This window comes from Dunckerocampus dactyliophorus, chromosome 11, assembly GCF_027744805.1.
Source record: "Dunckerocampus dactyliophorus isolate RoL2022-P2 chromosome 11, RoL_Ddac_1.1, whole genome shotgun sequence".
In the NCBI taxonomy this organism is placed as follows: Eukaryota; Metazoa; Chordata; class Actinopteri; order Syngnathiformes; family Syngnathidae; genus Dunckerocampus; species Dunckerocampus dactyliophorus.
In genome coordinates this window covers 1,194,789-1,338,967 of record NC_072829.1, presented here as the reverse complement: position 1 = coordinate 1,338,967, position 144,179 = coordinate 1,194,789, and the positions used below count along the sequence as shown (strand labels likewise).

Below are 144,179 nucleotides of genomic sequence, written 5' to 3'. Positions count from 1 at the left end.
ATGTTCTTCTTGGAATATTAGGAGTTTTTCCCCAACCTAATTTTCCAAAAATGACAACTTTATTGTATTTTGTTTACGAGTTTTAAAAAAAACACATTATTTTTCCTTATATTTTCTCTTAATATTTTTACTTTATTCATGTAACGTTACACCTGTTTCGCGCCCCCCCCCCCCCCCCCCCCCATCTATTTCAACTTTCTTCTTGTGAATTTTCCTCTCATAATTAGGAGTTTATTCTCATAACACTGTAACATTTCCCCCTAACTAAATTTCCCAAAAATTACAACATTGTTGTTGGAAAGACGTCTTTCTTTACTATTTCAGCTTTATGCTGCTAAAATCTTGCTACTTTTTGTTGTAATATTGTGACAATATTGTCATAAAATTATTACTTTTTTTTGTTACATCACAACTTGTTTCTTTTACTATTTTGACTTTATTCTTGTAAAATTCCAACTGTTTTTGTTCATTGTTTCCATTTATTTCAACTTTGTTCTTGTGGATTTTCCTCTCATAATTATGAATTTATTCCAATATTTTTTAATTTATTCTTGTAACATTTTCCTCTTTATTCGTTGTTTTTTCATAATATTACGACTTTTTAAAAAATGATGTCTTCCTTTGCTACTTCAGTGTTATGCTACTGAAATTAAGTTACTTCTCATCTTAATATTAGGACAGTATTCTCATAAAATTATGACTTTTTCTTGTTAGATGACAACTTTTTCCTTTTAATGTATTGACTTTATTCTTGTAAAATTGCTGCCGATTTAAAATTTTTTATGTGCAGCGCCCCAAATTTGACTCCAAAGAATAAAAAGAGATGAGTAAAATAAATTGCTGAATACGGCCTATTAGTAAAAAAAAAATTTTTAAATTAGGAAATTAAATTTGTAAACTTATGGGAAAAAAGTCATATATTTGCAAGAAAAAAAGACTCAAAATATTACAAGAAAAAAGTCGTAAATCTAGGAGAATAAAGTTGTACATTTACGAGCAAAAAGTCGTAAATTTACGAGAAAAAAAGTAGTAAACTTACGAGAAAAAAAGCCACAATATTACAAGAATAAAGACGTAAATTTAGGAAAATAAAGTCATAATTTACGAGATAAAGGTGTAAATTTACAAGAAAAAAAAGTCCTAAATTGATGAGAATGAAAGCGGTAAATTTACAAGAAAAAAACTTGCAATATCATGAGAATAAAGTCATAAATTGATGAGAAAAAAGTTGTAATATTACTAGAATAAAGTGGTAAATTGAGAAGAATAAAGTGTTAAAATTAGGTGTGATGGTGTCAGGCGTATCAGAGGGAAAATAAACTGTAGCCCTTCGGGAAAGAAGGAAACTTTCCTCTTGCTTCAGGCAAGCTTTTATTTATAACGTGGCAGCAAAACACAGCATTTGAGCACAAACAGATTAGCATGTCTAGCTAGCCCCCTACACATGCCCAAGGCCAAAGGTCACAGAGGTCCCCCCTTTTCATAGCTAACATAAACGTACCAGTTTAAAACTCAGAATACTACGAAATTTTATTCTCAAAATCTCAGATAATTGTAATACTCCGCCTGTGGCGTTAGGAGAAAGGTAATATTAACACTTTTTTACTTGTAAGTTTACTACTTTATTCTTGTAAATTAATGACTTTATTCTCGTAAAATTACGACTTTATACTTGTAAATTTATAACTTTATTCTCCTAAATTTACAATTTTGTTCTCAAAATCTCAGATTTTTTTTCCAATGTGGCCTTAATACTCTGGTACTGGTACTGTAAAGGAAATACACTGATTAGCCATACATCGGATTCTTTCGCTTGTGTGCGCTGCTTGTCCTAGAAGTAAAACAGTCATATCAGGAAACTCAACCAATGTGATGCTCTTAATTTGAAGTTTAAACGCAAACATCCGCTCTGAACACTGAAGTAGCGGAAGTACAATGCTCTTAATGTAAACAGTATAACATAACAATATACAACAGTAAAATGTGTCTTTTTTTTTTTAACCCATCATGTCCCCTTGGGGGGGCTCCGTATTTTTTGCACCTAGTGTGTGCAGAGAGAGTGTTAACAAAGACTCAATGCTGTTAACGCACCTGCCTTAAAATTAGCTTGTTTGCTAAACTCGTAGAAACCACCCCCTCCCCCCTTTTCTTCCCGCTCCAGCAGGTTGAACAACTACACCTGAAACAAAGAGTTGGGACTACATTTCACCGACGGCGACATAAAAATGACAACAGACTCACCAGGAAGACGTGGATATTTGCTTCATTGTGGGGGGTTTTGTCGTCGTTTTTGAATCCACAAGAGTCTTTTATGCTCGCCGCCAACAGGTTAGCTACTTCCGGGACGACAAAAAAAAATCACAGGTAAGACGAGTTTCGATCTAACTTTAACACAAAATGTAACAGTAGATGTAAAAGGAATGTTTTAAGACCATATAATATGACATAAAGACGACATTTATGGTTGAATATATTGTATACAAGGAATGTTTTAAGACCATATAATACGCGTCAGTGGGTGAGCGCGTGAAGGTTAGTTTCTTGAGGAAGTATAGAACGTGAAGACATAGAATTGTTGACCTGTTCGCTTCATTGAACGTGTTCTGCTTTATTTGGACATGAGTGTGATTAGGCACAAATGAACAAAGGCCAGTGTTGACATGGAGACAGTGAGTTATTTATGAGGTGGGCTATAAACAAGCAGGGTGTCATAAAACGTCCTACCTTGGCAAGTTTTTACGACTCAACATGGAAAATGACACTTCTGCACCTGCTGCTTCTGCTGCCATTGTGCTTGATTGCTTCTGTAAATGACCATTCTACCTTTCAGAAATACTAATATGGGTATTATCAATCACAAGTGTTGCTAATGGCTGTAATGAAAGTGATTAGAAACACCAGTGTTATGTGAAAATGCCTGCTGCTTGCCGTGTCGTGATGTGTCGGTCGCGAACGAATCGGCGTAAGAGCCGGCTCTTTGAAATGAACTATAGGAGCCGGATCGCGTCTGTGGGAGCCATTTGGGAGCCGAGTAGTTTTTTCCTCGTCGTTTTTGCTGTTAAAGGCGAATGACATTGGAAAAGATGTGTGTGGCGTATTTCATAATAGAACTCTATATTATAATATATTTTTGTAGCTGCTCCTTGACGTTTAAATAAATCCATTTAAATAATAAACATTTGATATAATGTATTTTTTTACATTAGTTATTCATTTTGCACAATACACATAATTTGGTAATAAATTAATTTAAGACAACAACAAAAAAGCTGCCACATGGAAGCCAAATGAGCCGGGTCTTTTTAGTGAGCTAAGCCAAAAGAACTGCTCTCAAAAAGAGCCAAAATTTCCATCACTAGTGTGTAAATAGTAGTAATGTAAATCTCATTGTGGTAGTCGATTCCATACGCATGATACTATGTGGGAATGCATAAAGGTAAGATTTGATTACCTTATTGAGTGTTGATGTGCATATTTGTTCCGTGAGCCTCTCTGAAAAACAAAGTCCAGGCTGGTACTGGTGGATGGTGGCTCTGCATTCATTTAGTGCTTTTTAATTTGATGTTGCTCCTGTCTTAGTTTTACACAACACATCATAAATAAGATCAATTAGATGGCTATAATGTACATGTGTTGTGCTGATGTGTTGAAAATCTTTCCTGGTGACTAGCTAACACGCTGCCAATGCTATTTACACCCATTCTCGTCTTCAGTCATGTTAAGCTACGGAGCAGGTGCGACAATCTTTTCGCCAGCAGCCCAGGCTCTGGCGTTGTTTAAGAGACGGACTATCAAGCGGTTGCTAGTCTTGCGATACCTGCTATCGTATCGTATCGTATGGTGAATACATTACCATGAATAAGCCAGCCACCTTGAAATATTAAAGACGAGGGCCTTTTGTATAAGGATGTGTTTGTGCGAAATTTAAATGCAGCATCCATGACGTCACGTTGTTGTGGTGTTAGATGAGACCTTTGGATGTAAACACACCACAAGTGAGGCTGCAGTGGTGTTTACAGTCAAGCAGGTTTGGTTAACCCATGTTAAATAAAGCATTAAGACCGCAGGAGTTATAAAAAGCACTGTGACAGACGGAGCAGTTTTCACGTTGACATTGCCGCATACATGACACGCGGCTTTATTAATCGTTAATTCATCCTTAAATTGATTGATTAAACCTGAGAGATCGAGATTGACACCTGACAAGATTTCTCATTCAGAAGAAAAAGTCTCGTGGGCGCTAAGCTTGGGATGATAACAAATAAATGAATGAATTAATCACACAATAAAATAATAATAATAGTTAATATATCGCCATCTGCATGCGTGTCTGTTATCCTCGTCTCTCGCCTCCAAACAGGCATGAAGAGGGTTCACTCGGTGCATTGCTTTCAGCCCCTTGGCATGAACGGAGTGAGCCCTTTTGTCAGTCATAGTCTCTTTGTCTCGGTGGGTGGAGGCATACACACAGAGTGCAGAAGAGTGTAACGTTGTAGAAATTAAATGAGTAGATAGCCATATATTATCATACATTTTGTCATTGTACTATTCTTAAAAGTAATGTCAAAATCTCGTCTTGTCTTGTTCTTGTAGACCCAATCTCGTGTATCTCATGACACCCCTCGTAAATTCTCTTTCTGGTAATCCTACACATGACGCACGCCATCATCACCTGAGTTGACTTGAGGGCGTGGCAGCACATGTGATTCATAACCACAGCCATTCGTAACACCTCCGTCATAGCGTGCAGTTGAACCCAGACTGGTAATCCCTTATGGGACTTAAAGGACACTGTAGGACCACCGACATTCCCTAGGAGGGAAAAAAAAGCTTATTCTGTCACATGATTGCGTGTTAAAAGGTCACATGTTATGCTATTTTTCAACCATTTTAAATGAGTCTCAGGTGATGCAATAGTGTAGTGAAAGTGTGATGGTCAAAATCCAGCCTTGATTCTGGAATTGAGAGCGTTTAGAAGTGCTTTTATGAAGCCCCACTGGGAACACACTGTTTTGTATGTCTGTAGCTTTAATGCTAATGACTTGTGTTTGCACACGCCTGTCTCCGACAAAGTGTGTGTCTTCAAGAAGAGTTATTGTGCACTTTTCCCATATACACTGTTGCGTCACACTTGTCCAGCGTAATAAATGCTATATATCTAGGACTATCAAAAATATATTTTTGATGTGTAGCGAAGTCTGGTTGTTTTTGTTGTTGTTTTCCTCCATGAAATCGTGGTGGTATACACAGGGCGAGCTCAGCTAGCAAGGGGCGGGTCATATTCGGTAGTATGATGTCCAGGAACTGCAACTTCAAAAGTCACAGTTTGAGCGCCTCTTCTGTCAAAAATGGAGCAAACAAGTGAGGGAGTTCATAAGACCTTTCTCATGTTTGGTGCTCATAAATGTAATTGATCATTCAATCAACTCCTATCTTCCCTTCTCATCAGAGCTGGTATGCACCAGTATGTAAGCACACCCACTACATTTAAAGAGGAAAAAAGATTTGTACATATATAGGCCGCAGGTGTCCACATTGTAACATGGGATATTTAGTACACAGAAAGATTTTTTAAACTTTTGATGAAATAAATTCTGCTTTCCAAACAGTGAGTGTAATACAGTATGACTAGTTAAACATTGCAGAACAGTGAGTGTAAGGTGGCTAGTTACAAATAGTGCAGAACAGTGAGTGTAAAATGACTGGTTAAACAAGGCTGAACAGTGCGTTGCAACTCGGGATGTCCCGATCCGATGATATATCTGCTGTATTTTGAAGATCGGATAAAATTGGCTTCCGCCACGAGATCGGGTCAATCCGGTTGCCGTACAATGTTCGTAACTCTGGGCCACACTCCAACATGCTAGGTGCGGTAATGCGCCTCAAAGCTTGTTGCCACATGTCTCGCAGGTGCTAGGCCTGGGACGATAATACATGAATTCATTAATCATGCAATAATGCTGTAGTTGGCATGCTAACTACGGAACAGCAAGTCCGCCAAATGTGAACTGCGATGGCGCGAGGGAACACTCTACCTGGAAACAATAGCTAAAATGCTAACACGCTAATGTTAGCATTCTAACAATTCTAACATGCAAACTCTTATCATGATAACACCTAACACGAAACCACTGTCAATGTAAGTTTATACTTTTTTAGTTTATAGTAGCAAAAAAAGTAATATGCAAATTTTAGCATGCTAATAATGCTAACATGCTTGCGGGTAGTATTCTAACACCAAATATTAACACACTGTCTATGTAAGCTTAATAACTTTTGAAAATAATAAAAAAGCTAACATGCTAATTTTAATATGCTAGCTGTTAGCATGCTAACATCCAGCGTAATACCACCCCAATCTCGTGCATCGTCTCATCTCGTGACACCCCTAATGAACACTATCCATTACCAGCAGGTATCACTTATACCAAGTAAAAAACACAATGTGTGTGTGTGTGTGTGTGTGTGTGTGTGTGTGTGTGTGTGTGTGTGTGTGTGAGTGAGTGACCAGAGCCATTGTGTGCGTCTACCAATCAGATGTTTTGTGTTTGCATGTAGCCAATCAGCATACTTTACCTGTGAAAGTGCAACATCAGCACACTTTTCTCCACTCTGTTTAGTTCCACCAACTCACTACTGCATTCTTTATGCCTGTACAGCACACAAGTATTCTTTCACACTCTCACATACACACACACATGCACGCCCAGACATTATCCTGAGCGTGCAGGGGAGGCAGGGCTCTGGTTTCATTCAGGCTCGAGGCAGCTGCTAGGTTAGAGTCTCGTGTTTGCGTGCTTTGGCTGCTCGCCGCTCCAAGTCAGAGATATCATCTGTGGTGAGTACTATACTGTACATAGATAATAGCACTAAATACAGGCAGCTTGTTTTCTAGACTGTTGTCCTGTACAGAGAGACAACCCAAGGTGGAAGTTTTTGTGCCATTTGTGCAAGTCTGAACATATAACAATTAGCAGCGTTTGCCTTAATACTCCATTTGTTGCGCTGACATTTACGATAACTTCATCAGGACCTGTGCTGCTTGTGTAGTATTTGTGAGTAGTTGCATCTTTACATTTCTTTGTCATGGTTCCTCCCCTCACAGACGCTATAGAAGTATCTGGATACATGGCCAAGAGACGGACTTGAGAGACGGCCGTCTCTGTATCCCAAAGGGCACATTCATGCTTGAACAGAAAAGGACGATCCCCAAACTGTGGGAAGAATAGAACTGTACAACGCGTCTTGGTAAAATGAAGGATTTAAGGGGTTCTCAAAGTATGGCACAATGAGCCTCCTTTCAGAAAACAATATGGTTGAGGCCTCCCTGACTCCCCAAGTTTGTTTTTTTTCCTCAAAATCTTCTTGCGCTTCCCAGTGGCGGCCCTACCTGAAAACCAGACAGGTGTGTCCCAATACGTCTGTCCCACATAGGCATGTTTCAAGGTGTACCACAGTATGAAAAAATCATGGTTTCAAAACACTATATTGTTCCATCATACCGTTCCTGCAGTTTACAGCCTTGTTGCTATCATGGAATAGTTTTAGAAGACATTATGTAAACAAGACACGACTTTCTCTGTTCTGTGGCAACTTCGACATTGTTGTTGTCTTCTGGCCTTCTGTTACCGGCGGAATAGCATCCTTTTTCAAAATGCGTTTATAGTGTACTTTCAAGCCAAATGCTTCTTGTAAAGGTGTTCCTTCATCGGTGAAATGATCACTGGAAAGAACAGAACTCTAGTTGGGCGTCCATCTGTCTCTCGTTCTTCGCACTTGCTTCGTCCATTGTTGTCTTAAAGCTTCCTCTTCTGGAAAAGAAAACAAACTTACAGTATGACTGGAATACTGTGAACATCCAGCAGCAGCACAAAGTTTTGGCATGACTACTATTTGGATGAAGTCGACCATCTACCTCGATATGCGTTTGTTTACTCAGCTTTAGCTGAGAGTCGTCGCCACGGTGACGTCACTTCCGGAAATGAGGCCGAACTGCAAAAAGCTAGCTAACCATAAATGTAATTCTTGCGAATTTACCGTTCGCTTTAAAAAATTGAACAATGTAGAACATAATTACAACCAATATGTAACATATTTTAGCAAAGTTGAGGAATTATGTCAGGGACCCTTTGAAATCCTGCTGGGGGATTATTATTACCTAACAAGTGAATCATCTCAACACCCTTGCTTTAACTGATGAGAATATTAATTGACATTTAATATACAGTATTTTACCACTTTGTGATGAAAAGCGTCACTCTCCGCTTCATCTCTAGAACTGCTGCGTTGTCCACGGCTGACGGTCTACGTTTGTTGTGCCTGTGGAAAAAGGTCGACACCGAGGAGTTTGAAGCACATGAATTAAGACTAAAACAGTAACATGCACTTTAAATTGAAGGAAAAAAATCAATAATCACTGTTTATGAGACGTTTGGGGGACCCTGGTAATCTGGTGGCCCTTGGCAATGGCCTGTGCTTGCCTAATGGTGAGTCCGCCCCTGACTATATGTTCAGTGTATGTGGTCTAGGAGGTCAAATGTTTGTACCAAGAATGTGTTCCTACTTGGCGTTGTCCGTATGAGGGAGAGTGTAAGTAGATGAAGTGCACAAAAGGAGGTAGACACTGCTGATGGAGTGCAAGGACCTACTTTACTGCCCACTTGGTTCGTATGAGCACAGATTTGACTTGTCGTCCACTCTCATTTGTCTCATTAGGTCCTCCTGTGGAATATAGAGTGATTGTTTTTTCTTTTTCATGAGAATTCCTTTTGTCCCTCAGGAAGCCTGCTGAGAGGAAGCAGCTGCAGCTCGCTGCCATGTTGCTATCGCTTGCTTGATTTGTCATTTCCTGTGGCCACCATGAGCGGGAATAGTTCCTGAAGCGCCTCATTACACCTCAGTGTCTCTCTCTCGACAGAACATGAAGATATGGACGTGACGCTTTTTTACAGTTGACTGGATTTGCCTTTGAGAAGTTTAATGGCTACAACAGAAAGCAAGACTGCTGGAAGCGCCGCCGCCAGCTTGTCATGGGCAAGGATCTGCAAGGAGTGCGGGCAGCAGCACGAGGGCCAGGAAAGCCACCTGTACGAGTACCCCGATGATGTGGACGACGAGCTGGTGTGCCACATCTGCCTGCAGCCCCTCATCAAACCCATGGACACCCCCTGCGGCCACACGTACTGCTTCCACTGTCTGGGCAGCTTCTTGAAAGAGCAAGACTTTTGCCCCGTGGATCGCCAGCGGCTGCAGCTGCACCAGTGTCGCCCCTCCAGCCTGCTGGTCAGGAATCTGCTGGACAAGCTGACTGTCATGTGTCCTCACTCCGCGGAGTGCCAACAGCAGATGCAACGCTGTGAACTTCAGCCTCATCTGCACAATAGGTACCGCTCCTACCACTTGTTTGATTATTCAGTCAAAGATTGACAGAGAATGGCTGTAACAACAGGAAAATTCACAGATATAACGGTATTTTTTACAGAAAAACACATCCAGTAGGATTAGTACACCTGCTTGATTGATGATTTTGGTGATCCACTAATGAAAAGTACAGAAATAGGTCCAGTAAAAATAGCCTAAAATGAGAGCAATGTCAAAAACGAGAATAACAAGTGAAATGATTCAACAAACAAAGTGCAAAGCAAGCTAATAGTCATGCATGTAGACTAGGGGTGTCCAAACCCTCCCCCAGTGATGGCCACATTGTGGAAAAATGAGAGCATGCAACTTTAGCACCTTGATATTATTAGTATCAACTTCACTCTTTGCTCTTTTTAGCCCATTTTTTTTCAGTTGTTTTTTTCATTTTTCCAAGTATTTCAACTTCTGCTTAAATCTCCGTAAATTTTCCTCTCGCAAACTTATTCCTTAATCAAATTTTCCAAAAATTACAACTTTATTTTGTTTAGTTTGTTTTTCAAAATAATACGACTTTACTTGTTTTCTGTAATATTACAGCGTTTTAAAAAAGTGTACTTCTTCTTTAATATTTTTGCCAAATTTTGTTTTTCAAAATATTACCACTTTTTAAAAAATATATATATATATTTTTTTAACATTTCAAGTGTTTGCTACTAAAATGACATTATTTTTCCTTGTAATATTGCAGGTTTTTTTCTTGCTAGAATATGACTTTTTTTCTCTTAATATTTTTGCCATTTTTGCTGGGTTTTTTTTAATGCGTCTGCTTAATCTCCGTTTGCCTGGCATAGTTACGAGCCACACGACTTCCTCAGTTGGGGACGGTAACTTCCTTGACGCACTCCGCTGGTTGCCAGGCAACGTCCCTTGGCCTGAGCTCAGCCTTAATGCTAAGCTAACCGGTTGATGGTCGTGAGAGCGGTGCTTAATGGGCATGTACCAAAGTGGTATTGATCGTCTCTAATTGTCTGCTAAATAGCCTGAAAGCATATTTATGCAGTAAATGTATGAGTCACAACAGCAGGTATGCCTGCATTTGAAAGATAACGATGCAAAGTTTTGATTGCCACACTCCAGAGAGGTATTAAATGTTGTTAAATCATGCAGAGGATCTGTATACAACCTTCTGGTTAAAGTATGTGGCTACATGAGAGGGACACATTAGAAACTAGCGGTGCATGAAAATTATCAGCCCGATATGAGGGAATTATGACGTCATACCAATAAATCGGATAACATTAAAAATAGCTCCGATAATTTCAAAAAAGGCTCCAAATGAGGCAAGATTACCCGTACTGTGAGGGTGAGCAAATCAAGCGCTCCTTTTTTCTCCTGCCTTTGATGTGAACGGCCTGTCGTAAACAAACATTCGCTTTAAGAGGAAGGACGTTGTACCAATTGTTCTGCGATGAGTGGGGAAAAAAACATCGAGCACACAAAAAACCTAATCAGCCACCTGAAATGGCAGCACCGTGGCCGAAAAGTGCAAAAGTTTCGCCAGAGACCTCTGTGGCGTTACACCGGCTGGTCGGAGCGTGTGTCCGAATACAGTGCACCCTGCTGGGCCACAGCAGGTGGCTCCCTGCCCTATACTCTGGTTCTCCTGATAGTAGTGATGTGGTAGTAGTGATGTCATCATATTTCATTAGGACTAATCAATGAAATCCTAATTTGTTCCAGTCTTTTTTACGTCTAGGTGTGCACAAACTACACTTAAATAATTTTTTAAAAAGTGTCATGTCATGGCAAAAATAAAAGATACATCTTTAGTTACTATTGTGACTGCAAAAAATGCCTGTTCTGAGGATCATGTCTGGTGTCTGTCTCACCGAACAATTACTGACACCTAGTGGCCAATGTAGAATGCTTCATTCACAATTAGAATGCTTCATCTGCCTAGTATTTGTATTTTAGTTCATTTAGCCACTTTAACATTTGGAAACGCTTAATTTAGGCCAAGAATAAGTACAGTTCGCTTAAATGTGCATATGTTTGTGTTCATCAGTTTATTTTATTGGTGTCGGTTTGATAAAAAGATATCGTGCATCTCAATTAGAAACACAACAATATGATGCTGTGCACCTCGTCTGCAACGGCAGTATCAGTTAAAACTCTGGCATGAATGTTTCATCTCTTGTGTTGGATCTTCTTAAATAATGTACCTAATGAAGTGTCCTGCGAGTGATAATGATGTGTGGTGTCACATGCTCTTCTGCCCAAGGTTGCTCCATTTAATGTGAAATCTTGGAAATAATTAAGGCAAGAGTTAAGTCACACACCCTTTGTAGCCGCCGTGGCTTTAAGTTGTGTAACACCTCATGGACGCACAGCTTCAGACACGCAAAAGCGGAGGTTACAGAGCTGTAAATCAGTCACCTTGTTATCCACACGGTCAGCGAGGTGCTTATCATGTCTGAGGTCGGCCGTGACGCAGCCTGTTGTGGTTGGCGTCCTCGTCCCGCTGCAGCCCTCTGTGCAAACGAGGGTACAAAGTTCGGACTTTGTGAGGAAGAATGCACTGAAATGAACTCATCTCACGTCTCTAAGGCGCATTTATCACTGTGTGTTTTTGTCGCCATTGTGATCCCTCACTAAAAAAACAGTAATCAGTCATCACTTTTATTCCTGCCTTCCCCCAGATGTCCTGCTTTCAGGAGACTGCGGGAGGAAGCAGAGAAGAGGAAGAGGCCCTCATGGAATGAACTGAAGGGGCGTAAGGGCGACTGCGAGTTGTCTGCTGCTGACGCGAAACATTCGGAAACTCCGCCACGCAGCACCACCCGAGACCAGCCCGATCCCGGACTCATTAACCCCGCCTATGAAGAAAGCGAGGAGGGTATGTAGTCATTGGATTGTCATTACAAAAAAAAAAGTGATTACGTAAGTCGGTGTGATCATGATGACTGGCTAATGTTTACACAAGATGAATAGAAATTGCGCCCATCCCCCGACTGTGGAGGTTGATTGTAGTCATAGAAGAATTGCTGATGAGTCCTAACTCTGCCACAGGTGAATCATTAGTGTAGCTGTAGGAACATGCAGCAGGACGCATCTGTTCTAACCAGACACCCTTGACTGGAAAATCACTATCAGTGTCTTGCAAGCCTGTCTGGAAATAAATGTTAGTTTGCATGGTAATATATAGTTGCCATATAGTTACAATGCAAACTAATACAATGTATATGTAAATATTAAGAGCAGTTGAAACATGGCAAGAATCTACATTTTGCACTGTTGGATCTTAAGGAGGTTCTAAGTAGAGCTTCAAAATGCACAAAGAAGAAATGTGAACGAGACAAAAAACATTCAAAAGTTTAAGATCATAACTCAAAAAAACCCTGAAATAGGAATAAAATGTTGCAATAGCTGCAGAAGTTGTGCTAATGAGGTGAAAAATAGGTTTGGTCGTGCTTGATGCCAGTGTTTCCAGGAGGCTAGTGGGAATGTTGCTACACGTGATGAAGATGGCTTCACCGTCTGGAACTCATGTCCACTTTTGTAAATCCATCCCCAAATGTTCTCCATTGGATTTAGATGAGGGGAACACGCAGGATGGTCCAAAAGAGTGAAGTGCAGCGTTGTCCTGTTGAAAAAGCCAGTCATTACCACAAAGACGAGGGTCTTTGGTCATGAGGAATAACGTTGGAAGCCATCAGGACCGTCAAGGAAGAATAAAACTTTCTTCCACCTTTCAATGTCCCATGTTTGGTGCTGCCCTGCAAATTCCAAACGCCCAATTTTGTGGCCTTGGAGAAGACGATGTTTTTTTCTTCTTCAAAGCCTTCTCTGCCAGATGGCATGTGATGGTTATTGGACTGCACTCTGCAGCAGTAACAATCTTCATTTGGGCCAAGGAAGGACCCGTGTCTTGACGGACAGCCATTTTTTGGGTCTACCATTTGACTTTTTTTTCCATGAGTCTCAGGATGTTTGAAAGTCTAACTGCTTCCAACCTCAGCAGCAATGGCGCGCTGCGAGAGGCCTTGCTTATGCAACTCAACAGTCCCACAGTGTTCAAAGAGGGAAAGCGTTGTTGCCTTTGCCATGAAGAGATGATGACAGTGTGAATACCAGACACAAAATCACATTCAAGCCACATTTTTACCAACATTTTGCCTTTTAAAGGCTGTGCTCTTCAGCTTTTGATCAGCGGATGAACAGCCTATTTCACTTGAATGCTTCTTTGTCTCACTCCCATTTCTTCTTTTTGCATTTTGAAGCTCTAGTTAGAACCTCCTTAACGTCCAACAGTGCAGAATATCCTCTGTGCTCTCCTGTTTGTTTAAGTCTGTACACCACAAAGTTGAACATCACGTGTATGGTTCGGAAGCACGTTATTGACACAGCATCTTGACTCCTGAAGGTCTTTTACCTCAGGCTCCATGCAGAAAATGTTAAATGGTGTGCGTTCAATTCAGCATTCATGCAGCCCCACACCATGACACTACCACCACCACCACCACCACCACCATCCTTCGTTTATCGCGTTTATCGGTTCGGCCACTCTCTACACTGATAACCTGCTGCTAGCACTCAGCTAACAGCTAACTCTAGCCAGCTGACGTCACACTCGGCACTTCCCAGACCCAGCTTTGTAAAGTTACACACAGTATTGTATTACACTTCATTTGTAGTTTCCTTTATTTGGTCATTTTTATGCTTGAAAATGCTTCATTTAGCCCATGGATATGTACAATTTGCTAAAATATGCATAGATTTTTTTTTACTAATAATAGACCATATTCAACCACAGGGAACATATATTAATTAATTAATGGAAAAATGGAATAGATAATTCACTCGTACTGCCAGTTATTCAGACAATAATGGCTGTGTGTTGACTCATTTTTAAATAGTAAATCTATCCTGCTCTACAATCTGTACATGGACTAGTCTATAGTATACGTTTCATGAAAGTATTGTCATGGTGGCCCGCAGACAACACGCCACTGCGCTCCAGCCTGGTGGCCGAGTCCAACGTGGTGGAGCTCTTCAGAGAGGAGGCCGACGAAGAGCTGGGCCTGCGCATCGTGGGGGGCAAAGACACGCCCCTGGGCAACATCGTCATCCAGGAGATTCTCCGCGACTCGCAAGCGGGCCGCGATGGCCGTCTGGCACCTGGCGACCACATCTTAGAGGTGAGGCGGGCGCCTTGCACTGATGTGTTTGTCTTTTAAAGACAGTGTTTGGGGTTGGGTTATTATTAAGGGAGAAAAAAATCCAAAGCTACATGGCCCTGTGTTGAAAAAGTGATTGCGCCCTAAAGCTAATAACTGGTTGGGCCACCCTTAGCAGCAACAACTGCAATCAAGCGTTTGAGATCACTTGCAATGAGTCTCTTACAGCGCTGTGGAGGAATTTTGGCACACTCATCTTTGCAGAATTGTTGGCATTCAGCTACTTTGGAGGTTTTTCCAGCATGAAGCACGTTTTGAAGACACACACCTTCCAAAAAGTTCAACTTTTGTCTCATCAGGCCACAGAGTATTTTTCCAAAGGTCTCGGGGGATCATCAAGATGTTTTCTGGCAAAATTGAGACATGCCTTAATGTTGTTTTTCTTCAGCAGTGGTTTTGGACTTGTAACTCTGCTATACAGGCTGTTTTTGCCCAGCGTCTTTCTTATGGTGGAGTCATGAACACTGACCTTAACTGAGGCAAGTGAGGCCTGCAGTTCTTTGGATGTTGTTGTGGGGCCTTTTGTGACCTCTCGGATGAGTTTTCGCTGCGCTCTTGGGGTCATTTTGGTTGGCCGGCCCCTCCTGGGAAGGTTCACCACTGGTCCATGTAGTTCACTGGAGTCCCAAAGCTTTAGAAATGGCTTTATAACCTTTTCCACACTGATAGATCTCAGTTATGCTTTAAGCGGGGAAGCAATCACTTCTTCACATGGGGCCATGTACTGTAGGTTTGGATTTTTTTCTCCCTTTAATAATAAAAAGTTGCATCTACAAAAAGCGTTTTGTGTTCAGTTGTGTTGTCATTGACTAATATTTACATTTGTTTGATGATCTGAAACATTTAAGTGTGACAAACACGCAACAAAATAAGAAATCAGGAAGGGGGCAAACACCTTTCACACCACTGTATATTAGAATCGTTCTTGAGCAGTAACTGTCCACCACTGGTAGCAGTACTCCTCTTCGCCACATTCCCTCAAGTTTTGTAAACACACACTTGCAGAGAATGTGAAAGCAGATATTCAAGATAGACGGGTTTGATCTCCACGGCAACAAGGTGTGGTTACTACCAGTAATTGCCAAGCACCTTAGCTCCTTTCTCTCTCTCTCTCTCTCTCTCTCTCTCTCTCTCTCTGTCTCTCTCTCTGTCTCTCTCTCTCTGTCTCTCTCTCTCTTTCTCTTTGTTCCTCTTCATGTGGCTGCTGTCACTGATTGACAGAAGTACTTTTTTGTGTCAGTCCTTCAGCACAGCGGCACTTCAATCCAGTTATCTAAATAAGACGTAGGCCAGAGGGAAGTCAGGTGTGTAAACCGAAACTGTTGGTTGTGAGCAAGGAATGTTTGGTTTCGTATCTTTCCAAAAACATGCCCCTACTTGGAGATTCTCTACACGCTTATAAGTATTTATGAGATGATCCAATGCCCAGTGCTAGCATTGAAAATTGCTTTTTTCTTGTCAGTCTTTAACAGACCTCTCTGCCTCCAAGCATAATCTCCTCTCCCTCCCTCCCTCCCTCTTTGCAAAACTTGGTAAATGTGATGTTAAATGTTAAGTTCTCCATTCATTTGTCATTTTTAATTATTTTTGGATCATTATCTGCATGTAAAACTATAATTTTTGTCTGTAAAATGTGTTTTGTGTTCAAATGTATGGGTGTCTGGAACGGATTAATTGGATTGACATTATTTTCTATGGGAAAACTTGCCTTGGTTAGAGTCCGTTTTGGTTTGAGTCAGACCTTCTGGAATGAATTAATGATGCTACCAAGGTTCCATTGTATGTCTGAAATATGCCCATTTTTACTGTATTTTATTAAAAGAATGATAAATGACAGAACAAGGATTATATACTGTGTATTTGTATGTATAAACCAGTCCAAATGAACTGAAAATTTTAAGCAGCCTTGTTGTGTTGTATTGTATAAACACCCTTTATACCAGGGGTCACCAACGTGGTGCCCGCGGGCACCAGGTAGCCCCCCCACGACCACATGAGGTGCCCGCAAGCCTGCTTTTCATTCAGGTTTTCAGTTAATAATGAAAGAACAGTAGAAAGAAATGCATTCTGAAATACAAAATGTGAGTTGTGGACACCAGCATTTTGTTCATGTTCTGGTAAAACAAGCATATTCGCTTTGTTTGGGTTTAAAATAAGCTCTGAAAATAAATGTTACAAAAATGAGTAGCTTTTGGCCATTTTCATTTTGTAAAAGTAGCTCTCACAAGGAAAAACGTTGGTGACCCCTGCTTTATACAATAAAGAAAGCCTACTGAACCTCACATGAGCAAGCAAGGAAGACACCTTGAACAGAACCAACAAAGAAAAGGTGATGCTGACATGAGTCAGATTAGCCTGGTACCTAAAGGGTGTCTCTTGGCACTTGTGTATCACCGTGGCGAGCTCAAGTAAGCATGTACTGCTTGTTTCATGACGTTTGCAGGTGAATGACATAAGCTTGGCATCCATCCCTCACGCCCGGGCCATCGCTGTGCTGCGCCAGCCCGCCCTCCTCAGGCTCACCGTCATGCAGGAGAAAGGCTTCAAACCCAGGGAGCTGCGCTCTGATCATCACTCTCCCTCGTCCACCACAGCGCCCTTGCACAGCGTCCACGGCAACGTTACCGCCGCCCACAACCCCGGCACGGTGCTGCAGGTGACGCTAATCAAGAGTCAGCGCGCCGAGCCCCTGGGCATAAAACTGATACGCAAATCAGACGAGAGCGGCGTCTTCATCCTGGACCTGCTCTCTGGGGGACTTGCGGCCAAGGACGGCAAGCTGAAGAACAATGACAAAGTGTTGGCCATCAACGGACACGACCTGAGGCACGGTACACCTGAAAGCGCCGCCCAGATCATACAGGTACTCCTCAGTCTACACACACATTTCCAACATCAGGCTAGCTTAGCCCATTTGCTAAAGGAAAAGCAAATTGATCAAACTGACAGCTCCCACGTCTGTAGCTGGACTAGATGGACAGTTGGCAGGGCTGCAGCCTTTATTTTAAGATGTGTAGCGAAGACTGCTACCCCTTTCTTTCTCATTTAGCTAAGGGCGGGTTAGAGGAGGATTTTTGTTATACAGCAATTAGAGATGCACAATTCAAACCAATATCAATAACATTTTCCTTCTCAAGATTGATATGATACCAATAATCGATAACTTTTTTTTAAATATCTTTTCTAAATATCTTTTTTAAAAAATATATATATAACTACTTTTTTTCAAGTTTAGATTAAAGTGTAGTTTGTGCACACCTGGAGGTAAGAAGGACTGCAACAAATTAGGATTGGACCAAGTGCACCTGTTGATTAGTCCTAATGAAATGTGATGACATCACTACTACCACATCACTACTATCAGGAGAACCAGAGTATAGAGGGGGAGGAGCTACCTGGTGTGGCCCAGCAAGGTGCACTGTATTCGGGCACACGCTTCAAGCAGCCGGTGTGATGCCACGGAGGTCTCTGGCAAACCTTCTGCACTCTTCAAATGCCGTGGTGCTGGCATTTGAAGTGGCTGATAAGGTTTTTGTGTACTCTATATTTTTATTTTTTTCCCCCTCGTCACAGACCATTTAGTACAACTACCACACAAAGAAAACAGGAGCGCTTTGCCCACCTGCGCAGTCCTGGTAATCTCGCCTCATTAGAATTAATTTTAAGTTATCTGAGCTATTTTTAATGTTATCGGATGTCAGCGTGAAGTTGTAACTCCCTCCATATTGGCCCCGCAACTATCGTTCACTCTTAGTAGTAATGTTGAAAATGAATGAAAACATGGAGAAAGTCTGCAGGAGCAAGTTGAAGATGTTGGTAGTCAATGTCAAAGTCAACTGCGCACTTTGACATCAAAATGCAAGTAAAGCCATCTTTCATGATTCTGCTTGCCAGGCATTTGAAAGTGACACGTTTGCCCTTGAAGATAAGACATGTTCATCTACCAGACAATCATTTCCTTGCACGCAGGCCAGCGAGATGCGTGTCAACTTTGTGGTTATGAGGCCGGCAGACCCGACTGAGGAGGGCGAACCGCAGGGCCGGGCAGCAAGGAGGGTGCCCGAGCCGCAGTACTTCAGGCGACGCTCCACCTACATGAAGGTACCACGGACCCTTAATCCCTTTGTGGGCTCCACAAATGGTTCAATGGAACCTGCATGTCAGCCAAGCGACACGCAAAATTTGCACATTAAAATTTACGCCCATGCTCGAGGACCAATCAGCGGACAGGATGCTGTTCAGTACTCTCTCGCAGGTAAACACAGAGGAAAAAATAATACTTGCCATGTCAATAAATAAATAAATAGGGCTGTCAAATGATTAAAAATGTTTATCAAATTAACCACAGTTTTCAAATAAATTAATCATGATTAATCACCCTTTGCAATTATGTGTGAAATATGCCCATTTTGACTGTATTTTATGAACAGCAAGCTAAATGACAGGCCAGGATTATATATATATATATATATATATATATATATATATATATATATATATATATATATATATACAAGTATTTGTATATATCAACATTATTGTGCTAGTCTCTTTATACAAGCAGCACAACATTTGAATCACACTTTAACCGTGTTATTAAGAGCCACGATGGTTGCGTTCAAAAACACCACTTTTAGGATTTCTGAGCATACTTAAATGAGGCAAATTGTATGTCCGCCGTAAGAGTTACGTTAGTGAGTGTTAAGAATATCCGCTTACTGATTTTCTTTGTCTTTCTGTTTATCTAGACCACACATACACGCATAATAAACACTTTGTTGTGATGTTCGGAGTGTCCGTGAACGTGCCTCGCTGTCGGCCAGTGACAATGGGGAAGTGTTGGACTAGAGACGTGTTTGTGAGTCACAGACTGCAATCCAGATATCCTCAAAGCTTTCTAATCATTAGACAAATGGTCAACGCCTTATGGACAATTATCTGCCAAGTCCCCGCCCGTGTCCCGCAAAGACATTTTGCTTAATGGCGGCCATGTTTTTCGTTCTCAACTTTTACACACACGTGCTTGTCGGGCCCCTAACGGTGTGCACCAAATGTTGTGGTAATTCAGCTCAACGCTATAAAGTCCCAGTGGCTATTTTGTCGAGCACGTGAGAAATTTCAAGTCAGTCCGACTTATGAGGTCAAACTTTGGAGTTGAGTGACATTGCCACTGTGTGGTGGTGCATCTGGCAGGAACGGCACGGCCAACATAGTAGGACGTACATAGAGTAGGAGAGGGTTCTATCACTTAGACACAGTGTGCATCTGGCAGAAACAGCACGGGCAAGATAGTAGGACGTACGTATGAGAGGGTTCTATCACTTAGACGTAGTGTGCATCTGGCAGGAACGGCACGGCCAACATAGTAGGACGTACTACAGTAGGAGAGGGTTCTATCACTTAGACGTAGTGTGCATTGCAGCTTCTAGTATGCTTAAAAAGACATTGTTTGTGTTTACACGGTGTAATTGTGACGTTAGCCGCTTTGTCAGTCCCACTCAGTTGTTCATACAGCATCACCAGGAAGAATAGCAGCCCCCCCACCAGCTGGGGGGTGAATAGCTTTGAGAGCAGACACCTGCGTCGGAGCACGGAGATGAAAGCGGCGGTGGAGGGTCTCCTTCTGTCCTGATCAAAAGGCCCGGGGTGCTGCTCAGTCTGCCACAATGGGGGCCGCTGCCTTGTTGTTGTTGTTTTTTTGGGGGGGGAGGCTTGTTTCTTTGGGTGGCAGGGGATCAAAGCGGGTAACAGTTAGCTTTCGCCTGCAGAGTCGAGCCTTTTCGTCTCGCTTGGGGGGGTGGATTCCCTGCTGGGGGGGAGGAAGAGGCCTCACCTCCCCCAAGCTTCCCTTCACGACAGTTTACAGTCTCCGCCGAGTCAAGCGTCAAGCAGGAGGTTGGCGGGAGCTGTCGCTTTCCACACATCTCCATTACGAGAGCGCAGTGTGGGAGGTCACACGTTGCCTCCACCCCCCCCACTCACATGTTTCACATTTGTTACAAGCAAGACTAGAGAAGAGGAATCAATTAAGGCAGTTGTTACAGTTGATTGGCGTCACGACTCCATGCGTCTTACTTAAAATGGGACTGTTTGGAACGTCTGCCGTGGATCCCAGACCAGACCATCAAAACAGGATGTCACCGCTTGGAGCTACTTGCTAATGTAGGAGCACATGAGGGGCGTTTCCATATTTGTGTTTGTTTGTTTTAGTCAGCAGGGTATTTCCTGGTAGCTGGAACATGACTCCAATCTTACAAATGGACAGAAAGTTCCAGAAACACACTGCAAATTCCTGCAAAAACACAAGTCAAAGACCCTTTATATCGCAGGTGGACTATGTTTTTAAAGATCTACTGCAAAAAACACTAAGATCCTGTTTTAAGGACATACTGCAAAAACGGTAGTGAAAGATCCTCTATGTGACAGGAATACGCTGCTGTTTTGTAGGATCTACTGCAAAAAACACAAGTCAGATGCACTCTGTTTTTAACTCATTCCATCCCAGACATTTTTCAAAAGACAACACCTTCAGTAGCGGCCATTTTGGACTATTTTGATTGATCTTTCAAGGCACACAAAATATTGTGTTCTATGGCTTTATAAACATAAACATAAACCAAAGAAAGATTAGACTCCCGTCTTTCATCAGGGGAAAAAAAGTTTTTATTTCTACCATTTTGCGTTTTTTAGTCCTCAGCAGTAGAACATGGGTAAGTTTCAGGAAAATATCAGTTCCCGACTAAAAAAGAGAGACAAAGCAGCTTTTTGTGAAAAGATACATTTCAAGCATAACTTTCACTTTGACACAGCTTTTTGCTTTTGTGGCAGCTCAAATATCTAAACAACTATACCAACATAAACAACACATGGCTTGTTTTACATTTAAATAACAATTTCTGTACAAATAGAACACAATCAACTATTTACCGTTTTCACGTTTTGGACTGAACTGCGTGGGGGTACGCCTGTGTGCGCATGTGCATGCGTTAAAATTTCCCTTCAATGCGTAACCTTCTGCACGCTGCACTCCTCCACGTTCTTCCACTTCCTCCTTGCTGTCACATATGTTTTTTCCATTCAAATTCACATGCCGACCTCTTATCAAATGCACTCCTTGTGGCCGTTTTTATGGCTTCAAACTGCTGTAATAGTGACATCCATTAGTGTGCATTTTGCCTCTCATGCAAAAAAACATAAAAGACGTATAAATACGTCTTTGGGATTGGGCGTTTGGGATTATAAAAAATGATAAGTAGATCTTTGGTATTGAAAGAGTTAAAGACCTACTACAGAAAGGTCAAAGATCCTGCATGATAGGTGCACTGACATTATTAAGAGGCTACGGCAAAAATGCTAGTCAAAGATCTTCAACATGACAGGAGTGCTCTGCTGTTTTTAAGAGTTTACTGCAAGAGCACTCGGTCAGGTGCACTCTGATGTTGTTATGGCAGGAGTGCTTTGCTCTTTAGCAAAAACAGCAGTGAAAGATCCTCCCTATGAATGTGCTGCTGTTTTTAAAAACCTTCTGCAAAAATGGTAATCGAAGATCCTACAGTATATATGACAGGAGCCCTCTGAAGTTTTTAGCAGTACACTGAGTGCATAAGTGCATGACAAGTAGAGTAAAATGCAGTACACTGAGTGCATGAGAAGTAGAGTAAAAGGCAGTACACTGAGTGCATAAGTGCATGACAAGTAGAGTAAAATGCAGTACACTGAGTGCATGAGTGTGTGAGAAGTAGAGTAAAAGGCAGTACACTGAGTGCATAAGGGCATGACAAGTACAGTAAAATGCAGTACACTGAGTGCATAAGTGCGTGACAAGTACAGTAAAATGCAGTACACTGAGTGCATGAATGTGTAAAGAAGTACAGTAAAAGGCAGTACACTGAGTGCATAAGTGCATGACAAGTAGAGTAAAATGCGGTACACTGAGTGCATAAGTGCGTGACAAGTAGAGTAAAAGGCAGTACACTGAGTGCATGAGTGTGTGAGAAGTAGAGTAAAAGGCAGTACACTGAGTGCATGAGTGCGTGAGAAGTAGAGTAAAAGGCAGTACACTGAGTGCATGAGTGTGTGAGAAGTAGAGTAAAAGGCAGTACACTGAGTGCATGAGTGTGTGAGAAGTGGAGGAATCTGCTACAAAATTGCAACCAATTAGTAATGTTGGTGTACTTAGTGTGGTTGTTGGGTCAAACAGGACCCTCCTGGTGGTTTTTCCAGTCAGGAGAAGACGGTGAGCCTAAAGAAGGAGCCTCGTCTCTCCCTGGGAATCACCATCGCTGGAGGGAGAGACTGTCGCAGTCGCCTTCCTGTCTACATCACCAGCGTGCAGCCTGTTGGATGTCTGCACCGAGACGGCACCATCAAAAGAGGTACACGGCCAGATTGATAGATTGGTATCAGCATCATCACTGTTTATTTGTTATTGGTGTCAGGTGACGTTCTGCTGAGCATCAATGGCGTGGACCTGACCCAGCTGACGTACGGCGAGGCCGTCTCCACCCTGAAGTCGCAGGCGGCGCAGCCCCAGGTGGCGCTACGTGTCATTCAGACCATTTCTCAAGACTCCCAAGAAGACGCCGAGGGCACGGGCGGCGACAAAGCAGACGAGGGCACTCGGGAGGACGCCCTCAACTGGACGCCGATGTGGACAAGATGGCTGGGCTTACCCAGGTACCCTCAATGGTTGACCTGAATGGGACATAATGCTCTGTTCTACGACCTGCAATGTCATATGACTCCCTAGAGCAAAACTATCTTTTTCTAAAATCTATCACTTGTTTGCTCCACTTTTGAGAGACAAGGCGTTAGGGGGTTAGGGTTAGGCTTAGGGTTAGGGGTTGAGTTAGGGTTAAGTGTTGAGTTGGGGTTAGGGTTAGGGGTTGAGTTAGGGTTAGGGTTAGGGTTAAGTGTTGAGTTGGGGTTAGGGCTAGGGTTAGGGATTGAGTTAGGGTTAGGGTTAGGGTTAAGGGTTGAGTTAGGGTTAGGGGTTGAGTTAGGGTTAGAATTCGGGCCTCTCACTGTCATACAAGTGTAAAAGTAGGGGTTGGGTTAGGGGCTAGGGTTAGAGACGGCGAGAGGCCCTGCCTCTCACTGTCATACAAGTGTAAAAATAAGTGAAACAGTTGCTTGTATTGTGTTAGCCTTGATGCTAACTGATATGTCGGGCTGCCACAGTCACATGCACTGGTGTCGGGACATCGTCCTTCAGAAGAGCAACAACGAGAGCTGGGGCTTCAGCATTGTTGGAGGCTACGAGGAGAGTCGCGGCCAGCAGCCTTTCTTCATCAAGACCATCGTGCCAGGCACGCCCGCTCACTTTGACGGGCGCCTCAAGTGCGTAAACTGACCCCCCACTGACCCCCCACTGATCCCCCATCTCGGGTGTTTCCGCCCTAACGCTGCGCCTGTTCATCTCCCAGGTGCGGCGACGAGATCGTGGCGGTGAACGGAGCCACGACGGTGGGGATGAACAACTCGTCACTCATCCCCATGCTGAAGCTGCAGAAGAATAAAGTCACACTGACCGTGGTTTCCTGGCCGGGGAGTCTGGTGTAGCCCCGCCCACACAGAAAGAGCAGAGAACTTGGACACGTGGGATCCCAGCGCGTGCGTGAATGACTTTGGGTTTGATGCGATGGCGATCCAACTCTTTTCAATTGTGCTTCATTATTTGTGACAAATTCTTCATCCTTTTCTGGGCCTCACTTGTATTTTGGGGTGTTTTGCAGCCGGGACTGTTATGATGAAGGATTGAAGGTGGCTGCTCGTGACCAAATAATAATAATAATAATAATGATGATGATGACGGTGATGTCCATATAGACCAAAGTATCCACTTTTACTGCACTTTTTCAAACTGGATGCCTTTTTAGAAAGTTCCTCATGATGCAAAACATTTCTATTTATTTGCATTTATATCAGCACTCTGACAGCTAAGAACGTATATTTGCCCTTCATCCTAGCCTAAACGTCATCCCTGCTGTAATGTTTCTTAGGCTGAGCGGCAGCATTCGTGCACATCGCTGCTGTCATGTTGACGTTTGTCATCCCTTTCAATAAAGTCAAAGCACTAAATGGGCTGCTGGGTGTTTATTTCCTCTACTTTTAGCCCACGAGCCTTTGGCTGCCGTTTTCGCAGTCCGTAAGACACAACGCTCCTGTCATGTAGAGGATCTTTGATGAGCGTGCTTGCAGTAGGTCCTTAAAAGCTGCACAGCTTCGACTTACATTTTTTGTAGTAAAGGATCTTTGACAATAAATTTATTTATTTTTTTTTTTTTTTGCAGCAGGTCCTTTAAAAACAGCAGAGCTCTCCTGCAATACATAGAGGATCTTTGACTTGATCTTTGATCTTTGGCAGTTGGTCCTTCTCTCCTCTCACGGAAAGGATCTTTGATTTTATTTATATATGTATACTTATATATATATATATATATACACTGCTCAAAAAAATGAGAGGAACACTTGGAAAACACATCAGATCTAAACTGGGGAAAAATGATGTTGAATACGTTTCCTGATAATAACTGGGTGATGTATTAGTAACAAAATGATGCCACATCATTTGATAGAAATGAAAATGATCACCCTATAGAGGGGGGAAATCAAAGACACCCCAAAAATGAAAGTGAAAAAATGATGCAGCACACTGGTCCATTTTGCCAAAATGTCATTGTAGCAACTCAAAATGATTGTCAGTAGTTTGTGTGGCCCCCACGTGCTTGTACGCATGCCTGACAACGTGGGGGCATGCTCCTAATGAGACTACGGATGGTGTCCTGGGGGATCTCCTCCCAGATCTGGACCAGGGCATCACTGCGGTACCTGGACGCATGGAGGAGATTCCAGGAGACAGGTAGTTACTCCAGGAGAGCTGGACAGGGCCGTAGAAGGTCCTTCAACCCTCAACAGGATCGGTATCTGCTCCTTTGTGCAAGGAGGAACAGGATGAGCACTGCCAGAGCCCTACAAAATGACCTCCAGCAGACCACTGGTGTGAATGTTTCTGACCAAACAATCAGAAACAGGCTCCATGAGGGTGGCCTGAGGGCCCGACGTCCTGTAGTGGGCCCTGTGCTCACTGCCCAGCACCGTAGAGCTCCATTGGCATTTGCCATAGACCACCAGAATTGGCAACTACACCACTGGTGCCCTGTGCTCTTCACTGATGAGAGCAAGTTCAACCTGAGCACATGCGACAGACGTGAAAGGGTCTGGAGATGCCGTGGAGAACGTTACGCTGCCTGCAACATCATTCAGCATGACCGGTTTGGTGGTGGGTCAGTGATGGTCTGGGGAGGCATATCCCTGGAAGGACGTACAGACCTCTACAGGTTAGATAATGGCACCCTGACTGCTATTAGGTGTCGGGATGAAATCCTTGGACCCATTGTCAGAACCTACACTGGTGCACTGGGACCTGGGTTCCTCCTGGTCCACGACAATGCCCGACCTCATGTGGCTAGTGTATGCAGGTAGTTCCTGGAGGATGAAGGAATTGATACCATTGACTGGCCCCCACGTTCACCTGACCTAAACTCAATAGAACACCTCTGGGACATTATGTTTAGGTCCCTCCGGCGCCGCCAGGTTGCTCCTCAGACTGTCCAGGAGCTCATGGATGCCCTGGTCCAGATCTGGGAGGAGATCCCCCAGGACACCATCCGTAGTCTCATTAGGAGCATGCCCCCACGTTGTCAGGCATGCGTACAAGCACGTGGGGGCCACACAAACTACTGAGAATCATTTTGAGTTGCTACAATGACATTTTAGCTAAATGGACCAGTGTGCTGCATCATTTTTTCAATTTCATTTTTGGGGTGTCTTTGATTTCCCCCCTCTATAGGGTGATCATTTTCATTTCTATCAAATGATGTGGCATCATTTTGTTACTAATACATCACCCACTTATTATCAGGAAACATATTCAACATCATTTTTCTCCCAGTTTAGATCTGATGTGTTTTCCAAGTGTTCCTGTCATTTTTTTGAGCAGTGTGTATATATATATATATATATATATATACACACACACACACACACACACACACACTTTCCATAAAATTAGAATATCATGGAAAAGTTGTTTAATTTCCATAATTCCATTCAAAAAGTTAAACTTTCATAGATTATAGATTCATGGCCCACAATTTAAACGATTTCAAGTGTTTGTTTATTTTTACGTAATTTGGGCTTCCAGCTCAAAAAACGCACAAAACCAAGAATTCAAAAAATTAGAATACTGTGAAGAAATCACCATTTACTTCTCAGTTTTTGCAGGAAAAAAAAGAAAGAAATTAGGATCACATCAAATCAATCAAAATATGGTACTTTCAAAACGATATGTCAATCTTCAATACTTGGTTGGGAATCCCTTTGCCTTAATCACTGCCTCGATGCCACGTGGCATTGAAGCAATCAGCCTGTGGCATTGCCTGGGAGTTATGGAAGCCCAGATTTCCTTGATGCTTGCTGTCAGCTCTTCTTTGTTGTTGGGTCTGGTGCCCCTCATTTTCCTCTTGAGAATACCCCATAGATTCTCAATGGGGTTTAGGTCCGGTGAGTTGGCTGGCCAGTCAAGCACTGTGATGGCATGGGCATCAAACCAGGGTTTGGTGCTTCTGGCGGTATGGGCAGGGGCCAGGTCCTGCTGGAAGATGAAATCTGCATCTCCATACAGATCCTCAGCAGAAGGAATCATGAAGTCCTCTAAAACATTCTGGTAGACTGTTGCGGTGACCTTGGATTTAAGAAAGCAGAGTTTACCAACACCTGCACCGGACATTGCACCCCAAATCATGACGGACTGTGGATATTTCACACTGGACCTCAGGCAACTTGGGTTCTGTTCCTCACCCATCTTTCTCCAAACCCTTGGACCTTGATTCCCAAAGGAAAGGCACCCTTTACTTTCATCGGAAAAGAGGACCTTGGACCACTGGCCAACAGTCCAGTCCTTCTTCTCCTTGGCCCAGTGGAGACGCTTCCTACGTTGGCTCAGGTTCAGAAGTGGCTTGACCCGAGGAACCCGACAGTTGTAGCCCATCTCCCGGATGCGTCTGAATGCCTCATTCCACTCTTTCTGGATCTCTGCCAGATTCTTGAATCTTCCCTGTTTGATAATCCGCTGAAGCCCACGGTCATCTCTTTTGCTGGTGCATCTTCTCCTGCCACATTTTGCCCTTCCTCTAGACTTTCCATTGATATGCTTGGACACAGCACTCTGTGAACAACCAGCCTCCTTAGCTATGAACTTTTGTGGCTTACCCATCCTATGGAGGGTATCAATGATGGTCTTCTGGCCAGTTGTCATGTCTGCAGTCTTCCCCATATTGAACCCAACTGAGACAATTGAACCAAACTGAAGCAATTTAATGACACCTGGGGAAGCCTGTGCAGGTGATTTGAGTTTAGTAGATGATTAGTGTGTGACACTCAGTTTAGAACATTCATGCCCTGCAAAATTTGGGCTGATTTCTTCACAGTATTCTAATTTTCGAATTCCTGTTTCCGTGGGTTTAATGAACTGGAAGCCCAAATTATGTAAAAATAAACAAATAAACACTTGAAATGGTTTAAATTGTGGGCCCTGAATCTTTAATCTATGAAAATTTAACTTTTTGAATGGAATTATGGAAATTAAACAACTTTTCCATGACATTCAAATTTTATGGAAAGGGTCTGTATATATATATGTATATGTATATATATGTGTGTGTGTGTGTATATATATATATATATATATATATATATATATATATGTATGTGTATATATGTATATATATATATGTGTGTGTATATATATTTATATATATATATATATACACACACACACACATATATATATATATATATATATACACACACACACACACATATATATATATATATATATATATATATATAAGTCCTAAAAACAGTAAAGTGCTCCTGTCATAGAGGATCTTTGACTAGCATTTGTGTGTGTGTGTGTGTGTGTGTGTGTGCAGAAGACATTTTCCAGTCATCATTATTTGTATTTATTGTTTTTAAGTATTTTTATTCAAGTCAAGTAATTTTTTTTCAAATTGCCAGTCATCTTTGAAAGATGAGTGCATGTATTTACATGTCTAGTCTGCTTTTTACATGAATTTGCTCATGAATTTGATCAAAGAAATGGGAAAGAAAACGTGTGCATGCGTTGCACGAAATAAGACCACTCGAATCAGACATTTGACTTGGAAGGGTACAGTAAGTACAAACTAAAGAGGAAGACTCAAATCTTGCTCAGTTTCACTTTAAAATATATATTTTTTATAAAACCAGGGCAGTCATGGGTCATTCATGAAGTGGATCTTTAACGTACACGCGGCACACACTTTAAACTTACCCACAAGGTGAGTTATGGTAGAGCCCTGCACATTTCCTGGAAATGTGGCGAGTATTTATTTCTTAGCTGGTCTGGTAATGAGGTGTCCAATGTGTTGGACAGTCTGACCCCTAGTGGACAAAAATGACATGCATCATATGCCAGGTTTCAGCACTTTGTTCCATAGGACAACGGCATGAACGGAGTGAGCCCTCTTGTCCGCCATACATTCTCTGTGGAGGGAGGCATTGTACTTTTTCTTTCTACTTTTCTTGAAATGAATTCCATTTATAAAATAGCATGTATAATAAATTCTAATAAAATATCAGCATAATGAAATGAATGTTCACATCATCCGATCCCGTGTCTCGTCTGGTCCCATGAGGTGTGCAGACACCCCCGGTCGCTGCTATCTACCTGGAAATGTGAACCGTTGGACTTTTCTAATCCGGTTTACTGACATTTTGGAAGCAGATAGTAAATGCCGGTGGGGGTTTGCTGGCAGACGACATGAAAGGAGTCAAACAAAGGATCGTAAAAGTCAGCACGGAAAGTCCACATAAGAAAAAAGAGTTGACTACTTCGTCACCTGCTTGACGTTTAACGGCATGTAATGTGGAGTAATTGCAGGCCGCCTCGTGAAAATGAAAGGAAAAGTGGACTTTCTTTACAGTTTTGCCCGTCATCCACAATCCTTATGTGAAACATGACCACACGTCTTTCTCTTTTCTGTGCATTCTGAAGATATAAAAACAGGTCAAAAGAGGCAGCTAATTGATGCATGTAATGGGACATACAGTACACCCATTCCGCCCATTAAAACACCTCCAAAAAGCTCCAACAAGGTTTAATGGTTTTCTATCCATGCTGTGAGCGTATAGTGGCAGGTGATAACTTAGAATACTTGCAGTATTTTGCTCATTTGAAGCATTTAGCAGAACTTTGATGTCACATAGCAACATAGAAAGGAATGCTACACCTACTTATGAACCCAACTTACGAACATCCGACTAGCAAACATTCGCGGATACAAACGCAAGCCGACTGGTCTATATTTTATTTTATTTTGCCTTGCAGTCACTCAATCAGTATTTCTACTGCTACTGTACATGCTTGACCAGTAGAGGGCGCTGTGACACTGCTAATGGGACCAACAGAGGAAGAGTTAGACTGGGGAGATACAGTGTAAAGCTAAATGGAAAGATAAATGATACAACCCTGACGGAGCGTGTGATTAAAGTTTATGAAGAGTTAATAGGCCTGCTTAATTCTACACCACCCACAGAACACTACCTCTTTTAGAAGAGTCTAACCACCACCACCATTTGTCCTTTTTTTCAATATCTCCTCCTCCAACTCCTCCACAACGACGTATGCTGGACCACTCCTCTTCAAAGGTAAATAACATTTATCATTACGTATTATTATATCACTTTTATTATTGTTTTTTTCATGAATTATCCTGGTTTAATATTACTACTGCACCCAAACTCATATGTACATACATACACATATACTGTATATGTATACACGTACATGTAGTACCTATATCATTGCTAATATTACCTTTTACCCTACTTAAGAACAATTCCACTTAAGAACGGTCGTCTGGAACCAGTTGTGTTCGTAAGTTGGGGACTTAGTGTATTTGTAAATGCTGTTTAAATATGAAATCTAAATATTAAATATTTAATCTATATTTATACTTGTATTTATAAATGATGTCCATAAATACGAAATTTAAATATTAAATGAATATTTGATTAAATTTCATGTAGTTTTAGATTTAACATAAAACATGTAAGATTTGGAACATTTATAATAAAATTTAATATTTGAATGTATTTGTACATAGCATTTATATTTACATCTAAGATTTTAACCATTACATTTTAGATTTACTATTTAGATTTGTTTTACATTTTAGAATTATTTTTAACATTTATGTTTAATATTGAAATGTAGTGTTTATATTTTAGATCTATTTTGAACATTTTCATCAGATTTAAATGAACTTATTTATTCCAGGCATTGTGGCTGCTGGGTTGTTTTCCCTCCATGGCGTCCTGTCAGGGTTCGGATGAGGTGCACACGGGAGCCGAGTGGAAAAAGGAGCAGTGAAGGGAAGACAAGCTGACAAAAGTCCAAATGAGTTTATTTCTTTGTAGGGATTTGGTCTTTTTTTTATTTTTTGACAAACATTGACAAGCAGTGAGGAAGGGAGGAGGAGGAAAAGGAGGAGGTGTGGTTGAAGTATGGGAGAGGCACTCGAAGTACAAACGGATGTGGCGACACTGGACTCAAACAAAGCAACCATGTGCTCCTTTAACAAATCCCACTGTTGGGCTCAATAAAAACAGGTGAAATAAATAAAAATCGTGAAATGAGCGCGCGTGCACGCTTCCAATCTTGCACAAAAATACTTTAGTGGGCGTGGCTCAAAGTTATTGGCAAAAACACTGGCGCCATCAGGCCCAACTGTGGCATATGAAAGGCTGTACTACAGCGTGTACTGTACAGTGTACATACATATGAAAGGCTGTACTACAGCGTGTACTGTACAGTGTACATACATATGAAAGGCTGTACTACAGCGTGTACTGTACAGTGTACATACTGTATTTATGGCTTGGGGGGTAAACAGGTCCCACTGCAGTACAGCTCATCTCAGCTACTAAGTGGAGTACGGGATGTAAACAATGCACATGGATGATAAGAGTTCACAAGAACAACACGTCAAGTCTACACAGGAAGGAAAGACGGGAGGGTAATGGTGATGATGATGATGATGATGATGATGATGACGACGAGCATTGGACGTTTTGGCCAGGGGCGTCCAAACTTTTCCTCCACCACCAAGAACCGCATGCAGGAAACCTTTTTTTCCTTTTAGTGCGGCAGCAAACCTCCTTTGTAATATTTTCACGTGGGTCCTCTTTCATTTTATTCTCCCAATTCCTCAAAGCGCCCCCACCTTGGACACCCCCTGGCTTTTCCGCTTTGGGCAAACTTCAAGCGTGTCTTCCACATAAAAGAGGGAAAAACACAAAAGGTGACGTCCAGGTTGATGCTGCTTCTTCCTCTGACGTGGAAGCGCAAGGCGGAGGGTTGCATTGGGGGGGGTGGGGGTAGAGGAGTGGACTGGAGAAAATGTGCAAAATGCGCTCCCAAGCAAAAAGTGACAGTGTTGCAAGTTCCTTCCCACAAGGCACTGAAGAGAAGAGGAGGGGGCCGCGGTCCTCAGTCGGGTCTCAATATGGGATACTTGGGTAAGAATTCTATAAGAATCACCTGCAGGGGACACGACACACGACAAAGCATTATTAGCATCCCGCACGCCCCACTTCGCTCACTATGGGACACAAAACACAAACTGTTGGGGAAAAAACAAAACACAAAAAAAGCAGCCAAAATGGAAGAAAAAAAAGTTGGTGTGATTTTTTTCAAGAATAAAGCCAAAATCTTCCAAAGTAAAGTTCTATTTGACCAAGAAAAAACACTGAAATAAAAGTTGAAATATTGACGGTTTTTTAAGTAGGTGGAACCATGTGACTGATCCCAGCCAATCAGTAATGTTCACACCGAAAAAGATCATTGATCAAATATCATGAAAGAAAAGGATATTACACTATTTTGCATCTAAAAACTAATTATTTATGAAAATGTATGAATATATCGTTTGAAATATATCTTATAAAATCTTATTTATTTATAATACAAAACCAATGAAAATGCTGGCATTTTATTCATGAATATCGTTAATATTATGAGAAACAGAACGAAGTTGTCATTTTGAAAAATGAAGCAGTCAGATTATGAAAAATACCCCAAAAGAAGCAGAAAAATAAGGTCATTTTAGTAGCAGAAAGTTGAAATGTTTTTTAAAACCGGTACTCTTATGAGAAACAAAACAAAAAGGAGGAAAATCAGATTGAAAGTTTAAAAGTTTGAAGAAAATTTATATAGTAAAAAAAAAGGCAGAAATAAAAAAACAGCCATAATTTTACAATAAAGTCAAAATATTAAAAGAAATAAAAACTTTAAAAAGTAGCAATTTCAAGAAAATAATCTTGTTGTGTTATGAGGAAAAAAACATCATTTTAGCAGCAAAAGGTTGAAACATTCAAGACAAAAACACTCTTTTTAGTGCTAATAACATGACTAAACTAAACTAAACGAAATCAAGTTGGCATTTTTGGAAAATTAGCTTGTGGGAAAGTAAGATGATGGCTAAGAGGACATGCATCTGTTACAAATAAATAATACTAAGAATGATGATGATGATGATGACGATGGTGCGTATTTTCATCGCATGCTGAAGATGTACTTACATATTCCATCATGTTGCTGCTCTCACACTTTCTTTTGCTCAGCTTCCAGTGCAGGCCCAGCTAAACACACGCACACGCACGCACACGCACGCGCACGCACACGCACACACACACGCACACACCAAGATGAAAATATCAATACAGCAAAAAATGAAAAGAAAAAGCAAAAACAGGTGTAATTTGAAAAGAGTCACATCCAAATATGCAGAGACAAAGAGACACGTCCAACAAAGAAGTATCAATTCAATGAGTGTACGCGTGTGATACTACGAAGAAACACAGCATTCTCGTAGGATGTTGAGATGTTGATTTTCTTACTGATGTCGTGCATCTAATAAAATCATGCTAAATAGTTACATTTGAAATAAAAGATGAACTACTGAAGAAAAAAAAAGATGTTTTTTTTTAAAAAGTAGGTGCAACCATGTGACGGATGCCAGCCAATCAGTGGACACGGGTCATGTTCACACCGAAAAATATCACTGATCAAATGTCATGAAAGAAAAAGGATATCATACTGATATCTTGCCTCTAAAAACTAACTAAATTGCTGGTATTTTATGATGAAATATAGTGAATATTATGAGAAACGAATAATAAAGTTAAGATGATGGGAATGAAGTCCTCATATTATGACAAGAACATTTACCAGAACAACGTTGAAATAGAAATAAAACAGCTGAAATGGGGAAAACAGCTCATGTGCACTTTTATGGCAATAGTCTTGTCGTGTTATGAGGAAAAACAACATCATTTTAGCAGCATGAAGTTGAAATATTCAAGACAAAAAAGTTGGGGGGGGTCATTCAGCCCCCTTCATTCAGCCCACACGTTCACACGCAATTTCAGATCCTCTCGTTCTGTTTGAAATGAAAAAGACATAACAGCTGATGACAGAGAGCGAGGACTATATGAATAGAACACACACACACACACACACACACACACATATATATATATATATATATAGGGGGGCGGGGGTCTGTGTGGCGTGTCAGAGGTCAAAGTGTGTCCAGACAGCCTGCAGAGTTTCCTTTTAACAAGCTGGGAAACAAAAGCAAATTCTGACAGCTGACCTCAACTCGTGAACTCGTGTCGCAGCTCTTCTAAGTTTACCAAACAGATTAAACCTCATTAGCCCGCACACGCACACGCACACGCACACGCACACGCACACAGGTAGACAGGTGTCGTGTGTTACCTTGTGGTACAATCTGTTATTCTCCCACTCCAGCAGCTTGTGAATGGAGCGTCTTGTCTGCAGGACGAGTGCAGGGAACAGGAGTTACACACCCAGCGGCTCGCTAGACGACGCTTTTTTGGGTTCGCTACGCCCTCGCCGGCGCTTCTTACCCGCTTGTTGAGGCAGATGACGGGCCACAGGCTGCACCCGGCCGTGCAACAGCAGCACAAGCAGCCGCACAGGAGCCACTTGACGTTCACCGGCAAGTTCTTCTTCAGGCAGGCGTTGACACGGCCCACGCTGGTGCGGAACTCCTCCGGCGCCACCTGGGAGACCAACAGGAGAACTTCACTTTCACACAAATCACATCTTCAGCCTCAGGCACATCCTGAAAATAGAATGGATTAGACTCGATATCGCGCTTTTCAAGGCACCCAAAGCACTTCACAATGAAGTGAAGCCATTCTTCATTCATTCACTCCTCAGCCACACGCTGGTGGTGGTAATCTACATCTGTAGACACAGCAGCCCTGGGGTAGTCTGACGGAACCGTGGCTGCCAAAATATAAAAAAAATAAAATTAAATATAATTTAACAAGATAACTTTAAAAAAAAACAAGAAAAGACTTTTTAAAAAATATATATTGTTATAATATGAGAAAAAAATAACATCATTTCAGGACCATAAAGTTGAAATATTAAAAGAAAAAAGTGGTGTAATATTATGAGAAGCAAACAAAACAAAATAAAGTTGTTGTTTTTGGAAAAATAGGGAGGAGGAAAAGTTATAATATAATGGGAATAAAGTTATAATATTATAGGAATATATAATATAATGGGAATAGTTATAATATTATAGGAATATATAATATAATGGGAATAGTTATAATATTATAGGAATATATAATATAATGGGAATACAGTTACAATATTATAGGAATATATAATATAATGGGAATAAAGTCATAATATTCTGAGAAGACAACTTCTATGAAGAAATGCTGTACATCAAAAAGCAGCCTTTTTCCTGAGCATGTAAAAAAGGCGTAGCTGTTGCGGCCTGAACTGAAAAGGCCAACCAGGAAGATAAGCATCACGCCTGTTGGCTGCGGCCGCGGCAGCAGCAACGCTGGTGAAAGGCGGCTGACTGAATAGATGCTCATTCCTGGCCGAGTCTGTACGCCATAAAAGGGTCGTAATGTTTTATGACAGGATGCAAAGGTCTCTTTGCAAACAAGGCAAAGGGCTGAGGAATAAAGGCCATGGGGGCCTGATGTGCACCCTTCAATCATCATAACTGTGAGCTCATCCATCACGCGTCAGCCTGGATCACAATACTGGAGGTCGTGTTTATTGCCCCCCACTTCCCTCAGCATTGCTCCTGCCCCTGCAGCCCTTTTTTGTCTTCCTGCGTCTGACCCAGGAAGCCGCCCTTTCTTGTCCCGGGCATTATTTTATCACCCGGAGTCCGACCCCTCCACCGCCGCGACCGGCCTAGGCCCTGCAGACGGCTTACTCATTGACAGAGGGTGCACGGCCGAGCGTTTGCCTCACCGCTTGGGACATTTGAATAGGTCCCGCTTTGGGGAAGTACTTTAAAGGCCCCCAACTGGACAAAAGAATGACGGCTGCTTTCATTGTGGGATTCCTCTCCGTTGGAAGTTAGCAGACATGAAGTACTAACGTGGAAATCATCACCTACCTTTCCCGTGAGAACGGAGGGGAACTCTGTATCAAAGCGGTTGCTCAGCCCAAACCTGGACAGACAAAAACACCAAACAAATAATATCACAAATACACTCAAGAAGTGTACTGCTGCTTTTTTGTCCATTTCGGCTTTTTTTTTTTTTTTACTATTTTGCTAATGTTTGCATGCTAGCAATGCTAAGGAATAAAGCATCTTATACTTTCTGATTGTTGCACTAAACCACCACCACAACTTTCTTGGCATTGTGTGAACTACTGCATGCCTGGCAGTAAACCTGATTGCTGTTCTGATTAAGCAGGATGTACAATTTACTTTTATTAACAATGACACTTTTTTTTGTTTATTAAACACGGTAAAAGTTAAGATACAGTAATTTTACTGTATACAGTACAGTTTTACAGTAAAGTTACTTCGCATAATAACTTGTGACATTTCGTTATTTGTCATTTTTTTGGTGATGCCCTATTCCTCCTCTGAAATGTTCCATGGCGGGCCGGCTTTCATTTGGTTTCAAAACACCGTGGGATCATAACAAGAAAAACGCCACACTTCGGACACCCCCTGCTGTAGAGACCATTTATGTTTGTCAATGTCTCTTTGTACGTGGCTTTATTACCATATGATCAGAACCCCTTTCCCACAAAAAAACACTTTTTTCCCCAAAAAGCTAAGAAGGGGAAGTATTTGGCACAACTTCGACTTTTGAGGCATAAAACGTGTTCTAGTATGCAATTAAATATAACAAAGAGTCCTTCCAACGAAGTGTGTACATTGTTGTGTAATGAAATACATACTTTTAAGGTGAGCTTGTATTCCATATGGGTGCAATGGCACGTGCTAAGTGTTTACATTTAGCACACTTCGAACAATAACATGGGAGTGCTGCTTCCTCCATGCAAATCAACACTGATGACTATTAAGTTTATGAGGTAATATAACACGTTAAATTCTCCTGTAATGTGCTCTCGTCGTGGCGTCTGAGCCGTACATGTTTACATTTGCTGTTGGTGACGTGTTTATGAGCCGAGTTGCTAACTCGTTCACGAGCCACAGCGAGAAGCGGGCTACCATAAAGATTGCCAAGGTGACGCAAAGTGCAGTCGACGTTACCTTAATGTCGTAACAACACGCAGAGTGACAACGCGCTCATTCCTGCTGCTTTTACCGGACGCGTCAGTTCGCTCGTTGGTTAGCATGCTAGCAGGGTAGCAATGGAAGACACCACAACAAGCTACGACGAGACGGCGTGTGACGCACAACAAAAACACGCAGTCCGCTTACACTGTGATGTGGCCGGCCCCGCGCATCACCACAGGCTCCGGGAAGTATCTGGATAAGTGTTCCTCGATGACTACGCGTTCGTCGTCGTCATCCTCTAACTCATAAATGGTATCAAAGTCCGCCATGTTGGCTGGTGGGCAGCGAGGCGCTCATGACGTCACTCGCGGGGCTGCGCACGTCAAGCATCAAAGGGAGCGAGCACGCAGAGGCCGAGTTAAGTTCATGAAAAATGCCAAATAATGAATTTCCCTGTAGTAGCACATTAGTTTAGACGTATTTATTGACTTTTTGACTATACTATTATTTAAAAGTTGCAAAGTTTATAGGGATAAGTAAACTGACATATTCAATATAACTTAAAAAAACTTGGAAATAAACATTAAAGGAAAAGAATTGTCTTTAAAATGGAGTATATACGAGAGCATAAACTGGATTGAAATGAACATTATGGGTCTTAATCAGGCTGATCCAGGCTGTCATGTTGTTAGAATAACTAGCTCATAAATAATCTGTCAGGGAAGTGAGTTGTTTGACCTCCTTGACCCAGCAAATCCGTTAACAATGATGAATATTTCCTAAATATCATCATAAAACTGATTTATGTGGGCTCTAATTGTATTGATTGCATTGGAGTTGGTGCGTATGTGTCATACTAGGCCTACAACCTGTTATCACAGTATAGATTTGAATAGACACTTGGGCCAAATAAGATCAATTTGTTAACTTTGCTAGCCTGCTGCATGTTTAAGTCATTTGTAACATTTTTGCACAGCTATTCCTTGCATGTCTGCTATTTTTTAATATATTTTTGCTGCTACGCCTTCCATATTCGTATCATCTGTGGGGTGTAACATTTTTGTTACACATTGATGTGATTTGTAACATTTTTGCTACATATTCATGTGATTTTTAACATTTTTATACTGCTATTCCCTGTACATTTCTGATTTTTTTTCTACTTCTGGCATATTTGTGTTGATTTGTAACCTTTTTTGCTGCTATTCCTTGCACATTTGTGATTTTTAAATAGATTTTTTGCTATTTCTTGCATATTTATGTGATTTTTTTAAACATTTTTGCGACATATTCATGTGATTTTTAACATTTTTTGCTGCTATTTTTTTGCACATTTGTGATTTTTAAATTGATCCTTGCATATTTATGTGATTTGTAACATTTTTGCACCATATTTTTGTGATTCAAAAAAATCTACATATTTTTGTGATTTGTAACATTTTTGCTGCATATTTTTGTGATTTGTACCATTTTTGCAACATATTTTTGTGATTTGTAACATTGGTGCTCATATTTTGTAGCATTTTCTGCAGCTGTCCTTGCACATTTGTGATTTTGAAATAGATTTTTGCTGCTACTGCTTGCGTATTTTAAAATGTGGAGTGGACCCCACGAGGTTGCCTGCTATATTTGTCCTTTTCTTTTCTATGTTGAAATGACCATTTATGAACTCAGTGTAATATTTCAAAGGGAGTATTTGTTCTACGAATGAAAGGAAACTGTCATGATAGAATTTGTGATGAAAAGTTGCGGCGTTAAGAAAAACAGTGAGCAAACATGAAACAAATGGAAGAAGTGAAGGTGGACTGCAAAAAGAAAAAGCTATTTATTTACATTGTGAACATCAAACATTACACTTGACTGAATGTGCAGTAGGAAAAAACAATTCACACATCACATAGAACCCCCCCCCAATATTTATATCTTATTAAGTCACAAAGAATTTCAAGCTTTTTTCAGTATTTTTCCAGCAACCTCCCCCCCCCAATGTTATTCCAACTATTCTATAAAAGGCCGTTATGTGAAGATAGAAGCTCCAGCAGTAATAATAATAATAAATCCCAAGGTGTAGCCGCTGGGAGGGAGTGTGGGGGCCCAGACTGGGTGCTCTGGTTGCCTGCATGCTCGTCAAGTGTCCTGCAGCGTGTCGGAGTGCTCCGTTTGGTTCCGTGGGTCCACGAAGGTGACCCGTGTCATCACTGAGTGACAGTCACTGGCTGTATATTCCTGATGGACGGCAACGTGTTCATGCCCTGCGGGGGGTACAGACCACCGTGGATGTCCGTGCAGGGACTCAGGGACCCCGGCATCGCCAGGGGGCTCACCGAGCCCGGGTCGCTGTGCACGGAGCCCCCGCTGCCGTCCGACTGACCCATCTTCTTCTTGATCAGCTTCCTCTCCTTAGCGCGGCGGTTCTGGAACCAGATCTTCACCTGAAATCAGTTTTTACAGAACAGTCAACACAGTTGCGGGGGGGGGGGGGGGGGGGGGGGGAACTCAAATCATTTGATTAAAAGGATACATGGATCAAAGGAACTATTCAAGGAATATTCATTAAATACCCATCGGGGGGGGGAATAAAAGAAGAAATCCAAAAAAATGATATTAAACTGGCACCAAAAACACAGTTTTACTTGCAAGATGTCTGTCATATGAATATTTACACATGCAATCACTCTGAACACTGACAATATTAATACAACACCTTTTTATTTGGCTTTCTTTGTGTTCATTACATATTTGTCATTGTTTCAATCTTTTTTTTGCTACTATTCCTTGCATATTTCTGCAATTTGGAACAGTTTTTGGTACATTTATGTGATTTGTAACATGTTTTGCTGCTATTCTTTGCACATTTGTCATTTTTTAATACATTTTTTCTGCGACACCTTGCAAATGTATGTGATTTGTAACATGTTTTGCTGCTATTCTTTGCACATTTGTCATTTTTTAATACATTTTTTCTGCGACACCTTGCATATTTATGTGATTTGTAACATTTTTGGTACATATTCATGTGATTTGTCATATTTTTGCAGCTGTCCTTGCACATTTGTGATTTTTAAATAGATTTTTGCTGCTACTACTTTCATATTTATGTGGTTTGTACATTTTTGCTGCTATTCTTTGCATATTTGTGATTTGAATAGATTTTTGCTGCTACTCCTTGCCTATTCATGTGTTTTGTAACATTTCTGCAACACAGTTGTGTGATTTTGAACATTTTTTGCTGCTCTTCTTTGCACAACTGTGGTTTTTCAATAGATTTTTTCTGCTCCACCTTGCATTTTTATGTGTTTTCTAGCATTTTGTGCTGCTACGTTGTGTATAATTGATGTGATTTCCAAATAGATTCTTGCAAATGCATGTGAAGATGAAAGATTGGTTTGCAGCTATTCTTACATGTTTGTGCCATTTTCAACAAGCAGCCAAAGTTGAGTGTGCTCCTTTTATGGCTGTTGGCCTGCTAAAGTTGTATGTTTGCACCAACCTGTCTCTCTGAGAGCCCCAGGTTGACAGCCAGCTCAGCTTTCCTCCTGATGGTGATGTATCTGTTGAAGTGAAACTCCTTCTCCAGCTCCAGCCTCTGGTGGTCTGTGTAGACGACCCGGTATTTCTCCTTCGTTCTTGTTTTCCCTGCGCAGGAACGACAAGAGAGAGGGAGATGATTTCTTGCGGGAGCGAGGCAGCCAGCCAGGTGGTTGGACTGCATGCCTCGACCGGCCTATCTGCAAGCAGCATCTTTACGAGCTGCGGCCCAAATCCACATCTCTTGGCTTTAAGTCTCCTCGTACGCAAATGGCTTCTTTGATGATGTCAGCCGCTGTACACGTGAATTTCAATGCTTGGCTTTGCAGATTGCAAAAGAAACACGGCCGAGATAAGATTGGGGGGGGGCGTCCACAATGTGGCTGCACGCTTGAAGGTGCATTCCACACAGCATAGATACAGCATAGATACAGTATAGATACATAGAGTATAGATGCAGTATATTTAGTGTTTGGTGCACGAGAGTTGTGAAAAGCCTCACTTTTTTGAGAGAGAGAGGAAGAGACGGTGCATATCAAAGTGAGGATGTGTTGAAAGCAGCTTGGATATGACGGCTGGCACGCACACACGCACGCACACACACAGCAAACAAACAAGAAGTCCCCCAGTCTGGCCAGTCTGCAGGGAAGTCATTATTAACATGACAAGTGGCCTGGCGCCGCTTCATCACACCTCCCGTCCACGAAGACACTTCATTGGCTCCACGTTCCCACGCGCACAGCCACACGAGGAGGAGCCGTGATGGAGTCGCTCTTAATATTACACACATGGTTATTATGATTATGATTATTATGATGATTATGTGCCACCACGTGGATCGATAGGGTGCTGGTTTGTTTGGTGAATATAAAAGCAAATGCGTTTGGACTTCCCGCCAGTTGAAAGAGTGTGGATGGACTCGCCTTCGATGCTCACTCGTGCACACCACCGCAATAACAATCATACACTACAAACAAAAGAAATGTTTGCATTATTTATACGCTTTTCTACATTTCAAAATGAAATACACTGTATGATGGAGTTATTTTTAAAAATATATATATTTCCAATGTTTTCTTCATTTAAAAAATAAATTTACTGCATGATTCACACAAAGGTTTTTACAAAGATTATTTTTTTTTTTTTACAATTTATTCTTAATTTAAAAATGAGGTATACTGTATGAGGGATTTTTTTTCCAAGAAAATTTTGGATTTCTGTTTTTTTTAAATGATTTTTTTATTATTAAAAATGGGCTATATTTTTTTTTAACACGAGGAATTAAAAGAAAATAGCTGCTATTTTTACACATTTTGTTCATTTAAAAATGAGATATACAGTATCAATCACGTGAGGGAATTTTCAAAAAGAAAATTAGAGATATTTTTAATCCATTTCCTCCATTTAAAAATGACATGTGCTGTATTAATCACATGATGGATTTTAAAAAAAAATTGTTTTGGGGATATTTTGACACATTTTTCTTCATTTAAAAATAAGATGTACAGTATTACTCATATGGGAGGCTTTTTTTAGAGGAAATTTGGGATTTATTTTTTTTTCTTCATTTAAAAATGTAACATTTTCTCTTAATCACAAGGAATTACAAAATGTTTTTTTGTAGTCTTACACATTTTTATTCATTTAAAAATGAAAAATACAGCGTTAATCACATATCAAAATAAAATTAGGAATATTTGTACTCATTTTCTTCATTTAAAAATGAGATACATGATGGATTTTTTAAAAAGAAAATTTGGCATATTTTTATACTTTTTTTTCTCCATTTAAAAATGAGATATGCTGCATTAATCACATGGGGGATTTTTTAAGGGAATTTTGGGGATATTTTGACACATAAAGTAGTAATCAAAAGGGAATTTTTTCTATTTTTACACGTTTGTCCTCATTTAAAAATGACATACTATATTAAACACATGATGGATTTAAAAAATAAGATATGTTTTTTAAATAGTTTGACATTTTTCTTCGTTTGAAAATGAGATGTGCTGCATTAATCACATGGGGGATATTTTGGGATATTTTGACACCTTTTTGAATGAGATATAAAAATTCGATATAAACTAGAATTTTTTTTATTGGCATATTTTTACATATTTACTGGGCTTTTTTAAACACATTTTTGTCTATATAAAAATGTATATATATATATATTTATATATATATATGGACATTTTTGTTTTTTTTCGTTTTCCAAATTCTTCTCAATTGAAAGAAGAATAAATACACCGTACTTGTACTTTTAAAAGACAAATGATCCTTTCTGCAGCTGCCACTTTAAGGAGGCCAATGTGCTTGTTTTCCCTGTTAAAGCATCATGTTTGTTTGGCAAATGCTTAATAAATAATAACAAATATTTGCTAAAATGTGGTTTAAACAAAAATGGTGTATCATTGTCTTGGAGTTAAAAAAAAACAAGTTTCTACTGCTTGAAAACGGTGTAAAAAAAAGGTGCAAAATCCAGTCTTTGAATGACTTTCAGGTGAAGGATTTCGGTTATTATTTCACCAGGAAATGAACTTTCCACGCAGCACACATCGTTATTATCATTATTTTTATCATTATTATTATTATTATTATTTAAAAGCAGCAGCACCCACCTGTGGAGGACGACTGCGCGGTTTTACTCATCCACTGGTAGGAGTTGCGTCTTTCCCGGTCGGGGGAGAGCTGCGCCCCGCTGACGTTGTCCGGCGGCGGCGGCTGCAGCACCGCCGAGGCCGGCGGGTGCATGTGGGTGTACTCGGGCGAGCAGTAGGGCACCTGTGCGGGGGACGAGTTGTTCATGGGCGTGGGGAGAGCGTTTGGGGGTCCGAGGCTGTAGGCGCCCCAGTCCTCCCGGGGGGCTCCGTACGACGAGGGCCCCCAGCTCCCTGCAGACTGCGCGTGAGAGTCCATGTTGGGGACATGATGGTATCCGCTAAAGTCGGGGTACTGGGGCGTGGAGACGAAGTTCTGAGGGGGTAGATTGATGCTGGATCTTCTGACTGGGCCTTGGTGATACATGCCGGTCTCTTTATCCAGTAGGTATCCCACATACATGGCTTGGCTCGCGCTGCACGCTGCAAGGGAGGATTTGGCAATAAAAGTGTTAATTCTCAGGTGACATGCTTAAAAAAAAAAGAGTCCAAAATCAATCCTGAAGGCGAGTTCGTATAGTCCGGGTCTTCCAGCCTTGGTGGAGGTCTCACATGATGTGGAGATGTTGACAAGATGCTAAAGGTATACTCTTCCCTTCCTTGACGTCAACTCTGACGGAGATTTGCATCCGAATGAAAGTGCCCCCCCCCCCAACCCCCCCAACCCATCCACCCCATCACTCTTCCTACCATGCGCGACACCCCCCTCCCCCCTCATCAGGTGACGGTACGGTGGGCCTACAGTAGTGGGGACGGGTTCGAGAGGAGGGGACAGAGCATACATGTGCGATACCACTCAGTTCCTTTCAGATCTGATACCGAGGGAAATTCAGTCTGGTATCGGCAATACCGATGCGATGCCAAACACTTTGTGCAAATCACCTCACGTGTCCATTTTCAAAAGTAGTGAAATTCACAAACAATACAAGTTATTTCATTTATCCTCACTTATTAATGTGGTTATTAATACATCACTTATTAATATCATTATTAATACATCACTTGTTAATATGATTATTAATACATCACTTGTTAATATGATTATGAGTACATCACTTATTAATATGATTATTAATACATCACTTGTTAATATGATTATGAGTACATCACTTGTTAATATGATTATTAATACATCACTTATTAGTGTGATTATTAATACATCACTTATTAATATGATTATTAATACATCACTTATTAGTGTGATTATTAATACATCACTTATTAATATGATTATTAATACATCACTTATTAATATGATTATTAATACATCACTTATTAGTATGATTATTAATACATCACTTATTAATATGATTATTAATACATCAGAACAATTGATTCATGAAACAAATGATTCACTGAAGTCAACTCATCATCATTTGTATGATCACGTTTCACTGACTTTATTTTAAACCCTCAAGTTTAAATCATATAAAATATGTGAAAATTGTACTTAAAATAAAAAGACAATAAAAATGAAAATAAGCAAAATAATAAGAAATATTTATTCAATAATAACAATTAATAATTATGATTATAAATTAAATGTTTTTTTCATTTCAAAATGAGATATACGGTATGAATCACACTTTTTACAAAGAAAATGACACACACACACACACACACACACACACACACACACACACATATATATGTACTGACATGTTGCACTACACAAGCGATACAAACATTGTTGTTGCTATTTTTACCCATTTTTCTTCATTTAAAAATGAGATACACAGTACTAATCACATGAGAGAATTTAAAAAATGAAAATTAGGGACATTTTTACCCATTTTTCTCTATTTAAAAATGACATATGCTGTTTTAGGATTTTGGAAAATATTTTTTTGTGAATTTTGACACATTTTTCTTCCTTTAAAAATGAGATACAGTCTTAACCACGTGAGGGATTTCATTTTCAAGAAAAGATGGGATTTCTTTTTTTTATTTTTACAATTGTTTCGGCATTAAAAAATGAGACATGCTGTGTGAATCACACTTTTTTCAAAGAAAATTATAATACCATTTTTTTCATTTAAAAATGAGATACACAGTACTAATCACACGAGGGATTAAAAAAAAGAAAATTAGGGATATTTTTACACATTTTGAGAAATGGAATATAGTTTATTTTAATCTATTGTGTGGTTCATTTGTTTATGATCGCCCCAGGCCTGGTTCTTTTTCTGTCACGTTTTAATCTTAAAAAAAAAAATCAAAAATCAAATATTTTGATTTGAGAATCGCCATGAGGAGCTGGTATCGGAAGTATCGATATTTCAGTATCACTACCGAACGGCAGGCTGCTACAAAGCGCAAGTACACGGCGTGTGTGTCTCTTTTACTTTCACTTTTCTATGACTTTCTGTCTGCTATGCTGGGAGTTCGTTTGAAGTTGTTGGGTTTTTTTCGGAACACATTCACGGCGCAAACGAGGTGCAAAGTATGCCAGATATTCTTGTCTTTTTCCCTGGAGAAGCTCGCGTTCACACCTCAAGGTCGCACTTCGCAGCTAATTCCGGTTACAAGGAAACTACTACACCCCCACCCTCCACTCCGACCCCTCCCTGACGGATTACACCTCATGTTGCATGTGATTATTCCTAACATGCGCCGCGTGACGTGATGTAACAGCCATGCGGTATGACGTGTCGAAGGTGAAAAGGCTGTTTAACAAGGTTGACTAATTGGCTCGTTGAGCACAAAAGTCATCAATGCTGACATGACTCTTTTTTATTGGCCACAAAGCATTTATGAGTGTCCGCTATTAGCTTCTACTCTTGGGTTTGCTTGGCTCGTTCCTTTTTCCTCGTACATTTTACAGAAGGATCCGGTTGTTTCTTAAGTGGGAGACGTTTTCACTAGTTGTTTTTTGCAGATTTTATTGGATTTTTTTAAACAATAAACGGTTATTAGCGTGAATAAAATGCCTCATGAAGCTGTCCCGTACAAGGCACCCTGAAATAAAACACGAAAAACACATTAAAGACACATTCAAACTGTCATAACAGCACACTTTTTATTTCATGTTTATTTTTTCCCCCCGGCTTGACGTCCACGTTGACTCATTGCTGCCCTCTGGTGGATTGTTGAGGGACAGCGTCGAGGGAGCCAGCAGTTATGAGCCAGCGCTCATAACTGCGAGTGGCCACATGGGGGCAGCATACGCCTGCTCATACAGCGTCCTAAGCGAAAATGGAAAAATCTGCAGTCATTTGACAAGAAGTGAAAATATTAAGAGGAAAAAAAATGCAATCTAACGAGAAAATGTCATCATTTTAAGAATTTGAGGAAAAATATTTTACTAGCTGAAATATTAAATATTTTTTTAAAGTCATAATATTATGAAAAACAAACAAATCAACAAATAAATTGCATTTTTTTGGGAGGAAAATAGGTTAAAGAACAAAGCCAAAATATTATAAGAAGAAAACTGAAATTGTTGGAAAATCACAGCAGTTTTTTTTTTTTTTTCCATTTTTGCTGTTTAAAAAAAAATCCAACTGTTTCAACTTTCATCTTGACTTTATTTACATAATATTCTGACTTTATTCTTGTAAGATTGTAACTTTTTCCACAACCTAATTTCCCCAAAAATACAACTTTATTTTCTTTCATTCCTCATAATATTACTACTTTTAAAAAATATATTTTTTTCTTTAATATTTCAACTCCACTAAAATATATTTTCTGATTTAACAAGTTTATTCTCATAAAAATTGCAATTTCTTTCTCGTTAGAATCCAATTTTATTCCAGTAAAATTACATGTTTTTTTGCATTCCTGATGTTTTTTTTTATTATTATTTTCCAACTATTTCAACTTTCTTCTTGTAAATTTTCTCCTCGTAATTATATACTAAATATATGATAAATTATAATAATAATGTAATAATAAAAATATACAATAATTTTAATATTTCATAATAATTTATATAAGAAATATAATCATACATATAGATACTTACAAATATATATTTTTTCTTTAATATTTTCCCTCATATTACAAGTTTATTCTCATAAAATTGCGACTTTTTTTCTTGTTAGAATCAAAATTTATTCTAGTAAAATTACACCTGTTTTTTCATTTATAATTTTTTTAAAATAATAATTTTCCAACTATTTCAACTTTGTTCTTGTAAATGTTCTTCTCATAATTATGACTTTATTCCCATCATATTTTGACTTTATTCTTGTAACACTATAAGCTTTTCCAAAACCTAATTTTCCCCAAAATACAACTGTATTTAGTTTTGCTTGTTTCTCATAATATTAGGACTTTTAAAATATATAGTTTTTAAATATTTGAAGTCTACACTACTAAAATACTGTCCCTCATGGTTTCGATTCTCCCTTGGGCATTTCTGTGTGGAGTTTGCATGTTCTTCCCCTGCGATGGTTGGCGACCAGTCCAGGGTGTACCCCGCCTGTCGCCCGAGGTCAGCTGGGATAGGCTCCAGCATGCCCTGCGACCCTAATGAGGAGAAGCGGCATAGAAAATGGATGGATGGATGGATGTTATAAGGTTATTCTCATGAAATTGTGACTTTTTTCTCATTTCTTAGAATACGATTTTCTTCTTGTAAAATCACAGCTGGTTTTTTTTGTTTTTACAATTTTTCAAGAATATAAACGTATTTTAACGACAGCAAGTGCAAACTATATAATTTTTTAGATTGATGCATTTGTGAATGTGCAACTAAAGTGAGCAAGCATTATTAAAGTAGATCTTTCTCATTTGTCGCAATCACTGCAGCTGTTATTTACTTCACTAGATGGCGCCATTGCATTAAATATTTGAGCCCTCCGGTCCTACTGTACTTCCGAGTTTATTTGTAAATATACATTTTAAAACAATCACTATTGCCCCAAAGTGCTGTACGAGTGCAACAAAACGGTATGATGATCAAAGCATCTGTGGGAAAGGGGTAGTGGTTCTTTTAGAGTTGGGACACCATGGAAAGATTCATTTAATAATTTAAAAATCATTTAATCATCTTTATTATGTAGGTGGACGGGCTCTTTGGAAATGTGTGTTAGTGCAGATGAAACTGGGTTTGTCCAAACGAGTAGATTTGTCCAAGTAGGTGTGTGTCCAAAGGCTTGTATGTGTGTGGTCTTGTTGAGTCATACAAAGCACACCAAGGATGGACACTTCATACCCCACATGGGAAGCAAGCTCATACTAGCAAAGCTGCTACCAGTGCTCAGCTAGTTCCTTTGTAAGAAGGTTGCATTCAAGTGCATCACGTACCTCCCAGGAACAAGTTGCTGCTGCATTCATGGACACTTGGACATCACAGAAAAAGACTACAAACGTTCTACTTATAACAGACATCAAAGTTACACAAATAGACTTTCAGACACAGCCGCCCCCAACAGTCCGTACGGCAGTTGAAAGCAATGAGAAAGTCTATGTGCTGGTGTTGTCATCAGCCATTTCTTCAAGAGGCGGGAGCAGAATGAGGCGAGCCACTGGACGACAGTAGGTGCGATTTCCAACTTGAACACTGGCCGTGCGGATGCGTCCATCGGCTCCTGGATGGGTTTGAATAATCCTTCCCACAGGCCACGATGATTGAGGGAGTTGAGGATCCATTATTAAGACGACTTGACAAACCAAGAGTGTCTTGCCCTTGTTCCTCCACTTGCTACGCTCTTGCAACCCTGGCAGGTAATGCCGGATGAAAGACAACCAAAAGTGAGTGCGGCGCGCTTGGAGGATTGAATCGAAATGAAATCTGGTGCACTGCTAGTTGCTCTCTCAAGTGAGTTGTCATTGAAGCCAATGCTTCACGTAATTCACGTTCCCCCCCAACAAAGTTAGTCCCACTGTCCATGAGAAGTTCAAAGGGTTTGCCTCGTCGCGAAATGAATCTTCGTAGGGACAACAGAAAGGCATCTGTATCAAGGCTCTCTAGTAATTCCAAGTGCGCTGAACGAGTTATCATTTGTAGATAATTCCCCATCTTTTCTCGCTGCGGCACCCAATTTTCAGTTGGAAGGGTCCAAAGCAATCAACGCCGGTTGAATGGAAAGGTGGTTTGTGGATGTCGGGCAGGTGGGTAATCAGCCATCTTGGGAATGTCAGGTTTGCCTTTCCATCGTCGGCACTCCAGACATGTATTCTGATGCCTTCGCACTGCCTCTCTGCCTCGTATGATCCAAAATCTGTGCCTGATTTCAGCGAGAACTCTTTCCGGCCCAGGGTGTGGCAATATCTCATCAGTCTCCTTAATTACAGGCTTTGTCACATAATGCCTTGGGTCCAAGATGATAGGGTGAATCGTATCCAAATCTATGCCTTCTGCATGTCACAAGCTTCCGCCAACTCTGAGCAGCCCTGTGACCTCTTCATATTCTGGCGAAAGTGATGCAAGGCGGCTATTTGAGGGCAGAGAACGTCCGGCTCTGAGAGCTCTTAACTCCTCAGGAAAACACTCTTCTTGGACTTGTTGCAGCATAAGCTTCTCCGCCTGCAGGAAGTCAGCAGCTGAATGTGAGGATGTGGTACTGGCGTCAGCCGCCCCGTGAAGGGAGCTAGCTGTCTCCTGAAGAAGCTGCTTCCAAGTGGGGCACTTCCTGGGGTCAGGAATCGGCATGAGCAAAGTAGTGGAAACGGTTCCAACAAAGGCATATTTCCTTAGCTCTGTGGCATCTGGTTCCAGCTCTGATGAAGGTATAGTGGGCCACTCTGTCTCGGGCAGGCAAAGAAAATGTGGGCCTTTGTTCCCGCTATGTCCTTGGATCATCTCCTGCAGGGTGAGTCCCCGAGTGATATTGTCTGCTGGATTGTTCAAAGAATCAACATAGCGCCATTGAGCAGGGTCTGTCAAGTTCTGGATTTCTGTGATGCGGGTCCCCACAAACACTTTAAAATGGCAGGATTCTGATTTAATCCAGTGTAGCACGGTCATTGAGTCTGACCAGAGAGTAATGTGCTCGGGAGTATATCAAACTCAATCCCAATCAACTTGGCAAGCTGTGCACCTGTAAGTGCGGCGCTGAGTTCAAGTGCTTTCGGGGTGCCACCCGGGATCTGGCAAACACAAAGGACACATGGGTGTGCTGATTATCATCTACCATCTGCATGTACACTACTGACCCATAGGCACACTCAGAGGCATCGCAGAAAATGTGAATGTGTCTGGTTGAACAGATAGAGCAAGATGGCGCCCTCCGTGGCAGACGTCTCTGTTTCACGCTCCCGTTTTTTTTTCTATTTTTTTTCTATTTTGTTGTTCATATTGGGCATTCAACGTGCTGCGTTGCATTGCAACATAAGAGACAACTTTTGAACATTGGCGGGGTTCACCATGAGCTTTCGTTCAGCCTCATGGACTGGCTTTCTTCTGCATCGAGAAGACGCAGCAGCTAGCAGGCCTGGTGAGCTGAATGCCCAGCGAGCGAAGCGTCCGGGGCGGTGGCGAGGCAGGAGGGGCGGCCTGCGTGCTAGGCTAAAAGCTAGAGCGACTGGGCCACCGCTACCGGGCCTGCTGCTGGCCAGCGTCCGCTCTCTCGAAGACAGGATGGACAAGCTGCGAGCAAGGATTGGAGCTGTACGTGAGATCGGAGAGTGCTGTGTGCTCGTGAAGGCCTGGCTGGCCGGAGGATATACCGGACTTGGCGGTCCGGTTGGGGACATTTGCCGCTTTCCGGGGAGATCGGACTTCAGCGTCTTGTGGACACAGAGCTTCCAGAGCCTCGGGACTGTTCTCCCCGAATTTTATCAGCATGTAGGCTTTCCAACGAGGGCAAATTGCATCCTGAACCAAGTCTACAGCAACATGAAAGGTGCTTTGAAGGCTGTTCCAAGTCCCCATTTTGGAATCGATAATGTCTCTTCTGTTGTTGCTTAAATTATTGGTATTAATGTTTCTTCTGTTCTTATTTATTTTCTCGTGTTTTTCTTTCTTTCTTTCTTTTGGGAGAATGAACAGAACAAGAATTTCATTGCATAGCAGAACTAGCTGTTTTACTGTGCATATGACAATAAAACTCTTGAATCTTGAATCTTGAAGTGGCACTGTCAGCGGTAGAGTCTGCATAGGAACGTGGCAATTTAAAGTATAGTAGAGCGGAAATTTCCTTTACCCAGTTCCGCCATTTGTCAAAAAGTGGGTTAACCACAGCTCACTACTAGCTGACTGTGCTACAGGAGGTAGGTGAGCAACAACTTCTGGCTGATTACTTGCCCAATGCCGGATATCAAAGCCTCCCTTGCTCAAAAGTGCACGCAGATTATCTATCAAAGTCTTGGCGTCTTCAATCTTCTCCAGACTATGGAGGCAACTGTCCACATAGAATGAGTGCTCAATCACTTGCATGAGTGTCTGGTGGCTCATGCTCCCTGACATGCTGCTGTAGGGCGTACACTGCAAAACAGGGGCTGCCGGTTGTACCAAAGGGTAAGACTTGCCACTCAAAGATCTGTGGACTAGATGTCGTCTCCATGCTCCGCCACAGAAATCAAAGGAGTGGTTTGTCGCGGGACAGTAAGCGGATTTGGTGGAACATCGCCTTTATCTCGCCGCATTGGCTATAGCGTGGCGTCGGATCCGCAACAGGACCCCAATCATGGTAGGGCCTAACATTGGTCCAGGCAGAAGGTGATCATTCAGCGACAGGCTATTGTAAGTGAAAGAACAGTTGAAAACTACTCTGTCCTTTCCATTGTGGTGCACCCTCTGATGTGGTACGTACCACGACTCAGTGGTCTTTGCTGCATCCTCTGGTGAAATCTCTTCAACATATCCTGTTTGAAGAAGTTTGTTCATTTCTGTGCAGTAAGAGGCTGAACGCTGAGGGTCTTTGGCCAACCTGCGTTCAATGCTGCATAAATTTGGCATTACAGCATCTGGAGGTGCACATAGCATAGTGGCTGGTTGGCGACGTAGCAGAGGAGTAGCATAGCGCTGGATTCCGTCGACAGATACACGTTCAGAGTCCATCTGTAAAAGGGTGAGCGCTTGTTGGTCTTGCTTGGAACGAGATGCAACCTTCTCACCGATATATGGGAGAGTATCAATCTGCCAAAGACGTTCCACATTCTTGAGAAGTTCAGTATATGGGGATTCAGTGGCAATGTGCAGACAGGAAAGCTGATGGGAAGAGACAGGCATCACAGAAGGGCCTTGTAGGGACCAGCCTAGTCTTGTACAGATGGCTATGGGACCACCAGATGGGCCTGCTCGCACTGGTTGTGCCGGAACAAGGAGCTGCGGCATATCAGATCCGATGAGGAGCAAGGGTTGGGCTCGATGGATCAGTGTCAACAGAAGTCCCTTCAGGTTCTCATAGCTGTTTTGGAGTGCAGCTACTGGGTATGTGTGCTCAGATAAGATCAGGCTTTCAGCTGTGAAGGCATTTCCAATTCAGTACTTCTTGGTTGGCTTGAAAAGGCGGTAGACGTGAAGGCCGACTGAAAACCCAGGGAGCTCCTTCACCTCTTGCTGAACAGTTCTCAAGTGACACATTTCAGGGTGCTTCATAAGTTGTAGCTGCTCTACTGCTTGGGGAAGATTAATAGTTCTCTCAGAGCCGTCATCGAGCACTGCAAATGTCTCTAAGGCACGGTCTCCATGCTGTAAAAGCACTCTTACAACCTTTAACAGGACTCTTTGGGGGCTTTGAGGCTGCTCAATGTAGACATTGTGTTTCTGGTTGCTCACCATTAAGATCTGCTGAGATGATTCTTGGATCGGGTCATGCAGAACAGTGAGATGAGTTTCTTTGTACATTTTGCAAGGGCATTTCAGCGTACAGGCTGTAGCTTTGTGGCCGCGACCGCATTTCCAACATCTGTCGCCTTCTTGGATCCACTTCTTCATCTCACCGGTAGTCAACTTCTTAAAGTCCACACAGGACTTAAGATAATTCTCTCTATTATTGCAGAATGGACAATAAAGGCTGGGTTGGAAAGCTGGTGGCTTTGGCTGAGTGGTGACCTGGCTTTTTGCCGTCTCCCCTGAGCAAAGGAGGACTGATGCTGTCTTTTCTTTGGGCCGTAGTTCTCGTTTAGCAGGAATAGGCCAGGAATTGTAGAGTTGAGTAGCTCAGCTAGCTAAGCCACGACAAAGACAATATTCCACAAATCCATCTCTGTGAGCAGGAGGCATCTTACTTAAAAGGCGGTCGACGTGCGAACCACATTTGAGCTCACATCCAAGGGGTCCCTCTGAAGTCCGCAGCACACCAACTAGGGACTGAACTGAGAGGGCAAAGGTGTCGAACGCTTCTGCATCACCCACTTTGATTGTTGATGAGTTCAGGATTGCACCCAATTCAGTTTGCACCAGTTGCCTAGGTTGGCCATATTTGTCTTGCAGAGCCCCTAGTGCCGCTGTGTAAGGTCTGGTGTCATACATGACTTCGCTAACTGTAGAGCGCTAGGGAGTTTGAGCTGACTTAGCAGAACTTGATATTTATACTGCTCACTGAGGTGAGGGTGACTATTCATCAAGTTGTCCAAGGCCATCTTGAGTAGAGCGAAATCACTTTCCTGACCAATTTCGAACAGTGGAAGCACTAGTTTGTGGATGCCAAAGGATGAAGCAATCAGTGTCTCTATGCCAGGGTAGGACCAGGATGGCACTTGAGTTGCAGCTGGTAAAAGGGGTTGAGCATACTGCACAGTTGAAGGTGGTGGAGCAGCTCTAACCGATGGTTGTGCCATAGTGCTTCTTGAGCCTATAACTGAGACCCCTGTATGCTGGGACGGGAAGCTATTTGTGGCAGCAATGGCCATGGTCCGTGGCACTGTAGTTGCATAGGTGGTTTTCGAGGCTTGATTAAATGGGACTGGTGCATACTGACTGGCAGAGGAGACTAATACAGGTGGGGGTGCAGACACAGGAGCTGCAGTGGATGCCAGTGTAATAGGTGCACTAGTCTGGACACTTGTGGCAGGATTGGGAATTGTTACTAATGTCTGTTTAATAGGAGCGACAACAGGAGGTTGCACGTGAACTGGGAGTGGATGCTGGTGCAGTGCTGGATGCTGGATGAGGGCAGATGGTTGAAGAGGAGGCCCTGGAGTATTTGTCGATGAGAGTGGTGGCGTGTTGAAAGTGGGCTGAGATGAAAATGTTGACCTTGCATCATCATCAGATTCTGACAGGAAGGACTTAACAATCTTGGCAATGTGCACTTCTCGTTCCAATTTCTTTAGGCGTTTGTGCCGTCCCATCTCCCTCACCATACTCTCTTTGGCTATGTGAGGTTCCTCTTGTAGCCTCTGTCCTTCTCTAGATTGTGCATCCAATCTTTCAGCCTCCATATCCGCTTTCTTTTCCTCCTCTATTTCCTGCTGCAGGTCAGCAAGCTCCAAACCCTTTATTTGCTCCTCCAGCACAGCTACATGAACATCGCGTATCTCTTGAAGCAATTGGCGCCCATGTGAAAGTCGAGAGGACCGACGTGAAGGAGCAGATGACTGGTAACTCGACGCACTCCTATCTCTGGTTGGCCTTGGTTCACCGTATTGTCCTACAGGAAGTAAGGAGGCTTGGGCACCAGGCAGCTGAGAGGGAAGGAGAGTGACGTCATATTGAGCCAAATGCTGTGGAAGACGACGATCTCTCTTGGGTCTGACAGAGGGCTGCTGTGAATCAACATGTGATGACTCCATAGTGTTCAATAGTGGGACTCTATCCGGCTCGAAGGACCAATGAGGGAAAGGGGTAGTGCTTCTTTTAGAGTTGGGACACCATGGAAAGATTCCGGTCAGAGAATCATTTAATCATCTTTATTATGTAGGTGGATGGGCTCTTTAGAAATGTGTGTTAGTGCAGAGGAAACTGGGTTTGTCCAAATGAGTGGATTTGTCCAAGTAGGTGTGTGTCCAAAGGCTTGTATGTGTGTAGTCTTGTTGAGTCATACAACGCACACCAAGGATGGACACTTCATACTCCACATGGGAAGCAAGCTCATAATAGGAGAAGAAGGTTGCATTCAAGTGCATCACGTACCTCCCAGGAACAAGTTGCTGCTGCGTTCATGGACACTTGGACATCACAGAAAAAGGTTACAAATGTTCTACTTATAACAGACATCAATGTTACACAAATAGACTATCAGACAGTATCATCAATACGAACGTTAATTGTCGTGTGACTGCCAAATTGTAAAATGTTGTTGAAGCGTGAAATCGCTTGTCATTCATTTAAGTGTGTTTCAGCGCCCTCGGGCGGTCATGTCAGGTACTGCTATTCAGGAATGTCTGCTTTGAATAGAACTTTGTTGTGTGGCACTTGTGGCACTTTGCGGTGTTCTTGTGGAGAAAAACTAAGATGTATCTTTTGTCTAAGGTTGCATCGCCGGTATGGACTTAAAGTTCGTGTGAGATGTTGTTTGCAAACGTATCATTTCGCTGCAAAAATGACTTTTTTTTTGTGTAAGTGATTCGATTTGTGAGGCCGTCCAAGATGGCCTCTGCAGTACACGGCCACATCATTTAGACACATTTCATAGTTTATTTAATAGCATCGCACTCTAGAAGTGGATACTTTGCTGTACATGTCCATATTGGGACTGTATCGTCTTTCTTATTTTCAGTTTCACCCATTTTCATTTCTTTCTGACAACGCCCATCGATCTCCAGAGTTGTGATGTAAGAAAGGTGCTAAATAGGTGCTAGATCTTTGGAGAGTTTTTTTCCTCATCAGAATATGACCTTTTCCTCTTAATAATTCCGCTTTATTCTCATCAAATTACAGCAGTTTTCCATTTCTGCTGTTTTTTTTTGTTTTTTTTTTACATGTTTCAACGGTTTCCTCTTGTAAATTTTCTTCTCATAACTGAATTATTCCCATATTTTGACTTTATTTTTCCAACTAACTTTTTCTACAAACAATTTTTCCCCAAAAAAATGTTATTCTTTGTTTATTCGTCATATTACATCTTTAAAAAAAATCTTTTTCTTCAATATTTCAACTTTATGCTACTAAAATTACATTTTCCTCACCTTTTCACTTACTATTTTGACTTTATTTTCATAAAGTTACAGCATTTTTTGCCATTTCTGCAGGTTTTTTTTTTTTAATTATTTTCCAACCATTTCAACTTTCCTTTTGTAAATTTTCTTCTCATAATTGACTTTATTGCCATAATATTTTGACTTTATTTTCCTAACATAACCTTTTCTGCAAACAAAAAAACAACTTTATTCTTTGTTCAATATTACCTCTTTTAAAAAAGAACATATTTTTCTTCAATATTTAAACTCTATGCAACAAAAATTACATTTTACTTATATTTTCTCTTAATATTTTGACTTTATTCCCATAAAATTTTAAATTTCTGCATTTTTTAAAAACATTTTACAACTATTTTAAATTTCCTTTTATAAATTTTCTTCCCATTATTGACTTTATTCCCATAATATTACATTTATTTTCCTCTCAACTTTTTCTCTAAACGAATTTTAACAAAATGACTTTATTCTTTGATTATTTCTCATAACACTGCATCTAAAAAACCCCCATCTTTTTCTTCAATATATCATCTCTATGCTACTAAAATGACATTTTCCTCATAATGTATGTTGACTTGATTCTCATAAAATTACAGCAGTTGTTTTTCCATTTCTGCTGTTTTTGAAATTCTGTTTCCTCTTGTAAATTTTCTTCTCATAATTGACTTCATTCCTATATTTTGACTTTATTTTCCCAACATAACTTTTTCTGCAAACAAATTTCCCCCAAAACTTACTTTATTGTTTCTCATGATACTACATCCTTAAAAAATGTCTTCAACTCTATGCAATGTTTTTCCTCGTAATATTTTGACTTTACTCTCATAAAATTACAGCAGTTTTTTCCATTTCTGCAGTTGCTTTTTTTAAAGATATAATTTTCCAAATATTTATTTATTGTAAATTTTCTTCTGCCAATATTATTCCAGTATTATAACTTTTTCCCAAAGCTGATTTCCCAAAAATTACAACTTCATTCTTTGTTTTTGTTTGTTTGTCAAATCACAGTTTTAAAAAAGTCCTTTTGTCTTTAATACTTCAACTTTATGCTACTAAAATGATATTATCATAATAATTACTTTATTATCAGATTATGACCTTTTTCTCGTTGCATTACAACATTTTTCTCGTAATATTTGAACTTTAATGTTGTAAAATGATTGCTGATTTTCCCTTTTCTTTAAAGTATTCTTGTTCAGTTAAATTTTTTTAGCCAGACACTCCTAGTCTAACGGCTCTCTTCTAAAAACTTTGAATGAAATTACAACTTTTTACTGTAATATTTTGACTTTTTTCTTGCTAAATTACTTCTAATTTTTCCATTATGCTGTTTTTTGTTTTGTTTTGTTTTCTTGTTAAAAAATGTAAAATGATATTTTTAGAATGTGCCAGAGGGCAATAAAAACAGCCGTGGGCCTCAGATGTATCTGCTGTAGGAACATTAAGCACTCATCTTCCTCTTCGAGGTGCCGCCGGAGGAGTTCCCCAACCTTAGTTTCCAAAAATTAAAACTTCATTATTTGTTTTGTTTGTTTCTCATACCACAGCTTTAAACAAAAAGGCTTTTTGTCTTTAATACTTCACCTTTACACCACTAAAATGATATTTTCATAATAATTACTTTATTCTCATGAAATTACAACTTTTTCTCGTCATTTACTATGTCTACTATATTGGGTAATATGAATGAATGAATGTACTATAGGGGTGTTATTTCATGTTTAGAGGGCTCTAATAATGTTAGAAAGGCATATTTAGAAGGTGGTAAACAACTTTTCTATTTCTTATAGGTCCTATTTTCTCTTACTATGTCTACTATGTCCAGGTGACTATGGGGTGTTATTTCATGTCTAGAAAGCTCTAATAACGTTAAAAAGCATATTTTCCTCTTCATATCTGAACGTTTTTCTTCTAAAATGACTGCTATTTTTTTTCATTTTTGCTGTCAGTTGCTGTTTTTTAAAAATGGAGTTTCCTTATTATATGATATTTTTAGAATGTGCCGGGGGCCAATAAAAAAACAGCTGCGTGCCGCAAGTGGCCCCCGGGCCGCACTTTGGACCTGCTTGCATTGCGCAACAAAGGACAATTCCACCATCTTCCACCTTTAGTGTGAAAAAATAAAAACTAAAATTCCAACCTCTCCTGCTCCGGGACATCTGTCTTTCAGGGAGGGGGCGAGGGGGTGTGTGACAGCCAGCGGTGAGGCGTCCCAAGCATTCAGTGTGTTGCGTAACTTCATTGATGTTGTTTTTTTCTTTCTCTCTGCGGGGATGGGGGATGTAGAACAGGAACATCTGCCTCTATTTTTAGAAAAGCGCACAACGTGAAACACATGTGGGGCGGCATCCTGCAAACACTTCATATTTCTACTAATTGATTCCAAGCAGACCCCAAAATAGAATGAAAGACATGCTGATGCACTTTTCATCCCATTCAGCACTGTGGAGGAATTGCAACATTCTCAAGGCTTATTAGAAATAAAACAAGGCATGAAAAACATCTGGTGACAGCACCCACACCTGCTAACCTTTGATGAGTACAGTAATCCCTCCTTTCCTTCCCTTTTCCTTTACTCCTAATGAGACTACGGATGGTGTCCTGGGGGATCTCCTCCCAGATCTGGACCAGGGCATCACTGTGGTACCTGGACGCATGGAGGAGATTCCAGGAGACAGGTAGTTACTCCAGGAGAGCTGGACAGGGCCGTAGAAGGTCCTTCAACCCTCAGCAGGATCGGTATCTGCTCCTTTGTGCAAGGAGGAACAGGATGAGCACTGCCAGAGCCCTACAAAATGACCTCCAGCAGGCCACTGGTGTGAATGTTTCTGACCAAACAATTCATTTTCATTTCTATCAAATGATGTGGCATCATTTTGTTACTAATACATCACCCACTTATTATCAGGAAACATATTCAACATCATTTTCCCCCCAGTTAAGATCTGATGTGTTTTCCAAGTGTTCCTCTCATTTTTTTGAGCAGTGTAGTAGACATAATAAGAGAAAATAAGCCATTTAAGACATAAATAAAACTGTTGTGTGGGATTGTTTGCGAGCGTTACACGGCTGCCTAGAGGGCGCTATCTTTCGAAGTTCATCAGTCTTTATACCTCACCCTCTTCCTGATCCAAGCATGTAAGCCACATCCCACGTAACACACACACACACACACGTGTGTTATGTTTGTAGTGAGGATAAGCGGCACTGAAGGCGGATGGATGAATGGATGGATGGATGAATGGATGGATGAATGGATGGATGGATGAATGGATGAATGAATGGATGGATGGATGGATGAATGGATGGATGGATGGATGGATGGGTGGGTGGATGGATGGGTGGATGGATGGATGGGTGGATGGATGGGTGTGTGGTTGGATGGATGGATGGATGGATAAATGGATGAATGGATGGGTGGATGGATGGATGGATGGATGGGTGAATGGATGGATGGATGGATAATGGATGGGTGGATGGATGGATAGATGGATGAATGGATGGGTGGATGGATGGATGGGTGGATGGATGGATGGGTGTGTGGTTGGATGGTTGGATGGATGGATGGATAGATGGATGAATGGATGGATGGGTGAATGGATGGATGGATGGATGGATAATGGATGGGTGGATGGATGGATAGATGGATGAATGGATGGGTGGATGGGTGTGTGGTTGGATGGATGAATGGATGGGTGTGTGGTTGGATGGATGGATGGATAGATGGATGAATGGATGGATGGGTGAATGGATGGATGGATGGATGGATGGGTGAATGAATGGATGGGTGAATGGATAGATGGATGGATAATGGATGGGTGGATGGATGGATAGATGGATGAATGGATGGGTGGATGGGTGTGTGGTTGGATGGATGAATGGATGGGTGTGTGGTTGGATGGTTGGATGGATGGATGGATAGATGGATGAATGGATGGATGGGTGAATGGATGGATGGGTGAATGGATGGATGGATGGATAATGGATGGGTGGATGGATGGATAGATGGATGAATGGATGGGTGGATGGGTGTGTGGTTGGATGGTTGGATGGATGGGTGAATGGATGGATGGATCATGCACCTCTAATTTCTTGGTATACTTGTTAGAGTCCTGAGGATGCGTCCTAAGGCCGTGTGGAGGATGCTTGTGTCCCTTCATGATTTATGATTCAGGACTTTGGCTGGATGGAAAATGACCGTTGTCCATGTGAGCCTGTTGTTTGTTGCCAAAAAAAAAAGACTGAGAGTCAAGACCCCCACCCCCTTCTACTCCCACCAACATCCTTCCGGTTGGTCTGAAAATAGTGCGCACTGATGCGTGTGTTGGGGTGTTTTGCCACTCACCTCTTTGTAAACACGGTGGATCCTGGCAGGACCCTTGAGGACGGTGGACTTGTGTTCCCTTCTGACACACCCAGTGCCAGTAACCAGGGGCACCATTCTCCCATAGGAAGCCTTGTGCGCCAGGCGTCCTTCGGTCGGGACAGCCATGATTAGGAGTTCCTTCCTTTCCCGCGGGGGGAGGGACAACAGACATGCTGCCGACACCTTGTCCCGACCGGGAAGTGTCTCGCCGTCCGAGGTGTAGTACAGCACATTCCTGTCCCGAACACCACTTTCATGAATGAGTGGAGAATCAACAGGAAGGCCATTCTTACTCATGTCACCGCTTCCTCTGACCTCTGACCTCATCATCCCAGTGTCCTCTGGAATAAAAGCCAATGAATCATTAGCACAAGACTGATGCATGCGCGTCTTTGTAACCCCCCAGCAACACGATGTTGGACACAATCACTGTAGTGGCTACACATGCGCCTTATCCTCCTGTTCAAACCCATACTGATGACTTTCTGCTTCTCAAGACCGATATGATACCAATAACCGATCGATTTATTTAAAATGGAGATGGAAGTGTAGTTTGTGCACACGTGGAGGTAAGAAGGACTGGAACTAATTAGTACCTGTTGATTAGTCCTAATGAAATATGATGACATCACTACTACCACATCACTACTATCAGGAGAACCAGAGTATAGAGGGGGAGGAGCCACCTGCTGTGGCCCAGCAAGGTGCACCGTATTCGGGCACACTCTCCCAGCAGCCGGTGTGACGCCATGGAAGTCTCTGGCAAACCTTTTGTATTTTTCGGCGCACTGCTAGCGCTTCAGATGGCTGTTAAAGTTTTTTGTGAGCTCCATGGTTTAGCGAATGTAAAGAATGCGCCTTTTGCTAATGTTGACGTGTTTTAACACAACTTCTGTTGATGTCCGTATTTGTCACGTATGTTTGTACGATTCCACGGACCACACGACTTCCTAAATGATTGAAAAACTCGCCCCTTTCAAAGTGTTCTCCAGATATCTGGTGCTAATGTCTGCCTTTTGAACATTTATTGACAGGCAATTCTGGGACACCTAAGCTTTTCAGTGTGGGGCCTTTCACTGATAAGACATAACGACATCGTCACAACGTAGCGAATCTTGTAAAATACAGAACAGCACAGTAGCAAAACTCTATGTGCAGAAATCAAAATATTAAAAAGCCCCACCAAACATAATGACTTCAAATTTTACCTAAAGACCAAAAAGTCCCAAATAAGATACTTCAATTTGTAACTCTCTGTTGTTAAATTGTCCTTTTTGCCTACCCCGTCATTTGTTTTTGTTCTTTTTTTTGGTCTTATTTCTGTTATTTTGTTGCTCCCATGTTCTCACACTATGATTGTATCGCTTCTATTGCCAATTTCATTGGAAATAAACTTCTTGTTACTAAAAAAGAAAATGTAAAAAAATCCTTCAAATTTTTGTTGCGATCTATAAACATGAATTACATTGTTTTATACACTGCGGTATTTATGTTCATTAAAATGTTAAAAACAATACCAATAAACCAGTAGACAAATCATTCAGCTTAAATAGGTGCAGCGATGAAGCAAGAGTCAAGAGAGCATTTCAAGTATAAATATATAAATCTTTATTTATGTCCAGTAACAGTGCTTGGGAACAATAATAATCATAAAGCTTGTGAAAGGAAGTGGATGAAAAATAAACAACACGCTTTTAACTGCTGCAGGTTATTACATCTGTTCCATTAAAAAAAACAAAAAAACAACAACATCCAGATGAGATGTGTTCATTCTTCATTTCAAATACGCTGACATGAAGCTGACATGAAGCTGACATGAAGCTGACATGAAGCTGACATGAAGCTTGGACTTTACAACAAACAGGAAAAATACTGTCAAATGTTAAAAAAGCTAGTGAAGGAGTTAAGGAGTTAAATGTAAGCGGACGTGTGACCCTCAACACTATTTCATAAAAATGTAAGATACAATTAGAATAGAAAAACATGATAAAGTATCAGTGCATAATCACTTCCTCTGCTTGTAAAATGTTCCACGGTGGATGACTTGTTGATGTATTGATGATCACAGAGTGACTTCCTGTGTGTTGGTGAAAGAAGGTGTGTGCGTTGGTTTGCTCCACGGTACTTTCATTCAACACTTTGAAGACAATGCTGTCAAAACAAGGGGGTTTCAATTGACCAAACCATGTAAGAGCTGCCCTGCAAACCTTTCATTATCACAACGATGGAGGGAACCTGCCGAAATCCTTCCGGGGGGTGAGCCAGCACTTCACTTCTGGCAGTGCAGTGATGGGACGGGATGCTAACCTTTGGTTAAATATCACACACCTTATGTACTTACTGACTGACAGTGTTGACAACAGAAATAAATACATGCTTCATGTTTAATGGCAGTGGGGGCCGGGTGTGGGGAGACATCCTAATTGTGTTTCTCACTTCATGTGTTTTTCTTTTAACAAGAAAATACAATTCATAAAGAAGTCCTTCAATGGACAGGAGGAGAAACTCAATTTAAAGCAGGGGTATCCAAAGGGGGGGGAATCGCAGAGCATTTGGTACAACTAGCACGCAAAGTCTCAGGGGAAGTTACAACAGGCTGTTAATTCTGCGTATGTTAATCTAAAAACATGCCATTATGCTAATATTAGCATGCTAGCACTAACATGCTAACACCTAACATGATAGCACTCACATGTTGATATAAGATTCTACTCATGAAAACAGCTAAAATGTTAATACGCTGTTAGCATGTTGGCAATGCTAAACCTAGCATGATGGCACGAGGTGCTTGCCAATGTTAACACGTATGAAAATGGCTGAAAATGATACTATGCTAATGTCAGCATGCTAGCAATGCTAACATTAGCATGCTAACATTAACTTAATTAATTAATGATCGCATTAAGTGTTTCTATATGTTTGTACTTATAAAAACAGCTAATAAAAGCAACACCTAGCATGGTAGCGCAAAGTGTCTGTGTATGTTAATACTCAAAAAATGGCAGAAAATGCTACTATGCTAATATTAGCATGTTAGCAATGCGAACGCTGGCATGCTAGACCTAGCAAGATGGCGAAATAACCAACCTAATGGAAACAATCGACGTCAATGAGAAGCTCTCCATGTCGGTTTTGGTTATTTTTCAATGAATCGCCCCTCCCTGTGGACAAGGGTTGGTTTTAGCCTCTTGACAAAAGCCCATCGTGTTCGGACACCCCTGATTTAAAGTGTAAGAAGAAAAGTAAAAGTTCCATTCATTTGTGACTTGAAGTTCCCTCCTAAGTAAGTTGATCTTTTAGCGTCATCAGCGGGATGACGACCTGATGATGCTATTTTTGTGGAGTGACTTCACAGTAGCCGCCAGAAGAGCCCGATAAAGCTGACTGGAATACCTGAGCCTGTCATCACCTGTGGAACACTTGCAAAAGTCTGCGGCGCGGTCGACTCGTCGGCCATTTCACAGCAACGCACGCCTCCTCGTCTCCACGCTCGGTGCACAAGCGTCCACAAAAGCGGCTGGTGACCCGCAGGCTGCCAGTCAGTCAGTGCAGGGCGCAGGTTACACGGGTGGCGTGGAGTAGCGCACCACGTAGTTGTAGTCAGGCGGCGGGCTGTGACACTCCAGGTCGGCGTCCAACGCCGAGTCGTCCAGACTTAAGTCCAGAGCCTCGGGGACGTTTGGGTCGGTCAGCACCGACTCTTTGCTCTTGCTCGCTGCCTTCATGCTGCACACACACACAACACTAGGTTAGCATAGCGTGCACGCTGGACTCAAAACAACCTGTGTGCTTTCTTCAGTCCACTAATGCTTAGAAAACAATGTGGTTGTCCACCACGCATGAGGGGAGGGTTGGGATTAGGACTAGGATTGGGCTAGGACCGAGGTTAGGTTCAGGATTGAACTAAGGTTAAGATTGGGGATAAATGAGAGTTAGAGGTTGGGTTAGGGTTGGAGTTAGGATTGGGTTAGGTTTGGAGCTAGGTTAGGATTAGGGGTAGGATTAAGGTTGGAGTTAGGATTAGGGTAGGGATAGGTTTGGGGGAGGGTTAGTTTGGTGCTAGGTTAGGATTGGGGTTAGGGTTGGAGTGAGGATTAAGGTAGGATTAGGATTCAGGCTAGGGTTGGAACTAGGATTAGGATTATGAGTTGGGTTAGAATTGGAGCTAGGTTAGATTTAGGCCGCAGGGTCTTCAAAAGCAAATGCAGTGGTACCTTGGTTAATGTCCGACCCAGTTAGTGCATTTTTTCAGTTAACATCCATGATGCTAAAATATTGTGTTAGCCCGCCTGGTTAGCGTGCAATATGGCTAGAACGGATGAATTCCGTTTACATGATTTTCTATGGGAAAACATGCCTTGGTTAGAGTCCGTTTTGGTTTGAGTTGTAGTGCCAGGTCCTAAAACAGCGGAATAGCTGTGGCTGTAGGCAACTTGATGTAACACAACTGTACCATTTGAAGTATCATTCCCGCTGGTTCTGTTACTGCTGTGTTGTGCAATGCAGTAATCCCTCGTTTAAGGAGGCAAATTGGTTCCACAACCGACCGTGTGATAAGTGAATTTTTACCAAGTAGGAGTCCTTATTTATAAATGGAATATTTTTGTACTTATAGCACAGAAAACCTGTTTAGCACTTGTGAATAGGATGTTTAACATGATTAGAGCCCTCTAGACATGACGTAACAGCCCTATAGTCACCCTATTACCCAATATAGTAGACATAATAAGACATATAGAATAAGACATATTAGACCTAAATAAGACAACACGCTTCCAGCGGTGCGAGCAGCCGCCGTGACGCCACGGAGGTCTCTGGCAAACATTTTGCACTTTTCAAACGCCGTGGGAGAAGTTACGAGTGAGCTCAGGAGACGTTACGATGGGCCGTTAACGTCACCGGCAGGAGGAAAAGGGAGCGCTTGGTTTGCTCACCCGTGCGGTGCGGGTACGGGTAACCTCGCCTCATTGGAGCGTTTTTGGAAATGATGGGTTCTGTTGTTGTTGCATTTATTGCTATGATGTCCTAAAGCACTCATAGGGGCCCCGTCCTGCACCCCTTCTTAAAACACGGCCTGGAAAGCAAATAAAGGCTAATGACTGATGAATAAAGACGTCATCACACACGTTCATGAATGAATGAATCCAAAAAGCCCTTCGCCAAGAAATGTGCCTGATGAATGACTTCACTGCTTCATTCCATAGGCGTGTGTAGTACTGTACACAGTACTACACACGCATACATGCTAGTTACTGCATAGGGGTGTGTAGTACTGTAGGTACTGCACAGGGTTGTGTAGTACTGTAGGTACTGCATAGGGGTGTGTAGTACTGTAGGTACTGCATAGGGGTGTGTAGTACTGTAGGTACTGCACAGGGGTGTGTAGTACTGTAGGTACTGCATAGGGGTGTGTAGTACTGTAGGTACTGCATAGGGGTGTGTAGTACTGTAGGTACTGCATAGGGGTGTGTAGTACTGTAGGTACTGCACAGGGTTGTGTAGTACTGTAGGTACTGCATAGGGGTGTGTAGTACTGTAGGTACTGCATAGGGGTGTGTAGTACTGTAGGTACTGCATAGGGGTGTGTAGTACTGTAGGTACTGCACAGGGGTGTGTAGTACTGTAGTTACTGCACAGGGGTGTGTAGTACTGTAGGTACTGCACAGGGGTGTGTAGTACTGTGTATAGGACCCGTACACGCTAGATGACAACTTTCTTTCTGTCCAATGGGAAGCCAGTCTTCCACGTTATGTAACCAATCATAGGGCAGCTTTTCGCTTCATTTGCTGCTCGGTGAATGAGTGAGTAATTGTCTTTGTGACTTCCTATGAAGTTCCCAGCGCTGCTCTCTGGAGGTCAAAGGGTCACAGCACAACAGGGGCGGAGCGGGGCGGGGCTGGGGGCTGCCGCCTGAATGCCTTCTGGACGAGTATGAAGTCTTCTGAGTGCTTGATACAAGTTAGCAAGGATCCCTCAAGCCTCTCATACGATAAGGACTCCTCACAAACGCTATCTTTTTTTATGGAAGACACCCACCCTGTACGATGTAACGCTAACATGTTAGCCTGAAGACACCCACCCTGTACGATGTAACGCTAACATGTTAGCCTGAAGACACCCACCCTGTACGATGTAACGCTAACATGTTAGCCTGAAGACACCCACCCTGTACGATGTAACGCTAACATGTTAGCCTGAAGACACCCACCCTGTACGATGTAACGCTAACATGTCAGCCTGAAGACACCCACCCTGTACGATGTAACGCTAACATGTCAGCCTGAAGACACCCACCCTGTACGATGTAACGCTAACATGTTAGCCTGAAGACACCCACCCTGTACGATGTAACGCTAACATGTCAGCCTGAAGACACCCACCCTGTACGATGTAACGCTAACATGTCAGCCTGAAGACACCCACCCTGTACGATGTAACGCTAACATGTCAGCCTGAAGACACCCACCCTGTACGATGTAACGCTAACATGTCAGCCTGAAGACACCCACCCAGAACAATTCATTCATCATATGTTTCAACAGTCTTAAGTAACTCATACAAGTCCCACCATAGTATCAAATAGTATCAAATAGTATCAAATAGAATAAAATAGTATCAAATAGCATCAAATAGTATCAAATAGAATCAAATATTATCAAATAGTATCAAATAGGACAAAATCCAGCCTTGATGCTAGAATTCAGACGTTTAGTGTGTTCACAGTCGTGAGCCCGAGTGCAGGGGTGTCCAACGTGCGGCCCGTGGCTGTTTATCTACCGGCACACAACACACCAAATATGATTTAACAACTTAAAAAAAACAACAGACAACAGCAAAAATGGAGAAATCAGCAATAGTTTGCCAATTTCCCAAAAATTCCAGATGATTAACAATGAACAGTATTAACATTTGTGAAATGTGTTAGCAATCGGTGGGAAACAAAATACACTCTGCTCTGAATAAACTTCTAATATTATGAGGGAAAAAGTCATTTCAGTGGCATAGAGTTGAAATAATAAGGGAAAAATACCTTATTTAAAAAAAAAAGAGAAACAAAACAATATCAAGTTGTAATTTTTGGAAAACTAAGTTGGGGAAAACGTTCTAATGTTCTGAGGAAAAGTACATTTAACAAGAAGGTTGAAATACTTGTCCCATGTCTATTAATAATAGACCTTTTCCCCTACAGTATAGAGCAGGGGTCCCCAACCACCGGGCCAACCACTCTGCCTTTGCCCCAGGACCAATCATTGGCCAGGACCAATCATTGCCCCAGGACCAATCATTGGCCAGGACCAATCATTGCCCAGGACCAATCATTGCCCAGGACCAATCATTGGCCAGGACCAATCATTGCCCATAAGACGTTCCCTTTTCTCCCATGCCCATTAGTCAGGACAAACATGCATCAACCACCCATGAACTTAATCCATGAACTTGATTAGAAAAATGGACAAGTCGAGATGGTGCCAGGATACTTGATGAACGAGGGGTAAATTTGTTTGTTTTGGGGGTTTAGGACCCCCAAAAGGGGGGAATATATTGTAAAATAATTATTTTCCTGTGAACTCCAGATGACTTTTTTCTTTTGTGAACAGAATCAACGTGACCTGACTTACACAAGATGCTTTTCAGATGTTATGCGACTCCAAAATGTCCTGCCAAAAGTTCCTAATAAGGACAGAGTCTAGTGATCCACGTCATTGTTACTGTTCATTGGCTCTATTTAAGGGCGAACGAAATAAATGAGGCCCCTTTCCCTCAACTGCAGATGTGTCTTGTTGTGCTTCTTATTATTCCACAACATTAGCACACACATCAAGCAGTGGTGCTATCATCTTCTCTCTGAAAAACAAACTCCAAGCTTCTAGTGGTGGATGGTGGGTCTGTATTCACTTTGTGCTTTTAATTTGATGTTGTTCCTGTCTTAGTTTTACACAATACATAAAATGAGATAAATTACATCGCTATACGACCCCCACCACCACTGCCCCGGTCCGTTGAGACTTGTGGGAACACGAGCTGGGCCGTGGGTCCAAAAAGGTTGTGGACCACTGATATAGACCAAAGCTGAGATGAGATACCTGCTGGAACTTGCTAGCACATCTACATGCGTTGCTTTACAAAATACCCAAGTGGCAAAGTTGCATCCTTTCATTTTTCACTATGTGGCCCGTGCTGGTCAAACGTTTGGACACCCCTGCCCGTGTGGGAACACGCTGTTTTATGTGCTTACATCCACACTGCAACTTGTCCAATAATAATAGCAATACATGCCATATATCACATTCAAGGGAGCATTACGTTACCAAGACTAGCATAGCTATGTGAGCTACAGTGCTAACGTTACACTACCATTTTAACAGCCACAGCATGCTAGGTTAGCGTATTTGCTGAATCTGAATGTCAGTAGCTGACTGACAGATGGTGGGGATTTATTTGAAGTCATTTTAAGACGCGTAGCAAAGCCTGGTTGTTGTTTTATTTTGTACACCGCTAACCTAACCCTAAGGGCATTTAGATCAACAATACTATCTGCCCTAATGGCTGGACAGGACAAAAAAAGAAAAAAAGAAAGTGGAGCAAACAAGTGAGGAAGAGGATGTGGTTTTTGGTGCTCATAAAAAGGCTCTGGGGGGACATATTACTGTTAGAATGCCATTAAAATGTCACTTTTGCCTAATAGGGGACATTTCAAGTCCAAGTGTGTTTTTTCTACTTAAAACAGCTTCAATTTGTTGCCCTGTCACGTCCTAAATTCATCCTGATGAGCACCAGATTTTGGAGAGAGAGAGTGGGAGAGAGCAACCATAGGCCACAGTAACGAGACATGAGTCATACTTGAAATCATTTTTGCTTGGAATTCCAATAAAGAGCATTTTAGTGGGCGCTCTTAAAAGAAAACAGCGACATGTCCACTCCGCATCTTTCTCTTTGGGCCTCCCTTCTATGGCATTTACTACCTGTTGCATACTGTCTGCACAATTATGAGAGTTTTTGGAGCACATCGTCATTTTTCTGCATATCTTCCAAATCCAACGTGTATTTCTGGTGATACAATATATTATTATTATTAGAGTGTAAAGCAAAACTAGGTAAAGGGGATGTTGTTCAGTTGTCACATGATTAATTATTTTTGCATCATTTTCTATCTATAAAATGTGTTTTTTGTGAACATTTTGGGGTGTCTGGAACAGATTACTTGGATTTACATGAATTTCTCTGGAACAACTTGCCTTGGTAAGAGTCCGTTTTGGTTTGAGTCTGACCTTCTGGAACGGATTAATGACATTAACCAAGGCACCACCGTATTTTATTTGACTTGTTCCAGAAACACCTCCGTGACTTTTGACTTTTTTTTTTTTACATTTCAAACTTTGTAAAAGGCATACTGATTAAAGTAGGGTTCCTACACTTATGAAGTGTAATTTATCATTAAGAAATTGTCCTTCATAGTGATGAATGTGCGAGTTTGTTTCCAGAAAAAAAGCCGAAGAATCCAAAACAGAGTAAATACAACTTTTATTTTATGACATAAAGTATGCCCTTTATTTCTTCATCTAATTGTGACTTTTTTTGTTTGTAATTTTTGTGCCAGTACTCGGAGTGCACAATAATTATCGGGCCGACAGGAGGGAATTATGACATCATACCAACAACTTCGATAACATGACGCTCCAATGAGGCGAGATAACCCGTACTGTGCGGCTGAGCAAATAAGGCGCTCCTTTTTTCTCCTGCCTGTGATGTTAACAGCCTGTCGTAATTTCCCCTGAGCTCACTTGGAAACAAACATTCACTTTCAGGGGAAGACATTTTGCGTGCTAGTTGTACCAAAGGGAAAAAAAAACAGCGAGCACACAAAAAACCTTATCAGCCACCTGAAACGCAAGTGCCACATTTCAAAAGTGCAAAAGGTTTGCCAGAGACCTACGCAGCCAGTCAGACTGTCCGGGAGCGTGTGCCCGAATACAGTGCACCTTGCTGGGCTACAGCAGGTGGCTCCTCCCCCTCTATACTCTGCTTCTCCTGATAGTAGTGATGTGGTAGTAGTGATGTCATCATATTTCATTAGGACTAATCAACAGGTACACTTGGTCAAATACTAATTTGTACCTCCAGGTGTAGACAAACTACACTTCAATCTAAATTAAAAAAGGAGATATAAAAAAGTTATTGGTCTTGAGAAGCAGAATGTTATGGCTATTGGTCTGAAAAAAACAAACAAACAAACAAAAAAAAAAAACGATATCATGCATCTCTAATTAATAGTAATAGTTTTGTGCACACAACCGAGAGTACAGTCGTTCAATAATAAAATGAATCCTCAAAACAACGTCTTGCCCAATAATTGTACACATTGTGTGTGTGTGTGTGTGTGTGTGTGTGTGAGAATGGCATCGTACGTACGCCAGAGCCATGATGCTCAGAGGTCGGCCGGCCAACGACTCCAGTCTCTTGAGAGTATTCATGTTGTCAGAGGAGAGGCCCATCCCGCTGTCGGACTGTCCGCCCTGTTCAACATAAGAGGACCAGTCATGCCAAAAATGGCAAAAAAACAAAAAAACCAAGCAGCACAATCTACTAGAATCCAACACCAAAGCTGGAACTAAGAATGCGTTCACACCTGTAATGCATGCTTTGTTAAAAGGAACTTTGGTACGTTTGCTTGGTATGTTCGGTTTCCTTCGGTCGAGTGCAAACACGATCATTTGAACCCTGGTGTGCACCAAAACCCTTCAGTAGCGGCCATTTTAGACCATTTTGACTGATCTTTCGAGGCACACAGTACCTGTATGTTGTGTTGTATGGCTTTAGAAACATGGAAGCTACCAAAAGAAACATTACACGCTCGTCTTTCATCAGAACAAAAAAGTTTGTTTTTAACCTGTTCTGTTTTTTTTAGTAATCAGCAATAGAACATAGGTAAGTTTCAGGAAAATATCAGTTCCTGACTAAAACGAGGAGAAAACCAGCTTTTTGTGAAAAGACAGTACATCTCAAGCATAACTTTCACGCACATTTTTTGCTTTTGTGACAGCTCAAATATCTAAACAACTATACCAACTAAAACAGCACAAAAACGGTTGTTTAACATCAAAATAACTATTTACAAATATAACACCATCAACTATTTACAGTTTTCACGATTGGAAGTAAACTGTGCGTGTGCATGCGTTAAAATGTCCCTGCAATGCGTAACCTTCTGTATGCTACACTCCTCCACGCTCTCCAATTTCCTCCTTCCTGTTGAGTGTGTTTTTATATGCAAAAGATCCATTTTGATCCATTCTCAAATGCACTTCTGCCACCTTGTGGCCCTTTTTATGGCTTAAACTACTGTAAAAGTGCCATCAATTAGTGTGCAGTTGTGTCTTTTTGCCCCCCCCCCCCAAAAAAAACGTACCGTGGTCGGCCGTTCGGGTTTATAAAACCGTATAAATACGTATTTGGTATTGAAAGAGTTAAAAATGGGGCTTTTGGAAAAGAAGATGGAAAACTCCAGTTCAGCGTTAGCGTGTGGACGGCAAAGACGGAGGTTTTGGCTTGCTGCTGACAGATGACATCACAATTATGTGCCATCATTTCCACACTAGATGAGTAGAACAGAACGTGTGCGATGGCAAACCTTACATTGCTGCTTTTAAGCATACTGAAATTACTTTTTGTGTGTCTTCTTTGCTGTGCGATTGGTGGCATTTTTTTTTTGTTGGTTGTGACCTTGGAGAGTTGGGGAACGCCACAAATCGCACGGCCAAAAAGTCGTTCATCCGGTTGTGACCCAGGCTTAAACAAGGACAGTTTGCCAGACACATTTCATGAATGATTTCAGCAATGATAGGAGACTAACACAGCAGAACTCACAAATAACCTTTTTATTACATGACAGTAAGTCCTTGTCAAAGATAATAATGCCCTTCTGTGGGCTATAACCTAGCTACTGTAAAAAGTGACGTGTGTTCTGTTTCACTGGTGAACTCTTAAAAGGCTTTCGGCTTTAGAGTCAGGAGGAATAACTCACCCCGTGACCCTCATTTGTCCCGCTGTCCATGGTGACCTCGTCAAAGGTCTTCACACTTGCCGGACGGATCTTGATGTTCCTAAAAAAGCAAAGAAAGATCATCAGCATCAAAGCAGTGGCCAATCCGTACACAGTCGTCCCTCGTTTATAGCGGTTAATTGGTCCCAGACCCCACCGCCATAAATGAATTTATTTAGGATAGGATTCAATGTTCCAGTTGGAGCATAGAAAACCTGTTTATGACTTTCTAATCAACATACAGTAAATATAAAACGTTATTAGAGCCCTGTAGACATGAAATAACACCCCTATAGTCACCTTTACACTCCTATTACCTAACACAGTAGGTATAATCACACAAAAGAGGACATATTAGACATAAATAGGATAACATAGACGCACACATTAGCAGGTCCTTGTGTTTTTTGTCTGGATAGTGTACTTCCTTGCATGTTTTAAATGGCTTTTCACTTGTATTAGCCAATACAGTAGACAGAATAAGAGTAAATAAAACTGCTGCGCAAGCAGTGTCTCATAAATGTGTTCCCTAGGGAACCTTAGTGACGGGTCCAGTGCCTGTCTCACTGATCACCGACACCTAGTGGCCAATGTAGAACACTACATTCACAATTAACAATGCTTCTTCTGCCTGTACACTAAGTCCCCAACTTACGGACACAGTTGGCTCCAGACGACCGTTCTTATGTGGAATTGTTCTTAAGTAGGGTAAAAGGTAATATTAGCAATGATATAGGTACTACATGTACGTGTATACATATACAGTATATGTGTATGTATGTAAATATGAGTTTGGATGCAGTAGTAATATTAAATGAGGATAATGAATAAAAAAAACAATAATAAAAGTGATATAATAATACGTAATGATAAATGTTATTTACCTTTGAAGAGGAGTGGTCCAGCATACGTTGTTGTGGAGGAGTTGGAGGAGATATTGAAAAAAAGGACAAATGGTGGTGGTGGTTAGACTCTTCTAAAAGAGGTAGTGTTCTGTGGGTGGTGTAGAATTAAGCAGGCCTATTAACTCTTCATAAACTTTAATCACACGCTCTGTCAGGGTTGTATCATTTAGCTTTCCATTTAGCTTTACACTGTATCTCCCCAGTCTAACTCTTCCTCTGTTGGTCCCATTAGCAGTGTCACAGCGCCCTCTACTGGTCAAGCATGTACAGTAGCAGTAGAAATACTGATTGAGTGACTGCAAGGCAAAATAAAATAAAATATAGACCAGTCGGCTTGTGTTTGTATCCGCGAGTGTTCGCTAGTTGGGTGTTCGTAAGTTGGGGACCTAGTGTATTTGTATTTTACATCATTCAGCCATTTTTACGAGTGAAAATGCTTCATTTCGGCCAGTGGTTCTCAATTATTTTCTGTCATTGCCCCCTAGGGGACAGAAATGTTTTCAGCCCCCCCCGATTGAAAATACTATTGATATCTATTTATTTATCTGTCCTGTACAGACTGAACTCAAAACTGAAACCAGGAAAATGCAACAATATGGAGAGCTGTGGAGCATACAGTACAAGTGTCTTCAAGAGTCAAACTGCATGCTTTGTATGATACGTTTGTCCATGCTAACACCGAAAGCACTCCGTGCCTCTCACACCCCCCTGACAGTTCACTGCGGTCCCCGAGGGGAGAGAAGCACTGATTTAGGCCAAGAATAAGTACAATTTGCTTAAATATTGCTTAATTATGCATTTTTTGACTAATAATAAGCATTCATCCATGCAACAGCGATCATGAATGAATGAATTTGTGAATATAGCGAGGGAGCGATAATTGAATCGTACAGCCGTGACCCAAGAAACATGAAGTCCAATAACATTTCGATGAAAATGTGTATGCATTCTCACCATGTCCCCCCCGAGTCGCGCTGCGAGACGGGCCGAGTCTGGGTCTCCTCTGGCAGCCTGCTGGTGGAGAGGTCTCCAACCTTGGCCAGCAGGGCGGTGTTGATGGGTATGTAGTGTTTCCCCTCCTAAATCAGCCCCACAAACACAGAACATCTGGGTACACCGCAAGGCTGACATGATGCACGGCATACAGCACACAAGGCAGATTGATGGGCAGCAGGCACGGCGCTGTGAATGTTACACAAACACGCACGGCTTGTGGAGAGCGGCTAAATAAACCAAGGTGGTGGCGAATAAATCAAAAATGCACCTCAACAATTATGTTACTAATGAGAGTTTTTGGCTTTGTTTTTAGCTTTTATTATTAAATATACCGTGGTGTGAAAGTGTTTCTTATTTTTTGCATGTTTGTCACACTTCAATGTTTCAGATCAACAAATAAACTAATTGATATTAGTCAATGGCAACACAACTGAACACAAAATGCACTTTTTAAACGAAAGTTGTTATTCTTAAGGAAGAAACAAATGCAAACCTACACGGCCCTGTGTGAAGGAGCGATGCACCAATGCTTGATTGAAGTTGTTGCTGCTCAGGGGGGCCCAACCAGTTAATAGGCTTGGATTGTTTTCTCCCTTAATAATTAAAGGTTTCATTTAAAAACTGCATAAAGTGTTGAGTTGTGCTGTCATTGACAAATATTTACATTGTTTGATGATATGAAAGATTCAAGTGGGCAAACACTTTTTCACACCACAGTAAGAAAGGTGTTGGGACGAGCATCTTTCCAACCAATATTGTGTTGCTTGATGGGTTTGTTTTTGTATACTCACAGCATTATCTCACTGTCACTGATATATTTCCATGCCGTCACTTCCAGCAAAGCCAAGTGTGTGACTGTGACTTCCTCTCTCAGCTTCTCTTGAAGCCTCTTCGGAGACCTTGCCTCCTTTCCCGTAACGTTTGCTGCCTTTGTGACTCACATTTGTGATGCAAAACAGCTTAGCTTTCATGCTAACAATGGTGCCACCACTCGCAACGACTCTGAGTGTGTGGTAAATGAGCTGGAAACCAAGTTTGTGGCTCTTAAAGATAAAAGTCCACAATGTTTTATTCCACATTTTTGCACACTACTCTAAGGTATATCCAAGCTGAATGTCTGTAGTTGTCCCTTGAGAAGATCTAATGACATGTGGGGGGTGTACTGAAGTAGGCTGTGTTACATTTGGTGTGTAAAGAGGTCCCGGTCCAGGTTGTTTTCCTCACCTGCTGCACGCTTGCCTGGAGCAGGTCTCCCAATCTTTCAACCAGCTCGGTGAAGGTGGGCCTCTCCTGCGGTTCCCCCTGCCAGCAGTCCAACATGGTTTGATATCTACAAGCAGAGAGCACATACATTCTCAGCACTGCTCATGCCAAGAACATATATTTGGCTTGCGCTAAGGTAACATGGGACCTCATAGGGCCAAAATATTTAGCGTGTCGGAGTTGAGGAAAAGTCCACCGTGTTTAGTCAAGAGGGGGGCGTTCACGTTCAACGGTAAGAACAGATTCTTTGTTTTCACGTCATCATAAAGCTTTGGCGCCGCGTTGGCTGCGTGTGAAGGGCACGTAGCTTCTGTCGGCTCTGTGACGACCTGTCAGCGTCGTCGGCCGTGTGGGAAAACTCAGACAGTGCTGGGTCGGACTCTTTCCATGCGGGAATTTACAGGGAAGAAGCATCACCGCATGGTTCTAATTGGGATCATTGATGAAATGCTGCCCCCTTTCAGCAGCAACCATCTGCTTACATCATCATCAAGCTCCATATGAAAAACACACACCCTCCGACTCTCCTTCTGTGTTCATCTCATTGACTCCCGTCTTAAACCACCAGGAGGGAGCCCTCCCCACCGCCACAGGATGGATCAAAACTCTAACGCACTACACACAGGGCCACATACGGGACATGCTAAGAAGGTACACACCGTACTACATCTGGGCTTTGTGATATAGTGTAGGTAATAAAGCTGATTATTAGTATCAACTTTGCTCTTCTTTACACTTTTTTCCCCCATTTTTGCTGTTTAAAAAAAAAAAAAAACTTTTCCCAATATTGAGGGAAAGGCTTCTTGAGACATCATCTGTACTTCTGTGAAGAAGGTGTCGGACGTTTCGCTCCTCATCCGAAGAGCTTCGTCAGCGAACTAACAAGTGCTGGTAGCCTAGGCCTTAAATACAGTAAGAGTGGGTGGAATTGGTGTGCCAACACCCTCCTCCTATTGGTTCCTTACACTAAGCCTGGGCGGAGTAGTGGTATAATCCTCTCCTGCTATTAACACCTCTGATAAAAGGGAAGTATTTAAGGCCTAGGCTACCAGCACTTATTAGTTCGCTGACGAAGCTCTTCGGATGAGGAGCGAAACGTCCGACACCTTCTTCACAGAAGTACAGATGACGTCTCAAGAAGCCTTTCCCTCGATGGACAACTCCTGTACGACCGAGAGCCTACACAGACGCTTTTCCCAATATTTCAACTTTCTTCTTAAATAATCCTCAGAAATTTTCCATCCATCCATTTTCTTATCCGTTTATCCGCTTCCGGGTCGCGGGAGCAGCAGTCTCAGCAGGGAAGTCCAGACTTCCCAGTCCCTGGCCACTTCTTCCGGTTCCACTGGGAGGACACCAAGGCGGGCCAGCTGTGAGACATAATCCCTCCAGGGTGTCCTAGGTCTGCCCAGGGGCCTTCTCCCAGCTCACCAGGGAGGCGTCCGGACTAGATGCCGAACCACCTCAACTGGTGAAGGAGCAGCAGCTCTGCTCTGAGCCCCTCCAGGATGACCGAGCCCCTCCCCCATCTCTTAGGGTGAGTCCAGCCACCCTACGGAGCAAAGTCATTTGAGACAGGGACACGGTTGGATGCCTTTTTGTACATTTTCATTTTGTGCTATTATGACTTTATTTGCATAATATTTGGACTTTATTCTTGTAACATTATAACTTTTTCTGCAAACCAAAACTTTGTTTTATTTTTATCATGACTTAAAAATAAAATAAAATAAATAAGCGTCTTTTCTCTTCAATATTTCTGCTTTATGCTACTAAATGACATTATTTTTCTCATAATATTATGACATTTTTCTTGTTAGAATACAACTTTTTGTCTAAATATTTTGACTTTATTATCGTAAAATTACAGCTGTTTTTGCTGTTGTTTTTTCCAACTGTTTCCACTTTCTTCTTGTAATTAAGACTTTGTTCCCAGAATATTTTGACTTAATATTGACTCAACACTTTTTCCACAACCTAAATTTAAAAATATTAAAATTTTGTTTAAAATTGAGCCCCCCCTCCACTGGTGTCGGTGCTTTTCACACAGCAAAAAGAGGCACTATGAAACCAGGGATTTTCCGCATGGGTCACTGTGCCGTAAGAACGGGACCAAGCCACCCTGCCAGTAACACGTCTTTAGAGACAATATGAGCGCGGTCTTTCACACAGAGGTCCTAGAAAAGTCTGGTCACGGTGTCATTCCAGCCCTGGCACTGTGGGATATGCTTTCACACAGCCGCCATCCCGCCCCAGTCGGTGCTGTTCACACAGAACAGCAGGACGGCAAAAAAGCGGCTATTAAGGTTTGTGTAAAAGGGGCCAGCAAGTCCATAAAAAGTAACCTTGGAAGTCTTCCACGTCTCGTCTTGGCCATCTGCCTGGCGTCCTTACGCCACTTGTGTGCGTTCACATGACTCACAGAGCCCATAAACCCTCCTCCTTTTCAAGTAGGATTTATCAACTTGTGCTTAATAATGATCCGGGATCAAACCATCCCAGGGTTTTATCAGCAACAAACTCAATGGAGAATTTAACTGAAGGCGATGCTCCAAATTAAAAGCAGACCATTGGGAAAAAAGGACCTGTGGATGCAGACCCACTGGTGCCAAGACTTGCTCCTTCTTGACATACAGTATGTGAGACCTGCCTCAGATATGAAGATAACACTGCTACCCCAGGACCTGGAGACCATCCTCATCCTCATCCTCATGTGCATTTGATGAGAGCTCGCCAGGGATCACACGCGCACGTGCGCGCACACACGTAGTTCAGCTCCAAAATGTGAAAACTGTAAATAGTTGATGGTGTTATATTTGTAAATAAATTGTTATTTTGATGTAAAACAAGCCTTTTTTGTGTTTCTGTGGTATAGTTTATTGATGAGATTGAGGTGGAGAGGGTGAAAACCTTCAAGTTCCTTGGCACACACATCAGCGAGGACCTCACCTGGTCTCACAACACCCAACAAATTCTGAAGAAGTCCCAAAGGAGACTGTACTTCCTGAGAAGACTGAGGAAATTTGGCATGTCCACCACAATCCTGAGTTGCTTCTACAGATGCACTATGGAAAGTGTCCTTACCGCCTCCATCACTGTTTGGTACGGTAACTGTACAACACGTGATAGGAAGGCACTCCAGCGGGTGATCAAGACCTCACAGAACATTGTTGGGGCAGCCCTCCCCTCACTGCAAGACATTTATAAAACTAGAGTCCTACGAAGAACACACAACCTCATCAAGGACAGCACACATCCACAACACTCATTATTCACACTCCTACCGTCAGGCAGACGCTACAGGAGTTTGAAGTCCAGGACCACAAGGCTGGCAAACAGCTTTTACCCACAGGCCATCAGGCTTCTCAACGAAGCACTCACACACGCCGCACGCAACACACACACACACTCATAGCACTTTATTATTTATTTATTTGTATTAATGTCTCTTCTCTTGTCGTTGCTTAATTTATTGGTATTTATGTTTCTTATGTTCTTATTCATTTTCTTGTGTTTTCTTTCTTTTTTTGGAGAATGAACAGAATAAGAATTTCATTGCATAGCAGAACTACCTGTTTTACTGTGCACATGACAATAAAACTCTTCAATCTTGAATCTAGTTGTTTAGATATTTGAGCTGTCACAAAAGCACAAATACATTTCAGTCAAAGTGGAAGTGATGCTTTTTTTCCCACAAAAATCAGTTTTTCTCCCTTTTTTTCCCCCTGAAACGTACCTATGTTCTGCTGACGACTAAAGAACAGAAAAAGGTAGAAACAAACACATACTGTACTGTATGAGACGTGTGACGAACGCAAAGAGCGTTGCTGCAAATGATGCTACCGGCAAAGACAGAATAGAAGTGAGGTGACTCAGTCCGTGTCATACAGAACCCATGTGGACACATCCTTTCACATCGCCCTGGATAATTCAGCCTGTTTGGCAGCTTGGGAGGGTATTATCAGTGCTGCAACAGAGGCGGGACGGCACCTGTGCGAAAGCGTATCCCGCAATGTTGAGGACGGCAGTGTCAAGTTTAACACCCGAGACTCACTTTTCCCGCCTTGATGGGCCAATTTTGCAGGGTTTCTGTGTGAAAGAGTCTAAAAAGCACGTTTGACTTGCGTGCGCGGTGGAGACCAATGCTCACATTTCAGAGGACGAGTATTCTGGAGCTCTCATCCTGGTGCCCTCCTTAAGTCTGCAGCAAAATTCCTCATCAATTTGGACGCCGGGGTATGGCGACGCACCTAAAGGAGGAGAGAGGAACATGAAACAGGGGTGTCCTAAGGTGGCCCATTCTACAAATATTATTTAACAAGAAAATTAAAACAACACCAACAGCAAAAATGGAAAAGTAAGCAGTCATTTTACAAGAATAAAATCAAAATATTACGGCAAAAAGGTTCAGCATCATTTTAGTAGCATAAAGTTGAAATATTAAAGAAAAATATTGCAATATTAAGAAAGCCAAACAATGAGGTTGCAGAAAAAGTTATAATAATACGGGAAGAAAGTCCAAATATTATGGGAATAAAGTTATAATTACGAGAAAAAAAATGTCAAATTAGTGTCAAATTAGTGTCAAACTAATGTTAAATTAGTTGGAAAATAAAAAAAGGAAAAATCAGCAGTAATTTTACAAGAATATAGTCAAAAAGTTGTAATCTAAAGAGTAAAGTCATCATTTTAAAAGAATAATGTCATAACATTAAGAGGAAAAATAAAGTTAAAATATTAAAGAAAAAAGAAATTTTTTTAAGAAACAAACAAAACAACAAATAAAGTTAGAATTTATGGAAATTCAGGTTGCAGAAAAAGTGTTCTGAAAATGTTCAAGTCAATATAAAGTCAAAATATTATAGGAATAAAGTCTTAATCACAAGAAGAACGTTGAACTAGTTGAAATGAAAGAAATGAAAAAAAAATACAATTTTACGAGAATAAACTCATCATATTATGAGGAAAAATTATTTAGTATCATAGAGTTGAAATATTAAAGAAACATTTTTTTAACAGTCATAATACTATGAGAAAAAATAAAAATAAAATAAAGTTGTAATTTTTGGAAAATTGGGATGGGGAACAAGTTACAACATTATGAGAATAAAGTCTAAATATGATGGGAATAAAGTCATAATATTACAACAATAAATTTAGGAAAATTATGTATGAAAGAAGTTGAAATAGTTGGAAAGAAATGTACATTTTACGAGAATAAAGTCCAAATTTTAAGAGATAAGAAGTCCTAACTCGTAAACATGATGAGGAAAAATAATAGTAGCATTTAATAATAATAATAATAATAATAACAGTAATTTTAGTAACATCAACTTGAAATATTAAAGAAAAAAATGGGTTATTTGATAAAAGTCATGATAAAATGAGAAACAAACAAAAAAGATCAAGTAGTAATTTTTGGAAAATTAGGTTGGTGAAGAAGTTATAATATTATGGGGATAAAGTCAAAATATTACTTAAGAAAAAAGTTGACATCATTGGAAATAAAAACCCCCCAGCAGAAATGAAAAAAAAAAAAAAACCCTGTCATTTTACGAGAATAAAGTCAAAACATTGAGGGATAACAAGTCGTATTCTAACAAGAAAAAGTTGCAATTTTACCAGAATAAAGTGGTAATATTATGAGGAAAAATAATCCCATTTTAGTAGCACAGAGTTCAAATATTAAAGAAAAAAATTGGTAATATTATGAGAAACAAACAAATAAGGTTGGGGAAATGGAGAATAAAGTTGTAATATTGCTATTTTATTTTACAAAGATTATTTTAGAAGAAAGTTTAAATATTTGGAAAATTAAAAAGACAACAGCAGCAAAGAGTGAAGTTGATACTACTACAGGGACTAGTACATAACAGCATATAACAAAACTGAGATGCAGCTTTTTCTGGAAATATTAGAACTTAGCATAAAACGGCAAAGCTGCATCCTTCCTGTTTGGACGCCCTGATAAAAACATCCATTTTATTGTCTGTTCCAGCAAATCTCACGTCTTTTCCTTTGCTGCTTTTGAGTATTGAATTGCCAGAAGTGGGAGTACGTGTTTGCTTTACATTAAAGGCGGTGGAAGAGAATGCAGGTGAAAGGCCAAACGTTACAGTAGTAGCCAAGTACGCCATTTCTCACATCGTTCTATTCAAATGCTGTGTGCCCTGGCGGGCATTCACAAGTAAGCGCCATGAGTCCATTTAGGCCTCTTGGTCTTGGTTTTTACATGCGCTCGGCTTCCCGTGGTGACGTTTGGGCCTTACAATATTTCACGTTGAGTCTTGCTATAGAAATGTGCAGGCAGTGCCGTTCCATGCAATACAGGCAACGTGCACACAATGCCCCCTTTAGCACAGCAATGAATTCATTTCCACCATGACGTGGCTGCCTGGCAACGCGGATTGGCAAGCTTTTTTTTTTTTTTTTACAGTATGTTGGATGCGTGTACATGATTTTCTCAGGCACCACCATGCATTAACATGCTCTTTGTAGGACCAAGATCACGTTCAATTTCACTTTAAATGAAACTGAATTTATTTTTCACTCGTGAAGTTAATCGACATCGGTGGCCCTTAACTCATTCAATACCAAAGACGTATTTATACGTTTTCATAAACCCAAACACTCGATCCCAAAGACGTATTTTCACGTGTTCTTTGCGCGAGAGGCAAAACGAGGAGATGACGTAACTGCACATTAATGGATGTCACGATTAGAGCAGTTTTAAGCCATAAAAACAGCCACAAGGTGGCAGATGTACATTAGATAAGAGCGCAGCATGGATCTTTTCCATGTATTAACGCTCTCAACAGCAGGGAGGAAGTGGAAGAGCGTGCGGGAGTGGAGGTTCAACATGTGCAGCTATTATATATTTCATATTTTTTGATTGGCCTTCTCTGGCCAAAGCCAGCTGGGATAGGCTCCAGCTCACCTCTGACCTGGAATAGGATAAATGAAACTTATGATGCTGGCCTACATCACTGGCCCTTAAGAGGCAGCCCGGCGACCCCACACAGCCCGCCAAACATCACCCAAATAACATACAGGAAAGCATTCAATCTAACGAGAGAAGAGCTTGCTGATGCAGTACATACTCCGCTCTGCAAGGGGCGCGCGTATCGCACTGAAGCAGTATAACAGTAGAAGAAGACGACTCGCTAGCGGAGCTGTCTTCACACCACGTGACTGCATGCGGACTAATAAAGACAACTCCGTTTACAAAGCTTACTTTTCTTGCTTTCGTGAGGCTTCTTTGATGTGCATGTACGCATGCGGTAACTGTACCATACAAAAATACAGCTGCTATCTATAAATGCACAGTAGATATGCTAAACACAAGTAGCTAGCCTAAACACGTGATACATTACTGACAGCTAACACACACCATCGAGTTTACAGACACATTCAAAGCAATAATTCAGGAACATTTGAGATCACTATTTTATGTGCGTTGAACACACAGACACTCACAAGGAAGAAAGTTTCCCAAGGCTCAAACGTTTCAGAGCAAAAACGGATTGTTTATGAGCTTTTCAGACTTTGTTTCTGCCGTTGCTAGCTTGTGCTTCACCGAGAGAGGAAAAACGTCAAAGATTGTCTAACCGCGAGAAGAGCTCTGACTCTTCCTTTCCTGTCACTGAAACGATTCTTTTTGGAGAAGATGTCTCACTTTAACTTTAACTTTTTAACCACATCTTTTTAACCATTTAAGTGTACATTTTTAACGTATTTATTTTCCAACTATGAACTTATTTACACACTTTAAACCAACTCAGAAATCACATGAAACTACTATCTTTGACCCAAAAACATGACAGTCAACTGGACAAAAATAAGCACACACTGAAAATGGGGACTTTTACAGCGGCTGGACTACAAAGTATGCATCTTATTTGAAGTGCCCTTTTTATCAAGAGATCTCAGAGGGCTAAAATGCAGCGGGGAAGCCGTTACGTTTACTTTACCTGTGGAGGTGCTTTCAGACCAAACATGACAACTTTGACGGATGGGGCGCTCCTGGATTGGAAAATTTGGACCCGTGCTGATTTGGACACACCTTCTCATTCAATGTGTTTTCTTTATTTTCATGACTATTTACAAAACTACGAATGAACACATGTGGAATTATGTACTTCACAAAATAGTGTGGAATAACTAAAAATTTGTCCTACATTTTAGACATATTTTATGTCTTATCTTTTTTTTTTTTTGATAGCGCTGCAAACCCTTGCGCTGTAGCTGCGGAAAATCTACACCTCGTTACACGCGTCATCTCCCGCTAACACCGGCCTTTGGAAGCAGAGGCTAAACCCGAGCCCACCGGCGCCGGTCCTCCGAGTGCCTGCACCTCACACCCCAGCAGCGGCTAACACCGGGCTTGGGAGCAACTACACCTCGCACCAGGAGTGGCTGTGGTTAGCTAGCACTGTGCTCCGGAGAAGCTACACCGTCTGCGGCAAGGCGTGGCTTCATTTCGCCATTGAGATGACCAACAACATTCGAGATGTCACCGAAAGTAAGAAAACTACCAACCCAGCTGATGTACACAATGGTGCATCATCGTTTCCTGTGGAAAATGGAGACAATGAGCTAATTGTACCTTGAGTGCTGTGAAAGACATGATTAATCAGGCATGAAAGCAACAAGTATTTATGAGTTGCTTCTTTTATGCTTTTGCTATCAACTGAGGATTTGATTCTTATTCGGCGTTTTTTTGTCCACTAACCACCCCTTCATTTTTCAACCGATTCAAATCGTTCAGCTCGTTCGGGAATAGTGCGCTATCTTTCAGTTTTGCCCTGAAGTTCACAGAATTTTTCAAAAATCCAAAAATTCTACAGAATTTTTCTCACTGAAAATGAATGGGCCATTTTTCAAACTTTCACTGTTTGCACACCTCCCAACCGATTCAAACCGTTCCACCATGAAAACACTCCGCACATCCAGGGCTTCAAACTAACATTTCTACTTTTCCCGACATTCCCACTTTCCTTTGATCTTAATTACTCCACCACTTCAACATTTTTTAACCAATTCCAGCATCAAATCGTTCAGCACAATTAATAATATCTATTTTTCATGTTTAAACAATTCTAATTTTCCCCTAAATTCCCATTTTTTTCCTCAGAAAATGAATTAACTTAAGGATATTCCTTTGATCTTAATTCCTCAAGTACAACCAATTCCAACATCAAATGGTTCAGCACAATCCAGACATTCAGGCTACCTGTAACACATCAAATACATTTAACCCACAACATTTAACATACATTCGTTTTCTTTTATTAGTCCTTCTTTTGCTCATTTGTCATGTTCTCCCCCCCACCTCATTCGGCTCGGGCATTCACACGCAATGTCACGTTTCGCAGGACAGGAGCTAGCGCTTCCTGTCTTGCGCTGTTATTTTGGCAAGCTGTGCTTCCGGCTCGGTGGAAGAGGCAGGTGCTTCACTTCTGGTGCCCGCGCAGCTGTCGCCAATTAGTAGCTGTTAAAAGGCCAGCGTCGTCATACGTACGGCGCTGGCTCATTGAGTTTGTCACTCGTGCGATAACTTAGACTACCTACTTACCTGTGCCTTGGAATGTACCTGTCAGTTTTTTCCCACAGAGCTTTCCTCCCTGTCGCGTTTTGTTCCCATGTCTGATTTGTGAGCATCTGAACGATTAAAAACGTTTTATTTTTTGGCACACCGTCGCCTCATCTCTGCATACTGGGGGTCAAGCACTTGACAGCCGCCTCGCATTCGTGACACGCAATGTCTTAAGACATTACAGTCATGATTTGACTTTTTCTAGACTTCTTTCAAAAAGAGAATGGACTATTTTATTTTAGCTGCTATTTGTCTGGAAGAGTTTTGAAATTTGAATGAAACAACTTTGCACGAGATATGAGTTTTGGTTCACATCGCCCAGGCCTGATGAAAAGTTTCCATCAGGACACGTACCCAACGAGAAGATCTCCCACATGAGAACGCCAAAGGACCACACGTCGCTCTGAGTGGTGTAGACCTTGTCAAAAATGGCCTCGGGTGCCATCCACTTGAGCGGCAGGCGGGCCTGTAGACATCACATCAGGAGTCAGGATCATCCACTGCGTTGTCACACCCTTAAAGTGGAGCCAATCTTGTCAAAGGTCAACCCACGTCTCCTTTGCGCACGTAATCGGGGTCCTTGTAGATGTCTCTGGCCAGTCCAAAATCACAAATCTTCACCACATTGTTCTCCGAAAGAAGAATGTTCCGTGCGGCCAAGTCACGATGGATGCACTGATGGAACGCAGACACAAAAACAAAGAAAAGACGTGTCGTTGGAGGCAAAGTTTGACATGCAAGTTCAAGTGTTGTGTGCAACTTCACGACGCTCTTCTGTAATCGATGTCGTCAGCTTCCTTTTCTTTATAACAATGACTGCATTTCTAAATCAGTCCCAGTTGCTCCGCTTGTGCTCCCACTGCAATACACAGGTGTGTGTAAAACACACACGTGGATACACACAGCGTGGCGAGCCAGCGGCCGCTCACTGCCATCACTCCAGCAATTCCACATTTCATGTCATGAGTTTTGTTCCATGAAGCCATGCGGAATACCTTGCGAGACGCCAAGAACTCCATGCCTTTTGCCACTTGGAAGCTGTAGCAAATCAAATCCTCCAAAGTCAGGACTCGCTTGTATAAATCCTCCGACTCTGCAAAGCAAAACAACAAAAAACGTCATCGCAATTATCCGTCTGTGCAGGTTTCACCCAGGCAAGGTCGAGACTTCTTAAAGAGGCTTCCAACGGACTTGACATTTCAAAATTCCAGACTTTTTCCGGACTTGGTAAATAGCTGCAATAATTAATCGCTGAATGGATGATTAATCCATTATCCAGTTAATCAACAACTGTTTTGGTATTTGATTAAACTTTTTTTATGTCAATATCCTCACAGGATGTGCAGAACTCCAATGCAGGGGTGTCCAAACCTTTTCCCCAGAGGGCCACATAGCGACCATGCTAAGAAGTGACATGTCAAGAAAAAACGGCATCTCAGCTTTGTCACACAGGTGAAAAAAACACCAACTTTTCCACATTTTTCAATTTTTTTCCCCAATTTTCTTGGTAAATAATCTTCAGAGGTTTTGTTTTTGGAATATTAGAGCTTTATTCCCGTGTAAAATGTTTCTCTCAGTAGAATATGACTATCTCTTAATAGTTTGACATTATATTTGTAATTCAAAAAATGACAACTTTATTTGTTGTTTTGTTTGTGTTCTTATATTACACCTATACAGTAAAAAGAAGATTTTTTCTTAAATATTTCAACTCTGTGCTACTATAATAACATTATTTTTCCTCCTACTATTAAGCAGCTTATTCTCATGAAATTGCTAATATTCCCTGTTAGAATGTGACTTTTTATCTCGTAGTATGTTGTGTTTATTCTTGTAAAATTACAACTTTTTTTTCCACGTTTCTGCTGTTTTAAAAAAAATAAAAATATTTTCAAACTATTTCAACTTTCTTCGTGTAATTCTGACTTTGTAACATTTTGACTTTATTCTCATAACATTCTCAAAGCACTTTTTCCGCAACCTAAATTTTCCAAAACTTTCCTTTTTCTTTAATATTATGTCTTTAATAATATGCCTTTTTCCTTCAATATTTCAACTTTATGCTACTAAAATCGTGTTATTTTCCCGCATCGTATTGCAAGGTTGTTCTTGTAAAATGATGACTTTTTCTCAGAATGTCTTGACTATGTTCTTGCAACGTGACTGCTGATTTTTCCGTTTTTGCTGTTGTTTTTTAAAAAGTTTTTCTTCTTCAAAAATATTTTTAGAATGTGCCACGGGCCAATAAGAAAACGGCCCGCACTTCGGACACTCCTGCCACAACCGGAGCCATTTTTCCCAATTAGTCGCACAATAGTTCTCCGTTAGGACCTCTTAAGACATCCCTTATGAGAGGAAAGAATAAACGACTACAAGGACTATTTTTCTGACGTCAGGTGAAACGTGTGCTGGGGGTTGTAGGTCGCAGGTTGGGGGTTTGGAGAGGCGTTGAAAAGAAGGCCTTCCAGTGGCCCACCTGAGTAAACAAGTCATCAAACCAGAAATAACACCTCCGCAGCAACATAGCTGACATGCTGGAGCGAGAGAGTGGCAACATGCGGGGAGGGGGGGTCAGGACAGGAAATAAACACGCAGACCCAGTGGGGTGACACCGGGCTGCCCGCCGCAGTGATTGTACTGCCGGACAGGAGGAGGAAACGTCCCATCAGGCTGAAGAGGCTGAAGAAAACAATGCTTGTTCCTCAGTGGGAGGGGTGGAAGAGCAGCGTGCGAGGGAGGAGGGACAAACAGAGCTGCCTTTACCGTCTTCCTCTTCCTCCGAGTCGCAGTAGCTCTTATCTTCGATGAAACCGGAGCTGGCCGAGCTTCCCGTGCTCGCCACGCTCTCCAGGCGGCGCTTCATCAGCTCGCTCAGCTCGCAGCCCGTGCCCGACGCCACCACCTTGCCGTCCCGGCTCTGGACACGAGCGCACGCATCGTGTTGAACAACGCGGACGGCTCGGCAAAAACCTCAGCGATTGGTCTTTTTGAATCCATTTTGAGACTCACCTTGTAAACGACAAAGTCCTCTCTCTTGCCTCTCAAGTAGTTGGACAAATTACCGTATTTGCAGAACTCCACGATCATCATCAGCGGCCCTGTTGACACACAGCACATAGACTCGTTCATAAACTAGATACTCCAGATACATAGCCAATAGATAGCCTGTTTTAAATATGACAAGAAGAATTCAACATTTTAATACCTTAATATTTTGACTTTATACTTGTAAAATTACATTTTTTTTTCCCATTTCTGCTGTTTGTTTATGTGAAATTATCCAACCAGTTCATACACAACTGTGGGATTATTAATCATGGGATTGTGGAAGTGTAGTAACAATGTAACACGGCAGGTGGATGAGTGCTTAGAGAATACGGTGATAGATAAATGCAAACTGCAAAGGTAGCATATACAGCATATACGAGCATATTACCACGTGCTTATGTCATAATGATGACAGCATATACGAGCATATTACCACGTGCTTATGTCATAATGATGACAGCATATACGAGCATATTACCACGTGCTTATCATCATAATGATGACAGCATATACGAGCATATTACCACGTGCTTATCATCATAATGATGACAGCATATACGAGCATATTACCACGTGCTTATGTCATAATGATGACAGCATATACGAGCATATTACCACGTGCTTATGTCATAATGATGACAGCATATACGAGCATATTACCACGTGCTTATGTCATAATGATGACAGCATATACGAGCATATTACCACGTGCTTATGTCATAATGATGACAGCATATACGAGCATATTACCACGTGCTTATGTCATAATGATGACAGCATATACAAGCATATTACCACGTGTTTATGTCATAATGATGACAGCATATACAAGCATATTACCACGTGTTTATGTCATAATGATGACAGCATATACGAGCATATTACCACGTGCTTATGTCATAATGATGACACAGCTTCCAATTTTTGCAGCGACATGGACCTTTTAGGAGAGCTCACCTCCGGGCTTCGTGCACGCTCCCAGCAGGTTGACCACGTTGAGGTGGTGGCCGATGTGAATCAGGATCTTTAGCTCAGACATCAGGGCTTTGCGCTCATTTGACGTCGCGCCACCTGTGGGAAACACACGCAGGGCAGGTTGAGAGTGGCGCTTGGCAGCGTATTCTTGCATATTAAAAATCAAAGTTTTAGTTGTGTTCGTCCCACGTGAGGCTCATGATTTTGCGCTGACGGATCTTAAGGAGGTTCTAAGTCAGTGGTGGGCAAACGTCTTGACCCGTGAGCCACATTGGGTTAAAGAATGTGGCCGAGGGGGCCGTACATAGTATGTAGGTGGTCATCAAACAGAAGGACATACTTACGGTGCAACACATTGAAAACAACAACAACATCAATGCGACGACAACAAGTACAGCATGTGGGTGATAAACACGTAACTTACAGCTGTTATTTATAAGTGCCCACAAGGCATGCTGGGTAGTCCAGTGGCAAGAACAATAAAAGATGTTAGCGTCCCTGCTTGTTTACTTCCTTGACGACCTCCTCAACATATTTTGCAATCAGGCAAAAAGGCGACCAACAAAATGCAAAATGCTGGGAGAGAGAGTAGCACAAGCTTACGGCAGGAGAATACACGTGTCATTTTGGCATGGCATTGTGCGTGGATATTTTATTTGTATGCCCACACGGTGCAGCAGGTAGGTTACGTTGTGCTGGGATTGAACGAGTTAACGCTTCTTTGCACTAAACAACTTTTTCGAAGCTCTACTTTGAACTTGCTTAGGATTCGGATGAGGAGTGCAGGCGCATGTTGTTTTTGAATAAGGCAGAATGCGAAGAAAAGAAGCGGGCCAGAGAACATGTCTATATAGTGAAGTCACCACGTGCAAACAGGACAGCTCATTCAAAACACAGACGCTTTCATTTACGGAACACCCCCCGATAACTTTGGAATTTAATTTTGTGCCTTTGTTAAAGCTAATGCGAAAAGATGGATAAGCTTGATTTACGACGACCACGAACACAGCGAGGATTCTAAGAGTTTTATGTTGCACGGCCCTGCCAGATATTTATGAGTTAAAGGCTAAGAGAGGCAACTGCTGCTTTCTATTAACGTTGACCTACAACTAACAAGCCAAGAGAGCCTGTTCCTCCCTCACAGTGCGCTTCAAAACCCAACACCACTCATTCTATGACAGGCTATGCATCTTACTAACAGTCCGCTACTTTTTATCTGTGCGCTACATGATCTGGCAGCTTTCTACTTGGCTTATCTACTACAAAGAAAAGAAAAACCTCCTTGTCGTTCACTAATGAAGCTGAAGGGAAAGTGGTTTACTATCAAGAGGATGCTTTCCCACAGAAATACACTCCTCGTCACAATGTTAAGACCAGACAACCACAGACCTCATCTGCTTCAAGGCCACAAGATCCCAAAGACGTATTTAGACGTCTTTTTGAGGTAAAAAGAGGTCACGAGAGAGAGCAGGTTTGAGCCTTAAAAACGGCCACTGGGTGGTGGAAGCGCATTTGAGAAGAGCTCTGAACTGAAAAGTCACACATGACAGGAAGGAGGAAGTGAGAGAGCGTGAAGGAGTGCAGCGTTACGCATTGTAGGGACATTTGAACTCATGCGCATGTACACACGCGCATGCACATGCGTGCACACACACAGTGCGGTTCCAAATGTGACAATTGTAAATAGTTGATGGTGTCGTATGTGTAAATAAATTGCTGTTTTGATGTAAAACAAATGTGTTCTATGTTGGTATAGTTGTTTAGATATTTGAGCTGTCACAAACGCAAAAAATATTTGTGTCAGAGTGAAAGTTTTTCCACATGAAGCTGGTTTTCTCCCTTTTTAGTCAGGAACTGATATTTTCCTGAAACTTGCCTATGTTCTACCGCTGAAGAACGCAAAAAGGTAGAAACTAACTTTTTTATCGGATGAAAGACGGGAGATGTTTCTTTGGGTAGGTTCCATGTTTCAATATTCTGTGTGCCTTGAAACATCAGTCAAAATGGTCTAAAATGGCCGCTCTTTTGAAAAATGGCTGGGAGCTAAAAGTACCACTATTATAAGAAAAAGGTGTACAAGAATAAAGTTAAAATAGTAGGAAAATAATCTTTAAAAAACAGCAAAAATGGAATAAAAAGCTGTAATCTTACAAGAATAAAATCTCAATATTCAAAGCAAAAAGTTGTATTCTAATGAGAAAAAAGTCTCTAAGTCTCTAAACGAAAATAAAAATATATAATAAAGTAATGCCATTTCAGTAGCATAAAGTTGAAATATTAAAGAGACAAAATGTTTTTTAAGTCATAATATTAGGACAAACAAGTAAAACAAAAGTTGCCATTTTTTGAAAATTATCTTGGGCAAAAACTTATGCTGTTATGCAAATAAAGTCAAAACAACACATTTTTCAAAATTACTTGAAAAAGTTGAAATATCTAGAAAATAAAAAAAAAAAACAATAGCAAAAATGGGCAAAAGAGGAGTAATTTTACAAGAATAAAGTCAAAAAATTAAAAGGAAAAAGTTGTACTCTGATGAGAAAAAGTCCGATTTTAACAAGAATAACGTCATAATATTATGAGAAAAAACAATGTCATTTTAGTAGCATAAAGTTGAAATATTAAAAAGAAAAAGCCCTTCCAAGGCCTGGAGTCCTTCAAGGTTGGAATTTGCAGGAGAGCACCAAACATGGGACATTGAAAGGTGGAAGAAAGTTTGATTCTCCCTTGATGGTCCTGATGGCTTCCAACGTTACTGGCATGACAAGGAGATCCCACCTGAGATGTTTTCCACCATCATGATCCTTCAATGGAACAATGGAGCTTCAGGTCGCGCAGGGTCGTCAAACGGCAGCTGACTGTGTGGAGATGTTGCAGGGGGCGTCCCTCATGACTGAAGGCCCTCGTCTGTGTGGTAATGACTGGCTTTTTCAACAGGACAACGCTGCACTTCACTCTTTTGGACCATCCTGCGTGTTCCCCTCATCCAAATCCAATGGAGAACGTTTGGGGATGGATTTACAAAAATAGTTCCAGACAGTGGATGCCCTCCGTGAAGCCATCTTCACCTCCTGGAGCAACATTCATCCCAAATGTGAGATACAGCGCATGTCTCTCAATCTCTTCATCAACAGCAAAGTTGGAGGTCTTTGCCTTCGATTGTAACAGCACACTTTACTTTGAAGCGATACTCCCTACAAAGAAGAAATAGGTCCCGAGCTTTGAAATGACAGATAGATTGGATCATCTGCTCCTCATAAGAGTCAACGATGTGACGTTAATGTAAGCCAGTTTATCTGGCGTCATGCTTAGCCCAGGTTTAACCTGAGGATGTGTGTGTGTGTGTGTGTGTGTGTGTGTGTGTGTGTTATGTGAACAAGAATTCCATTTTTTTTCTCACCACAGTGGTGTCATATTAAAGAAACGAGTGAAAAACATTCTCAACCTTTCAGCATCTTGACTGCAACAGTCTTGCAGGTGGACAGTTTGTCGATCCCAAAGGCAGAAGCCTCCACCACTTTTCCAAAAGCTCCGTGGCCGAGAGTTTTGCCTGGAAAATGAAGATGAACATACAGTATGAGATGATGGCTCACTGTCGGAGTCTACTTGTATGGTTCCCCTCAGAGGGCCGACTGCATCATCAAACCATGATCACGATAGAACTGTTGTAGAAGTCATTTGAAAAAACAACAAAATACACCAATTGCACGCAGTCACCATTTACTCTCCAAATTGCCAAAAGAAATGTAGCAAGCGGGCCTCGAGTTTGACACCTGTGATCTAACGTTGAATTTATTCTTTTATTGGTGGCTTGGTTTAGAGCAAAAATCGCTTACATGAACCCCAATTGTATAAATCACTTTAAACGGGCTTTGACAACAAAGATAGAAAAATAAAACACCAGTTGCATGCAGTCAAAATGTTCTGTCCAAATTAACCAAAGAAAAACATTGAGCAAGAAAAATTAGGTCTCATTTTGATTTTTTTTTAAATTATTTGATTACTTAATATCACATCAAAGTATAATAAAAATATAACTAAAAAGTAAATAAAAATAATAACTGAAAATCTAAATAAAAATATAGAAAAGATAAAAAAAATCGTATTCCCTAATATAATATCAAATTAAAATTAAAATATAATTAAAAGTAAATATTAATAATAAATGAAAATATAAATAAAAATATTGGAAACATATTGGAAAAAATAAAAATGGTTTATTGCTTAGTATAATATAAAAGCATAATTAAAATATAATTAAAAGTAAATCATAAAATTAATAATGAAAAAATATAAAAAAATATAAAATAAATATTTTGAAACAATTTATTTAAACAATATTGTATTACTTTATGTAATATAAAAGTATAATTAAAATAGAATTCAAAAGTAATAATAATACATGAAAATATAACAATATTTTGAAAATATTGAAAAAAATACTGAAAAAAATAAAAATGGTATTATTACTTAATATATTACTTAATATAATCTAAAAGTATAATTAAAATACACTAGGTCCCCAATTTACGAACACCCGACTAGCGAACACTCGCGGATACGAACACAAGCCGACTGGTCTATATTTTATTTTATTTTGCCTTGCAGTCACTCAATCAGTATTTCTACTGCTACTGTACATGCTTGACCAGTAGAGGGCGCTGTGACACTGCTAATGGGACCAACAGAGGAAGAGTTAGACGCTGGGGAGATACAGTGTAAAGCTAAATGGAAAGATAAATGATACAACCCTGACGGAGCGTGTGATTAAAGTTTATGAAGAGTTAATAGGCCTGCTTAATTCTACACCACCCACAGAACACTACCTCTTTTAGAAGAGTCTAACCACCACCACCATTTGTCCTTTTTTTCAATAACTCCTCCTCCAACTCCTCCACAACAACGTATGCTGGACCACTCCTCTTCAAAGGTAAATAACATTTATCATTACGTATTATTATATCACTTTTATTATTGTTTTTTTCATTCATTATCCTGGTTTAATATTACTACTGCATCCAAACTCATATTTACATACATACACATATACTGTATATGTATACACGTACATGTAGTACCTATATCATTGGTAATATTACTTTTTACCCGACTTAAGAACAATTCGACATAAGAACGGTCGTCTGGAACCAATTGTGTTCGTAAGTTGGGGACCTAGTGTATAATTAAAAAGTAACTAATACTGTAATAAAACAATATGGCCTGGGCCTTGAGGTTGCTTTTTTTTAATAACACTGGGCCTCATTCATGAACATCTTCTTAAAAGTCTTCTTAAGAAGTGTACTTAAGAAGGCGCGGGTTGGAAACTGCGCCACATTCACGACACGTTCTTAAGTAGGGATAATCGTTCGCACCGGTGTTCTTAGGTTGATGAATGCCAACTGCGATGCCCGTGCATGTGAGGCCTAATTTGCATAGGTCACCGCCTATTATTTCCCATACAAGGTAAAAAATGTGCGGTGCGCAACAGGCAGCTGGAGGCGGAGATGGCAACGCGCAAGGGCAAGACTGAGGAGCAGCTGGACAACAAACGAAAGAAAAAGTTCAATTCTACTGAAATAGAGGTGCTTTTACAAGGAGTGAGCGAACACAAGACCACCTTATTTTCACGTGTATCCACCGGTCATCAGGCCATCCAAAAAGAGTCGGCATGGAGCACCATTGCAGGAAACATAAATGCCGTTTCCACGGAGAAACGCACCACCGCAGAGGTTAAAAAGAAGTGGTTTGACTTAAAATAGACTCAAAAAAAAAGATTGGACTGCACCGGAGGGATCTGGAGGAAACGGGAGGCGGGCCATCAATCAGAAACCAAACCATTTCGTAAACTCTAGAAAATATTTACACAATCATGATGGAAAAATAAAGTCAAAATACATAGTTTGTGTGTGACAATGTATTTTTTCTGTGGTTACATTTGATTAGACGCTGCCTAATTAATACAGCAGCCCCGTGCTCTGGCTCAAGACGTGGCTGGGGGCGCATGTCGTTATCTGGGGGTGCTCGTGCGCAATAGACACACCACGTTTCATTGCGATGTTATTCTGATGATCCTGCACACCTGCAAGAACAGAGAGGGAAGCCTGAAGCCTGAAGCGGGACATCAAATATTGGTGGCTTTCAGCAAATAAATCTAATGGTCCCTTTACATTCTCTCTCTGCGCAGCGCACGTCCAGCCAGCTACTTTTTTTGATGAATTGGGATTTGAATATATATTTATCCATGGAGTATATTTTAGTTGTTTTGATGATAAATCATTGTTGGGATATTTTATTTGCACTACATTTTTTGGGATCAGGTTGCAAAATCCATCATGAGGGTGATTGCGCATTGAAAGTGCAAGCTTTGCTTGTGCGTAAGAGTCCTCCTGAGCGTTCGTAGAATTTGTTCTTAGATCTAAGAACTGTGAGTTAAGAACACGTTTCGTGAATGCCAAAAATCTTCGTAAGAAGGCTTTAAGAACAGATTTGTGCGTAAGAACGTTTCGTGAATGAGGCCCACTGAATTTAATCATTTATCGGTGGCTTATTTCAGACCAAAAGTGGCTTACATGAACCCCTTCATACAAAAGATTTGTGACAAGAATTCCACGTATTTCAGCAACCACTCCTATTTCACACAGTAGGCCAGCGGTGTCCAAACTCTTTGATATTTTATAAATATGCTAAGATGTTTTATATATCCTGTATCTATATCTATCATCATGGCATCATATCGGTGAAAAAGCATATTATTATTTGCTGCGGGGAAACATGAACAACAAAGAACAGCAACACCTACTGTATACTGGGACATGTTGATTTGGGAAACTGTGCTTCCTACATGAGAAGGATCCCAAACACACGTCCAACATGACCTCCAAGTGCCCTGCTGAAGGTGAAGATGAAGGTGATTGAGCGCATTACGCACCTAGTCGCAGGCGGTCACGAGGAAACTCCCACTTGCTGCCGTCATAGCGGAGGAGGTCATTCTGCTCGTCGAGCGGACACTCATCAGGGTCGATGATGATGGATGGACCCATTTTATACTGCGCTGGTTGCTAGAGGGGCAGCGCAGGATGAGCAAGTTAACGCTGCACCTCTTATGGGATTCACCCCAAAAGCCCCACCAGGACAACTTGCTTGAGAGAAAACATGAAGTTTTTTATTTTTATCGTGCCGTACCTTCCTAAGCTTGCGGATGAAGAGGATGAGCATGAGCCAGAGGAAGGTGGCGGCGGCCCCCGTGCACACCAGAATGATAACCTCCACGTTTGGCTTTCCTTCCTCGCCTGTAGACAGACAACAAATCAGTCACGTCAATCACAGAAACACACTGGAGCCTCCGTCAAAAGACACCATGGTCGAAATTTCAGGAAAAAATATGCTTGATGTGGCACATTCTAAAAATATAATCTACAGTAACTAGAAAACTACAAAAAAACAAAACAACAACCGCAACAATGGAAAAAGTTGTAATCTAATCAAAACAGTCCTCATTTTGAGGGAATAACGTTTTTGTTTTTTTGTTTGTTTTTTTTTTAAGTCGTAATATTATGAGAAACTAACAAAACAATGAATAAAGATGTAGTTTTTGGAAATTTAGGTGGCGGAAAAAATTACAATGTTGCGAGAATAAAGTCAAAATATTACGGGAATAATAATTACCTAATTACAAGACAAACATTTTTAAGAGGAAAGTTGAAAAAAATGAAAGAAATGGAAAAAACTGCTGTAATTTTACAAAAATAAAGTCAAAATAAAAAAAAGGTCATATTCTAATGACATAAAGTCTCAATCGAGGGAAAGGCTTCTTGAGACGTCATCTGTACTTCTGTGAAAAAGGTGTCGGACGTTTCGCTCCTCATCCGAAGAGCTTCGTCAGCAAAAAGTCTCAATGTTACGGGATCAAATCTTCATTCTAATCTTAATACTAAATACTAATACTAATACTAAAATACTAAAAATCTTAATACTTCGTAGAAAAGTCCAAATATTATGAGAATAAAGTCATAATATAAAAAAAAACTCAGAATAAAATCCATATGGAGAAATATTTGGAAAAATAAAACAAAAGCAGCAAAAATGGAAAAAAAAGCAAAGAGTGAAGTTGAGACGAATAGTCGTCCTTTTCACCGATATGACAAAGATCCGTTTTCGAGATGGTATCGGAAGTATGGATATTTCAGTATGGCTTGGCACGTCGTTAACACGTCCCACAGGTCATGTCCTCAATGGAAGGACCCTCCACCAGAGCCTTCATCATAAAACTCAAGAAAGAATTCCCTTGGCATTCCTGTTGGGGGTTGGGGGGGCCTTTCCAGACTGAAAAGTTGACATGCCAAAACATTCGAGGCACGCTTACCGAGCACGGTGACAAAGGCGGCGCTTTTGACCACACCCTCGCTGTTGCTGGCCACGCACTCATAAAGACCCTCATCGTCTTTCTTCACCCTCTCGATGATCAGCGCTCCGTCCTTCTGCAGGTTGATTCCTGCAGTTACCAGGTGGCAAACAGGTGTTACAAGGTGCTAAAGCGCTTTCGCTTGTAAACGCTACGGTTGGGTTGACATCAGGTGGGATTAAAGGTGTGACAGGACAGTCCTTCCTCGTTTATGGCGGTTGTTCAGCTCCAGACCTGAACATGATATCAGTCAATATCTGCCAAGTAGGATTCAATATTAATAAATGGAATAGTTATTAATTAATGGTTAATATAACCTTCTAAATACAATTGTTACCATGATTAGAGCCCTGCAGACATGACATAACACCCCTATAGTCAACTTTACACTCCTATTACCCAATATAGTACACATAATAAGAGAAAATAAGACATACTGTATAAGACAAAGAAAACTTATTTACCTTTTTAATTCACCTTTTAAATACGGTTTTTAACATTATTGGAGCCCTCTAGAGATGACATAAGGCCCCTATAGTCCCCTTTACACTCCTATTACCCAATATAGTCGCCATATTAAGAGAAAATAAGACATAAAGACATATAAAACTTGTTTACCACCTTCCACATATGGTTTTTAAGATTATTAGAGCCCTCTAGACATGAAATAAAACCCCTGTAGTCAGCTTTACACTCCTATTACCCAATATAGTAAACATAATAAGATAAAATAAGACATAAAACATTAGTTTACCACCTTCTAAATACCGTTTTTAACATTATTAGAGCCCTCTAGACATGAAATAACACCCCTATAGTCACTTTTACAATCCTATTATTCTTTGCTTACATCACATTGCTGAGGGACATAAGAGACGGCTGCCGCTAGCATAGCAAGAAATTAACAAGTAATGTCTTACTGTACCTGGGCCTTCCTCCAGTATTACGCTGTTTTTGTACCATGTGACGTTGGGCTGCGGAACCCCGTGTGCGAGGCAAGTCAGCATCAGGGTGGTGCTACTGTTCACATCCTGATTGGTGAGATTTTGACTCAGACGGGGATGCATTCTCGCTGAATAAAACAAAAACAAACACAGACAAATTAGTGGTGCAGGACAGCTACTGTGCGCCACGGGTGTCATGCAAGGAGGAGCTTAGAACCCCTCAGATCACTTGATGCGGCCTTGATGATGTCTTACTTACCGGTCACATTCAAAGCAGCCGACTTAACTTCAACCTTATCTTGCCGCTTATACGCTTGGCACTTGTAGCCGGCAGTGCTGTTTTTGGTCACGTTGCGCACGTGGAGAGAAAGGGAAATGGAGTAAAGGCTGAGCTGGAGAGCGGACACGTTTGAGGTGACGGTTTGATTCCTGGGGTCCAACCACTGCAGGTCCATGTAGACGTATCGAGAGGCCCGGCAGGTCAAAGTGATGTCGTCCCTCTCCAGGGCGGACGGGGGATGGATGGATATCGCCTCCTGGTGATCTGATGTCCAGAAAAAAGACTCGTAAAGGACAATGTCACAACATCCTGAGTGTTTTTTTGTGGGGGTTAGTGTCCATCTGTGTTTAAATGACATCCAATTTTGGGGTCCTCTTTGGGCTGTCCAAAGTGTGGCCTGGGGTCCCATTTGCGGCCCCTGGCTGTTTTTTTTATTGGCCTGTGGCACATTCTCAAAATATAATTTAGCAAGAAAAAAAAAACACAGCAAAAATGGAAAAATCAGCAGTCATTCTCCCAGTTCACTCCTCCAGTTCCGTTCCCACAGTAAACGCTACAGGCCTTCATTTATTCCACATGCCATCCAGCTCTACAATATCTCACTTGTCTGTAAAAGATAATTCACCACATTATTGTGCTGTACTATCTGTCCTCTTTTGTAAAAAGTGTGAACTTTTTATTTATCTTATATTCTTTTTATTTTTATTATATTTTATTCATATTTCATTGCATTTCATTTAAGAGTGTTTTTTCTTTGCAATTGAGCTAATAAGAGAAAATAATTTGTGTAAAAAAGTATACCGTTATGGGAATAAAGTCATAATTTACAAGAAGTAAATGTACAAGAAAAACATTGAAATAGTTGAAAAAAACCCAAAAGCAGAAAACAGCTGTAATTTGATGAGAATATAATAAGAATATAAGATATCATGAGGAAAGTTTATGAGTATAGAGTCAAAATATTAAAGAAAAAATATGTTTTTAAAGTCATGAAATGAGAAAAAAAAACCAAAACACAATAAAGTTGGTATTTTTGTACAATTAAGTAATACCTGAAAAAAGAAAACACCAAAAATGAGGAAAAAAAGAGCAAAAACCGAAGTTCATAGCACTCATGCTAAATGTGTATAACCTGCTAGCATATCTGCGTGTGCTGCTTTACAAAATATCATTTTTCACAATGTGGCTCTTGCTGGAAAAACGTTTGCCCCCCCTCCCCGCTGTGGGACATGTTGTTGCAAGGACAGGAATGTCAAATTTGCAGTTATTTCCTGTTTGATGACTGCTAATTGGAAGCACGTTGCTGGACAGCAGCGTCGCTGATGGCGCTGGCGCGGCCGTCCAATTGGAGGGAAGCTAAGTGAAGGGCCCCGGTGGGGGGAGGGGGCAGACTGTGCTTGTTTATTCAGATCGCTGGAAAGCATTCTGTGTTCCGTAAGAGAAGACAGCTGTTAGTACAATTCTGTCCTCTTTTTTTTTTTTTTGCGGCATTCCTTCATCCTTCGTTTTCTCCTCCATCCTTGGTGGAATTCCTCTAGGGAACGTTTGAACACCGGGGTCTAATATTTGCTGGGGTTCACCCAATTCCATCTGTCCCTGAAACTTGACTTTGCAGAAGGTTTCGCTTGTTAGCACCAAAAAAGGCGCATAAAGGGCACATTCTCATGGCAGATAAAAAGGAATGACCCGCTTGCACTGGAAAGAATGTACTTATTCATAGTTTTTTAAACACATGCCATTATAGCACCCCATATGTTTGCCACTAAGCCAAAGGGGAACCTGGTTTCCATTAATGGTCCCTGTATTGTACATGAAACACTCTACACGTTCAATCCACGCTGATGTACAGTAAGAGTGTTCCCTCCTTACCAGTGACGTAGAAAGGCACGGCCATTGTGCTTTTGCCATTTTCATTCTGGGCCAAACAGGTGTAATTTCCTGACACGCTGGCGTCTCCTATCTCCAGGGTGCTCACGATCTGAATGGGATCAACAGAGCAACAATCAATGAAAGTGCAAATGATCACTAGCTAGGCATCAGAGGGCTTCACGTAGCAAGCGCTACCACCCTGTTATACCCTGACGTCGGTCACATTCATGAAAGGATACATCTGGAGTTTTAAAAGTCCCATATGACCAGTATGCTATTTTTCACTATTTTTATCCAATGTTAAACACGTCTCAGAGGTCACACAACAACAGTGTACTGGAAGTGTGTGGGCCAAAATCAAGCCTTTTTCAATTGAGACACTTTAAAAGTCCGTTTAGTAAAGCCCCTGTCACACAAAGCACCAGAACCAGCCGGAATGAAACACCTCCAAATTCGTGCCGCATTCAGAAGAGAATTTGAGAGGATTCGTAAGCTTGGCTCCTTTTTTCCTCGGCCGCATGGCGTGATGTCACGCCAGCAGGTGGTGGAACTCGGCTCCTTTTTTCCTTGGTGGCATGACATGATATGCCGGCGGCCATTGGTGGAGCTTGGCTCCTTTTTCCTTAGCAGCTTCCTTGGGAAAGTGTATTCCAGGGTGCTAGAGAGAAGGGTACGACCGGTAATCCAACCTCAGCCACAGGTGGTGCAATGTGGTTCTCGTTCCGGTCGTGGAACACTGGACCAGCTCTACACCCTTGCAAGGGTACTGGAGGGTACATGGGAGTTTGCCCAACCGGTCTACATGTGCTTTGTGGACTTAGAAAAGGCATTCGAGCGTGTCCCTAGCGCTGTCCTGCGGGGTGTGCTCCGGGAGTTTGGGACTGGTGGCGTGCTACTACGTGCCATTCAGTCCTTGTACAACTGGAGCAGGAGTCTGGTTGGCATTGCCAGCAGTAAGTCAAGCCTGTTTCCGATTCTGTCCATCATTTTCATGGACAGAATGTCTAGGCACAGCCAAGGCAAAGAGGGAGTACAGTTCGGGGGCCTTAGGATGTGGTCCTGATGGCCTCATTGGGCTGTGACCTTCAGGGTTTACTGGGGTGGTTTGCAGCTGAGTGTGAACTTCTGGGATGAGACTCAAATCCGACGCCATGGTTCTCAGCCAGAAAAGGGTGCATTGCTCCCTCCGGGTTGGGAATGAGTTCCTGCCCAAGGTGGAGGAGTTGAAGTATCTCGGGGTCTTGTTCACGAGTGAGGGAAGGTTGGAGCGTGAGGTCGATAGGCGGATCAGCGCAGCGTCTGCAGGAATGCAGTCGTTGTACCGGACCGAGCTGAGCCAGAAGGCAAAGCTCTGAATTTACTGATTGATCTATGTTCTCACCCCCACCTATGGTCATGAGCTTTGGGTTATGACCAAAAGAAGAAGATCGCGGATACAAGACGCTGAAATGAGTTCCCTCCGTAGGGTGGCTGGACTCACCCTAAGGATAGGGTGAGGAGCTCGGTCATCACAGTAGAGCCGCTGCTCCTTCACTTGGAGAGGAGCCAGTTGAGCCGGGAGAAGGCCCCGGGGCAGACCTAGGACACACTGGAGGAATTATGTCTCACAGCTGGCCTGGGAACGCCTTAGTGTCCTCCCGGTGGAACTGGAAGAGGTGGCTGGGGAACGGGAAGTCTGGACTTCCCTACTGAGACTGCTGCCGCTGCAAACCGAACCCGGATAGGTGGAAGAAAATGGATGGATGGATGGGCATGACGTGATGTGCCGGCGGCCAGTGGTGGAGCTTGACTCCTTTTATCCTTGGCGGCATGGCGTGATGTGAAATGGCGACTATAACTCTGCTGACTCAGCAGCCAGTCTCCATGCAGTGTGAAAGGTAACGTAATCTCATAACAAGACTCATGCCAAGTGGCCACAGTAACACACATCACGTGTCTTGCAATATTTTTCGACGAATAATAGGCCACGCTCATCCACCAAACAGCCATCATTTATTCATTGATTCTTTTTGGAGAAACTGCGCTATAGCTAGGGACGACTGCGCTGGCGTGATGAAGGTCAAAACTGGCACTGGGGTCGACACTGTCATTTTGTAGAAGTACTGTATGTACTTCCAATGCATTTCCAATACATCATAGACGGTAGCATGAGGGGTGCTAAGAGGTTAAATGTCAACATTGACTGATATGGCGTTCCGTTCCAGCCATTATTCGGCATGACGTAACCCAAGCTGAAAGCAGTCATTTCAAGGACATGTAGTCCCTGAGAGGTGAGCCCCGCCGCCAGACGGACGGTGACCTTTGTGCCGATGTCTCACGCCTGTTTTCTCTTCCCTTCCTTCTGCCTTCTGGGGAGCAGCTCGGAGGCCCAGCCGTGACCAACGCCTAATTCACGGGCCGACACGATTTATGTGGAGTGACAGAAAGGAATTCACCAGCAAATCCCTCTCCTTTTAAACGCCTGCTTGTTATCATTGACCCTTAGTCGTCACCCTCGTAAAGCCGCGCTCGGGCCGCAGGTACTTGTAAAGAAGTGGTGCCTTAGTATTTATGAGCAACACATATTGGACCTGATGCACCGTGAAAAAGACACAAATGACTTTTATTCTGTTGTCAGGCTAGCTCCATCAGCAGCTAGGACTCTCATGTTCATCCACACCAAGACAGACAGCAATTCTACTGGGACTGAACTGGGCCAAAACCAGATTATTTATTACTGATGATTAATTAATAGAACAATGAATTCTATTTATGATGAATTATTATTATTAGAATGACATCTTGACTTCTTGTTGGTAAAACAATACAAAGTGAAAATGCTAATCACACGTGTGATAATGTCACCAGGTGGTTTACGTTCATCTTCTACAATCGGATTTGACAACAAAAAATAAGAACTTTTCTGTCAAAATTGACAAGAAATACATTTACCAAGGAAGATGACCTTTTTGATCAAAATAAATATTTTTACAATTCTTTTTTACTTGATATTATCTAAATATATTTAAATAAGTTTTAAAAAATTCAATATATACAAATATTTGTTATGATAATATTATAAATAAAATAATAAAATATATAACTATATAAAAAGGAAATTAATTAAGTAATAAATAACAAAATATAAATACAAACATTTGATATATCTTAAGATAATAAAAACAAATTCTATGAATCTATTAATTGTGACGTACATTATTTCCAGGCTTTCACGAGCCACATAAAATGATATGGCGGCCCCCGAGCCACCTGTGGCCTAGAGGGACTGCAGTAATTGGTAAGTGAACTAAACCAGATTAAAATGAAATATCTGATCAAAGGCCTTCCAAAGACGTTGACGAGACTGCACGTAGCGGATACAACCTGGCTTCATCTGACACACACATCACGCATACAGTTTTTACTTAACAACTACAGTGTTACATAATGTATTATATCGCCTCTACTTTGTTTGTTTTAGCATTTTCTGTGACAACTTTTTACTTTCCCATATTTTGCATATCATTCTTTTCACAAGCAACAGTGCTATTTTTTTAGCGCTGCATGCAGAAGAAACGAATTGAAGAACATTTGTCTGTTTCCTAAACGCCCTAAAACCAATCCAGTGCGGTTTAGTGATGAAACGGTGTATGATTTATTGTTTACTGATTTGCTTGATTGATTTTTTCGCATCCAAAGACGCCTGGCGTCAAAAGTGTGAGCATTTTTCCATCAAATAATATTGTGATCATATTGATAAGGGTGAACATTTTCATTGTCACTTTTACGACCCTGTTATTCTTTGTTTACATCACATTGCGCAGGCTACAGGATCACAGCAGGGACAAAAGACGGCTGCTGCTAGCATAGCAAGCTAACTAGTTAGCCTCTCCAATGTACTTATTCTAAACTTAAGATGTGTCAAACCGAGTGGGGAAGAAGCCAAAAACGTACCACTTCCACACGGGATAAGAGGAAAACCTTTTTTCACTCGATCTCAGCCATGGCGTGACGGCTGGGCTCTGCTGGCTCAGCAGACAGTCTCCATGCAGTGTGAAAGGTAACGTAATCTCATCACATACTGATGCCGAGTGACCACAATGCTACATGTAACTTGTCTTTCAGTATTTTTGGACTAACAATAGGCCATAGTCAACCACAAAACAACATCATTTTTTAAGTAATTTTACATTTTTGGAACAAACGCAATATAGTGAGGGAGCAATATTGGACCCACGATATAACAAGGGACGACTGCAACGTACACTCCCCATTTTATATCCAGAGTTACTGTATTTTGTCCAAATAGATACCATACTGACAGTGTGCTAAAAAAACCCAACAACATATTTTCCCGGTCACTTGGTCCAAGAATAAATAATTCCAAGTGCAAGAATAAAGACCTGATTCGAGTCTTTTCATTGCTTTTGGTCCCAGCTGCCAAAGTGGAACCTAATGCTATTACTTTGCCACGATGGATACGACTTTAATGACCCGGTCATGGAAGACTTCCACTTGAATCCGACCTTGCTATTGGCTCTTGTGTGGATCTTGTCTTGTTCCAGTGCTACTAAAAAAAAACATTCCACTGCCATTGTCAACAAAACACGCACCAAACTTGTTTCGATCTCATCCATGCATCCATTTTTTATGCTGCTTGCCCTCACAAGGGTGGCGGGGGTATGCTGGAGCCTCGGGTACACCCTGGAATGGTGGCCAGCCAATCACAGGGCACTTGTATTACACTTAAGACAGAAATAAGACTCATGCTCTGTGTTGCTATGCATGTGTTCCCATGGGGACCTGAAAGAGGCGGACAGGAAGTGATGTCGGGGGTTAAGAGTTGAGTTTGCGTGGGTGTTTTTAGAAGGGATTATTGTGCCTGTGTAGAATACTACATTTCATCAATGTCTTTGAGTCTTTTGAATGCCTTACACTGGTATTTTTGTTCATTTAGCCATTTTATGCTTCAAAATATTTAATTTAGGCAAAAAAATACCTAACATTTGCTTAAATAAACATATTTTTGACTAATAGGCTGTTATCAACCCCAAACAGCATGATTAACTCATTCGATGCCAAAGATGTAATTCAATGTTTTTATAAACCCCACACCCAATCCCAACAACGTATTTATACGTTTGGTTGTTTTTTGCGAGAGGCTAAAGGAGGTGCTGATGCGACTCCTCACCAATGGATTGGGCTTAAGAGCAATTTTAATGATATAAAAACGGCCACTAGGTGGCAGAAGTGCATCATAAGAGGAAGGAGAAACACACACGACAGGAAGAGGAAGCTCTTGCATAAAGGCAATGTAACAGCACATTGCGTACCACACGGAAAAAAATGCACGCATTGTAGGGAAACTGTAACGCACGCACACGCGCGCACACACGTGCACGCACATAGTTCTGTTCCAAATGTGACAATTGTAAATAGTGTGTTGTTTAGATATTGGAGCTGTCAGCTTCAAAGTGAAAGTTAAGCTTGAAATGGATCTGGTTTTCTCACTTTTTGTAGTTGGGAACTGATATTTTCCTGAAACTTACCTTTCTTCTTCTGCTGATTACTGAAGAACAGAAAAAGGAAGAAACCAACTTTTTTTTCTGGTGAAAGACGTGAGTCTAATGTTTCTTTTGGTAGGTTCCATGTTTCTATAACCATACAACACAATATTCCGTGTGCCTTGAGAGATCAGTCCAAATGGTCTAAAACGGCTGGTGCTGAAGGGCGTGTCTTTTGAAAAACGGCTGGGATTGAATGACTTATGGTAGCGTCTAACTGCAAAACTCGAAGCATGAAGTGGCGAGGGATTACTGAACATGAACATGAAGGCAGACACATGAGGGTCTTGCTAATCATCCAGTTCATGCCTGCACTTGTGGGGAAAAAAACATTTTTCACCGGAGAAACGCAATCTCAGTTCTAAAAAAAAAAATTGTGATCCACAGTTTTTGCGTTACCGTGTGCATGTGCCCAATGTTGCCATCCAAAAAAATGCTTCTAATACTGTAAGTCTCTTTTACATGCAAAATTCAACATTTTGGTGACCACTTATAAGAATGGATGACTGTACTGTCTTCATGTCCTTCACGTGCACCTCATGTCCTTCACGTGCACCTCATGCCTCCCATTGGCTGCCACACAACTCAAACCCTAAACATGTGCAAAACATCATCATCCTTTCAGTCTCATTTGTGAAAACAGTTACATACCTTGTTTTCCCCTTGAACCTTTTTAGGCTCGGTACTAATGCTCTTTATCCAGTTGCTGGAGTGGCGCTTTTGGCTCACATTGACCACCACTGGGTCGGGGGAGACAATGCAGCTGCAGGAGAAGCAACAACAGCAATGAAAGTGCTCATTAAGACACATTGCAAATATGATGAAAACCAAATCACTGTATGACTGCAATCATATGATTAGATTTTATTCTAATCGTCTCACAGGAAGTTGGACTGGTGTAGAGTCTCGGCCTTGGGTGAGAGCAAGTGGAGAGCAAGCATAGAATTGACCCCCCCCCCGCCGCCTGCGATGGCGAACAATCAACCTGATGAGATCAGAGGCCGAGGAGGAAACGGCCGCAGCGACAGGAAGGGCGCTGCGCTGTGCGTCACCTCCAACAGGAAACCCCCACATGATCTGGCCAAAGGAGATAAGGCTGATCCTCAGACCTTGGCCGTCAACAAGGGACAGCTGATAACTTCTCAACCTGCCCATAAAGACACCACCCCAAATTTCTAACTAAATTGTTCTGGGGGGCACATCTTCAGAAGAGGGCAGACTTGTCCCTTCACCATTACCGGTGGTCCTCATGTTACAACGTTCCGTGTCCCATAAATGATGAATAGCGTTGCCTCCTTTGTCGTTAACCCGCGAAGCAGTCAGCTTTATTTTGTACAATTATTAAATATGTGTTAAGGCTGTAAAACCCCTCAGCACACATGTGACCAACCTACATAAGGAATGATTAATGGCGACTCACGCGTGTTTCACACTTCCTCTGACCGTGCCTCTTCGTCCTGACGCCGCTCCGCTGTGGCGTTTCTGCATCCTGGTTAAAACATTGCTGCTGTCGTCCTTACGCTATATTCCTCCTTCTTTATGTAACCAAAGATTGATTGATTCCGTAATGGCGCCCTACAGCCACGTACCGTCTACCTTCCTTCAGCGTGTCCACAAGTCCAACTTCTTGTGCGATGGTTAGCATCCTCCTCTGCCTTTTGGGCGCAGGACGTTTTGCCGACATTGTGGCTTTTGTCAGGAAGAAAACGTGCAAACATGCAAGCACTTCAGAGTCACAACACAACAGGAGACACGGCACGAAGGAGATTGATTGACAATGGTCTACGGCCAATCAGGACACACAACAAAATGCGCGGGTTCTCCCTTAGCCAATCAGGACACAGAACACAATGCGCGTTCATACTCTGTAAAAAAAAGCATGAAGAACCACGATGTTGCGAGGTACGACTGTACTGTTGAAAAAGAAAGAGAGGATATTCAGTGGCAGATTACTATCACTGTCCTGCTCCACTGAAAGACTAAGCAGATTGTTTCTTTTCCTATCATATTTATTGATTCTTATACTTATATTTTCTTCTTTTTTCTTCTGATTTTCTTATTTGTTAATATAACATGTATAATGCTTTCCAGCCTTGTCGCTATCATGGAATAGTGTTGGCAATACAATATGTAAACAAGACATGACTTACACTGTTCTATGGCAACTTTGACATAATCGTCGTTCTTGTCTTTTTTTTTTCTTCCTATGTATCGGCTGGTACTATTCCGCTGGCGGAATAGCATTCTTTTTCAAAATGTGTTTATAGCGCACTTTCAAGGCAAATGCTTCTTGTAAAGGTGTTCCTTCAAAGCAGTCATCAGTGAAATGATCACTGCAAACAACAGAAGTCCACCTGTCTCTCGTTCTGTGAGCTTTCTTTGTCCAAACGTTCCTCTTTTGGAAAAGAAAACAAACGTACAGTATCACTGGGATACTATGAACATCCAGCAGCAACACAACATTTTGGCACGCCTGAAAAATATACTGAACCAAGTCGACCATCAACCTCGAGAAGTGTTTGTTCACTCTGCTTTAGCTGAGAGGTGTCACCCCGATCACATCACTTCCGGAAATGACGCTTTGCTGCGACAACGAGCTCGTCAGGGCTGGCGCCATCAACTATAAATATCATTTTTGCAAATTTACCGTTTGCTTTCAAAAATGTAACAATGTAGAAATGTAACAATGTAGAACATAATTAGACAAATATATAAGATATTTAAGCAAAGTTGGTGAATCATGTCAGGGAGCCTTTAATGCTTAGAAGAACACGGTGCAATTCAGTTTCTGTCAAAATGAAAGAATAAATCAATTTCGAAGGAAAAATGAAGTGCGTGATTGACACACCACATCCACATCAAATGATGTGGTGGGCCACATCTCGCCCCCCGGCCTTGAGTTTGACACCTGTGCTTTATATGACAGTGCTCTGCTGTTTTTAGGAACCTCTTGCAAAAATGTTCAGCGCTCCCAAGTTTTGAACGGTCAGTCCCGTGCCGGTATGGGCCTGCGAGCCACCGGTTGGAGAGCCTTGCTCCACATTCAGCCTGACCCTCCCAGCCTCTATGAGTCTGCTTTTGTCCAAAGATGAGATACGATCTTGACGGACAATGAATTTCCAGCGGCAGGTACTTTGCAGGGTCAGGTCTTAATAAAACAAACATTTTGCACAATTGACCACCCACCAGGCTCTCTCTCTCATTAGCACGGCCACTTCTCCAAAAGTGCCAGCCTTGATTATCCTTAGGCCGGCAGGAAGAGCCGGTGGGACCCCACTCACCCTCGGCTGTTATTCATCATGCGGATAAAAGCGTAATGAAAAGTATTTAGTAGCGGGACTACACCTCCTTACTCACTTCAAGTCAAGAGCAATGTTGTTGTTTTTGTTAATGGTGGCGGGGGCCTTATAACCCAAAGCTAATGGCCCCATTGTTTGCCTGATCTTACCCCTCGCAGGTCTCCCGCTGTCACCGGCCAGCCAGGATCTCGGGGAATGTTCATCTTGTTTGTGGGTTCACTACCAGGCTGGTATTCGCCAACAGTCCTCAACATACACAAAGACTGACTGGGCTGTGGACTCGGTGGTAATATATCTCCCCACTGTTTCCTCTTTGGAATCCAAAGGCACTGACCTCCAATGGGAGGGCCATTCTCAGGGGCTGCTTTTCTTTGATTAATGTGCCGTGTTCTGTTGCTTTGTCTTCTACTTAAGGAAAGTGAACTTTTTTGTAGAATTTTGCCCATCATCCACAATCCTTATAGGAGACATGATCACACATGTCTTTGTCTCTTTTCAGGTAGAAGAAGTAGGTAACAATACACGTAATGGGATTCACCTATGAAAACACCTCCAAGAAGATTTTATGGTTTTCTATCCATGCTGTGAGCGTGTGGTAACAGGTACATTCATGGTAACACGCAATACTTACACTATTTTGCTCTATTCCACCAATAAAGCCTGCTGAAAAAACCTCCAAAAAATGGCCAACAACGCTTCATTTCCATTACCATTGTTACGCCTGAGAACTACGTTAATGGGGTAGTGACACCTCGCCACACCGCACCGGCTAGCTACTAGCCAGCTAGTGACTTGCTTCACAATGCTTCAGGCCCCTAGCCAAAGACTGAGACAAAGAGACTGTATGACCGACAAAAGGGCTCACACCGTTAATGCCATTGTTCTATGGAACAAACGCACAGAAAACCAATGCACAGAGTGAACTCTCTTCCTGCCTGTTTGGAGGAAAACAGACATGCATGCGCATTGCAATATATTGATTACCCACTTCATTTTCATTTATTGTGTGATTATCATCCCAGGCCATAGTGCCCAAAATGACAATGGGGGCTCTTTTACATCACAGGGGTCAAACTCAAAGCCCGCGGGCCCGATCTGACCCGCCACATTAATTTATGTGGCCTGCAAAGGCCTGGAAACAATGTGCATCAATACATCACTTCACCTTTCTTGCTAAATGTACTTGGTCTTGTGTACTGCATGCAATTGCATGTCTTCTCCACTTCGATATTATCTCATCATGCAACAAGGTATTCCAGGATTTTTCTGCCAAAAATAAATACTTGAATATCCGCTTGTCACTTTCGCAGTTATCCATCATTTTGTAAAAAAAAAAAAAAAAAAAAGGGAATTATGACGATAAATCCAATAATAAAAATAGCTCCGATAACCGACCATTTAAAAAAATGCTCCAATGAGGCGAGATTACCCGTACTGGGTGGGTGAGCAAATCAAGCGCTCCTTTTTTCTCCTGCCTGTGATGTTAACGGCCTGTCGTAACTTCCCCTTGAGCTCACTTGGAAACAAACATTCCCTTTGCGAGGAAGACATTTTGCATGCTAGTTGTACCAACAAAAAAAACAAAACATCGAGCACACAAGAAACCTCCTCAGCCGCCTGAGACGCCAGCGCCGCTATCACGCTTGGGCTTGTTGTGCCGCGGCGTTTGAAAAGGTTTGCCAGAGACTTCCGTGGCGTCACGCCGGCTGCTCGGAGCGTGTGCCCGAATAAAGTGCACCTTGCTGGGGCATGCCAGGTGGCTCCTCCCCCTCTATAATCTGGTTCTCCTGACCTCCGTAGCGGCACATAGCTTGTTATTTTGAGTTTTTATTTCAAAATGTCGCCTTTTTATCTCATAATTAGGACTTTTGATGTCCTTTGGACTTTTTTTTATCATAGCTTTGACTTTTAATCTCATAATTGTGACTTTGCTATCTCATAACTATGACTTTCTGGTAATTCTGACATATGCATTAAATTCATCTACAGTATATTGACTGTGTGTGTGTGTAGGTGTGTGTGTGTGTGTGTGTGTGTGTGTGTGTGTGTGTGTGTGTGAGAGGGTGGTCTTATGTAAATTATTAGCCTTTTTCTGACAAACAGCTAGCATAAAATGACTTGTTTTGAGTAATATCGCACTTGATGTTTGGGCACACATATAACTTACGTACATTTGCTGTGTGATATTGTTTTTTGCATGATTGGATGTTTTCTCACACTCACCGTTTAAGGGTCGGGCTGGATACACACGGCTGCCAGAGCCAGGTGATGTTTGGCATGGGCCTCCCGTGAGCGGTGCAGGTCAGCTGGTGCGGCCTGCCAAGCATGTAGGGCTGGATGTCCGCCGTGGCAAACTCCCCCTCGGAAATATTGGGCTTCGCTGTTGAGGGTAAAAGTTGATAAGAAACGACAGCTTGTGGAATCTTATAATGTCTTTCTAATGAGGAACGACAGCGGTGATGGATAGCCGTGAAAAAGGTGCCAGCGACATCCTTTCTCCTCTAGACACCGTGTGGAGGAAGAATGGCAGGATGATAGCCAAGCCTGGGGGCTGTAGGTTAAAGAGTGACCCCGCTGTGGACCCATAGACCCTGGACGCTGATTCAGGCATGTGGTCTTTAATCAACAGCAGACAAAGATGCTTGTGCCACCTCAGACGCTGTTCCGTACCCTTTGGCCATTCTCTCAGCTTCAATAGACAAAATAACAGCCCCAGCCCCCCCAAAACACCACCACCTCCTCCTCCTCTGCTGTGACCACCATTTTGCAGCATTCAAACAACTAATAAACAAACTTGACAAAGTCTTTTAATTCACATCACAATCTCTCACTGCAATGTTTACGTGATATCACTCCAATAAGTCTTCGTGATTTCCTTGATATCACTCCAAAAAGTTTTAGTGATTTCCTTGATATCACTCCAATAAATCTTACTGATTTCCTTGATATCATTCCAATAAGTCTTATTGATTTACTTGATTTCACTGCAATAAATCTTAGTGATTTCCTTGATATCACTCCAATAGTGATGCCACACGGGACACTCCATCCATCCATTTTCTATGCCGCTTCTTCTCATTAGGGTTGCAGGGGTATGCTGGAGCCTATCCCAGCTGACTTGGGGTGACAGGCAGGGTACACCCTGGACTGGTGTCCAGCCAATGGCAGGGCACATATAGACAAACACTCACATTCATACCTATGGACAATTTAGAGTCTCCAATGAAGCTAACATGCATGTTTTTGGAATGTGGGAGGAAGCCGGAGTACCCGGAGAAAACCCACACACACACGGGGAGAACATGCAAACTCCACATATCTCCAAGGGAGAATCCAACCCAGGTCTTCCCATCTCCAGGCTGTTCCTGTGTGGCCAACATGCTAACCACTAGACCACCGTGCGGCCCACGTGACACTCAAGCACTCCAAAGAACTATTCCCCGTCATATGTTGGCACCACGTTGGGGTCTGAAGCATGCTATGAAAGCCCTTTTGTCATCGAAATTGCTCTTAACTGTGAACATGATGTAGTGTTTCAGCGATATCTCGCTACATATTTCATTTATTGATCATTACTTCATCATCTATGTATGTAGCCTGCATTTATTTATGCGTTTCTAAATTCTTTCTGGCAGTTTGTTACTCCAAGAAAGCCTGTTTCCGCCATTGAAAGAACAAAAACAACGGTACGTCATAATTATGAGACAAAAAGTCGAAATTGTGAGATATGCAAGTCATAATTATCAGAAAAAGTCATAGTTATGAGATAAAAGGTAATAATTATTAGATAGTAACTACGCATGTGCGGAGTGCCATGTCACAAAAGCTGCACATGCAGTTTGCATCTCATCATTTCCACTGGAACTTTTTATCTCATAATTATGACTTTTTATCTACTAATTTTGACTTTTTATCTCATAATTTTGACTTTTTTCACATAATTCTGACATCTCATAATTTTGATTTTTTAATCTCATAATTAAGACTTTTAATCTCATTTTATGACGTTTTATCTCATGATTTCAAATTTTTCTGATATTTATGACTCTCCTATCTCATATTTATGGCTTTCCTATCTCATAATTTTGACTTTTTATCTCATAATTTCAACTTTCTGTCTCATAATTCTGACTTTGTCTTTGAGGTTCTAGAATGTAACTTGTGACGCAGGTCTGAAACCGATACGACCATGATTACACATGATGTGTATCATGACAATATTCCAGCATGATGACCATATGACGGCTGCATATACAGTATACACACACTGGGGATGCAAACAAATGATCTGGGGGGGGGCGGGAGCCTGCATACAGTTTACACACGTGCCAACCCCCCTACTAAAGAGGCCCAAATAATCAACAACAGCTGCGGCGGCGACGTCAGTCCGGCTCTGGAATCAACAAATTCCTCTCAAACTAAAGCTGCTACCTGCCGTCCGGTGGAGCGACCCGGAGCTGCCGCAGCATGGATATGGACGTGGATCTTTATGGCAGCAGCTTACTTTCGATTTCCAGGCTGTAGCTGAGATTGCGGTACAGGCCCTTGGCTCGGTGTCCGAGGCTGACGGTGTAGACCCCGGCGTGGTTCCGCTGCAGATCAGTGATGATCAAGCTGAGACCAGACGTCCTGTAGCAGTCGGAATTCCTCAGGATGGGGACATCATCTTTATACCTGGGAGTCAAAACACACATTTTTCATTTATTGTGCAAACATGCTAACATTGTTTGACTGCTCCTGCTGTTCAGGGGAGCCTGTCCCACTTGGAAGGGTGGACTACACATCCAAAGTACAATTGGAAGGTCTGTCAAAGTATTTGAGAAAAATATGCCACTAGGAGATCTTGCAAGAGCCAAGGGCCATTAAAAAAAGCAGCTGCGGGCCACAAATGGCCCCCGGCCGCACTTTGGACAGCCCTGGTCCTATTCCCTCACTATTACGTGTCTGTCAGAGGATGATTGGTTTGACTTTGTACTCATATTAGTTGAACTTACAGGATTTGACTTTTACTATGGTGAACTTGTCTTTATACTTGACAAGCAGTCGACCTTGACATTGACCTCTACTTCTACTTGTTGTGTACTTGCCAGGTCATCACATCCGGTGGTGGCAGAGCGTTGACTTTGGGTTCAAACACGAGCTTCTTTCTGCCCTCTTTGACCACCACCGTGCCGTGCCGCTCATGTTTATAGGAAATGTTGATAAATGGGTGCTCTGTACGAAAGAAATACATAAAAAACATGGGAAAAATGGAGTTAAACATAACATTAAAGGAAAAGTGCAGTTTTTAAAAATGCTGCCCATCTCATCCACAATCCTTATGTGAGACATGAACACACATGCCTTTCTCATTTCTGTGCGTTCTAAAGATATAACAACAGGTAAAAAGAGGCAGCTAATTGATGCATGTAATGGGACGCACCTCTTCTGCCTCCAAAAAGCTCCAACAAGGTTGAATGGTTTTCTATCCATGCTGTGAGCATGTGGTAGCAGGTACTGTACATTCATGATAACATGGAATGCTTACAATATTTTGCTCATTTAAAACATTATTTCACATAGCAACATAGAAAGGAACACTACACTTAGCATCAAAAACACAGCAGCAGTGGCGGCAGCTCCAATACAGTATGTAGCGTCACCTTTGGCTAGTGGCCTGGGGCGTTGTGAGCGAGTGTGTGGTGAAGCAAGTCGCTAGCCAGGGTAGTAGCTAGCCGGTGTGGTGTGGTGAGGTGTCACTACGCCAGTGACGTAGTTCTTAGGCGTAACAATGTTAATAACAATAATAATAACAATGTCGCTGTAGCTTGGTTAACTCATTCAATACCAAAGACGTATTCGTACGTTTTTATAAACACCCGATTCCAAAGACATATTTACTGTATATGTCTTTTGGGTTTTGACGCAGAAAAGGTGTCACTTTTAGAGCAGTTTTAAAAACATAAAAACAGCCACAAGATGGCAGGAATGCATTTGATAAGAGCTCGGCATGGATCTTTTGCATATAAAAACACACTCGACAGGAAGGAGGAAGTGGAAGCGTGCAGAAGGTTACGCACTGCACATGCGCGCACACCCGTGCACACACACAGTTTAGTTCCAAATGTGAAAATTGTAAATCGTAAATTTGTAAATAAATTGTTATTTTGATGTAAAACAACCATTTTTTGTGTTGTTTATTTTGGTATAGTTGTTTAGATGTTTGAGCTGTCACAAAAGCAAAAAATGTGCATCAAAGTGAAAGTTATGCTTGAAATGTATCTTTTCACAAAAAGCTGGTTGTCTCCCTTTTGCAGTTAGAAACGGATATTTTCCTGAAACGTACCTATGTTCTACTGCTGATTACTAAAGAACAGAAAAGCTTTTTTTTCTGATGAAAGACGAGAGTCTAATCTTTCTTTTGGTAATCTTTCTTTATGTTTATGCAGCCATTTAACACAATATTTTGTGTGCCTTGAAAGGTCAGTCAAAATCATCTAAAATGGCCGCCACTGAAGGGGTTGTCTTTTGAAAAATGCCTGGGATTGAAGGAGTTAATAAGCAGGTCACATGATGTAAATGGAGCGTTGTTGGCGCTTCTTGGAGGTTTTCTCAGAAGGCTTTACGTCTCTGCCTCACTGTTTTTATATCTTTAGAGGTGTGTGTGTTCATGTCTCACATAAGGATTGGGGGCAAAATTCAAGTGTAACATTTGAACAATGTCCTCCTCACCGTAGACAATGACTTTCGCTGTGGCGTTCTTATGTTTGGTGGGCAAAGTCTCAGCTTTGCAGCGATAAAAGCCCTTGTCTTCCATTGTAACGTTGGGCAGCACGAGTGCCTTGCTCATTGTAAAAACAACAGCAGGACGCTCCATTGTTGCCTGTGTGGAATGGCGATTTTCCTGAAGACAGAAAAAAAAAAATCCCATAAACCCATGCATATACCCTTCAACAGTCTGCGCTGGAAATGTATCTTTCTTACGTTCTTCCCTGGGAAATCCCAAGTGAAGCTGATCCTTTCATTAAAAGTGGTCTGGCCGGTGCAGTTGAGGACGAGCGTGTCGCCAACCAACACTCTGACGCGCTCAGGGGTGACCATCACGTTCTCCAGGAAAGTAGCTGTAAAAGTGGCTCATTGTCATTGTGCTGCCCTTCCCCGGCCAAGGGGCCAATCTGTCCACAAAGACACACTCACACTGTCTCCTGGGCATGTACACCGAGCTGAACTCACGACCATTGACAACGGCGGTGCAGGTCAACATGGTGTACGCAGTGGAGGGACTGTAAGGGATTCTGAAGCCCACCTTTGGATCCCATTGTATTTCCTTGACACTTTTCTCAGAAAAATGTGGGACCTGCGAATAAATTCAAATAAACTATGAAGGTTAATTTGTTTCTTCTTTACCAAAGCCTTTTTTAGACACTAAATCTATGGAACTGAATTTTTAGGGCCTGAGCACCAGCGATAGCAAAGCAAAGGCCCTTTTGAAACTGCTGTTTTTTTGTTTGTTTTATTACACGACTCTCCTGCCATTTTTGAGGGTCTTAACGGGCATGAAAAGTCACCAAAATTTGCAAGCTTGTCAAAATATCAAAAATTTGATATTTCAGGGGTCCCAGACACAAATTCCCCAAATTCACTTAGCAGTGCCCCCTTTAAAATAATAAAAAAAACAGCCCCTGCCACCAGTTTCATGGATCGTCACAAAATTTGGTGGAGACGTCAATCATGACAGGATGCACAAAAAAGTCTCCAGAACTCCTGTTCCAAAATAAACAGGAAGTTGGCCATTTTGGTTTCTGGCGGTCATTTTAAGGCAAAAACAAGGGGTTTTATTTCAAGTAGTTCTTGGCACTTTGACCAGATGAGCCCAAATGAAAATCACGTATACTAGACAGACGGGCGATGTTGTATGCCAAAGGATTTTCGGCTGCTCCGTACGGTGTTGGTGGGGCATGACAACAGACTTTGATGATCAGACAATTCACTGATTCAAACTGTAAACATGAACAACTCAGATCTTCATCATGATTGCTACATCTGATGAAGACAACACCTTGAAGTGATACATAGGTCACTTCCTGAATTTGTCTCAGTGCCACCAGTGGCAACAGGAAATGGTATGCGCGCCCCCTCTGACTTACATGAACCCTGAGTTGCGTGGGGGTGCCAGGGCCTGTTCAACGCTGCTTAACGCTTGAATTATGATTATTATCCCAATTTAATCAAAATCTGCAAGTGTGTCAGGCCCAGCGAAAAGGGTCCCAAACACAAACTCCCCAAATTCTTAGCCACGCCCCCTTTAACATTTTGAAAAAATTTGCGCCTGCCACCTGCTTCATGGATCCTCACGAAATTTGGTGGAGACGTCAATCATGGCAGGACGCACAAAAAAGTCTCAAGAACTCGTGTTGCCAAACAAACAGGAGTTTGCCATCTGGGTCTTCGACGGCGATTTTGGGGCGAAAACTCGGGGTTGTATTTCGATGAACGAGTTTGCATGATTTTTACATGATTACATGATTTTATGCCGAAAACTTCAATGAATAAAACATTGTAAGCAAAGTGCGTGTTCATAAATTGACTCTATTAGCTACCAAAGAAAGAAATGAACCTTTGTAAAGACACAAGGCTGAGTCGGGATGGACCTTGAACATGCTATCATGCACGCCTCCTCAACGAACACGTCAATCAGGCTTGTTGGTGATTCCTGCAGTCATTTATGAAATGCACATTGTGGACTTAGAAATGGAGGCATGTGCTTGCTGTTGCTTATTCTAATGCCAGCAGGCAAGGCAAGGACGGGGAAGGAAGGAAGGACGGAAAGAAGGAAGGAGGAGTGCCATTGGTTTACCAATAGCAGGAAAGTCGCACAACTTCTATCTGTTCCATCTCAGACAGATTGTTTGTCCACAAGCGGGCACAAAGTCACACTGTCGTAAATAGCTTCACCGGAGGTGGTACCAAGCTGAAGCAGGTTCATGAGTTCACCGGAGAGGTTCCTGGGGTGTGGAATGAACGGTATCAGAGGTTATAATCCTCAGGGCAAGTTACCTTGTTGTTTCATACGATTGGACACAGTGTGTGCAGGTTTTGTGCTGCATTTCCTGATGTTTGTGAGGGACCAGATTTAGCCTGAGAGTCTATTCTGAGTGAAAACACTCAAGGAGCACCTTCCTGTTCTGGCAGGAAGCAGACAGCCTGACTCCCTGAGCTTCCCTTTAGTCTGTTGTGTTTCTCCAGCATTGATTTTGGGAGAACCACCAAGGGCGCGTTCACACTTGTCATGTTTGGTTCCATTAAAACAAAGAGCGTTTGCTCTGCTAGTATGGTTCGTTTGGTCAAGTGCGAACGTGAGCATATCCAACCCTGGGGTACACCATACAAGGGGGCTGAGGCCGCTGGAGAGATGGGTCTCTTGCAAGTCATGCAGCCGCGTTAATATGACAGCAAAGACCAGTGACATCCATCCATCCTCTTCTTCTTATCCGAGGTCGGGTCCAGCTCCTCCCACTGGATCCTGAGGCGTTCCCAGGCCAGTTGAGAGACATAGCCTCTCCAACGTTCCTGGGTCTTCCTCGAGGCCTCCTACCGGTCGGATGTGCTCTGAACACCTCCCCGGGGAGGCGTCCAGGAGGCATCCTGACCAGATGCCCGAGCCACCTCATCTGGATCCTGTCAATCTGGAGGGCAGCGCTTCTACTCCGAGTTTCGGCTGCTTGTACCCGCCATCTTGTCCTTTGAGTCACTACTCAAAGCTCATGACCATAGGTGACGGTAGGAATGTAGATGGACCAGTAAATTTAGAGCTTTGCCTTTTGGCTCAGCTCCTTCTTCACCACCAGGGACCGATGCAGAGTCCACATCACTGCATGTGCCGCACCAATCACCTGTCCATCTTGCGTTGCATCCTTCCCTCACTCTTGAACAAGACCCTGAGGTATTTAGTGACAATACAGCAGATGATAAAACTAACTTGTGTACTCAACCCAGCAGACCTCATTGTGGTTTGGAATCATCGAGTAATGTCACGGAAAATGTCATGAAAGCTGCCCAGTGAAGTCCTCACTCTAGGCAAATGTCCCATGACCAAAATACCAGTGTGAACGCTAAGCAAACTGCACCAAAGTGCGCACTAAGGATGGGTTCACACTTGTGCTTCGGTTCTCTCGTCCAGACCAAAAATGTTTCAATCAAATTTCTTTTATCAATCCAAAATGTTGTTTGCTGGGTTGAATGCATGTATTATTTTTATATCCTGCTCTATTTACTGTACCAGCTTAGATTTCACAAAAAGCTTTTTTGTCATTTCTGCATGCTTTTTGCCGTCATTTAAAGCCTCGTTCACACTTGCACACATTTTTCCCCCACCACTGCCATTATTGCCTCCTTCCTGCTCTTTCTGCAGCTGCAAGGTCATTTTACCTTTCTTTTTTACATGAGCTCCTTCTCTGGAGTTCAATATCTTGTAGGACCCTTACAAATAGAGGAATTAATGAAGCTGGGGGGGATGCCTATACAGCTATCGGATATCGGTATCGGTCTGGAAAAGTAGAAAGTCATCCGTATCAGCTTGAAAAAAAATCTGTATCCAAATGTTTTTTTGGTGGGGGGGGGGGCTTACCGCATTCAGTTTGACAACAAAACTGGGGGAGGACGTATGGCAAGGAATCACAAGGCTGGTCTCATGCCTGTCGATGCCCAGGATGTAAGGTGTCTGATCGTGGGGCTCCACAAACGGCTGCTCAGGATCTACGGAACAATAACAAAAAGATTTCAACTCAGGTGAGATGCAAACGCTTCTGGAGACGTGATGCTGATGGAACCGAAGGGAAAACGTGCAATCAATCAGTGATGTGTGTGATCAAGGAATAGCCAATTACAACATTAGCATGGAATATGATGGAAGAAACCGCTGAAGGACGAGACTAAACAAAAGCAGGAGCGTCAGACCAAATGGGAAGCACATTTAGAGGATTCGTTCTGCAGGTTGTTTAGTCTGCATGGTCCAATACCACACTGATTTCTCTTGCTTGCTTCTTTGACCATCAGCCTTTTCGTGCGCGTCCAAGGAAAATAGGGTGTCTGAAGCTAAAATTGTACCCTTTATGCTGCCTGGCTCAATCTCCATTGTATCAGCGCTTGAACTGGAACGGGTTCCGTGTGCTGTTTGGAGGGAGACTTAAGGAAACAGTAGCAAGAGCAGGAAACCACAATCAGCAACCAAGGCTTCCTTCGCCATCACATGCCCCCTCTCACCTATGCAATAAACAAACTATACAATCAAAGAAACAACTTCCTCTTATTGTCAAGCTCTCCTAGACCATATGGCGCTAGTCGTAGATGACTTGTAGAGGAAAACTGAAGAAAGAAACACGAAGCAAAGGAACAAAATCTCACTTTTAAGAGGCACGGGATCATTAGAAAGTTGAATGAAATGAAACCACGTGAGAAGCTTACAGGGGAAAATGGTGGAAAGCTTCGGCGTAACAATAGCTCCTTTCACACTGTCGATGCTCCGTGTAAACCCCACCGACGCTGAACAGGGGAAGCAGTTACGTCAATATCTCGCTTTGCTGAATTCTGTGGAACTGAATTGACGGTTACGGGTTTTTTGGGGGGTAATTTTGCCCGTCATCCACAATCTTTATGTGAGACATGAACACCCATGTCTTTCTTTTTTCAGTGCCTTCTAAAGATATAAAAAAAGCTCAAAAGAGGCAGCTAATGAGATGCGCCTATTCCGCATATAAGGCCTTCTAAAAAACATCTCCAAAAGCCGCCAATAAACTTACAAACGTTCTACTGATTCACGGAAAAGGGTAGAAAAAAAAAACAAACCTTTTTTTTCTGGTGAAAGACCTATTTCTTTTGGTAGGTTCCATGTTTACATAGCCATCGAACACAATAGTCGATCAAAATCGTCTAAAATGGCCGCTACTGAAGGGGTTGAACTGTTAAGTGTCTGAAATGTACCTTCACATGCAGATTGGATTAAAAAAGACTTTCTGTTGCATATCGCATGCATTTTCTTTCTTTTTCCTTTGTAAGTTGCTGGGAAATATGATTTAACACCAGCCCGTCAAAAAGCACTGCTCAACACCATCAGGCTCTACACTGGCGTCAGCAGATCACAATCACCCTGTGAAAAGCTCACAGTCATCTTTCATCAGGGGTCTTATATGACTTTGACCAAAACAGACCGAACAAAGAAAACAATTCTAGAGGGAAAGATTCTTATCCTTGCCATAGTTTGGCCTTTGTTTTCTCATGGGGGGAAATGACCTCTTGGGGAATAATGTGTGTAAAAACGAAAAGTCTTTCACATTTGCTGTTTATTGAAGTGCAGATCTCACCTGTGACGTAGACGTATGTGGATGCCGTGTAGTCTGAGCCGTCTCTGGAGTATTTACAGCGGTATGCGCCCGTGTGGTTGGCACTCAGCTGCGTGATCACCAGTTTGCTGCAGTGAGAGCGATGGAATCGTCTGGAATCACACTGCTGCACCTTCACGCCCTCTCTGGAAAAAGATCGGCGAGGGTCCACCGGGGTTGGAAGCGTCCAGTGCAGCGGTCCGAGCCCCCTGGGGGAGGACAGACAGGATCACATGTGGATGAAGTTGAAAAACTTCTCTTGCTACATCGCGGTTCCAACATTGCTCCCTCACTCCTTCACGATGCATGATAGACTGAAAAGAACTTCTCCTCCCATTTCGTGTGGAAGTGGTACATTTTTGGCATCGTACGCTGTCCTCCCCCACTCCCTTTCTTAAAGGAAAAGTGCACTTTTTTGAGGAATTTTGCCCATGGTCCGCAATTCTTATGTGAGACATGAACACACGTCTTCCCCTTTTCTGTGCTTTCTAAAGATATAGAAACAGATAAAAAGAGAGACAGCTAAGAATGCACGGAATGGGACACACCGATTCCGCCTATAAAACCTTCTGAAAAAAAACTGACCTGGATCCTGCATCTTAACCAAGCGACAGCGACATTGTTATTATTGTTGTTATATGCAGAGCCATTAGGCTTTGCGTCGTACGTGACAAAGCAGGTCACATGTCAACCGTTTCTTCTTGCATTTACGCTTTTTTGCTCATTCTTCCAATTTTTGCTGTTGTTTATAGTCACTCCTTGATTCAAGGTTAGTAAATGGAATATTTTTGTAGTTAGAGCATAGAAAACGTGTTTAGAACTTTCTAAATACGCTTTTTAACATTATTAGAGCCCTGTAGACATGAAATAACACCCCTATAGTCACCATTACACTCCAATTATTTATTGTTTACATCACATTGAGCAACTCCAATGCTGCAGGGACTCAAGATGGACGCTAGGTAGCGAGCTAATAGGCTCACAAGTTTATTTCTTCTGAACTTATGCCAAAATCCTACCACTTCTACACGGAATGGGAGGAGAACTTTTTTTCACTATATCAAGTCGGACTTTCTCCTTACATTTATGCTTTTTTGCTCAGTCTTCCATTTTTTGCTGTTGTTTATAGTCATCCCTTGAATGAATGTTAATACATGCAATAACACCCCTATAGTCACCTTTACACTCCCAATTATTCTTTGTTTACATCACATTGCGCAACTCTAATGCTGCAGGGACTCTAAACGGCTGCTAGCAAGCAAGCTAGCGAGCTAACCAGTTAGTCTCAAATTTATTTCTTCTAAACTTAAGAAGCCAAAAACTTACCTTTCCACACGGGATGGGAGGGGAACCTTTTTTCACTGTACTATTTTTGACTTTCTTCTTACATTGAGGCTTTTTTCCTCATTCTTCCATTTTTTGCTGCTGTTTACAGTCGTCCCACGATTTAATAGAATATTTTGGTAGTTAGAGCATAGAAACCTGTTTATGACTTTCTAAATGCGGGTTTTAACATTATTAGAGCCCTGTAGACATGAAATAACACACCATAGTCACCACTACACTCCGATTATTCATTGTTTACATCACATTGTGCAACTGCAATGCTGCAGGGACTCGAGATGGCTGCAAGCTAGCGAGCTAACCAGTTAGCCTCAAGTTTATTTCTTCTAAACTTAAGAAGGCAAAAACTTACCACTTCCACACAGGTTGGGAGGAAAACTTTTTTTCAGTCTATTCAGTCATGTGGGACATGCCATGGCTGACTTGATGCAGAGTTAAGGTAATGTCATGTAAGCTAATGTCTCATGAATGTTTTGTGTCATTACTGCCACCTAGTGAGGACAATACTACCTTTTACTTGTATTTCAGTATGTTTGGACTAATAATACAGCATAGCCTACCACCAAACACCAATCATTTATTCATTTCTGAAAAGCTGCGATATAGCGAGGGAGCGACAATCGAACCGTGATATTGCTAGGGACGACTGTCGTTGTATTTTTAGAATGTGGCCACAAAAAAAAAGTTACGCCCCGCAAATGGCCCTCGGGCCACACTTTGTACGTCCCTGTTGGAAATGCTTTGCAGACTGGGTCTATTTTAAGAAACAGTGTCACAGCTGGCAATGAACTTTCACGCCTTTTAGTTCAGGATGGCAGCGTCGGTTTCTCCCCTTTGGGAGTTCGGCCCCCGCGATCGCTTTTGGTTTATTTTCAGTGCGTCACGAGTCATCTGATAATCTGAACTTTCACATGGGAACATGTTTCTCTTGAACGATGTGCCGGAGCCGACGCATTCCTTCCGCGCAGCATCCACTTTAAAACGCTCATTAAAGGCATCCCAGAGGAACATCAAACATGTCTCACATACCACCGCCGTTGCCTTTGCAGAATTTTGGGTCAAACAAGCCTCGAGCGTCACTCATCCAGTGACAGAAAACAAGAAAATATAGGACAGCTGTCTAAGCATATGGCCTTATAGGGCAGCGTTGCATTAGACAGACATGTGCTCTTGGACATTCCTTGAAGGCCTGCAAAATGATGACTGCTAAGAGATATGAGCAATCCCACCATCCCTAAAGAGTGATAAATGTGGACCACCATCAAATGTCATGAATTGTCCTCAATGGTCTGTCTCGGTTATTTCCCCCAGACATTTCTGTCATAAAAGAAGTCTAAAAAAGGGAATTTGAACACCCTGTTATTTAAGGGTGACGAGATTTCTCGTTTGGAGATCAGATCAACCCACGCAGATGCTCAAACTTGTCTGCACCCTTCATCACCAAGCGCTGCTATTGACTTTACAGGGTCCCTGACATGACTTACCAACTTTGCTTAAATATGTCATCTATTGTTTGTAATTATGTTCTACATTGTTCCATTTTTGAAAGCAAACGGTAGCTCTCGCTGTTCAGTCTCGTTTCCGGAGGTGATGTCATCGTGGTGACACCTCTCAGCTAAAGCAGAGTAAACAAACGCTTCTCAAGGTGGATGGTGGACTTGATTCTGTATATTTTTAATCCGAATAGTAGTCATGCCAAAATGTTGTGATGCTGCTGGATGTTCACAGTTTTCCAGTGACACTGTACATTTGTTTCCCGACAGATGGACGCTCATCTTGAGTTCTGTTCGTTGCAAAGATCATTTCACTGATGACTGTTATGAAGGAACACCTTTACAAGAAGCATTTGGCTTGAAAGTAGTATGAAAGCATAAATGCATTTTGAAAAAGGATGCTCTTCCGCCGCTACACAGGAAAAAACACACAAGAAGAACATGAAGAAGTCATGTCTTGTTTATATAATGTCTTCTAAACACTATTCCGTGATAGTGACAAAGCTGCAAAGCATTACACATGTTATATAAACATCTTTTCACAGCGATATGTATGTTTGGTGGGTGGCGGCAGCTGCGGGGGCTGCAGCTGCGACGGTGATATCAAATTAATCAGGCTATAAAGGCTCCTTTACGCTCATTAAGAAGCCGATTCAAACGATAATTGGAGGATAAGCAACTCCAGACTAATTTACACTGACCATTCTGTGTTTTGAAGGCGACCAATCTTCATCTCCATGTCTTAACACTTAAGTCCAAGTCCTGAAAGTTCTCTATTTTCTCTCCAAATGTTTCTTCTCCCTCAAAAAGTATTGACATCTCTCAAATCTTGAATAAACATCCTCTGTCTCGTACACCGCTACGTTTGTTTACCTGAGAGATAGCACTCCGATGGCGTCACAAATGAGACTGAACAGCGAGAGCTAGCTAGTCATGGCTGGCGGCATCTACTATAAATGTCATTTTTGCAAATTTACTTTCAAAACAATGTAGAACATAAATACAAACAATATATAACATATTTAAGCAAAGTTGATACATCACGTCAGGGACCCTTTAAGCACCGGCGATCACCGGTCCTGTTTCATAACACACCTCATACATTAAAGAGATCTGTGTTGACAAATTAGCGACATGGTTGATATATTTAGCCAGTCGGGGTGCGCATATAAGTGTGTCTTGCGTCATGCATTTATTCCGTCATTAAATAAAACTATCAACAAAGGCGACGTTTCCGCCAAGCAGTGAGCTCCACATCTGTAACGCCGTGCTTTGCACGTCTGAAAGCTGTAAAAACCCCTCCATGATACAACCCAGCCCATGACCAACACAGCCAAAAAGGCAGAGCTTGGACACGCTCGTCTGCCTTGCAAAACACACACGGGTGTCCAAAGTGTGCGCAGGGGCCCTCTGTGGAAATTAGCTCAACAAAAACCCAGCAAAAGTAAAACAAATATAGCAAAAGGGCATCATTTAACTTGAAAAAGCTAAAATGTTGATATGATTGACTAATAAAAACACAGATTTGTCTTTAAATATACGTATAATGCTGTTTTTTATTAGAAATGTTTTTTATCATTCTACTGTAACTATCAAAGGACAGTTGGAAAGCCCTCACCAATTTACGTGTTTGGCTTCTCTTACCTGCATGTGAGATTAAGAGCGTCCCCATGATGAAGAATGACTGGATTCTCAGGGGGCCAAATTTTAGGCGAGTGATCTTCTGCCAAATGTCCTGGAGAACACAAACACTGTGCAGGTTAGTTTCATGATGTTTCACCTGGAAAACCAGACCACACAAGCCTGGAAATACAGCATCTCACAAAGGTGGGCAGCACAGGTGCTCAACTGGGTTCAGGTCTGGAGGAGACATGCTTGGCATCTCCATCACCTTCACCTTCAGCGTCCTCAGCGAGGCACTGGTCATCTTGGATGGTGTGTTTGGTGGAAAAGTGTCATGCTCTGTTTCACTATGTCGCAGTGCATGTTGGAATTCAATGTACCGCAGCTCCCCAGTGTCAGCAGCACTCATGCGGCCCCTGACCTTGCTTGACTGTAGGCAAGACACGATTATCTTGCTACTCACTTGTGTTGCAAGCTATTTTGTACGGGGCACCCGAGGGGACATGGAAAAAAAACAAAATTGATAGGTAAAAAAAAAGGACACATTTTTGTGAGAGCTTGCAAAACTTTTATGAATTTTGTCCTGTAGCTTCAGATAGTTTTGTGAGATAATGCAAAGTTTCCGGGAAGTCTAACCTGAGCTCCTTTTACACAGAGAACCTGCAAATTTGCTTTAAAGGAACAGTGCACTTTTTTGTGGAATTTTGCCCATCATCCGCTATCCTTTGGTGAGACATGGACACAAATGTCCTTCTCTTTTCTGTGCGTCCTAAAGAGAGAAAAAAGTGCTAGCACAGGGCAGCTAACAATGCATGTAATGGGATTCACCTATTCGCCTATAAAGCCCTCTATAAAAAGCTCCAGTAAGGTTTTATGGTTTTATATCCATGCTGTGAGCATTTTTTCTGATGAAAGACGGAAGTGTAATCATTCTTGTGGTAGGTTCCATGTTTATATAACCACAGAACACAATATTCAGTGTGCCTGGAAAGATCAGTCCAAATGGCCGCTACTGAAGGGCTTGTCTTTTGAAAGATGGCTGGGATTGAATGAGTCAATGAGCGTGTAACAGGGGTACAATTCAAGTTCAAGATTCAAGAGTTTTATTGTCATATGCATAGTGCTATGCAATGAAATTCTTGTTCTGTTCATTCTCCCAAAAAAGAAAGAAAGAAAAACACAAGAAAATGAATAAGAACATAAGAACATAAATACCAATAAATTAAGCAACAACAACAGAAGAGACATTAATACAGATAAATAATACAAATAAATAAATAAATAAACAAATAAATAAATAATACAAATAAATAAATAAATAAAGTGCTATGAGTGTGTGCGTGTGTTGCGTGCGGCGTGTGTGAGTGCTTCGTTGAGAAGCCTGATGGCCTGTGGGTAAAAGCTGTTTGCCAGCCTTGTGGTCCTGGACTTCAAACTCCTGTAGCGTCTGCCTGACGGTAGGAGTGTGAATAATGAGTGTTGTGGATGTGTGCTGTCCTTGATGAGGTTGTGTGTTCTTCGTAGGACTCTAGTTTTATAAATGTCTTGCAGTGAGGGGAGGGCTGCCCCAACAATGTTCTGTGAGGTCTTGATCACCCGCTGGAGTGCCTTCCTATCACGTGTTGTACAGTTACCGTACCAAACAGTGATGGAGGCGGTAAGGACACTTTCCATAGTGCATCTGTAGAAGCAACTCAGGATTGTTTTGGACATGCCAAATTTCCTCAGTCTTCTCAGGAAGTACAGTCTCCTTTGGGACTTCTTCATAATTTGTTGGGTGTTGTGAGACCAGGTGAGGTCCTCGCTGATGTGTGTGCCAAGGAACTTGAAGGTTTTCACCCTCTCCACCTCAGTCTCATCAATAAACAGGGGTCTATGCGGCTCCTTTTCCCTTGTTCTTGGGTCGATGATCATCTCTTTAGTCTTATCTGTATTGAGAAGGAGATTGTTATCACGACACCAAGCTATGAGGTCCGCCACCTCTCTTCTGTATGATGTTTCAACACCACCAGTGATCAGGCCGATGACTGTAGTGTCATCCGCAAATTTAATGATGCTGGTGTTGTTCTGGGAGGCCACGCAATCGTAGGTGAAGAGCATGTAGAGGAGCGGACTCAGCACACACCCCTGTGGGGTCCCAGTGATCACAATTCTTGAGCTGGATGTGCGATTGTGGACTCTGACTGACTGGGGCCTGCCTGTTAGAAAGTTAAACACCCAGTTACAGAGGGAGGGTGACAGGCCAAGTGTGAGGAGCTTATCTGTGAGTTTGTGGGGGCTGACTGTATTAAAAGCAGAGCTATAGTCTATAAATAGCATTCTGACATATGTGTCCTGGCCCTGTAGGTGAGAAAGGGCTGTGTGGATGGCAGTGTTGACTGCATCATCCGTGGACCGGTTCTGGCGATATGCAAACTGTAGAGGGTCCACAGTTGCCGGGATGCTCTTTTTGATGTGGGTCATGACTATTCTTTCAAAGCACTTCATAACAATAGGAGTGAGTGCTATAGGGCGATAGTCATTCAAGCAGGTCACGTTGCTCTTCTTGGGTACGGGCACTATGGTGGTGGACTTAAAGCAGGTCGGTACAGATGCTTGTGCAAGCGACAGGTTAAATATGTCAGCAAGCACATCAGCTAGCTCTGATGAGCAAAGCCGAAGTGCACGTCCTGAGATGTTGTCTGGGCCTGCTGCTTTTCGTGGGTTTGTTTTGTTTAGAACCCTGCGCACATCAGCTGATGTCACCATGAGAGGTGAGTCCTGTGTGCTCCCCAAGTCCAGCCACCCTCTCTGCTCATCAGGAGTTTGGGTGTCAAAGCGGGCATAGAACTCATTCAACTCATCAGGAAGTGTGGTTTGGCTGGACGTGGCTACGCTACTCTGCTGTCGATAGTCTGTGATGTGCTGGAGCCCCGCCCACATGCGCCGAGGGTCTGAGGTGGAATAGTAGCCCTCCAGCTTCTGTCTGTACTGTCTTTTGGCCTCTCGTATGGACCTCCTCGGGTCATATCTGGCCTTTTTGTAGTCCTCAGCGGTGCCCATGACAAATGCAGTCGAACGAGCACGTAGCTTAGCCCTTACATCACAGTTCATCCACTGTTTTTGGTTAGGGTATTTTCTGTAATACTTGGTGGTGCTAACAGTCTCTATGCATGTGCTAATGTAGCCAGTAACAGCAGAAGCATATTCATCCAAATCAACAGTACAATCTTCCCTCCCCGCTGCAGTTTTAAACACATCCCAGTTTGTGCAGCCAAAGCAGTCCTGAAGTACTTGATCAGTTTCTTCATTCCACACTTTAACTGCTGTACTTACAGGGGGAGCTTGTTTAAGAAGTTGTCTGTACGTTGGATAAAGGAATATAGAGATGTGGTCAGCCTTTCCAAAGTGGGGTCTTGGAACAGCCTTCAAAGCACCTTTCATGTTGCTGTAGACTTGGTCCAGGATGTTATTTTCCCTTGTGGGAAAGCTCACATGCTGGTAATATTTGGGGAGGACAGTCCTGAGGTTACAGTGGTTGAAATCGCCAGATATAATAAATACAGCGTCTGGGTGTTTGGTCTCATGTTTATCAATGATGTCATGCAGGAGGCCTAGCGCGTTAGCAGTGTTTGCTCGTGGTGGGATGTAAACAGCAGTTAAATACACAGCGCTAAACTCACGAGGCAAATAAAAAGGTCTGCATTTCACCATCAGCAGCTCAATGTCCTGCGAGCAGTGCTTTTCCATCGTCTGTACGTCTGTGCACCACCGTTTGTTTACGTAAACACAGACGCCGCCACCTCTGTGTTTACCAGACGCTAAAGTCCGATCTCCCCGGTAAGCAGCAAATGTTTCCAACTGGATCGCCGAGTCCGGTATATCCTCCGTCAGCCAGGTTTCTGTGAAGGTGAGGACACAGCATTCCCTGATCTCACGATGAGCTGTAATCCTTGCGCTCAGCTCGTCCATCTTGTTTTCAAGAGAGCGGACGTTGGCTAGCAGCAGGCTTGGTAGCGGTGGCCTAGTCGCTCTAGCTTTTAGCCTAGCATGCAGGCCGGCCCTCTTGCCTCGTGTCCGCCTCGGATGCTTTGCTTGCCGGGTATTCAGCTCACCAGGCCCGCAGGCTGCTGCGTTCTCCCGGCGCAGAAGAAAGGCAAAGTCTGAGAGGCTAAATGAAAGGTCATGATGAACCCTTCCGGGTGGTGGAATCGTCATTTGTTTCGCTTTTTGTTCATATGTTTTACACTTCTCAGCCACCGTACGGTTGTGTATATCCAACGCTCCAATGACAATGGTTGCGGAAATGTAAGCATTGTCCTCAAAGTGAAGCATCTGTTGCATGGATCCAACTTGGAAAATGCTGCAATCCTCCGCTAAGGCCTGCTTTCAACTTGACACCAGAAAACAACTTTATGATATCGCCAACTATACTGAGCCTTTCAGGGAAAACCTTTATATTCGTGGCCTTGGATCAAGTATGAAAATAGTTACACAACAGCTGAGCACATGCACACATACACCTGCACGCACAACCGCAGACTATTATTCACACCAGCTGTGGTGCAAAGAAGGAGCTGGTAGGACTCAGCAATGATTTCCTTTCAAAATAATGTCACGTCATTGTTGTAGCGCCCAAGGGCACCTAGAAGATTCGGTGATACCACAAGCTTTCATCTGGGCAACTCTAATCTACAAATCAAACAATATACCTTTCACTCGTTAATAAACAAACGACGCACATCTGCATATTCAAGAACTGCAGGAAATAACAACTTTGTACGAGGGAATGGAGGAATAATAAAACACAGTCACACATCTGGCTTACTAACTAAAATGCAACACATGTAAGAATGAGGCTCGCATACGTAACCAAACCAAAAAAGTAACTTGACCTTGGATTGCACTCACTTCTTTCCCTCAATTCTCCAAAGTAACACGCTACAGATGGATGAATCAGCAAGGGGCCCTTGGGAGCCTGTTGCAAGAAAAGAAAGAAAATATCCCGCGGTTGTCTCTCGACACCCACCAAAACTCCCCCAACCTGCACCGGTGCTCGGCCGGCACAGCGCACATCCCCCCCGACCCCCCGCAACAGCTGTGTGCACCACATTCCTCTGGCGGATCGGCAGAGAAAAATGCCAGAAATTGTGCTTATTGTGTCGGGTTCAAAGAGGCCTGAAGCTGGTTCTCATTAGGAGCCATTAAGAGGAGGACAAGCATGGAACAAACAAAGAGAGGAGGCAGCGCGAGGGAGACGGATGACCTCTGATTCAATTTCTGTCTACTGCTGATGGGCTCTTGAGCCAGCATTTTTGACAAAAATACTACAGCAGGTAATATCAAGCCATGGAAGCCCAGTTTGTATTTATTTATTTATAAGGGCTCTCTTGTGTCGTCTTCAGTAAGAGTGTAACGGTACACCATAGCTGCTGCTTGGTATGTAACCCGGGTTTAAGGTCACGGTTTGCGTCATTTTTTGTAAAGTAAGGGAACAAAATGCAAAACATAAAAATATTAGCTCTTATCATTTTTAATGCTCAAACACTGCAAAGCAGCTAGCAGGTCATTCTCAAACACACTCCTGATAAAAATGGTAAGACCAGTTGAAAAATAGCAAGAATGTCCATGTTGCACTGTTGGATCTTAAGGAGGTTCTAAGGAGAGCTTCAAAATGCAAAAAGAAGAAATGGAGGAGACAAAAAGAAGCATTCAAGTGAAATAGGCTGTTCATCAAAAGTGGAAGAGCACAGCCTTTAAATGTTGGTAAAAATGTGGATTGAATGTGATGTAGTGTCAGGTATTCACTCTGTCATCATCTCTTGATGGCAAAGGCAACAAAGCTTTCTGTCTTTGATTGTTGAGCTGCATAAGCAAGGCCTCTCTCTGGCAGCCACCATTGCTGCTGAGGTTGGACGCAGTAAGACACTCATTTCAACTGAACAAAAACATCCTGAGGCTCATGGAACAAAAAAGTCAAGCGGTAGACCCAAAAAATGAGCCGGAGGATCCCATTGGCTGTCCGTCAGGACACGGGACCATCCTCGGCCCAAATGAAGGTTGTTACTGGTGCCGAGGGCAGCCCGATAACCATCAGACGCCAAGTATTGTATTGTCTTCAAAGGCCGTGTTTCCTTCAACATCACAAAATTGGCCATTTGGAATTGCAGCCTTTTTTTAATTATCGGTTATCTGAGTTATTTTTAATGTTATCGGATTTATCGGTATGACATCATAATTCCCTCATATCGTCCCAATAATCATCGTGCACCCTTAATTATTATTATTATGTTATTATTGTGCCTGTTGTGAGATAATTCAAGCCTGTTGCTGCGGCCATCGAGTCTGGTGCTTGTGTGTCTCACCAAACATTACAGTAACATTACTGCCACCTAGTGACCACTGTAGAATATTACAAACCACAATTTCAGTGTGTCTTCTAAATGCCTTTTATTTGTATTTCAGTTAATTTATCCATTTTTCTGCTTTGTCTTTCTGGGTAAGTAACACTACTCTTATTATGTTTTTTTACATCTGTGCACTTCAGCTCATACTTTATACAAAGCGTGGATGAGTGACAGTTACATGGGGGCCAGGGGCTTGGAAAATACGGTATCTGCTGTCATCATCCCGGTCACAAAATAAAGAAGTCATATTTGAAGAGTGCTGGATTTCAGGATCTACACTGGCTCAGGCGCAATTCAAATATTCAAAGGGAGAGAGCAGCCCAACAATGACATTGCTTTTTTAACTCCATCAGAGACCGCTGACCCTTGTCTCTGTCCTGACACTTTCACTTTCAGCTTTTTGGTCGTGTTGCTGTGATCGGTTAAAGTGTAGTATGAGCTCATTCATACTACTTCGGCACTAAGTCAGCAGCAGGGATGGGAATAATAAGACTTATGTCAATTGTGTAGAATTAGAGTGCGCTGCTCGGCTGCTACCAGCAGAGGCACTGTTGATTCAGTTTCAACCAGAAAAATACAAATGCAACTTTTGTTTTTGCTCCCGTTTTTCATGAGCTGAACTTAAAGGGTCCCTGACATGATTTATCGACTTATCTTAAATATGTTATATATTGTTTGTAATTATGTTCTACACTGTTCCATTTTTGAAAGCAAACGGTAAATTAGCAAAAATGACATTTCTAGTTAGCTAGCTGTCGCTGTTCGGTCTCGTTTCCACAAGTGACGTCAGCTAAAGCAGAGTAAACAAACGCTTGTGGAGGGAGATGGTGGACTTGTTCCTTGTTGGACTGGTTCAATATATTTTTAATCCAAATAGTAGTCATGCCAAAATGTTGTGTTGCTGCTGAATGTTTACAATATCCGAGTGATACTGTATGTTTGTTTATTTTTCCAAAAGAGGAAGGTTTAAGACGGCAATGGGCGAAGCAAGTGCAGAGAAGGAGAGACAGATGGACGCCCACCTCCAGTTCTGTTCTTTGCAGTGATCATTTCACTGATGACTGCTATGAAGGAACACCTTTACAAGAAGCACTTGGCTTGAAAGTACGCTATAAACGCATTTTGAAAAGGATGCTATTCTGCCGAGAAGAACGACATCAAAGTTGCCACATGTCTTGTTTACATAAAACTAAACACTATTCCATGATAACGACAAGGCTGTAAAGCATTATACATCTTATATAAACAAATAAATAAATCAGACTATAAAGACACCTTTAAGCTCATTAAGAAGTCAATTTAAAACAATAATTGAAGGATAAGCAACTCCAGAGTCATTTACACTTACCATTCAGTGTTTTGAAGGCGACCAATCTTCATCTCCACGTCTTAAGGCTCAAGTCCAACTCCTGCAAGTTCTCTATTTCATCTCCAAATGTTTCTCCCTTCTTTTCTCCTCAAAAACTATTGACGCATTGCTCGGCTCTTGGCTATGACCACTGTAAACATCCTCTGTCTCGTACACCACCATGTTGGCTGAAGAGTGAGAGCTAGCTCGTCTAGAATTATAATTAACTAGAATTGCCATTTTTGCACATTTACATTCAAAAATTGAACAATGTAGAACAGAATTATAAACAATAGTATAACAAACTGAAGTAAAGCTGATAAATCACGTCAGGGACCCTTTACGCCTCGGTCACAACCGGTCGTGCGGGCTTCTACGGCTGGTCTAGATGCAAAAGAAACGCGAGAAACGCACGCAGGGCGCACGTGTCATGTGCTGATTTCAAAGAGGTTCTTTGTGCTTACGTTTCTTTCAAGCTGCAGGACAAACTTATGCACTTCACAGGTCTTCGTGTGTTGTTCGTATGGCGAGCGTTGGCCAATGTTGATGTAATTAATGAAATAAATGCTATTTGTGACAGCCCGAGTATTGATATAAATATTATGTCAGTGTGTGTGTGTGTTTACGATGGCATCTGGCCCTTGGACAAATGTAGCTGATGACCCGTGCTGTGTGAGATGACTGATGATTTAAGGCAAACACACACTCTCTGTACATTCCGTCTGCCCACACTTCCTCCAGTGAAGCAACGCAACCATCAAGAGAGTAAGGGGATGATCTTTTTTTGGTTGCTTTCAAGGCAAAAGTAACAATGCATGCTAGATGACGCCTTCGTTCAAGCATGCCGGTCCAGCAGATGTAGAAAGGGCGGGTGAGTGAGTGAGATATTGTTTAACAAAAGAAGGAAGCGTCACGAGTGTTGAAAAAAAAAAAACTTATCCTGAAGTTAGGAGAGAAACAGTAGCTTCCTGCAAAGCGTTTTGACCCTTCGGAAGCGTTGTCATACACGTTTCATCACGGTGCTTTAAACAAACTCATGGCTCGGTACTCTGGAACAGACCAAAAATTAGTCACCATTTTGTCATGGGACCAAAGGCTGCACACAAATAACTAATAGAGTCGTCCCTCGTTTATAGCGGTTAATTGGTTCCAGACCGACCGTGTTAAATGAATTTCCACCATATAGGATTCAATGTTAATAAATTGAATATTTTCATAGTTAGTGCATAGAAAACCTGTTTAAGACTATTAGCCTCCAATTTATTTCTTCTAAACTTAAGAAGCCAAAAGCTTACCACTTCCACACGGAATGGGAGCAGAACTTTGTTTCACTCTTATGTGGGACATGCCATGGCTGACTTCATGACTTCATGCAGTGTTAAGGTAATATCATGTAAGCTAATGTCTCCATGTCATTACTGCCACCTCGTGACCGCAATCCTACACATCACTTGTATTTACATACGATTTGACTAATATCCGTAGTAGTCTACCACAAAGTGTCTCAAAGTTGAATAACACTTTCTATTTTTTTCTGTGAGGCACAGAAAATGAAAACTGTTTTGTATCCACACGCTGATCTGTTTGATGCGGTGACAAAGTCAATCTGCAGGACCACGTTCACCTGCCGTCAGTGACTCGTAGATCTGATTGTGGTCTACATAGTTGTGGTAGGACACATTGCAGCTGCGTATTATCTGGCCTAAAGGAAGCACGTACAGACTGAACAACAGGGGTCCCAGGATTGACCCCTGGGGAACCCCACAAGTCACAGACATTTGGTCTGACAAGTTGAAATGGCGTGCCTCTCTCTGTTTGATACAGAGATACAAGATAACGCAAAACTTTTACAAGATAATGCAAAACTTTTATTACACAACACAAAACTTTTACAGGATAATTCAAAACTTGAGAGATAACGCAAAAGTTTTGCGATATAATGCAAAACTTTTTGAGATAAGGCAAAGCTTTTACAAGATAACGCAAAACTTTTACGAGATAACACAAAACTTGCGAGATAACGCTAAACTTTTGAGAGATAATGTAAAACCTTTATGAGATAACTCAAAACTTGTGAGATGACGCAAAACCTTTACAGGATAACGCAAAACGTCTGCGAGATAACGCAATACTTTTATGAGATAACGCAAAACTTTTACGAGATAATGCAAAACTTTTGTGAGATAACGCAAAACTTTTACGAGATAATTCACAACTTTTGCCCAATAAGGGACACTTTTGCAAGATACTTTTGAAAAACTTTTTCGAGATAATGCAAAACTTTTTCGAGGTAATGCAAAAGTTTTACAAGATAACACACATCTTGTGAGATAACGCAAAACTTTTGTGAGCTAATAAAAGCTAATAAAAAGCTGAGCTAATAATAAATCATAAAATAATAAAAATAAGGCAAAACTTACAACATAACGCAAAACTTTTACGAGATGACAGAAACCTTTTTGAGATAAAGCAAAACATTTGCGAGATAAGGTAAAACTTGAGATAACGCACAACTTTTATGAGATAACGCAAAACTTTTGTGAGATAACGCAAAACTTTTGTAAGGCCTTGCAAAAATTATTATTTTTTTTTTTACCCATCAATTTTTTTTCTCAATGTCCCCTCGAGGGCTCCATAGCTTGATGCTTGTAAAGGTTTCTAAAAATAAAAACAGCGTGGTCTGACAAAGCAGGGAGCTTCATGATGTGGCAGTGTCATAGTGATGATACTTTGCCAAAGAAATTTTACTTTTGGGTAAGTCAAACAGTAAGAAAATATATTTTAAAAAAGAGTTGATCATCAAAGTTGGAGCCATTTGACAAGGCTTTTGGTCAGCCGCCAAAGCTCTGTCTGTACAACCTGTGTGTGTGTGTGTGTGTGTGTGTGTGCGTGCGTGCGTGTGTATTGGAGTGTTCCTTCTTATTCCTGTGAAATGCTCCCACATTGCCAACCGCTAGGTTAAGACAACAGTTGGAGAGAGTGCCGTTTTATTAGCTCGAAATTAGTCTTCAGAGATTTGCAAGAAAAATGGCTCAAGACTCCTCTTTTAAAAAAATCAAACTAAAGAAACATCTGGGGGTGGTAAAGGGTGTCCATGACAAGATATACAAATGTAAGCAATGGCAAACAAACAGGAAGCTTAACCTAAAGGATTGGGTTTCCATGATACACGCTTGAGACTCAAGGGCAGACAGAAGCTCCTTGAAATTGAAATCTCATGCGGGATTTACTAGGACTACATTGGAAGTTCACAGCGGATCCACCCGGTATGGACCAGATACTTCAATCCTCCCATAAGAACAATTTTTTGTGTTAAATATCACACTTTATGATATTACCTTTCTCTGCACCGATTTCCCAATCCCAATCCAGGAGATTGTGCTTTTTTTCCCCCACATGTCTGTGACTCAGACATGCCGCCAGTGAGCGATGAGCCTCGACTGGACTTCTTGGATGACCTCTCATTACTCCCCGTCTTCCACTTTATCTCAAGTGTCCAAGGAGGAAATCAAAAACACTCCCAAACGCGAGCCAGACACAACATTAAAATCCCATTTCTGAAATTATTATAGCACACAACACTTGGCAGCTAAGAAGATTCATTTATAAACAATAGACGGCCGGTCAATGTGAAAATGAAATAGTAATCCAGCAAAAGGAACTTTGCCAAGATTGAACACTCTGGGTGTGATTAGCAAAAATTCCATATGGACTCACACAGTGGAAGAGTGATGGTGCAAAGGGTTGTGATGCTAAGTGTTAAAAATAGGGATGCTCCGATTGACCGGCCACCGATCAGTATCGGATGATCCCAGTTAAAAATACTTGATTGGCATACGCCAAAATGTTTGTTCACAAGTGAGCGAAAAAAAAGAGCGCTTGATTTGCTCATCTGCACAGTACGGGTAACCTGGCCTCATTGGAGCGTTTCAAATGATCGGTCATCTGAGCTATTTTTAATGTTATCGAATTGATCGGTATGACGTTCATGATTCCCTCGTATCGGCCCCATAATTATGGTGCAGCCCAGCCCCCCATAATGCAAAAGTGAATTTTAATGATGTTCTAACAGTAATGTGTGTCCCTCGAGCCTGTTTATGAGCAGCAGAGGTGAGAAAAAAATTGCCTCACTTTTGAGAGAAAAAGCGATCACACTGTCGCTTTTGAAGTTCTGGGTTTTATGACGTCATGACGTGGTCATGTTACCGCCTCTGACCCGCCCCGGGCTCTTTGTCACTTTGCAGAGGACAGCTTTGTAAAAATAAATAAATAAATCTGACTTTGCTGCATATGTTAAAATAAAGCCAGGAGCTCTGTCAACAATTGTAATACAGGTGAGAATGGATCATATATCCATCCATCCATTTTCCATGCCGCTCGTCCTCATTAGGGTCACAGTTAAGCTGGAGCCTAACTCAGCTGACTGAGGCGGAGTATGATGGGTCATACAGTATTACAATAATCAATTAGTCTTTTTTTTTAAGAAGATGAATGTCTCACGGAATGTTCTGAACCCCTATTTCAAAACCAGTGCGGTACTGAGCAGTACAACACTCCCCGGAGGAGATGTGCCACAGCAAAAGTCTGCATGAACGTAGCTGAACTTCCCATGGCTGATGACACATTGTTCTTCATTTATTCATTTATTGATTTGCTGGGTCCGGCATACCTGTAACCCTGAGCAGGATAAGCGGCAGAAAATCAATAAACCCGGCTGACTTTTTGGGCAAGAGGAGGGTTATACCCTGGATTGGCTGCCGGTCAATCAAAGGGCACATGTTGGCAAACGTTGCTTCACTCAGCTGGAGTTAGGTCTGTCAGGACAGCAAATTTTGCTGGTCAATAAATTATGGCCGATAATCGATATTATCAACAACATTTTTTGAAACCATTTGTTCATTAAAATTTAACTGAATGTTTGCATTTCTTTTGCAATGTAGCAAAGGAATGAGATGAGGGTTCACTCTCTCCGTTCATTCCTCTATAGAACTAATGCACACAGACATATGCAGAGTGAACCCTCTTGTCATCCAGCCTGTGTGGTTTAGAGAGACACGCATGAAACATGCATGCATGCACATGTCAATTTATTGAGGCCAGCATAATTATTGACTTCGTTTGGCCTGTCACGATAACAAATTTTGCTGGTCAATAATTGTGCTACAATTATCGCCGATATTCGATAATATCGGCAACATTTTTTTTTTCATACCATTTTTCGTTAATAATTATCATGAGAGGTGTGATGCACGTTTGAAACACTAGATGGTACTCAAGTATTGTGTACCCGTGTGAGCCTCAGTCACATTAGCTTGACACAGAGGTTCTGAGCCCTTTTTTTTCATTATTTCTATGGCATAATAATGCGAGTACATCGTTTCAAATGCAATAAACTTTAATTATTCAAGAGCCCAGGCAATTTGTACTATCTGTCAAACATTTCTAACATTTTCTGAAATGTTGGCTTTTCAACCGTATTGCTCTTTTGCAATGTAGCGAGCGACACTGTCTGTGATCGTGCACTATTTTGCATATTTACATTGCCGACCAAACGCCTTAATAAGCGTTGGCTGGACGAAGACTCTGCTGCACCTCCCGCGTTATCGCGGCCGGCATAATTATTTACTTTGTGTTTTTTTAATCGTTCGGTAAATGGATTTATTTCTTATCATGACAGGCCTAGCTGGAGCCTATCCCAGCTGACTGTTAGGGTCAGAGGCGAGGTACGCTCCGAACTGGATACCAGTCAATCACAGTGCACAAGAGACAACTTGACGATCCATCACTAATCGCTCTACCAGCCAACGCTCTGCTGTCCTCCCTCCTATTGTCCGACCATTAAACGTCACTCGCAAGTTTAGCACAAGGACATCCAGGGTGACATTCTTTGCTCAGGTAGCATGTCACGTATCCGTGACCTTTACTCGCCAGAACAATCCCTTTCAGCCCTGACGTCCGTTTCCTCCTTGTGTCTTTCCCACGCTTTGTGGGCGGACACTGAAGGAAATCTACTTAAACAACACTGGAGACAACAGCGTGCATGTGTGATCAGGAAGACTATTTCCTTTCATTGGATGGGCTGTTTATTGGGAAACGGTGAGGAAGGGTTGGATATCTCAGTAGCAAGGGTGGAGAAGCATCCATCTTTTTTTTTTTCTTCAAGTTATTATTTGTGGCATGTCCGGGAGACGTGTTGTTTTAAAAAACAAGTGAGCCACAGCCAATTAAAAATCAATAAGGCATGCATTTGCACATAGCTGGTTGTCACATGCATTCAATCAATGACAATCAGACAATCACAACGGGGCAGGAGTACCTCTAGTGGATTCAGAAAGAAGTGAATTTACAGTTCACAGCAGGGGTGGGCAAACTTTTTCACTTGCGGGCCACATTGGGTTAAAAATTTGGCAGAGGGGCCGTCTATATGTACTGTAGGTGGTCATCAAACAGAACAACACACTTGCTTACGGTGCAACAACACCAAAACACAACATATCCACAGCAAGTTAACAAATCACATAAATCTACTATTACTAGTACTACTACTATGTGGGTGATAAACAACAAGTAAGCGCTAAACGCTAAAGTGCTAGTGAATTTCCCCGCTGTGGGATAAATAAAGTACAAATACAAATAAACATAACACATAACTTAAAACTGTTATTTCCACATGCCCGCAAGACATGCTGGGTAGTCCAGCGGCAACAACAATATGAACAATAAAACATTGGAGATTTTGCAATCAAGCAAACATGCGACAAACACTGCAAACTGCTGGGAGAAAGAGTACCACGGGCTACCCAGCATGCCTTGCGGCGGGAATAAATGTGTGTTTTTTGGCATGAGTATTGTGGGGAAATATTTATTTGTACACCCACATGGTGCAGCAGGTAGGTTACTTTGTGTGTCATGTGTGTTGATGTGTTGTGTTTGGATGGCGTTTTTGTACAAGCGACAGATTGCATCGGACTATTTTGACGACTCAAGCGTGCCGCAATAGCACTGCAAGTCATGTTGCCGACTAGAGTTTTCACATTAAGGGTTTAGAAAAAGGAATTTGGAAATGCTTGTGGGTCGGATTAAGGCGCTTGGCGGGCATGATGTGGCCCGCTGCCCGCAGTTTGCCCACACCTGGTTTATTTTCATATCAAATTCAAAAGTGGAAAGTATTGACTCGTTTTTTTGTGTGTGTATTTGTACCTTTTAAAGTCATTTTTAAAAGTATGCTTTGTTGAAAGCAGGGGTGTCCAAACTTTTCCACCGAGGACGGCATACAAGAAAACTAAAGGCGGCAGGGGCCGCTTTTTAAAGATGCTAAAACTGATCCATTGTCGATATATTTGGAAAAAACACTGGCATCTTAGCTTTTGTGTGACAAAGCAAATTAGTGTCCTATCTACTAATACTGTATATCTTATCCATAATGAATGAAGTGAATTAAAACCATGCCTCCGAAATCTTATCCAATACCGAGTGGAGAAAAATGCAGCTGGAAACCAGCAGGTAAATTCTGCAGGAAGATGAGGATTTGTTTAATTTTTTGCACTTTAATCCAAAAATGCAATTCTTCATCAAAGAACACCTGGTTTGAAATGCTACTGTATGTGCCGTATACAAGTAATACCGCATGTATTTAGTCTGAGTACATTTTAAATGACTTCTGAGTAGATTTTTAGACCTTTTTCTTGTACTTGAGCGAAATGTAAGCAAAGTAACTTGTGCTTTTACTTAAGTACAATATTTTAATGATCAAACTTGAATATACGGGAAAAGTGATTCTACATTTACACTGCAAAACACCGCTTTAGTTACGTCAAATTATGTATTTATTCTTACTTTATTTTCTTATTTTTCTTTTTCTGATCTATTTGTGTTTTATTTTGAAGTGCTTAAGTTTATTATGACTCTTTTGCAGAGCTGCTGGAAATGTGAATGTAAGTATCTATCTCTCTGTCTATCTCAATTCATCAGTCGTGTGAAGTCATAAAGCCCTGAGAAGTTTTGGATTTGAAAGTTTGTACGTTTTGTGAAGTGAAACTTAAGTTTATGTATTAATGATGCCTTCGGATGGATAATATGAAGCGCTTGTGAATGGAGTATTTTTCTCATCTAGTCGGACAAAGATGTTAATTAAGAGTTCAAAGGGACGTTTTGGTTGTCGGCTTTTTGGTCCTTTTCCTCCCCCACCCTGCGCGTTCTGGTCGTTGGTCGCTTGTTTACGTACTTGAATATGGATATGTGGAACTTTCTGCCATGACGGCTGGCAAAGGCAGCAGGCTAAACACTCTACTTGTTCTTGGAAGAACAGGGTTCGAATACCAGGTGGGCGTTTTACTTAAACGTGAATTTATGGGTCGAAACTGATCACTTCAGTTGAAATGCAATTTTTAAGTCAGCAGGTGACTTGGTCTGAAGGTGCTACTTGAATGGACTAAAATGTTTTACGGTGTTGTAGTGAACATACTGTATGTGCAATAAGAATAAAAGTACTGCACACCTACTTCAAATACAAGTATTGAGAGCGCTGCAAGAGTGCAAAGCTCTTCTCTTCGTGAATAAACAAGTGCAAATAAGAATGAATGGCCTCTTACCGCTCGTGAGGGACGAGAAATGCAATATGATTGTCAACTTGACGCACGCAGACAGCACCATCATCCTCTGCGAGCTTCAGCAGACTCCCCCCACCAAAAAGCAAGCAATAGTCCCTGGCTGTAGATGATAACAATTCCGGTTGAAAGACCAAAGTTCAAAGGCAGTGGATGGAAAAAAGAAATCGGCTAAAAAGTCTCAGGTGTGTGTGCACTTGGGAGCCTCCGTTCTCCCCGCTCCCATGACGCGTATGGCGGGGGAGCTCTCCTCCCTGACTCCCGCTTCTTTTGTGTCCGTATCCTGCGGGCAGGTGCTTCTCGGGCCGAAGCAGCCAAATGAATCACAATTTGGTGCGATTCTTCTCCTTAGGGTGTCCAACTGGTGTCAGTCTGATAAGACACGCGTACAATGGAGCCAAGATCAACCAGGAGCGACCTCCCGGCGCCTGTGTGCACACTGCCACAGCCCGGGCGTCAGGCACCTTTTATGGTGGGGGGAAACGAGCGACGTCACACGTTTGAGGGGAGACAAAGTCTCTTCTCCAGAAGAGAAACCCGTATGATGACAAAATCCTGGTTGAGCAGCATCTGGTCGGAAAATGATGAACATGGATGAGAAAATGTGAACCTTGGGGCTCACATGAAATTTCAGCAGTTTTTCTCAGCTCAAAATCCTAATTACAGATGTGCTCACCCCACCGGGGCCCAAGCTTACTAAAATACATAAAACATATACTGAATGAAAAAGAGCACATGCATGACCTAAAAAGAAGTCCTGTGCCTTCTTCAGCAATAAAATACATACAGCATACAGCGGGGGCCTCATGTATGAGGGTCACTTTGCTATTCTTCATCTTTTCTTTATGAAACACTCTAAAACCAACACAAGTCGCTAAAGGGTCAGAGATATTTAAAGGAAAAGTGCACTTTTCACACATCCGCAATCATTACGTGAGACATGAGCACATCTTTCACTTTTCTAAAGATATAAAAAGAAGAGGCAGCTAATTAATGCACGTAATGGGACACACCTATTCCACCTAGAAAGCCCGCTCCAAAACCTCCAACGGGGTTTTATGGTCTTACATCCATGCTGTGTAACAGGCAC

At 41.9% G+C, this 144,179-nt stretch overlaps 4 protein-coding genes across 7 annotated transcripts; 1 reads left to right on the top strand and 3 right to left on the bottom strand.

Moving 5' to 3' along the window:
• The first annotated feature begins 1,969 nt into the window (after nucleotides 1-1,969).
• Nucleotides 1,970-24,675, top strand: lnx2b (ligand of numb-protein X 2b). 3 transcript variants are annotated; one of them, XM_054792711.1, is made up of 10 exons: nucleotides 1,970-2,364; nucleotides 8,918-9,383; nucleotides 12,060-12,256; nucleotides 14,359-14,558; nucleotides 17,041-17,460; nucleotides 18,567-18,698; nucleotides 22,798-22,972; nucleotides 23,036-23,273; nucleotides 23,778-23,936; nucleotides 24,023-24,675. In XM_054792711.1, exons 2-10 carry the CDS (start codon nucleotides 8,980-8,982, stop codon nucleotides 24,156-24,158), a joined length of 2,061 nt encoding a protein of 686 aa, XP_054648686.1. In that variant the 5' UTR covers nucleotides 1,970-2,364; nucleotides 8,918-8,979; the 3' UTR covers nucleotides 24,159-24,675. The 3 variants fall into 3 exon arrangements, with proteins under 3 accessions (XP_054648686.1, XP_054648688.1, XP_054648689.1); XM_054792713.1 differs by lacking the exon at nucleotides 1,970-2,364 and adding an exon at nucleotides 6,672-6,838; XM_054792714.1 differs by lacking the exon at nucleotides 1,970-2,364 and adding an exon at nucleotides 7,010-7,405.
• A 6,310-nt stretch (nucleotides 24,676-30,985) lies between these two features.
• On the bottom strand, nucleotides 30,986-37,606 carry chic1 (cysteine-rich hydrophobic domain 1). Of its 2 annotated transcripts, XM_054792950.1 has the most exons (6): nucleotides 37,454-37,606; nucleotides 36,167-36,221; nucleotides 34,635-34,790; nucleotides 34,483-34,539; nucleotides 33,282-33,341; nucleotides 30,986-32,241 (listed from the first exon to the last, which is right to left on the bottom strand). In XM_054792950.1, exons 1-6 carry the CDS (start codon nucleotides 37,576-37,578, stop codon nucleotides 32,191-32,193), a joined length of 504 nt encoding a protein of 167 aa, XP_054648925.1. In that variant the 5' UTR covers nucleotides 37,579-37,606; the 3' UTR covers nucleotides 30,986-32,190. The 2 variants fall into 2 exon arrangements, with proteins under 2 accessions (XP_054648925.1, XP_054648926.1); XM_054792951.1 differs by lacking the exons at nucleotides 30,986-32,241; nucleotides 33,282-33,341 and adding an exon at nucleotides 33,349-34,141.
• Nucleotides 37,607-39,170: 1,564 nt separating this feature from the next.
• On the bottom strand, nucleotides 39,171-43,840 carry cdx4 (caudal type homeobox 4). Its single transcript, XM_054792949.1, is given in 4 exon segments — nucleotides 39,171-39,549; nucleotides 39,552-39,681; nucleotides 40,740-40,885; nucleotides 43,399-43,840. Coding segments are annotated over 4 exon segments (891 nt in total). The 3' UTR covers nucleotides 39,171-39,376.
• Nucleotides 43,841-62,366: 18,526 nt separating this feature from the next.
• kdrl (kinase insert domain receptor like) lies at nucleotides 62,367-143,542 on the bottom strand. The gene is made up of 30 exons (XM_054791712.1): nucleotides 143,075-143,542; nucleotides 126,771-126,861; nucleotides 122,272-122,498; nucleotides 120,540-120,667; nucleotides 117,110-117,269; nucleotides 116,897-117,033; nucleotides 116,645-116,816; nucleotides 115,021-115,147; nucleotides 114,438-114,607; nucleotides 112,157-112,313; nucleotides 107,286-107,397; nucleotides 101,092-101,200; nucleotides 99,202-99,486; nucleotides 98,924-99,070; nucleotides 97,960-98,088; nucleotides 96,780-96,886; nucleotides 96,526-96,655; nucleotides 93,043-93,147; nucleotides 89,580-89,693; nucleotides 88,584-88,672; nucleotides 88,338-88,491; nucleotides 86,570-86,667; nucleotides 86,127-86,249; nucleotides 85,929-86,040; nucleotides 80,130-80,229; nucleotides 75,941-76,046; nucleotides 74,675-74,799; nucleotides 72,798-72,876; nucleotides 71,186-71,289; nucleotides 62,367-64,501 (listed from the first exon to the last, which is right to left on the bottom strand). Exons 1-30 carry the CDS (start codon nucleotides 143,136-143,138, stop codon nucleotides 64,336-64,338), a joined length of 3,927 nt encoding a protein of 1,308 aa, XP_054647687.1. The 5' UTR covers nucleotides 143,139-143,542; the 3' UTR covers nucleotides 62,367-64,335.
• Nucleotides 143,543-144,179: the final 637 nt, after the last annotated feature.

What these genes read in the sequence shown, in the direction of transcription:
- lnx2b (XM_054792711.1), top strand. Translation starts at nt 8,980, where the DNA reads ATGGCTACAACAGAAAGCAAGACTGCTGGAAGCGCCGCCGCCAGCTTG. An exon ending in GCGCCGCCCAGATCATACAG is followed by an intron (nt 17,461 to 18,566) that starts GTACTCCTCAGT and finishes CCTTGCACGCAG; the next exon opens with GCCAGCGAGATGCGTGTCAA. An exon ending in GACGCTCCACCTACATGAAG is followed by an intron (nt 18,699 to 22,797) that starts GTACCACGGACC and finishes TGGGTCAAACAG; the next exon opens with GACCCTCCTGGTGGTTTTTC.
- chic1 (XM_054792950.1), bottom strand. Translation starts at nt 37,578, where the DNA reads ATGGCGGACTTTGATACCATTTATGAGTTAGAGGATGACGACGACGAA. An exon ending in GGGGCCGGCCACATCACAGT is followed by an intron (nt 36,222 to 37,453) that starts GTAAGCGGACTG and finishes TTGTCTGTCCAG; the next exon opens with GTTTGGGCTGAGCAACCGCT. An exon ending in CCTCCGTTCTCACGGGAAAG is followed by an intron (nt 34,791 to 36,166) that starts GTAGGTGATGAT and finishes TTGGTCTCCCAG; the next exon opens with GTGGCGCCGGAGGAGTTCCG.
- kdrl (XM_054791712.1), bottom strand. Translation starts at nt 143,138, where the DNA reads ATGATGGTGCTGTCTGCGTGCGTCAAGTTGACAATCATATTGCATTTC. An exon ending in AGCGAAAGTCATTGTCTACG is followed by an intron (nt 115,148 to 116,644) that starts GTGAGGAGGACA and finishes TCTTTCGTACAG; the next exon opens with AGCACCCATTTATCAACATT. An exon ending in CTCGGAGGAAGAGGAAGACG is followed by an intron (nt 86,668 to 88,337) that starts GTAAAGGCAGCT and finishes TTTGCTTTGCAG; the next exon opens with AGTCGGAGGATTTATACAAG.